This window comes from Hemiscyllium ocellatum, chromosome 2 (genome assembly GCF_020745735.1).
Source record: "Hemiscyllium ocellatum isolate sHemOce1 chromosome 2, sHemOce1.pat.X.cur, whole genome shotgun sequence".
Classification (NCBI taxonomy): Eukaryota; Metazoa; Chordata; class Chondrichthyes; order Orectolobiformes; family Hemiscylliidae; genus Hemiscyllium; species Hemiscyllium ocellatum.
The window spans coordinates 7,745,346-7,861,838 of NC_083402.1; the positions used below are offsets into that span (position 1 = coordinate 7,745,346).

Genomic DNA, 116,493 nt, shown 5'->3' on the forward strand with positions numbered 1-116,493 from the left:
TGGCCTGTGCAGTGAGTGCAATGTTCAGGCACTGATCTGTTTTGGGACTGCCCTCATTACTTGTCTTTGCTCTGGCTGAACAAATTGAACAGGCAGGATGTCTGAGGAATATTGAAGGCCTCAGAATCCTGAGCTCAGTTATGTCAGTGCTGAAGACCTTGAGACGTTTAAATTCAGATCCTTATCTTCATGGCCTCTCCCTCCGTTTCTTTGTCAGTTGCATTTTGGCTTCATAGAGAGAAGTTTTGATACAGGAGCAGGAATGTCTTGCTGTAATTGTACAAGGTCTTGGAGAAACCACACCTGGAGGACTGGGTGAGGTTCTGGTCCCCTTATGGGAGGAAGGATGTTCTGGCATTGGACAGAGTGCAATGAAGGTTTCTCAGACAGACTCCTGGGATTTCAGGGCTGATGTATGAAGAGAGATTGGATCGGTTCGGGTGGTATTCACTGGAGTTTGGAAAAATGAGGGGGATCTCAGGGAAATGTGTGAAATTTCAGTAAAACTCGACGAGGTAAATGTAGGAAAGATGTTTCCAGTGACCGGGGAGACAAAAACCAATGGTCACTGTCAAAGGATATGGGGTAGACCATTCAGGATTGACATGGAGAGTAGTCCCTTTGGAGTTACTGTGATCCTGTGGAGTTCTCTGTCACAGAAAGCAGTTGAGGCCAAAGCAAAGAATGTTTTTAAGAAGGCGTTAGAGTTCTTGAGGATAAAGGGATGAAAGTGTATGGGGGAAAACATTTCCAATTGTGGAGACAATGTGACAAATTTGTTCATAATTTTACAAAATATTTATGAAACTTTTTTTTCTCTTCAGGGTGTTCACAGCAAATCAAGAGAACGACACCTTTGAAAAGGTAAGGTAGTCAGTGACTGACACGAGAGTAGCGGTAGAAATTCTCTGAGTCGAGAGTGTGGTGTTGGAAAAGCACAGCAGGTCAGGCAGCTTCCGAGGAGCAGGAGAATCGATGTTTCGGGCAAAAGCTCTTCATCAGGAAGCTCTCACTTTTGCTCTAGTTCAGGGTTGTATTGAATATCTCCTTTTCAGAGACAGAATGCAGCCTCCTGCTAATGATCTCCGAATGTGTTATTTTCCTGCTTACAAGTTGCTCAAACACTCACTGGGAAAATGAGAGGTAAATGACAGAGAAATAAATTCTGAACAGAATTGGTCAATTTCTGGCTGTTTGTAAGTTTTCAGCTCCAGGTTAATCTGAGAGCTCTATTCTGCAAATCAATCTACAATTCATCCTTGTATAAAACGAAAGTGTTCCCCATTTTTCTCACAGTGGTCACTTTGAGTTGTCATGGCTGTTTCATGGAGGGAAAGATTGGAATGTTATCACTTGCAGTGAGTGCTGAGGATAAAAAGGACCTTTTTTGTGAATCCTACTATTTCTCCCTTGCCCTCCGAGCAGCTGAATTTTCACTGGGTGGGAACGTGGTTTCCTGATCATCCCCCACTTTCCAAGATTTCCATGTTCTGTAGCATCCTCCAAAGTTACAGCAGATGGGAAGCCCTTGCAGGAATTTTCCCCACATCTCCAACACCCTCCCTCCCTGCCTTGTAACCAGTTGCTCAAAGCTGACCCTTGGGTGCTTTGGTACATTCTGGTACCAAGGCAGAACTGTTTCTGGTGGTGAATTCTTCAAGGGTGACATGGGTGAGTTGTGTCTAAATCTGAACATTTTGTTTATTCATTTGCCGGTCGTGAGCATCTCTGATTGGGCCAGCATTGACTACCTGTCCACAGTTGCCCTTGAGAAGGTGGGGGTGAGCTGCCTTCATGAACTGCTCCAGTCGGTGTTCTGGAGGTAAGAGCCACAGAGCCCTTAGGGAGGGATTTCCAGGATTTTGATCCAGCAACAGTTCCCCACCACCTTCTCATGGACAGCTAGGAGCAGCCAGCCCGACCCATGACCTGTGAGGGGATAAGCAAAAAGATAGGATTCTTGTTACTGTGACCTGGGATTATGCCATTAGCTTCCTCTGAATATTAATGTTCCTTGTATGTATTTCAGGAATGATCCAGGGTCATCCAGCATTCCTGAGCCTCATCAGGCCCAGCAGCCGTTGACCTCAGGTACTGGCTGTACTCGAACTGACCAATCACCATCCATTTCAGACACTGTAACATCGAGTGTGTGAAGCATCAACACAGTGGACAGACCTGCAGTGACAGAGTACCACCCTCACTGTACAGCCTGACCACTTTGGACTAACTCTCTTCCCATTCAGTGTGACCCAGTGAGAGCATCACGACTTTTCTTTTGGTTTCCTCACTTTTGGTTTGGAACTGTGATTTTAAAGTTGAGAATTAAAGTTTGAAAAATAGGTTGTTTGACGAAAGATGAGAGAAGAAAAGGGAAGCATTTGCTGTTGGAATATGGTCTGGAAAACTAACGCAGGTTAATTCAAGGTCATTGTCATTATCATCGGTGATAACTCACTCATGAGTGTTATCATCTACTGAGGAAATTTGTGTCCCTTTTCATGGGTTCTGTGGGTCCTTGTGTGAATCCTGGAGCCACATCTTCAACCACATATTTGTTGGGTGTTTCCCAGATGTGGAACAAAGAACAAAGAAAATTACAGCACAGGAACAGGCCCTTCAGCCCTCCAAGCCTGTACTGCTCCAGATCCTTTGTCTAAACCTGTCACCTATTTTCTAAGGATCTGTACCCCTCTGCTCTCGCCCATTCATGTCTCTGTCTGGATACATCTTAAATGTATCGTGCCCACCTCTACCACCTCCACTGGCAACCCGTTCCAGGCACTCACCACCAATCTGCGTAAACAACCTTCCACACATATCTCCCTTAATCTTAGAACATAGAGCATCGAACAGTACAGCACAGAACAGGCCCTGCAGCCCTCAATGTTGTGCTGACCTGTAAAATATTCTAAGCCCATCTGCCTACACTATCACATCATTATCCATGTGCTTATCCAAGGATTGTTTGAATCTCCCTAATGTGGCTGAGTTAACTACATTAGCAGGTCGGGCATTCCACACCCTTATCACTCTGAGTAAAGAACCTGCCTCTAAAATCTGTCTTAAATATATCACCCCTCAATTTGTAGTTATGCCCCCTCGTACAAGCTGATGTCATTATCTGAGGAAAAAGGCGCTCACTTTCTACTCTATCTCATCCTCTGATCATCTTGTATGTCTCTATCAAATCCCCTCTTAGCCTTCTTCTTTCCAATGAGAACAGACTGAAGTCTCTCAGCCTTTCCTCATAAGACCTTCCCTCCAGACCAGGCAACATCCTGGTAAATTTCCTCTGCTTCTTTTCCAATGCTTCCACATCCTTCCTGTAATGGGGCGACCAGAACTGTACACAATATTCCAAGTGCAGCTGCACTAGCATTTTGTATAGTTGCAACATGACATTGCAGCTCCAGAACTCAATCCCTCTACCAATGAAACCTAACACACGGAATGCCTTCTTAACAGCACAATCAATCTGGGTGGCAACTTTCAGGGATCTATGTACATGGACTCCAAGATCCCTCTGCACATCCACACTACCAAGAATCTTTCCATTGACTCAGTACTCTGCCCTCTTGTTATTCTTCCCTATGTGAATCACCTCACATTTTGCTGCATTGAACCCCATTTGTCACCTGTCAGCCCAGTTCTGCAGTTTATCCAAGTCCCCCTGCAACCTGTAGCATTCTTCCACACTGTTCACCACTCCACCAACTTCATCTGTAAACTTACTCACCCATCCACCTATGCCTGCATCCAAGTCATTTATAAAAATGACTTCCAATTAAACCTGTTGGACTATAACCTGGTGTTGTGTGATTTTTAACTTTGTACACCCCAGTCCAACACCGGCATCTCCAAATTATAAAAATGACAAACAGCAGTGGTCCCAAAACAGATCATTGGGGCACACTACGAGTAACTGGACGCCAGGCTAAATATTTTCCATCAACCATCACTCATTGCCTCCTTTCAGAAAGCTAGTTTCTAATTCAAACTGCTAAATCACCCTCAATCCCATGCCTCTGCATTTTCTCCAACAGCCCTTATCAAAGGATTTACTGAAGTCCATGTATACCACGTCAACTGCCCTACCCTCACCTGCATGCTTGGTCACCTTCTCAAAACACTCAATGTGAGACACGACCTGCCCTTGACAAAACTATGTTGACGATCTGAAATCAAATTGTTGCTAGCTAGATGATTATAAATCTTATCTTTTATAATCTTTTCCAAAACCTTTCCTACAACAGAAGTGAGACTCACTGGTCCATAATTACCTGGTCATCCCTCTTGCCCTCCTTGAACAAGGGCACAACATTTGCAATCCTCCAGTCCTCTGGTACTAAACCTGTTGACAATGATGACTTGAATATCAAAGCCAAAGCTTCTGCTATCTCCTCCATAACTTCCCAGAGAATTCCATCCAGCCCAGGGGGACTTGTCTAGAATTGATCTTGTATCTCATTCATCTCCTCTACAATGTTCTCCTTTTCCTGAGTGAAAACCGATGAGAAATGTTCATTTAGCACATCTCTGATCTTCACAGTGTCCACACTCAACTTCCCACTTCTGTCTTTGACTGGTCCTATTCCTACCCTAGTCATCCTTTTATTCCTCACACATCTATAGAAAGATTTAGGGTTTTCCTTTATTCTACCTGCTAAAAACTGCTCATGTCCCCTCTTTGCTCTTCTTAATTCTCTTTGAATCCTTCCTAGCTAATCTCACCATCGCTTCATCTGAACCATCTTGTCTCATCAACATATAAACTTCCTTTTTACACTTAACAAGAGATGCAATTTCCGCAGTAAACCACGGTTCCCTTACCTTACAACTTCCTCCCTGCCTGACAGGGACATACCTATCAAGGACACGCAATATCTGATCCTTAAACCAGTTCCATATTTCCATTGTCCCCATCCCCTGCATTTTGATAACCCATTCTCTGCATCCTAATTCTTGACTAATCGTGTTCTTATTGCCCTTGCCCCTTGACTTGTGGCATGTACCTATCCCTTTCCATCGTTAAACTAAGCATAACTGAATTATGGTCACTCTCTCCAAAGTGCTCACTTACAACTAAATCAAACACCTGGCCTGGTTCATTACCAAGCACCAGATCCAGTGTGGCCTCCCCTCTTGTCGGCCCCTCGACATACTGTGTCAGGAAACCCTGCTGTACACATTGGACAAAAGCTGATCCAACCGAAGTACTAGAGTTATAGCATTTCCAGTCAATGTTGGGGAAATTAAAGTCCCCATAATGATCATCCTGTTCCTTTCACTCCTACTCAGAATCATTTTGCCAATCCTCTCCTCCACCTCCCTGGATCTCTGCAGAGGCCTATAAAAAAAACTCCCAGCAGTGTGACCTCTCCTCTCCTGTTTCTAACCTCAGCCCAAACTACCTCAGGAGTAGTATGGTGTCAAAAGTTCTTTCAGCTACCATTATACTTTCCTTGATGAACAAGGCTACACCTCCCCCTCTTTTACCGCCTTGCCTGTTCTTAATGAATGATCTGAATCCTGAAAACCTGCAATATCCATTCCTCACCCTGGTCTATCCATGTATCCAAAAGGGCCACAACATCGAAATCCCAGGTACTCATCAATGCTGCAAGCTCACCTACTGTATTCCGCATACTCCTGGCATTGAAGTAGACACACTTCAAACCAGCTTGATGTCTGCCAGCACACTCCTGTGACCATGAAATCCTGTCCCTGTCCTCCCTACTCTCATCCTCCTGTCTACTGGAACTACACCTCAGGTTCCCATCCCTCTGTTTAAACCCACCCGATTAGCACCAGCAAATTTTCCACCTGGGATATTAGTACCCCTCTGGTTCAAGTGAAGACCATCCTGTTTGTGCAAGTCGCACCTTCCCCAGAATGAGCCCCAATTGTCCAAGTACCTGAAACCCTCCCTCCTACACCATCTATGTTCAACTGATATCTCTCTGTATTCCTTGCCTCGCTATCATGTGGCACGGGAAACAAACCAGAGATAACAACTCTGTTTGTTCTAGCTCTCAGCTTCCACCCTAGCTCCCTGAAATCCTGCCTTACATCCCTATCTCTCTTTCTACCTATGTTGTCGGTACCTACATGGACCACGACTTGCGGCTGGTCACCCTCTCCCTTCAGGACCCCAAAGATACGATCCAAGACATCATGGACCCTGGCATCTGGGAGGAACACACCAACTGTGAGTCTCATCAATTTCCAACAAAAAAACCTTTCCCCTGTCACTTTGAACTCATGACCCCTCGTAACTGAGACCCCACTCCGGGAAAAAGCTTCTTGCTATCCACCCTGTCTTACCTCTCATGATTTTGTAGACCTCAATCAGGTGCCCCTCAACCTCTGTCTTCCTAATGAAAATAATCCTAATCTGCTCAACCTCTTTTCATAGCCAGCATCCCATTATACCAGACAATATCCTGGTGAACCTCATTTGCACCCTCTCCAAAGCATCCACATCCTTTTGGTTACGTGGTGACCAGATGGGTACATAAGATTTCAAACATGGCGGAACCAAAATCTTATACAACCATAACATGACCTACCAACTCCTGTACTCAATACCCCGCCTGATAAAGGAAACCATGCTGTATACCTTCTCGAGCACTCTATCGAACTGCATTGTAACCTTCAGGGATCAATGGATCTGAACACCCAGATCTCTCTGTGCATTAATTTTCAGCAGGGCTTGTCCATTTACCATAATGTTTGCTCTTGAATTGGATCTTCCAAAATGCATCACCTCACATTTGCGTCGATTAAACTCCACCTGCCATTTCTCTGCTCAACTCTCAAATTTATTTATATTCTGCTGAATTCTCTGACAGTCCCTTTCACTATTTGCTACTCCACCAATCTTAGTGTTATCTGCAATGAATTGCCAGCGGAAGTAGTTGAGCTGGATACATTATCAACATTTAAAAGGCATTTGGGTAAATACGTGTCCAGGAAAGGGTTAGAAGGATATGGGCCAAGTGAGGGGAAATGGGGTGAGTGTGGACAGACATTTTGGTGGGCATGGACCATTTTGGGGCAAAGGTCCTGTCCCCGTGCTTTAGGACTCCATGAATCTATAGCTCTATCTGCAGAAGCGGTCTGTATTGACCAGTGACTCTGGAATTCAAGCAAGACGTACACCAATGTTCCTGTAAGAGAACTCATCATCCAAGGATTTCATGAAGGCCTGACGTTTATCAGTAAAATGGTCATCAAACTGGAAAATCACAATTCTTTTATTTTTCTCATTTATCTTAACTCCGCATGTGTGTGTATGTGCGCACACATATTTGTGACAGATGTCTGATTGGATGTTTATAATCAATGAAGATTGGGCTTAGGTGGTAGATATTAATTAGATTACCTTATAGTTTGGGTATTGGTTTGCTCAGATAACAAATCTACATCCAGAACCTCAACCTGAACTACAAATTGACTCAAAACATGCTATTGCCTTTTAGTTTATCTGTGCTCAGTTTTGTTCTTCAGAATGAATTGTTAATTTTCATTAAAATTGTAGACTTGGTGTCCAAGATGTGTTCTTTGTTATGTCTCAGTCAGAATCATTCAGGAATTTTGAGGATCATTGACTGTTTTCTTTTCATTGTGTTGTGTATCCAGTGATAGTGAGGTGGGTTTGGTTTGGCTTGTTATCCCTGTTTCATAACATTCCAGAAAGGGATCTGATTGGTTTCTTTAGATTATTATCTGAGCAATGAAGATTAAAACTCCTTTCCTCAGTCACTGGCTCTAGATGGATTCTTGAACAATAACCATTTCTGATTTTCTGAATCGTCAGGCCCGTTCCTTGCTGTTTCGAACTGTTTATGGCCGGTCTGTATGGATCAAGGAAAAGAGTCCAGTCACACATCCCAAATGACTCCCATAGCTGGGCTGTTGAGGGGACCCTGAAGATCAGGTTTATGCTCTGGGGAAATGGGGTTCAATCCTCACCATGGCAAGATGTGGAATTTAATTAATAAATCTGGGATTGAAGCCTTGTTCTTCCTGATGGTGGCCATCTGAATTATCATCATTTCTTGCTCAAAAAAAAACCCTGTTTCACTAATGTCCTTCAGGGAAACAAATCCACCATCTTTCCCTCATCTGCCCTCCAGGTGACTTCAGATCCCACTTCAAACTTCAGTGTGACCTTTGAGGACAGATTGAATGCAATGTGTCTGACTCTGTCCTTGTCTCTGAAATGGCCAAGCAAGCCTCTCAGTTCAAGGACAGTTAGGGATGGGGAACAAATACTGGCCTTGCCAGCGAGACCCACATGCCTTGATTGAATTTTAAAAATCTACCTTATCTGTTCTCACTCTCTGCTCAGTCCCTGCACCCTCTAACACCTGGCCCTGCTTCACTTCACTCTCTCTACCCTTATTTCCCTTTGACCCTCCCCTCGTAACCAATATCCCACCTGCTCCAATCTCATCTCTGCAAGTGTAGGAGGTCTGCTTTGTTGACGTTACCTTTGCCAAGTGTGTGCTTATGTGATGCTGCTGTATTGGAGCAGTTGATGAGCAGTTGTTAAATAATATATTATTTTGTTAAGTATTTTATGAAAGGTAAAGTAATGCCAATTCTTTTTCTCATTTGTATTTAAATTGTGGTGTCAGAATAAATTGAGTTTTGTTTAAAGGTGAATAGTTTGACCAATGGAATCACATCTCGAGTGCAATGCCTTGAACTTGCATTTAAACAAGAAAAAAGTTAGGATCAAAGCTATCTCCTTGATATGTTTTGAGGTGGTTTGATCTGGTCCATTACACTACACTTTGGATCTTCATATTTCCTGCAAGTACTGAAATTCTGTCCTGTCCACTTGAGTCCAGGTCATACACACAGCTCAAAAAGAGCCTTGTTTCAGCACACGTCCCTCCAGTCTGAAATACAAACACTCGCCGCAGGGAATCGAAAAATGACAAAGAGCGGTGGATGCTGGAAATCAGAAACAAAAACAGAAATTGCTGGTGAAACCCAGCCCAGCACCTTCTGCAGGTGGGGGACACAGAGTCAGCACATGCTCCAGGATGGTCTAATCTGGTTAGTGAATACTTTGGAACACACACAGTCACACCAACATCTGACATCTTTTCTCTCAGACAAAAAGGAAAGCATTTGCTTCCACAGGGGAAGGACATCGATATTCGTATCCTGGTAAAAGGAGTGACAGCCACATGTCTGTTCGGAGTTTCCTGTTTGTGAATGGTTCCCATTTCATATCCTCCCAACCCCTCAGTCACAGCAGCACTGTACCTGCGAGACCCTGATGGGATGAATAGCCCACTTCAGTTCCTGTGTCGTATGGTCTTCTTCCTGAACAACTCACTCAGCTCCATCACAACTGGCCTTCAAGAGCCACGCTGAGATGAAATAAAATAAAACTCAAAGTATCTGTTGTCGGCTTCACCATATAAAAACCCTCTCATTCACACAAATCACTCATTAAATCTACATCACATCAAGCACTGAAGACTTTATTCAACATTTTGTATATGTCTGTCTGGAGGCACCGGAGAGTTCACACGGGGAGAGACCTTATAAATATTCAGGATGGAGGCAATGCTGTAAACCTCCTGGAGAACTGATGTCCCATTAATGTGTGTTCACTGATGGGGATGATTCAGGAGACCATTCAAGTGTTCTCACTGTGGAACTGGGTTCAGGCGATCATCCCAGCTGACTGTACATCAGTGAGTTCACACTGGGGAGAGGCCGTTCACCCACACAGAGTATGGCAAGGGATACACTCAATCATCCCAGCTGCTGAGACACCAGCACATTCACTACATTAAGAAGCTTTTAAAAGTTCAGACTGTGGGAAAAGCAATAAATGTATTCACCATCGGATGATCCATCACCACGTTCGCACTGGGGAGAGACTGCTCTGGTGGTCTCACTGTGGGACAGGGTTCAGGCAATCATCTCACCTCACTGCACACCAACATGTTCATAATGGGGAGAGACCATTCACTTGCTCAGAGTGTTGGAGTGGATTCACTCACTATTGACGCACCAGTGGGTTCACTCTGATGAAAGACCCACCTCACAGCCACCAAATTAAAAGACATTTTGGACCGGTACATGGTTCGGAGAGGGTGAGAGAGATATGGGTCAAACACAGGAAAATGGGACTGGTTCAGTTGGGGAAAACTTACTGGAATGGACATGTTAGGCTCAAGCTGAAAAATGTGTTGCTGGAAAAGCGCAGCAACACATTATTTAGCTCTGATCTCCAGCATCTGCAGTCCTCACTTTCTCCATGTTAGGCTAAAGGGTCTGTTTCTGTGCTGTATGACTCTGTGACCCTAAGTACCAGTTAATTTTGTCCCAGAACATTGCATTTAATGTTCCTCTTTTCTATAATTACCCTCAGAGTGAAAGGGGTTGATGATGGGGTAAATGCTCCCCTCAGAGTAATTACCCTCACACTGAAGGGAAGGACGTTGGGGTAAATACTCCCCTCACAGTAATCACCACCACACTGCAGGGAAGGATGTTGGAGCAAATGCTCTCCTCCCAGTAATTACTCTCACACCGAAGGGAAGGATGTTGGGGTAAATGCTCCTCTCATAGTAATTACCCTCATACTGAAGGGAAGGATGTTGGGGTAACTGTATTTCTCCTCACACTGAACAGGCTGGAAAGGGAAGGCACAGGAGCAGAAAATGGTAAGTGACGATAATTGTTCTTCAGCATATTTTATATACTATTCCATTTTGTGATGAATCTAAATGTTTAAAAGTAATCCTCCTCAATAACAACAATTCTCCTTCAGTTCAAACAGCAAGACTCTCTGAGTTGCTTATTCAGACGTGAGTGAATCAGTCTTTCATTTCAACACCAGTTCTAATTTCCTCTCCCTTTTTCTCTGACACTCCACCTGCTCCCAGGCTCCAGGATCCCACTCTCCCATGTATTGGATAGAACCAGTTGGGGCTGTGTGATATAGTTCCTTGTTCCTGGCATCTCTAATGCTGTTCAGTCAGATCACTGGGGGTTGATCCCATGACTTCCAAGCCCCACCTCCTCATCCCAGTGCTCTAGCATTGGTCTGCCAACCTGCCCATCTTCATTGGGGTGTTGGTTTTCTGCACCAATCAGAAGGCAAACAGATTCTCCCCTATCCTATTAGATGGTACTTGACCGTCGGTCAACAGTTTGTCTCTCCCAGTATGTTTATCCCGGTCAGGAAGAGAATGAGGGAAAAGAGGATGTGAGGGCATCATGGCAAATTGGCTGGATGGTTAATCCAGAGAACCAGGTAATGTTCTGGGGAACTAGAATTGAATCATTCCACAGGGAATGGTGGAATTTATATACAAAACAATCTGGAATTAAGAGTCTAATAGTGACTACAAACTCATTACCACTTGTCAGGAAATACCCGTCTGGGTCAGTAATGTCCTTATGGACAGTAAATGCCATCCTTACAGGGACCGGCCTCCATGTGATTCCTGATGAGTTCCTGATGAAAGGCTTTTGCCTGCTTTTCAGATGCTGCCTGACCTGCTGTGCTTTTCCAGCACCACTCTCATCTTGACTCTAATCTCCAACATCTGCAGTACCCACTTCTGCCAACATGTAACTCCAGACCCACCGCGGTATGGTTAGGTTTTGGTTGCTCTCTGGGCAACTATGGATGGGCAATAAGTGCTGGCCTGGCCCGTGATACACCCATCCTATCAATTAATAAAATAAATGTACAATTGTTGAGGTAAATGTTCCCCTTTCAGGTAATTCCCCTCAAACTGAAATTATAATTCTGAGCTGCTCTGATTTCTGTTTATTACAGACTTTCAAAACAAATTATTCCAGGTGCTGACCTGGAGAAGGAAGAACAACGATCAGCATTCTGATCAGCACAAGGATCATCTCAGCAGGTCTTGTGAACAGAGGACCATTGAAACTGTTTCAAGTGGTTTCCCCCTCCCCAAAGACCAGAGCTTAGTTTGTGTGTGTGTGTCTGTGTGTGTGTCTGCATGTGGGTTCGTGCGTGTGTCTGTGTGTATGTTGGTGTGTGTGTGTGTGTCTGTGTATGTGTGTGTGTCTGTGTGTGGGGGTATGTGTGCGTGTGTCTGTGGGTGTGTATGTGTGTCTGTGTGTGTGGGTGTGTGTGATTCTGTGTGTGTGTGTGTGTGGGAGTGTGTGTGTGTGGGTGGGTGTGTGTGTCTGTGTGTGTGTATGTATATGTGTGTGTCTGTGTGTGTGTGTGTGTGTGTTTGTGTGTGTGTGTCTATGTGTGTGTGTCTGTGTGTGTTTTCTGACAAAAGGTCCTCTCCTACATGTTGTGTGACTCTATCACCATGCTAAATGCGACAGGTTTTAAACAGATCTAGCAACTCCTGCCTGCACATCCATGAGACACTGTGGGCCATCAGCAGCAGCAACATTGTACTCCAGCACACCTGTAACCTCATAGTCCGGCATCTCCCTCACTCAGCCATTACCATTTAGCCAGGGGATTACTTCAGGTTCACTGGAGAGTATAGGAGGGCATGTCACAAGCAGCAACAGCCACACCTAAAACTGAGGTGTTCGTCTGGAGAAGTGACCATACAGGTGTACTTGTGTACCAAACAGTACAAGCAGCAAGTGGTAGACGGACCTAAGCGATCCCACAACCAATGGGTTTCCATGAAGGGAGCTGACCAGGCTCTTTAAATTATTATCTGAGCGATGGAGATGGAAATCTCCTCAGTCCCTGACCCTGGATGGATTCTTGGACAATAACCATTTCCGATTCCCTGAATCATCTGGCTGAGTAATTGGCTCAGCCCGGTCCTTGCTGCCTCGAGCTGTTCACGGCCAGTCTGTCTGCTGCTTTGGTATGGGTCAAGGAAAACAGTCCAGTTGGGTGTCACACATCTCAAATGACTCCCAGTGGGGAACCTGAGGGTCGGGTTCATGCTCGGGGGAGAGGGGTTCAATTTTCACCATGGCAACTTGTAGAATTTACTTTTAATTATTAAATCTGGAAGCATAAACTCATCTCTGTGATGGTGACCATCTGAATTAACATCGATTGTTGTTTAAAGATAGAACCTGTTTCATTAATGTCCTTCAGGGAAGCAAATCTACCACCTTTACCCTATCGGCACAACAGGTGACTTCAAATCCTCATTTCAAACCTCAGTGTGTCCTTTTTGGAGCGATTGAATGCAATGTGTCTGACTCTGACCTGCTGCCCTCTGAAATGGCCAAGCAAGCCTCTCACTTCAAGGGTGTTCAGGGATGGGCAACAAACGCTGGCCTTGCCTGTGAGACCCACGTGCCTCGCAAGGATATGAAAACTACTGAATCTGTTCTCACCATCTTCTCATTCCCTGCACCCTCTAATATTTGCTCCTGCCTCACCTCAACTCTCTCCTACCTTCCAATATCCTCCCTGCTCCAATCACATTTCTCATGAATGTTTTGGATAGTCTGTGTGGTCCTACCCCGAATGAAACACATGACCAGAAGAAATTGGGGCAGGGGTAAACCATTCAGCCCCTCAAGCCTGCTCCAACATTCAGGAAGATCTTGGCTGATTTGTTTGTGCTTCGTATCCCACATCATGTCGTGTCTGAACTTCGGTGAGGTGGGAGTGGGGAGTATTGCGCCACATTCTGGATTTGGAGATGGAGATTCCACATTCACTGCCTAACCTCGGGAATTTCAGCTTGGTCAAAGCATCAGTTCAGTGGTCCCACAGTGGGAAGGAGTCTGTGCATTGCTCTGACTGAACAAGCCTGACGGTGCTGCCAATTCCACCACAGAGCAAGGCCTGACTGGACCTGAATCCTTCACTCTGATTTCTCTCCACAGATGCTGCCAGAGCTTTTCCAACTATTTGTTTTTGTTTCGGATTTCCAGGGTTTGTAGTTCCTTCAGCTTTTACCCCGGGGATGTTGTTGGTTTACACTTGGGTGAGATACAGCTGACACTCTGCAGGAAATGGTCAGTGTGTCCAGGCACCACCGCCTGACCAACTCTGCCCCCTTCCTCACAGCAGCCAGGCTGGCGAAGTGATTGTGGGGTGGCATTTCTCATGATTGTGCACGGATGAGTAAGAGACAAAAAACCTGAAGAGAACATCTGTCGTTTGAGTAATCCAGAAACCACATCCTGTGGATGCTGGAAATCAAAAAATAAAATCAGACAAAGCTGGAGAAACTCAGCAGCTCTAACAGCATCTGTGGAGAGAGACACGGAGTTAGCTTTGCAGGATTCGACTCAGATGATGAGCCTTGAGAAGGGTATCACTCTCTGGGTGTGTCCCCGTGTCGTTTCACTGTCCCTGCAGCTCCCTGACTGTTATTTGACGGGTTTCTGTGACTGACCCACCTTGTCTCGATCGCAGGTTATTGAAGAAGATGGAGCTCTGGTGAGGTGGGAGTGCAAAGTGATTAAAACTGAGACCTTTGCTGAGTACAGAACATTCAGCATCGGAGAAGGGATAGTAAATGTCCAACAAGAGGTGGAGGTAGGACAATGGGGAGAGACAAGTGGGACAGTGGGTGGAGGAAGGTTCCAGAGGGGTGGGGGTAACTCTGAATTGTTGCAGCTTGTGTTATTGCCTGAAAGGAAGAGAAAAAGTTTCATGTTATCTGTTGAACGAGCCAGAGAATGATGTCGAACCTGGGGCTGTGGACAGCTTTGAGACAGTGTGAACGGATGCTGATGGAGAGAGAGGTCAAGAGTGTGTATACGATGGCACATAGCACTGTGTGGGTCTCAGGGTGTGGTGAGAGCAGCTGCCTGAGGAGTGATGGACATCATGGAGAGAGCTGTGATCCTGGGTGGATTCAAAACACAAAGGATGAAACTCATTCACTATTTGTGTCAACAAATGACTCCATCCCCTCCCACCAATCCCTCTCATCCCTGTAGCCTCGGTGCTAACACATGCTGTCTGACTACCAGCCTTTGGCCTTATCGAGAGTAGTGGGGACAAGGGAGGAGAGCAGAACTGAGCCAGAACCAGATCAGTTATGGTCTTAATGAATTGTGGATAAAACTCGATGGGCCATAGGGCTTGCCCCTGCTGTGAAGTACGATGTACATATCTTCTTGAAATTGAAGCAGATGAGGTTCAAAGTTACTGGCTGTGTGGTTTGGGAATTGGCTTTGGGCCAGGAAGCAGAGCGCTGTGGTCTGTGGTTTTATTTCAGACGGGAGGGAAGTGTGCAGCACTGGTGATATAATTCTCTTCTTGATCTTTGTGAATGATCTGCACTCAGGGATACAGGACAAACTCCAATGTTTGCAGATGAAACAAAATTCAAAAACCCAGTGAAGAGTGAGGAAAGTGCTGACAGGCTCTGGGGCATATAGGCTGGTGAAATGGCCAGCCAAATGAAAGTTAACACTGGGAAGAGTGAAGTGACACATCATGATAGGAAGAACAAAGAGGGGTGCGATAAATGGTGTAAATAACAAACTTAGCATGGCGTTGCAAAAGATGGACAATGATTAAAGCATGCTGGGAAATCAAACCCAGCCTTGACTAAAGTGACTGTGCTAATCCACACGCTGCAGGATCCAGACAGGCTACAGCTGCTCACAGACGGTTTACAAACAAACCTGACAGCTACAGACCCTGCAATACACACCTGAAGCTGGACTTGAATGGGACAATGGAATGTCACCCTCGGGACAATTGGGAGCAGGGAGTAATTCAATCGACATGGAGGTGCCCAGTACCCTTATTTGGAGGAGGCTACTGGCTGAGATATTCCTGATGAAGGGCTTTTGCCCAAATTGTCGATTTTCCTACTCCTCAGATGCTGCCTGACCTGCTGTGCTTTTCCAGCACCACTCTGATCTAAACTCTAGTTTCCAGCATCTGCAGGCCTCACTTTTGCCTCATACAATATGTACACGACCGACTTGTGTAAACAGAAACAAAGGAGGAGCACATTCAGCTCCGAGGTGAATTACTCGATCTGTTACACAGGCTAGGATTGCAAAATTAATCTGAAAAAGACACAAATTCTACAGCCTAGGGTCACATCCTTGTGAATGATAATCACCCACAGGAAAAGGGAAATAGACTAAAAGCGATTAGAGACCATAGAACGACTCCCACTCCCCCGAGATGGTCGTGCACTTTGATCCTTCCTTGGGTTAGTGGGATAGTGCAGAAACCACATTGATGGGTTCACCATCAAAGCAGCCCCAGTCTCAGAGTTACTGATAAAGGACGCTGCCTGGAATTGGACACCTCAACACACAGAGGAGTAACTGAGTTACAACACGCCCTCACAACAGCTCCTGCCTGACTAGTTCCCAACCCTGATTTACCATACGCCCTCGAAGCTGCAGCCACAGACCAGACGATAGCTGCTGTTCCACTGCAAGAGTGACACGGTAGGCAAGGGCCAGGGGCTTATGTCTCCAGGGTCCTACAGCCCGTGGAGCAAGGGCTTTCCATGTGGGAATGGCACCACCACACAGTCTTTTGGGCAGGCCAATACTTTGACTACATTATTGGTTTAAACCCACTGACCATACTGACTGAACATACACCAAACCAGCTCCTGCTGGACAGCCCAATCAAAGATGGCTCAGTGAGACAGATTCGAGCCACACAATGAACTCCACTGCTTCAGAGTCGGGACATCACGGTCAAACGTACCAAGGTGCCTAGCTTCCTAGCTGATGGCCTGAATTATGGAGGAGACCCACATGACTGCCAAATCATAGCCACAAAACACCCCACTGGCACTTTTCTGACCCAAACAGCTGGGAAAACGGTTAGGGATGAGACAAGAGAATAACCAAGCAGACACAGCCATCGGAATTTATGTAGGTGGAGCCTCCACTGGACAGGATGGCATGTGGATCACCGGCTGTGGGATACACATGACCAACACTCAGGGACAGCTATTGTTTCAATTAGCCAACTCAGTGCCCAGGCTGTGGAACTAACAGCTGTGGCTTATGTAGTTAGCCACTCCAACCTGTTCCTCCACCCACAGATATATTTTCCAACAGTATGTGTGTGTGCAACAACCTCACTGAATTCTTACCACTCTGGGAAGCAAAGGTTTAATTTCTCCCAATGGGAAATCACTACCAACAGCCTCCTTTATTACAGTATGGACTGCAGTCTGCCCGTGGAAGGCAATACAGTATAATTAAAGTTAAACACCACCACAAGACATCCCAGAAGGTAACTACAGAGCAGGTGAATTCTCCATAAAATGTTGCTCATGTTGGAAAATTGTGGCAGTTACCTATAGGTGAGCAGGCCAATGCAGTTACTGTAAGTCAGACTAACGTAGAAGACCTTCGACAAGAGCAACATCGTGATGACCCGTTAAAACAGATTGTGGCAGGGATTTATCCAGATGCCTAAGCTATGTGGAAAGATTCCCTGCAAGTACATGATGGGTTAGTCGAAAAGGCAGGAGTATATGTAGTCCTGACTCAGGACAGGAACCACATTATTTACTAATTCCATGATGGCATGGGCACCAGGGAATCGAGGCTGTGACAGAACACTTGAAGAACTGTGTTGGCACACACGTCCAGTGGAAGGGCCCTGGACAAACCTCCAAGTTGACTCTATAGGTGCCCTGCCTCCATGTGAAAACAGATACACCTACATCCATGACATCATCGACACTTTTACAAAACGGATCGATGCATTTCCCATTGGGGCAAACACAGTGAGAACAACAGGCCAGATCCTCACACAACAGGTGTTCACGAGGTGGGGTTTACCCTGCAGTATCGAGTCAGATCAGGGAACCCCATTTCACCAGCCAAGTAATGCAAAATGTGATGACCATGTTTGGTATCAAACAGGAATTCCACATCACTTACCACCCCCAATCCAGTGGGATCACAGGCAGAATGAACCGCAGACTGAATGTGCAACAGAATAACAAAACCTAGGAGACAGTGCTTCCATTTGTCCTCATGGTGAGGAGATACCACCCAACTCAGATACTTAACGGTATCCCCACACCATGGACAGAAGACTCACTCAGAACAGACTCACTCAGACTGTCAGGCAGCAGTTCCTGATGACTCCAAAAGGGGGAGTGACAGTATACCAACAGGGACACCCAGAGCAGGCGAGCTCAGACTCCCAGACGGTAATTCCAGATGTCTCCAATAGGGGGCATGGCAAGGCCCATGTCTGGGAACCCAGAGAATTACAGATTAAACAAAACTAATGCAAACTTCCAGGTGGCAATTCCATCTTTCTCCAATAGGGGGACGGATAGCACACCAACAGGAGAACAGGGAGGATTTGATACAGACACCCCAGAGACAGAGGATTCAGACTCTCTGTTTGGTGTCTCTTTGACAAATGCACTGATTCAATGATCCAAGTGATGAAACAACTCCTGATAGCCACTCAAGGGAAGGTGCAACTGTTTCTGGTGATCAAAACTCTCATGCAGCTCACACCTCTTCCAGCTTTATTCCTCTGCACGCTGAGGAATTTAACCAAGTTATAATTCTTCAATTTTCTGCTCATTGGATAGAATCTCCAAGTCAGATTCTTCATGGTACCCTCACCTTCATCTCTATGACCCACATTTAAACTGGTCTCTGTCAGTCAGGCCAGCTTCACTTTCGTTTATATTTCAATGATTGATCTCTTGCAAGCCCCGACACATTCACTCGTCTTTGAAACATTGGTCTTCATGACCACCTTGTCTCAGATTTTGTTTTTCTCCTAACCACATCATGGTCAGGTCATTTAAACAGTCCTAACCTCTACCGCTAGAAACCAAGGTTGGAGCCTAATAGGCCTCTAACCCCAATCTAACATTCCACCTGGGATTCACATTACCATGTTCTGTTTTTGTTTAAAAAAAAAGTGGAGGAGGGGGAGGTCATCTACATCCTGAGCATATCCATTGTATTGTGTCAAAACAGTTCAGCTATTAAACAAGGATAACAACAGATCTCTCCCCAGGGTAACCACGGACCACAAGCAAGAGCTATTTCATCACATCAAATAATCCAGGATGCACTTATCAATTCATTGCCGCTTTCAGTGGTTGGGATAGTTTGTTTGTTTTTATTTGTAAAATATTTAAGCTCACCTATTAATACAAGCACTTGAGAATTCTTTGTTCAGTTAAGTAGTTTAGACCAGTGTAGACATCCTGTGGTTACCCCCCTGTTGTGCACTCTGTGTGGTAGGGTACTTGAAACTGACCCTTTAAGGCAAGTCCCCAATGACTCTGCTTCCACCATCACAGCTGGCAATGCATTCCATACATTCACAACTCTCTGCATAAAGAACCTGCCTCTGACGTCTCCTTTATACCTTCCTCCTAATATCTTCAAACTATGACCCCTCGTACCAGTCAATCCTGCCCAGGGGAAAATTCTCTGGCTATTGCCTCTATCTATTCCTCTCATTATTCTGTACACCTTGATCAGGTCTCATCTTCTTCCTCCTCTCCAGAGAGAAAAGTCCGAATTTATTCAATCTTTCTTCATAAGGCCAGCTCTCCAGTCCAGGCAGCATCCTGGTAAACCTCCTTTGCACCCTCTCCCAACTCTCTGTATCTTTACTATAGCAGGGCGACCAGAACTGGACACAATATTCCAAGTGAGGTCTATTACATATGGATGGATACTGTTCTGCCTCACTGAGGTAGCATGTTTAAAATCAAGTTGCATTATTCCCTGAGTTGTCACAAAAGTTAGTTTTTATAGAAGTCCATAACATTCTCCTGAGTTTTAGACTAAAGATGACAGAAGGCACAGACTAGGTTTCTGGATTTCACAAGGATTACTATTTATCACACATAAATAGACTCTAATTCCACAGAAAAATGATGGACCATTGAGCTATAACAACATGAGTTAAAACTCTAAGATGCTCATGAACCAAGTCCCCTTAAAAGCAAGCACATATTGTACACACACAGAAACACACACACGCGCGTGCACACACACACACGCGTGTGTGTGCACACACAGACACAGACACACAGACAGAAACTAAAGTGGAAGGAACACACAGAAAACAGTTTCGCCAATCCCTGTTTGCAGGATCCGCTGAGATGATTCTTGTGCTGATCAGAATGCTGCTTCTCCAGATGCTGTCACTGGTTTACTAGAGATACAGTGTGTGGCTTATAAAAGGTCTGACTTACTCATTAAAGGTCAGAACTTACTGCAACTGCTGAAGGAAAAGACAATCAGCTGGTTATCCTCAGATTTAAAGTAGCTTTTCCTGCCGGGAACAGAGCTGATTAGATTAGATTAGATTACTTACAGTGTGGAAACAGGCCCTTCGGCCCAACAAGTCCACACCGACCCGCCGAAGCGCAACCCACCCATTCCCCTACATTTACCCCTTATCTAACACTACGGGCAATTTAGCATGGCCAATTCACCTGACCCCGCACATCTTTTGGACTGTGGGAGGAAACCGGAGTACCCGAAGGAAACCCACGCAGACACGGGGAGAACGTGCAAACTCCACACAGTCTGTCGCCTGAGTCGGGAATTGAACCCGAGTCTCTGGCGCTGTGAGGCAGCAGTGCTAACCACTGTGCCACCGTGCCGCCTACTGTGCCACTGTGCTACAGATGATGAACAGTTCCTCAGAAAGTGGAGGTCGGATGGCTTCTCCCTGTCATGTTCATATCCACAAATTGTTCAATTATCTGGGAACCAATCACATAGTTGTTTCTGGCTGAATCGCCACTTGTCCATGTCTCCAGTTCGTCTGCACCTTCTTCTGCTGCTGTCTGACCCAGCAGCTGTGTAAACAACACTTACAATGAGTGTCAGGTTACTTGCTTTCAAAAGTGTGCAGTATCCCATAAACACTTAAAAATACACTAAGAAAAAAAGGTACAATTTTTTTTTTAAAATTAAAAAACACTTTTGAAGAATAATAATGCCAAGTTTCTGAGCTGGTAAGTTCCATGACATTCCTTGAATTTGATCTGAGAAACAATGCAACCTCAGTTACACAGGTTCAGTTCTTATTCGCTCCTAATGAGTCTTCACCACAGCTGCATAGGTTACATCCGCTAGAAAGAGACAGAAATCAGAGCTGATGATAATTATAAATTCAGTTTAAAAGTAAATACAGGAAAGGGGCATATTTACCCAAATATCAGTCCCATCACTATCAGAGTAGTTACAGGAAAGGGAAATATTTACTCCATCAGTTGTACATTTCCCCCTCATTCTCTTTATGACGTTCACAAATACATTGGGAGAGACAAGCTTTTTGAGAGACAGTCAAGTGTCATCCAATGGGATCGTGGAGAGACTGTTTGCTTTCTGATTGGTGGAGTAAAGGAACATCCTAATGAAGATGAACAGACCGACGGGCCAATGACAACAGCATCCTGGTGAGGGAATGGGGCTTTAAGGTCATGTGATCAAATCTCCATAATAGCGCCACCCAAAGTTGGGGTCTCAAATAACAAGGAAATGGATCACCCAGGCCCAACTAGCACTGTCCCACACATCGGAGAATGGGCTTCAGGGATTGGGATAGGAGAAAGAATTAGGATTAGGATTCGGAAAGGACAAACCTGACTCACTCTCTTCTGAATCAGCAACCCGGAGAGTCTTGCCACCTTGAAATGAAAGAGAATAGTCTGTTAGTGAGGAGGATGTATTTTAAATGTTTAGAAATACCACGATGTGGGAAAAAAAGTATGTAGCTGGTTACCTTTTCTGTTGCTGTCAAACACGATGCTGGCATAGGTACAGGAGTCAGGCTGAGCTGTAATACAAACAGGATTCACTCTGAAACTGCCTTACTGCATTCGCTTTCTGACTCGAGAATCAAAGAATCATACAGAATCATGGATTCACATCACAGCTTTACCATTGGAAAATGTTCAATGAACTGCAGGAGAATCAGACATCAAACCATATTCCGAGTTATTTGGACAGGTGGTGTTCCAACACGCATGTCTTAAGGAGTGACTTAAGAGGGGGAAGGAGAGTTGGAGAGGTTTAGACAGGAATTCTCACAGTCTTGGAGATTGAAAATTAGACCCCAGTGATGTTACTATTCCAGTCCGGTGAAACCACCACCACACATCTCTCTCTAATGAGTGTAGTATAGAATGGTGCTGGAAAAGCACAGCAGGTCAGGCAGCATCCGAGGATCAGGAAAATCGACATTTCAGGCAAAAGCCCTTCATCACTCTAATCTAGACTCTGATCTCCAGAACCTGCAGTCCTCACGTTTGCCCAGCTTTTCCTCTCTAATGAGAGAAAAGCCTGATGCCCTCTGGGACTATGGTGAGTTTACATTTACAGGAAGGGATATGGAGGAGCCAGATTTGGAAATACTGTGAGTTTATGAGGATGACAGACCCAATGCCGTGGAAGAATTTGAACGTGAGAAGGATAATCTTTAATTTTATTTCTTTTTCAATTCATGAGCAGTTCTGGGCACCACACCTTGGGAAGGATATTCTGACCTGAGAAAGAGTGTGGTGCAGAATGATGACATCAGGTCTCACAGAGTTAAATTACAAGGTGTGGGATCACAAATTATGTTTGTATCCTGTTACACTGGAAGGTGTGGGATGATTTGATTGAAGTTCTCAAGAAAAGAAGAGCATAAACGATCTTTCCACTTTCTCCATCTCGGGAAGTCTCAGATGCCTTCCCATGGGTTTCCTGATTCCATGATTCCCAAGGAGAAAGTGAGGACTGCAGATGCTGGAGATCAGAGCTGAAAATGTGTTGCTGGAAAAGCGCAGCAGGTCAGGCAGCATCCAAGGAGCAGGAGAATCAACGTTTCGGGCGTTTCATTCAATCATTTCAGCTCCATGATTCCCAACCCTATCCTAGGGTTTCCAATTTTCCCACAGTCCCATGGGTCAGGTTACAAACCCTGCACCCAGCACTCTGAGCCAATCCCCTCCATTGCAGAGGGAAACACATCCTGCTCCTCCACAATGTACATCCAGTCGGTCCATGATTTTAAAGAATCACGGTTCACAGTGTCTCAGAGATATTGGGGATCACAGTTTACATGAGGGAACTTATTGGGAGTTAAATTCAAAGTGTGCCTCTTGCTAAGGCATACCTTTTATGCTCCCCCTTCCACAACCCACTTACCATCCCCTCACCATGCTAAGATGTGGCACTTTGATGCCTATTGCCAGGTATTTCAAGTGAATAATACTTTCCTGGAGATATTTTTCAAACACCTTGATTAGAGATATTATTACACACCTCTGGATCAAGTGGGACTTCACGGAGACCTCCTGGCTTTGAAGGAGGGACATTACCACTGTACCACAAGACCCCTAATGGTCTTAATCATAGAGTAATAGAGATGTAGAGCACAGTAAAAGGCTCTTTGGCCCATTGAGTCCATGCTGGTCAAAACCAACCATCTACCCTTTCCAATTCTATTATCGAGCAGTTGCCCAATGCCTTATACATCGAAATTGCAAGTGCACACCTAAACAGGTCTTAAACATTATGAGGGTTTCATGTCTGTGTCACCCTTAAAAGCAATGACTTCCAGATTGCCGCCATCCTCTGAGTGAAAAGGTTTCCCTCACATCTCCGATAAACCTCTAACATTCATCAAAGATCCTGAGACATCACCTTCCCAACCCACGACCGCATCCAGCTAAACATTCAGTGGCAGCAGATCAATGGGAACACCACCACCTGCAAATTCCCTCCAAGGCACTCACCATCCTGGCTTGGAAATATATCATCACTCTTTCACTCGTGTTCGGTCACAATCCTGGAATTCACTCCCTAAAGGCATTATGGGTCAACCTCCAGCACGTGGACTGTAACGGTTTAAGAAGGCATCTCATCGCCATCTTCTCAAGAGATCAACAAGGGATGGGCAATGAATGCTGGCCAGCCAGTGACATGCATGTTTCATGATTGAATAAAAACAATCGCCCTGCCCCGTACCTTAAATTAATGCCCCATGGTCACTGATCTCCTCTCAATCTCCTCCTCTCTGGAGAAAACAATCTATCCAAATTCTCTTCAGAATTGAAACTCTCTAGCCCAGGGAACATCCTGGCAAATCTGCTCTTTACCCTCTCCAGATCCCTCCCATAATGTGGATTCCTGAACTTCACATAATTCTCTAGCTGTGACCTAACCAATTTTTCATACAGTTCCAGCATAACCTCACTGCTCTGTATTAAGTCCTATTGCTCATTATGTCTTACTTTGCTTTTTCTGTCCTGCCCAAGTGTATCACCTCACCCTTATCCATGTTGAATACTGTTTGCTACTGATCAGTCTATCTGACCAGCCCGTATAGATCCTCTTGTTGTCTAAGGCTATCCTCCTCAATATTTATTACCCCAACTATTTGTTTATCATCTGGGACCATATTAATCAACCCTTCTTCATTCAAGTCTAAATCATTTATGACAAACCACAAATAGCAAGGGCCCCAACAGTGACCCCTGTGGGATCCTCCAGGACACACACTTCCAGTCACAAAAATGCCCCTCGACCATCACCCTCTGTTTCCTGCCAGTCAGAAAATTATGCATCCAATTTACCCCAAATTACCTTGGATCCCATGAGCTCTCACCTTTGCTATCGTTCTCCCATGTGGAACCTGGTCAAAAGTTTTGCCGAAATCCAAGAAGACACAAGAACATCAGAAATAGGAGCAGGAGAGGGCTATCTGACCCCTTGAGGAGAATGTGAGGACTGCGGATGCTGGAGATTAGAGTCGAAGAGTGTGGAGCTGGAAAAGCACAGCTGGTCAGGCAGCATCTGAGATGCAGGAGAGTCGTCATTTCGAGAAGCCTTCCATTAGGAAGAAAGATCCTTCCTGATGAAGGGCTTATACTCGAAACGTCAATTCTCCTGCACCGCAGATGCTACCTATCTGGCCCCTCGAGCCTGCTCCATCATTCAGTAAGATCTCTTTTAAAATCTATCTCCCTTTGCATTAAAAAGATGCATCAAATTCTACACATCTGCACATGCTGGAGAGTCAGAGTTAAACAGTGTGGCACTGGAAAAGCACAGCAGCTCAGGCAGCAACTGAGGAGCAGGAGGGACAATGTTTTGGACACTAGCCGTTCACCAACCTGATCTGCCACATGTTTTGACACAGAGTTTAGACTGACTAGCCTGACGTTTCCTGGTTTATCCCTTGTTCACTTCTTGAGGTACCACACTGGCTGTCCTCCTGTCCTCCAGCACCTCTCCTGCAGCTGGAGAAGAATGGAAAGTTATTTCCAAAGCCCCTGCTATTTTCTCCCCTGCCTCACTCAACAACCTGAGATACATTTCATCCTGCCCTGGAGATTTATCTACTTTTTGCTGCCCATACCACTCAGCAGTTCCTCTCTCTGTTAATTTCTTTAATCTTATCACAGACTATCTCCCCGATTTCTACACCAAAATCATCCCTCTCACGTCTGAACACCAACATAAAGTTGTCAATTACAGCTTGGGTTCATATATCCTCTGGGTTCAAGTTTCAATTACAACCATGGTCCTTGTTGTCTTTTTACCATGAATATTCCTTTAAATATTTTGGATGCTTCTTTATATTACCTGTCAGTATACTTTCATATTTCCTTTGAGCACTCCGAATCTCCACTTTAATTTCCCACTTGGACATTTTATAATCCTCCAGAAATTGCTACTGTTTTGAATTCTCAGAATCTGCCATAAGCCTCCCTTTTCCCTTCATCCAATGCTGTGTATTCCTCAGTATTCAAGGTTCACTGGATTTGTTGGTCCCACCCTTTAGCCCTGTACCCTCCTTATTTCCTTCTTCAATGCATCCCATTGCATACCTGGTCTGGCCTACATGTGACTCCAGTCCCACAAAAGGACACTGCTGTAAGGTACAGTAATTGTTGAAGAATGGGAGGGGCTGTCAGTGAGCAGATTTATACAGGGCTACAAGGTGCCACATGCTCAAAGAGGAAGCCAATGTCATCAGGAAGTGATGGAAAGCAGCAGCCAGTCTCAAAGATTGCACTGCAGCAAGTCTGCATTTAGAAACATTGTACAGGATGGTTTTCCATTTACTTTGGTAAATGGAGGGTACGGAAACAGATATTTTAATATAAAGACACAGAGATTTGCCTCCTCTGACTCATTGAGGTGAGGAAGCAAATTGTTGGGAGCTTGTACAGAATCCTTGGATTCTGTTTAGTCCTAGGACAGGTCCCAGAGCACTGGAGAAGAGCCACCATTGTTCCTTTGTTTGAGGGCAACAGGGATAATACAGGAACTTACAGGCTGGTGAGCCTTACGTCCGTGGTAGGGAAAATATTGGAGAAGATTCTTAATGATTGGCTTTCCACAATTTGAAAAAATATCTTCTTATTAACACGAGGCAACATGGTTTTGTGCAGGAAGGTCATGTCACAGAAACTTGATTCAGCCTTTTGAGCAAGTTTCATGATTGACAACGACAGGGTGATAGATATTGTCCACAGGGACTTTCGTAAGGCCTTGGACAAAGTTTTTCATGACAGGCTGATACTGAAATTGAAGTCACATGGATCTGCGGAGAGGTGGTAAGATGGATGCAGAATTGGCTTAGTCATAGAAGACAGAGAGTAGTGGTGGAAGAGTGTTTTTCTGACTGGAAATCTGTGACCATTCGTGATCCACAGGAGTCAGTGTTGGGGCCCCTGTTAGTTCACAACATTTATAAATATTTTGGAGAATATTGTAGGTGGGATGATTAGTAAGTTTGCAGATGACACAAAGATTGAAGGAGCTTTGGATAGTGAGGAAGATTGCCAGAGGATACAGCAGGACATATAAAGGCTGTCAACTTGGGCACAGAAATGGCTGCTGTAATTTAATTTTGAGAGACATGTGGTGATGCATAAGGTCTAATGCAAGAGGGAAGTATACAGTAAATGGTACAACCCTTAGAAGCATTGAAGAGATCTAGGGTAGCTTACTCACTCCTGGTTCAGTCCTTCTTTCACTCCTGCTGCAGGCCTTCCCTCACTCCTGGTTCAGTCCTTCCTTCACTCCTGCTGCAGGCCTCCCCTCACTCCTGGTTCAGGCCTTCCTTCACTCCTGGTGTGGCCCTCCCTTAATTCCTGACATCTCACTGCAATTATATCGATCTTTGGTGAGATCCCATCTGGAATGTGGTGAACGGATCGGATTTCCATATCAACAAAAAGATTCCCTTGTTACAGAGTGAGAGTCATACACTGTCGTGAACCAGGGAATACAGTCTCAGAATGAGGGATAGGTGGTTGGAACTGAGATGAGGGGGAATTTATCGTTTTGAAGTAGTTAATCTTGGGAATTCTCTCATCAGAGAGCTGTGGAAGCTTAACCATTGAGTATGTTCATGAATGAGATTGATAGATTTCCCGGCATTAAAAGCATTGAGGGGTAACGGGATGGTGCAGGAAAGTGGTGTTGAACTACAAGCTCAGACATGATCCTCTTAAATGGTGGAGCATCTTGTCCTTAGTGGAGAACATCCTGATACACATTCTCCTGACCCTCCCACTTCCTATGGCTGTGGGAATCCTCCCAAAGACACACTACAGCTTTAAACCTTCCAATGGAATCACCAACATGACCTTTGTTGTCAGACAAATCCAAGTAAAATGTCAAAAACAACACCAGGAACTCTGTATTACATTTCTCAACCTGATCACAGCAGATGACTCAGTAAATCACTTGCTGAGACATACTCTTAAAATTTGGAATGTCCAGAAACTTCTTCCAAATTCTGCAACTGCTTTGGGATGACTTGACATCTTCAGGAACGGATGGCTTCAAGGAACAGGACCAGAGTAAAGCAATGCTGTGTGATAGCTCCATATTATCTATAATCTACCAAACAGCAGCTTTGACCTCTGGTGTCAGGATTAAACACGGCCCAGATAGAAATCTCTCAACCTCAGTCTCATCCATGCCAATAATAAAATGACCACAACAGACCCACATAAGATGCAGTACGCACTGCTAACATCACTGTTGTTTTCACATTCTGCACCCAACTAGCAAGCCACCCTTGATCTCTTCAATGCTGCAAACAAGGGACTTGGTCAATGCTTGAGTGTTGCTAAACCAAAACACAAATCACTGGTCAGTTCAATATTCTACCTCTTGTATATGCTAAGACTCCGGGATACATTTAGCACTCTCAGTAGCTTGGGAGGCACCTCCCTCCAAAGGGTGCCCAGGGCTGACATCACTGGCTCTGCCCATCATTGCCAGTCTCAGTCCAGCCCATAGGTGACCACGAGGGCACTCTGCTTCTCAATGCCCATTGGGGAAGAGATCCAACACTGGGTCAGCTGAGACAGCTCAACCTTCCAGAAACTATGGCAGTGACTGTTTGACAACAAAGCTCTCCACAAGGCAGCAAAAAGTCCTTGCTTTCATCATCAGTCGGTGTAAATGTTGGGAGACTCACAATGCCACTGGGGAGGGAATTCCAGGATTGTGACCCAGTGACAGTGAGCGAACGACAATATATTTCCATGTCGGTACAGAGTGGGTGGCTTGGAAGGGAACTTGGAGCTGGTGGTGATCCCGTGTAACTGCAGTAACAAACAGGAATGCAGTGACTGCATCCTCACGGTCAGGAAACTGAACAGTGTTTGGACACATTCCCTGTTCTTCCAAAGACACAAACTTCAAAAGCTTTTGCCTCTGTATTTTTGAAATCATTTCATTGTTTGTGTGTGTTTGGGACTTCTTCAATTCATTAACCAACTACTGCAGCTTGTGAACATTTGGTCATCTTGCAGGATGTTTTATAATGTTTCAATTCACAATCACCTTGTTAAATACAAATCGTTCTGAGTCTCAGAGGTCATTAAGGGGTGCCACGGTGGCACAGTGGTCAGCACTGCTGCCTCACAGCACCAGGGACTCAGGTTCAATTCCCACCTCGGGCAACTGTCTGTGTGGAGTTTGCACATTCTTCCCATGTCTGTGTGGGTTTCCTCCAGGTGCTCCAATGTCCTCCCACAGTCCAAAGATGTGCAGGGTAGCGAATTGGCCATGCTAACTTGCCCATAGTGTTTGGTGAAGGGGTAAATGTAGGGGAATGGGTCTGGGTGAGTTGCTCTTTGGAGGGTCGGTGTGGACTGGGTGGGCCGAAAGGCCTGTTTCCACACTGTAAGCAATTTAATCTAATTAACTGTTCCAGTCTCTGACAGGTACAGATCAGAGTTAACTCTGTTATGTCACACGTGTCTCTTATGGAATGCCACTCCAGTGTGGCAGCAAAACAGGAAATATTGTCTTCCCGTTGTACTGCATTATACATAACAGGAGGAGACCACTCAGCCCCCTGTGCCTGGGCTGGCCCTTTGAAAAACCTATTGAAATTAGTCACACACCCCGTGTCCTTTCCTGGGTCTGCTGCATTGAGTCAGTCATGTGACCTCTGGTTCTTTCATCACCACCTTTACCTGGATCCATTTACTAACTGACTGTCCTGCCTTTGGAAACAGTTGCTCATGACTTGCTTTCGAAAGACTCTTCTTGAATTGGCACAGCCCAATCAAATCTCCCCTGAATCTTCTCTGTTGTAAAGACAACACCAGTTCCTCCAAAGAACTGAAGTCTCTCTTCTCTGGAACCATTTGATTCATCTGCTTTGTACAAAAACATCTTCCTTAAAGGATAGTGCACAGAATTGGTCATGTGTCTGCAGCTGGGTTCAAACTGATGTTTTGGAAATGTCCATCCTTGCTTTTCTACTCCATGTGGCATTCAATAAAAACAAACATTTCTTTTGCCTATTTTAATCCATTTCATTAAACCTCCAAGCTTCAAAGATTTCTCAATGTGCATTTCTGCTAACTTTCTGTTCCTGTAACCATTGTAAAATTACACCATTTATCACACCTCTCTTTGTTCTTCCTATCATGATGTGTCACTTCAGCCTTCCCAGTGTTAACTTTCATTTGGCTGGCCATTTCACCAGCCTATATGCCCCAGAGCCTGTCAGCACTTTCCTCACTCTTCACTGAGGTTTTGAATTTTGTGACATCTGCAAACATTGGAGTTTGTCCTGTATCCCTGAGTGTAGATCACTCACAAAGATCAAGAAGAGAATTATATCACCAGTGCTGCACACTTCCCTCCCGTCTGAAATAAAACCACAGACCACAGCGCTCTGCTTCCTGGCCCAAAGCCAATTCCCAAACCACACAGCCAGTAACTTTGAACCTCATCTGCTTCAATTTCAAGAAGATATGTACATCGAACTTCACAGCAGGGGCAAGCCCTATGGCCCATTGAGTTTTCTCCACAATTCATTAAGACCATAACTGATCTGGTTCTGGCTCAGTTCCGCTCTCCTACCCTGTTCCCACTACTCTCGATAAGGCCAAAGGCTGGTAGTCAGACAGCATGTGTTAGCACCGAGGCTATAGGGATGAGAGGGATTGGTGGGAGGGAACGGAGTCATTAGTTGACACAAACAGTGAAAGAGTTTCATCCTTTGTGCTTTGAATCCACCCAGGATCACAGCTCTCTCCATGATGTCCATCACTCCTCAGACAGCTGCTCTCACCACATCCTGAGACCCACACTCAGTGCTATGTGCCATCATATGCACATCTTGACCTCTCTCTCTATCCGCACCCCTTCACACTGTCTCAAAGCTGTCCTGAGCCCCAGTTCGACTTAATTCTCCGGCTCATTCACCCGATACCATGTACCCCCACCCCTCTGGAAACTTCCTCCACCCACTGTCCCACTTGTCTCTCCCCATTCTCCTACCTCCACCTCTTGTTGGACATTCACTATCCTTTCTCCGATGCTGAATGTTCTGTACTCAGCAAAGGTCTCAGTTTTAATCACTTTGCACTCCCACCTCACCGAGGTTCAGACACGACATGATGTTGATCTCTTCTTCCATTGCCTTTGCCTCTGTGCCCATTTCTTTGGACAGGAGTCCTCTGTCCATCCCACAGACCCCTTTCACCCACCTCCAACTCTCTTCCTCCACCTGGACCTCTCCCTCTGGCCTTTAAGCCGCACTTGTCCCATTCATTGAGAACTGACACTGGTCTTTGTATTTCTCTGCCCTCCTCCATTCACTCCTCTCTCCCACTGAACTGAAAACTCTCAGGCTGTTCTGTCCACACCAGTCACTCATCCCATCTCAGATCTAGACAAAAGCTCAAAACCACCAAGGTGCAGCCATTTCCCTGTTCTGTTGCTGTCAATCTTGGCACAGAAGCTGGAACTGTCCTGATCTGTAACACAAACAGGAATGATAAGGGGATATTTATTGGTAGGTGTGTTGTTAGGTATCAGCAACAGCTCAGTGGACACCACATACCCCTCGGAGTTAGAAGGCTGTGGGTTCAATTCCCCCTTTCCAGTGGCTACAACGTAAGATCAATGCTGAGACTTCGGAGCAGTTCGAATGGAGCGCTGCAATGTCTAAAGTGTTATCTTGTGGCTGAGATGTTAAAGGTTGCACTGGCCTGCTTTCTCAGGTGGATGTGAACAATTCCACATGCATTATTTCAATGAAGAACAGAGGAGCTCTCTACAGTGTCCTTGTCACTCATCCCTCAACCCAGATCATTGTGTCCTCACCATCACTCATCCCTCAGGCTACATCATGAAAATACACAGGCTAACTGATTGAACACAGTGCTGTTTGTGGGACATTACTCTTCACAAACTGGTTGTTGCATTTCTCATTACAAGAATGAAAATAAATGCATTTATGCCTAACTTTTCATGATCTCAGGGCACTGAATAACCCCTTACAGCAGATGAAGCTCTATTTTTATGTTTGCAGTCAACTAATTTCTTACTGCAAGCTGCCACAAACCACAATGTGATCATGATGTCATCATCTGGTTAAAGCACTGAACAGGAGAGTTGGATTCGCCTGTACTGATCACAGAGTACAGACATTGGGCAGGGCAGACACACGAAACACAGGGAAAAAGTAGAGAAATATGTGAATGGAGAACCACTGCAGAATTCTAACATGTGGTGGGAATCAGGTCACAAAGGTAGGTACAATCTTACACCATGGATTCAGGAAGGTTAATAAAATGCTCTCCTTGAATAAAAGAGGAATTGGATATAAATGTAAACATGTTATTTTAGATATACAAGGCAGTTCTGAGATCACATCTCAAATGCTGTACACAATGAAGGATATTGGTGCTGGCTCAAAGGAGGTTTCTGAGATTGAGAAGGAGGTTGTCTCATGAGGAGAGGGAGGACAGGCTGGGTTTGTTTCCCCTGAAGTTTAGAATAATGAGGGGCTGTGAGAATGTAAACTTCAGAACTTTGGTAATGATTCAGAGCTTAAATGAATCAATAATGACTTTTTTCTGAAATGCAGTGGTACTAGGGACAAGTAGAAACTGTAATCAAGGAATTAAAAGCAAATGTTAATTAGCCATCCCTGAGAAGAAGGAGTCAATGCAACATCAAGGATCTGTTCTGGGTAGACAGGAAAGAGTTAACACTGAATGTAACAAGGAATAAGGGAGCTACTCCTGATAAGAAGGCAAGCTACAGACTAAATGACTCAAGAAGAGTAATCAATGTTGTGGTTGAACGGATTGAAATGATCATCAATAATCTCACACCGGAGATTTTGCCTGTCCATCAAGAGCAGCTAACATTACCTTGGTCATTTTAATTTCTCTGTCCTCCTCCATTCACCCCTATGTCCCCCAAACTGACTGGTCTCAGGCTGTTGTGTCCACAACAGTCACAAGTTCATCTGATCCAGGCTCTCCCCACCACCCCCACACCCTCCAAGCTCATATTCCCACAATCCAGACTTTCCCACTTCCACCTTCTTCCCAAAATCTATAGTTGGACTGCCCGGGCAGACCCAGGGTTCCTGCTTCTTCCTGCCTGAGGGAACTCCTCTCTTTTTCCCTTGACTGAATTTTTCCTCACCTTGTCCAGCCCTTCCCAACTACATCTGTGATTCTTTTGCCACTTTATATCAGTGTCAGAATTACTGGTTAGTGAGCTTCAGCCAACTCCTCTTCAATGGTGTAGCCATCGGTACCCATATGGGCCCCAGTTATGCCTCTCTCATTGCGGGGAAAGTAGAACATTCCTCATTCTAGGCCTCCTCAGGTCACTCATACAATTCTTTCTCCTGTATGTCGATGACATCATCAGTGCTGCTTCCCTCTCTCATCCAGAATTGGAATATTTTATCAATTATGGGTAGCACGGTGGCACAGTGGTTAGCACTGCTGTCTCACAGCGCCAGAGACCCGGGTTCAATTCCCGACTCAGGCGACTAAATGTGTGGAGTTTGCACATTCTCTCTGTGTCTGCGTGAGTTTCCTCCGGGTGCTCCGGTTTCCTCCCGCAGTCCAAAGATGAATTTAGTCAGGTGAATTGGCCAAGCTAAATTGCCTGTAGTGTTAGGTAAAGGGGTAAATGTAGGGGAATGGGTGGGTTGCACTTCGACGGGTCAGTGTGGACTTGTTGGGCGAAGGGCCTGTTTCCTCACTGTAAGTAATTAATCAAATCTAATCTATTTCACTTCCGATATCCACCCAGCTCTTACCGTCACCTGATCTCGGACTCCTGCCTTCCTTTCCTTGACATCTCTGTTTCTATTTCTGGGGATAGGCTGGCCACCAATATTCACGATAATCTTGGATTCCCACAGTTACCTTGACTCCCCATCCTCACACCCTGCTTCCTGTAAAGACTCTGTTCCATTCTCCCAGTTTCTCCAAGCCCACCGCATCTGTCTGATGGTGTCACATTCTGCACAGGGGATCTCCGAAATGTCAAGCTTTATCCTCAACCAAGGATTCTCCATCACCACGGTTGACAAGGCCCTCAGCCGTGTCCAACCCATCTCCTGCAATTCTGCCCTCATCAATTCCCTTCCCTTGCCTTGCCATCATCTATCATCCCACCCACATCCACATCCAGAGGATCATTAACCACCATTTCCACAGCACTCCAGCTGTGCTCAGTGCAAGGTGGAAGAACAGCATCTCATTCTCCACATGGGCACCCTGCAGCTTCCTGGCCTCAGTATTGAGTTCTAAATACTTTTACAGCCAGAACACACCATTCCATGTGCTTTATCCATCCTTACACCTCAGGCCCTGTCATGACATGAGTTGTTTTAAGCACAGCCAAACCATTTTCACTAACTTATTGTCCCCACTAACAGCTTTTCATTCTCCCTGGCATCCTTTTGATGATCTGACTTCCATTCACTCTCTCTGGGCTCCATCTCCCCCTGTCTGCTCACTCCTTTTCCCCTCCTCCACCATCTGTCTTTACCATAGATACCACTTTTCCCCAGCTACAGACAGTTCTGAAGAAGGATCACTGGATTTGAAATTTTAACTCTGGTTTCTCTCCACAGATGCTGCCAGACCTGCTGAGTTTCTCCAGCAATTTCTCTTGATTTATATTGGAAGGTTTCCTGAACAAGAGGAGGAGGCTATTCAGCCCATTGTATCTATGATGATTGATAAAGAGCTCTCTAGAACATCCCACTGCCCAGCTCCTGGTCCATAGCCCTGGAGACTCATGTTCTTCAAATCCTTATCCAAGTGAGTTTGAAATGTCGGAGTCAAAAAGGGTGGTGCTGGAAAAGCACAGCTGGTCAGGCAGCATCCGAGGAGCAGAAGACTCATTGCTGATGAAGAGTTTATACATGAAACATCGACTCTCCTGCCTCTCGGATGCTGCCGAACTAGCTGTGCTTTTCCAGCACCACACATTTTGACTCTGAGTTCCAGCATCTGCAGTCTACATTTTCTCCTGGGTTTTAGATGTGTTGATGGTTCCTGTCTCTCTAAACATAGACTACAGAATATGGAACAGGACAGTGCAGGAACATGGCCTTTGGTCCTCCATGTCAGTACAAACCATGATGCCATTCTAAACTAATCTCATTTCCCAGCACATGGTCCATCCCTCTCTATTCCTGTTGTGCATGGGCCTGTCTAAATGGCTCTTAAATGTTGCTAACATATCTGCTTCCATCACCTCCCCTGGAAGCCTTTTCCAGACACCTACCATTCTCTTTGTTAAAAGCTGTCCTCACAAATCACCCTCAAATTTTTCCTCATTCACCTTAAATTTATGCCGCTTGTATATGACATCTCCACTCTTTGAAAAAAAAACTGACTATCCGCCCTATCCCTGCCTCTCATAAATTTATGTATTTCTGTCAGGTCTCCCCTCACCCTCCAATACTCTCACAAAAATAAATCCAGGTTTGACCAAGTTCTCCTGATAGTTAACGCACACCAAATCAGGGAACATCCTGCTCAATCTCTGCTGCACCTTTGTTTTGTGCACAAGTGTCCCTAAGTCCCTTCATGTTGTAGCTTTCTTCCATTTCTTTTCTCCAGACCTGCTGAGTTTGTCTGTTTGTTTCTCAATCATGACTCCTACATACATGTCCAAACCTTGATAGAACCTGAACACTGAGGGAACTAGTTCTGAGTGGCACTCGGAACAGCATCGCAGTCACAAAACTACCCACTCACAATAACTCAATGTCTCCTGCTTTGGATCAATCTCACCACTTTCCCCTGGACCCCATGAACCTTTGATTCTGTGACCAGTCTTCCTTGTGGAACTTCATCAAACACCTTGCTAACATCCGCATTGATGGTCAATATCCAACACCCAATCAACCATCCTTCAATACTCCTTAAAAATTCAATCACGTTTATCAGACCTGACCGCCCTTCAACAATCATCTTCTGAGGGAGTGGTACTGGGTCAGACTGGCATCATGAAGACCTCATCAGGGGAGAATTCAAGGTTAGTTAAAACTGAACTGGGAGTTCTCATTTGGGATGATTCTCTGACGGTGGCCAGGCACGAATTCTATGAGTTGACCAGTTTCCCACTGCAGCTTCAAACATCAACACAGCAACTCCTCCTCAGGAGACCAGACCCACAGTGAAATCAGCTCTTAAAGATATGGGGGAGTGGGAGTGATCTCAAACAATATATTTTCTCAATATAGAAACAAACGTTGACTCACGGTCTTCTGACAGACTGTTTGTGAATCTCTTGCCACCTTTAACAAAGACAAAATGTTCTCTTTGTTTGATTATAGAATCTGAATATCAATTAGACAATTGCTCAAAACCTTTAAGGTGCAGCCATTTACCTGTTCTGTTGCTGTCAATCTCGGCATAGAGGATGGAACTGTCCTGATCTGTAACACAAACAGGAATGATAAAGGGCCATGCATCGACAGGCTTGTCCTTAAATGTCAGCAATGGGTCAGTGGAAACCATATCATTCTCTGAGTTAGAGATGTGATTGGAGCGGGTGAAATATTGGACTTGCAGCATGGGTTGGTACCTGGGACTTTGATGTTGTGGCCATTTTGGAGATATAGGTAGTGTAGGGACAGGGATGGTTGTTGCAGTTCCAGGATTTAGATGCTTCAGTAAGAACAGGGAAGATGGTAAGGTCGGTGGAGGGTTTGTGTGGTGGCATTGTTAGTCAAGGACAATATTATGATTGCTGAAAGGACATTTGAGGACTGTCTACTGAGGTAGTATGGGCTGAGATAAGAAACAGGAAAGATGATGTCACCCTGTCGGGAGTTTTCTATAGGCCTCCAAATAGTTCAGAGATGTAGAGGAAAGGATAATAAAGATGATTCAGGACAGGAGCAAGAGTGAAACAGTAGTTGTTATGGGGGTCTTTAACTTTCCAAATATTGACTATTTGGAAATAGTATATGGAATACTATAGTTCATCTACTTTAGATGGGTCAGTTGTTGTCCAATGTGTACAGGAGGATTTCCTGACACAGTACACAGACAGGCCAACAAGGGACGAGGCCACGTCAGATTTGGTACTGGGTAATGAACCTGGCCAGGTGTTCAATTTGGAGGTAGGTGAGCACTTTTGTAATAGTGACCACAAACTGGTTCAGTTTATTTTAGCAATGGAAAGGGATGGATATATATTGCAGGACAAGAGTTATGAGCTGGAGGAAAGGCAACTACGATGTGATTAGGCAAGATTTAGGATGCATGGATTGGGCAAGGAAACTGGAGGGAATGGGCACAATTGAAATGTGCAGCTTAGACAAGAAACAGTTACTGTGGGTCTTTGATCCATATGTACCTGTCAGGCTGGGAGGAAGTTGCTGAGCGCGGGAGCCGTGGTTTACTCAGAAAGTTGAATCTCTTGTCAAGAGGAAGAAGAAGGCTTATGTTAGGATGAGATGTGAAGGCTCAGTTAGGGTGCTTGAGAGTGACAAGTTAGCCAGGAAAGACCTAAAGAGAGAGCTAAGAAAAGCCAGGAGGGGACATAAGACATCATTGTCAGATAGGATCAAGGAAAACCCTCAGGCTTTCCATAGGGATATCAGGAATAAAAGAATGACAAGAGTAAGACTAGAGCCAATCAAGGATAGTAGTGGGAAGTTGTACACCAAGTCAGAGGAGATAGGGGAAGCGGTAAATGAATATTCTTTCTCAGTATTCACACAAGATAAAGATAACGTTGTCGAGGAAAATACTGAGATACAAGCTACTAGACGAGATGGAATTGATGGTCACAAGGAGGAGGTGTTAGCAATTTGGGAAAGTGTGAAAATAGATAAGTCGGACGGGATTTCCCATGGGTTCTCTGAAAAGCCAGGGGGGAGATTGTTGAGCCTTTCACTTTGATCTTTATGTTGTCATTGTCGACAGGAATGGTGTCAGAAGATGGAGGAGGGAAAATGTTGTTCCTTTGTTCAAGAAGGGGAGTAGAGAACAACCCTGGTACTTATTGACCAGTGAGTAACGAGGGTAATGTGTTGGAAAAGATTATAAGAGATAAGATTTATAATCATCTGGAAAGGAATATGTTGATTAGGGATAGTCAACATGGTTTTGTGAAGGGTAGGTCATGCCTCACAAACCTCATTGAGATCTTTGAGAAGGTGAACAAACAGGTGGATTGGGGGGAAAGCTGTTGATTTGGTGTATATGGATTTCAATAAGGCATTTGATAAGGTTGCCCATGGTAGGCTATTGCACAAAATAGCTGAAAATGTGTTGCTGGTTAAAGCGCAGCAGGTCAGGCAGCATCCAAGGAACAGGAAATTCGACGTTTCGGGCCAGAGCCCTTCATCAGGACCCGAAACGTTGAATTTCCTGTTCCTTGGATGCTGCCTGACCTGCTGCGCTTTAACCAGCAACACATTTTCAGCTCTGATCTCCAGCATCTGCAGACCTCACTTTTTACTGCACAAAATATGAAGGAATGGGATTGAGGGTGATTTAGTTGTTTGGATCAGAAATTGGCTATCTGAAAGGAGACAGAGAGTGCTAGTTGCTGGGAGATGTTTATTCGGGAGTTCAATTACTAGTGGTGTACACAAGGATCTGTTTTGGGTCATGTTTGTGGATGACCCGGGTGAGGGCTTTGATGGATGGGTTAGTAAATTTGCAGATGACACTCAGGTTGGTGGAGTTGTGGATCATGTTGAAGGATGTTGTAGGTTAAAGAGAGACATAGATAAGCTGCAGAGCTGGGCTGAGAGGTGGCAAATGGAGTTTAATGTGGATAAGTGTGAGGCAATTCACTTTGAAAGGAGTAACAGGAATACAGAGTTCTGGGATAATAGTAAGATTTTTGGTGGTGTAGATGAGCAGAGAGTTCTTGGTGTCCATGCACATAGATCTCTGAAAGTTGCTACCTGGATTGATAGAATTGCTAAAAAGGCATATGATGTGTTAGCTTGTATTAGTGAAGGGATTGAGTTTTGGAACCATGAGGTCATGCTGCAGCTGTACAAAACTCTGGTGTGGCTGCACTTGGAGTATTGAATGCAGATCTGGTCACCGTACTACAGGAAGGATGTGGAAGCTTTGGAAAGGGTGCAGAGGAGATTTACGAGGATGTTGCCTGGTATGGAGGGAAGGTCTTACAAGGAAAGGCTGAGGGACTTGAGGCTGTTTCCATCAGAGAGAAGAAGGCTGAGAGCTGACTGATTTGAAACATAAAATAATCAGAGGGTTAGATCGGGTGGACAGTGAGAGCCTTTTTCCTCAGATGGTGATTGCTAGCACGAAGGGGCATAGCTTTAAATTGAGGGGGGATCAATATCGGACAGATGTCAGAGGTAGCTTATTTACTTAGAGAGTAGTATAAGTGTGGAACACACTGCCTGCAACAGCAGTAGACTCACCAACTTGAAGGGCATTTAATGGTCATTGGATAAACATGTGGATGAAAATGTAATAGTGTTTGATGGGCTTCAGATTGGTTTCACAAGTCGACACAACATCGAGGGCCAAAGGGCCTATGCTGCACTGTAATGTCTATGTTCAATGTTGGACGCTGGTGGAGAGTTGAGGTGAGGCAGGGGGGGAGCATTAGAGGATGCAGGGATTGAGAAGAGAGTGAGAACAGATTCAGTAGTTTTCATCTCCGTGCAAGGCACGTGGGTCTCACAGGCAAGGCCAGCGTTTGTTGCCCATCCCTGAACACCCTTGAAGTGAGAGGCTTGCTTGGCCATTTCAGAGGGCAGCAGGTCAGAGTCAGACACATTGTATTCAATCGCTCCTAAAAAGACACACTGAGGTTTGAAATGGGGATCTGAAGTCACCTGTCGGGCAGATTGGGTAAAGATGCTTCCCTGAAGGAGACTGGTGAACCAGAACTTTTTTAAGACAACAACTAATGTTAATTCAGATGGCCACCATCACAGAGTTGAGTTTATGCTTCCAGATTTAATAATTAAATGTAAATTCTGCAAGTTGCCATGGTGAAAATTGAACCCCTCTCCCCAGAGCATGAACCTGATCCTCAGGTTCCCCAGCAGCCCAGCTACTGGGAGTCATTTGAGATGTGTGACTCACATCTTGACTGTTTTCCTTGACCCATCCCGAAGCAGCAGACAGACTGGCCGTGAACAGCTCGAGACAGCAAGGACCGGGCCGAGCCAGTTACTCAGCCAGATGATTCAGGGAATCGGAAATGGTTATTGTCCAAGAATCCATCCAGGGTCAGGGACTGAGGAGAATATTTCCATCTCCATTGCCCGGACAATAATCCAGAGTCTGGTCAGATCCCTTAATGGAAACCCATAGCTTTTCACTCATTTACATTGAATGGTCTGAAAGTTAAAAGGTTCATCTATCAAAGACGTCAATCTGTGCAATAAGTGTGAAGGGTTAAGGTTGGGGGTAGGGATAGTTTTCAACAGATGCAGAGTCAATGGGCCGAAGGGCTTTATTCTGTGCTGGAGAACTGTTTAACTCAATGTAACGGTCTGCCCCTGAATATCTCTCCAGGATTCACACTCTCTCTGTTAGAGTCTCTGAAATGGACAATGATCAGTCAGTTAGAGTACAGACAGTACCTGGAACAGTGAGCTGCTGGGCCTGATCAGTCCCGGGAATGCTGGATGAACCTGGATCATTCCTGAAAAATACACAAGGAACATGAATATTCCAAGGAATCTAAATGCATTCTGCCAGGTCACAGAAAGGAACATTCTGACTGGACATCAATCTCTTGCTTTGGTTACACAGAGAACAGATTCCAAAGAGTGATCAACACCGTTAATGGAATGAACTTTGATAGAAATCACAGATACTCAGATGTGGACACAATCAGAAAAGCCACCATTGAATAAGTTGTCATGAGAAACAGTTTTGCCTTGGCATCAGAATATGGCTGGCACCCAGGGAACCCAAGGTGTAGTCAGCAGCTGTAACACAGGGAGGGCTGTGCAGACACTGTCAGGAATCACAGTGACAGATCATTCCAGGCAGCTCTGGGTCAGCTTGGAGCAACTAGTCACAGGGCAGGGAGGGAGGGTGTTGGAGATGAGGGGAAAGTGCTTGCAGGGGCTTCCCATCTGCTGTAACTTTGGAGTATATTACAGGGCATGGAAATCTTGGAAAGTGGAGGGTGATACGGAAATCACATTCCCATCCAATGGAAATTCAGCTGCTTGGAGAGCAAGGGAGAAAATAGTAGGATTCACAAAAACATTCTTTTTAACCTCAGCACTCACTGTAAGTGATAACAGTTTAATCTTTCCCTCCATAAAACATTCGTTACAATTCAAAGTATCCCCTGTGATAAAAATGAGCAACATTTCAGTTTTGCATGAGGATAAATTGCAGGTTAATTTGGGGACGGTGAATCGGGAGCTAGAGATTTACAAACAGCTGGAAATTGACAAATCCTGCTCAGAAATCATTAACCTGTCATTTACCTCAGTCTATTGATTACTTTCCAACTCTGAGTGTTCGAGCAGCTTCTTAAAAGGACAACCCACATTAGCAGCTCATCAGCAGGGACCTGCATTCTGTCTGTGAGCAAGAGATATTCAGGATTCTGGGTAATCCAAGATGGAGACGGGAAACATTTCTGGCTGTAAGAGCTGCTCCTTTTTTGAGGTATTTTAGGTGCCGGAGGTGATTTCCTCAAATTCCAGGAGCAGCAATTACTGTTTTATCTGCTGTTGCATTGTTTTGGGACGTTGGGAAAAAAAAGTCAAAACAACATCAGTTTTAAAAGGGAGAAGAACAGACAAAGGAAGCACCTGGTGAGGACAGTGCAGGAGAGAGAGAGAGAGAGAGAGAGAACCTGCACAGTTACTGCCTTTGCTGTTTTTGAATTCATGTTTCGCTGGACATTGGAGTGCATTTGGGAAAATTAACAAACAGTGAATTTCACAACTAATCTTGGAGGAACCAGTTTGGGCGAAGTTCACAGCACAGAATCAGATAAGTTAATTGTTGTTTTATATCTGTCCAAGAGAAAGGCTGTATTAGTGAGTACAGTGGGTTCTTTCTTGATTTTATGTTTTTGGAGATAAGTCTCTTGATTAAACTTAAAATATAAGCCATAGCTATTAATTTAACCTGGGGCAGTGTTTTGTAGAGAAATAAGAAAGTGTTATTTTCTGGGTCTGTAGATTGTGAAGGAGCAAAAATGGCCTTTGCAGTGATATGTACTTCTTGTCAGATGTGGGAGTTTAAAGAGAGTTTTAGGGTTACTGCGGATTATATCTGCCATAAATGCTGTTGGATGCGAATCTTATCAAATCGAGTGGATCAGTTGGAGAGACAGATAGTGTTGCTGTTGCAAATTCCTCATCGCTTCTATGTGATGGATGGCAGTTATCGGAAAGGGGGAAAGTCTCAGATACAGTCACATAGATGAGTTAACTCCAGGAAGGGTAAGAAAGGTAGGCACTTAGGGCAGGAGTCTTTTGTGGATATACCTATTTCGAACAGGTATGCTGTTTTGGAAAATGTAGGGGTGTGATGGATTCTCAGGGGAACGTAGCACGAACAGCCAGGTTTCTGGTATTGAGACTGGCTCTAATGCAACAGGGGGTAAGTTGGCTTCGAAGAAAACAATTGTGTTTGGGGATTCTGTAGTCCGAGGTACAGAAAGACGTTTCTGTGGCCAGCAGAGAAAGAGCAGAATGGTGTGTTGTTTCCCTGGTGCCAGGATCAAGGATGTCTCCGAGAGGATGCAGAATGTTCTCACAGGGGAGAGGGGCCAGCAAGAGGTCATTGTCCACATTGGAACCAACGATATAGGAAGGGAAAGGGTTGAGATTCTGAAGGGAGATTACAGAGAGTTAGGCAGAAATTTAAAAAGGAGGTCCTCAAGGGTAGTAACATCTGGATTACTCCCAGTGCTATGAGCTAGAGAGGGCAGGAATAGTAGGAAAGAGCAGATGAATGCATGGCTGAGGAGCTGGTGTATGGGAGAAGGATTCACATTTTTGGATCATTGGAATCTCTTTTGGGGTAGAAGTGACCTGTACAAGATGGATGGAGTGCACCTAAAGTGGAAGGGGACTAATATACTGGCAGGGAAATTTGCTAGAACTGCTTGGAAGGATTTAAACTAGTAAGGTTTGGGGGAGGGTGGGGGTGGGGTGGAACCCAGGGAGATAGTGAGGAAAGAGATCAATCTGAGACTGGTACAGTTGAGAACAGAAGTGAGTCAAACAATCAGGGCAGGAAGGGACAAGGTAGGACTAATAAATTAAACTGCATTTATTTCATTGCAAGTGGCCTAACAGGGAAGGCAAATGAACTCAGAACATGGGACTCGGATATCATAGCAATTACAGAAACATGGCTCAGGGATGGACAGGACTGGCAGCTGAATGTTCCAGGATACAAATGCTACAGGAAGGATAGAAAGGGAGGCAAGAGAGGAGGGCGAAGTGGCATTTTTGATAAGGGATAGCATTACAGCTGTGCTGAGAGAGGATATTCCCGGAAATACATCCAGGAAAGTTATTTGGGTGGAACTGAGAAATAAGAAAGGGATGTTCACCTTATTGGGATTGTATTATAGACCCGCACCCCCCACCCCCCCCAATACTCAGAGGGAAATTGAGAAACAAACTTGTAAGGAGATCTCAGCTATCTGTAAGAATAATAAGGTAGTTATTGTAGGGGATTTTAACTTTTCAAACATCGACTGGGACTGCCATAATGTTAAAGGTTTAGATGGAGATGAATTTCTTAAGTGTGAACAAGATAATTTTCTGATTCAGTATGTGGATGTACCTGGTAGACAAGGTGCAAAACTTGACCTACTCTTGGGAAATAAGGCAGGGCAGGTGACTGAGGTGTCAGTGGCAGAGCACTTTGGGGCCAGCGACCATAATTCTATTCATTTTAATACAGTGATGGAAAAGGATAGACCAGATCTAAAAGTTGAAGTTCTAAATTGGAGAAAGGCCAATTTTGACGGTATTAGGCAAGAACATTCAAAAGCTAATTGGAGGTAGATGTTCACAGATAAAGGGAGGGCTGGAAAATGGGAAACCTTCAGAAATGAGCTAACAAGAATCCAGGGAAAGTATATTCCTGTCAGGGTGAAAGGGAAGGCTGGTAGGTATAGAGAATGCTGGATGACTCAAGAAATTGAGGGTTTGGTTATGAAAAAGAAGGAAGCATATATCAGGTATAGACAGGATAGATCAAGTGAATCCTGAGAAGAGTATAAAGGAAGTAGGAGTATACTTAAGAGGGAAATCAGGAGGGCAAAAAGGGGACATGCGATAGCTTTGGCAAATAGAATTAAGGAGAATCCAAAGGGCTTTTACAAATATATTAAGGACCAAAGTTTAACTCGGGAGAGAATTGGGCCCCTCAAAGATCAGCAAGGTGGCCTTTGTGTGGAGCCACAGAAAATGGGGGAGATACTAAATGAATATTTTGCATCAATATTTACTGTGGAAAAGGATATGGAAGATATAGACTGTAGGGAAATAAATGGTGACATCTTGCAAAATGTCGAGATTACAGAGGAGGAAGTGCTGGATGTCTTGAAACGATAATCCCCAGGAGCTGATCAGGTGCACCCGAGAACTCGGTGGGAAGCTAGAGAAGTGATTGTTGGGCTTCTTGCTGAGATGTTTGTATCATCGATAGTCACAGGTGAGGGGCCAGAAGACTGCAGATTGTCAAATGTGGTGCCATGTTTAAGAAAGGCAGTAAGGACAAGCCAGGAAACGATAGACCAGTGAGCTTGACCTCAGTGGTGGGCAAGTTGTTGGAGGGAACCCTGAGGGATAGGATTTACATGTATTTGGAAAGGCAAGGACTGATTAGGGATAGTCGACATGGTTTTATGCGTGGGAAATCATGTCTCACAAACTTGACTGAGTTTTTGAAGAAGTAACAAAGAAGATTGATGAGAGCAGAGCAGTAGATGTGATCTATATGGACTTCAGTAAGGCGTTCGACAAGGTTCTCCATGGGAGACTGATTAGCAAGGTTAGATCTCATGGAATACAGGGAGAACTAGCCATTTGGATACAAAACTGGCTCAAAGGTAGAAGACAGAGGGTGCTGGAAGAGGGTTGTTTTTCAGACTGGAGGCCTGTGACCAGTGGAGTGCCACAGGGATTGGTGCTGGGCGCTGTAGTTTTTGTCATTTACATAAATGATTTGGATGCAAGCATAAGAGGTACAATTAGTAAGTTTGCAGATGACATCAAAATTAGAGGTGGAATAGACAGTGAAGAAGGTTACCTCAGATTACAACAGGATCTTGACCAGATGGGCCAATGGGCTGAGAAGTGGCAGATGGTACTTAATTCAGATAAATGCAAGGTGCTGTATTTTGGGAAAGCAAATCTTAGCAGGACCTTTACACTTAACGGTAAGGTCCTTGAGAGTGTTGCTGAACAAAAGAACTTGGAGTGCAGGTTCATAGCTCCTTGAAAGTGGAGTCTCAGGCAGATAGGATAGTGAAGATGGCATTTGGTAAGCTTTCATTTATTGGTCAGAGTATTGAGTACAGGAGTTGGGAGGCCATGTTGCAGCTGTACAGGACATTGGTTAGGCCACTGTTGGAATATTGTGTGCAATTCTGGTCTCCTTCCTATTGGAAAGATGTTGTGAAACTTGAAAGTGTTCAGAAAAGATTTAAAAAGATGTTGCCAAGGTTGGAGGATTGAGCTATAGGGAGACTTTGAACAGGCTGGGGCTGTTTTCCCTGGAGCGTCGGTGGCTGTGAGGTGACCTTATAGAGGTTTACAAAATTATGAGGGGCATGGATAGGATAAATAGACAAAGTCTTTTCCCTGGGGTTGGGGAGTCCAGAACTAGAGGACATAGGTTTAGGGTGAGAGGGAAAAGGTATAGAAGAGACAATGTTTTCACACAGAGGGTGGTACATGTATGGAATGAGCTGCCAGAGGATGTGGTGGAAGCTGGTACAATTACAACATTTAAGAGGCATTTATCAAGACAAAAGATGGAAAATTATAGGCCAATCAGCTTCACCTCGGTTGTTGGTAAAATTCTAGAATCCATCATTAAGGATGAGGTTTCTAAATTCTTGGAAGAGCAGAGTCTGATTAGAACAAGTCAACATGGTTTTAGTAAGGAGAGGTCATGCCTGACAAACCTGTTGGAATTTTTTGAAGAGGTAACAAGTAGGCTAGACCAAGGAAACCCAGTGGATGTGGTCTATCTAGACTTTCAAAAGGCCTTTGATAAGGTGCCACACGGGAGGCTGCTGAGCAAGGTGAGGGCCCATGGTGTTCGAGGTGAGCTGCTGGGATGGATTGAGGATTGGCTATCTAACAGAAGGCAGAGAGTTGGGATAAAAGGTTCTTTTTCAGAATGGCAGCCGGTGACGAGCGGTGTCCCGCAGGGTTCAGTGTTGGGGCCACAGCTATTTGGATTATATATTAATGATCTGGATGAGGGGACTGGGGGCATTCTAGCGAAGTTTGCTGATGAGACGAAGTTAGGTGGACAGGCAGGTAGTACTGAGGAAGTGGGGAGGCTACAGAAGGATCTAGACAGGTTGGGAGCGTGGTCCAGGAAATGGCTGATGGAATTTAACGTGAGCAAGTGCAGGGTCTTGCACTTTGGCAAAAAGAATAAAAGCATAGACTACTTTCTAAATGGTGAGAAAATTAGTAAAGCCAAAGTACAAAGGGATCTGGGAGTGCTAGTCGAGGATTCTCTAAAGGTAAACATGCAGGTTGAGTCTGAGATTAAGAAAGCGAATGCAATGTTGTCTCTTATTTCAAGAGGGTTGGAATATAAAAGCAGAGATGTGCTACTGAGACTTTATAAAGCTCTGGTTAGGCCCCATTTGGAGTACTGTGTCCAGTTTTGGTCCCCACACCTCAGGAAGGAGATACTGGCACTGGAACGTGTCCAGCGGAGATTCACACGGATGATCCCTGGAATGGCAGGTCTAACATATGAGGAACGGCTGAGGATCCTGGGATTGTATTCGTTGGAGTTTAGAAGATTGAGGGGAGACTTAATAGAGACGTACAAGATAATACATGGCTTGGAAAGGGTGGACGCTAGGAAATTGTTTCCGTTAGGCGAGGAGACTAGGACCCATGGACACAGCCTTAGAATTAGAGGGGGTCAATTCAGAACAGAAATGCGGAGACATTTCTTCAGCCAGAGAGTGGTGGGCCTGTGGAATTCATTGCCACAGAGTGCAGTGGAGGCCGGGACGCTAAATGTCTTCAAGGCCGAGATTGATAGATTCTTGTTGTCTCGAGGAATTAAGGGCTACGGGGAGAACGCTGGTAAGTGGAGTTGAAATGTCCATCAGCCATGATTGAATGGCGGAGTGGACTCGATGGGCCGAATGGCCTTACTTCCACTCCTATGTCTTATGGTCTTATGGTCTTATGATCTTATGGATGGGTATATGAATAGGAAGGGTTTGGAGGAATATGGGCCGGGTGCTGGCAGGTGGGGCTAGATTGGGTTGGGACATCTGGTCGGCATGGACGGGTTGGACCGAAGGGTCTGTTTCCATGCTGTACATCTCTATGACTCTATGACCCAGAGCATTTCTACAACCACGTTTATATCAGTCACTGATGACCTTACCTTTTCAAAGCTGCGGTCAGATCCATTTGTTGTGAACCCCCTAAAGAGATAAAAATGATTCGTAAATATTTTGTTAAATTATGAACAAATTTGCCACATTGTCTCCACAGTTGGATGAGTCCCAAGCAAAACTATCCCTGACCAATAATATATACATTTTGCACGGTTAGATACAGTGATCTCTTGAATCTCATCTGATTGCTAAAGCTTTACTCAGGAGTGTCCTCCTTAGCCCAGTCCAATATCAATAATGGACCAACAACAAAAACAGAAGTTGCTGGAAAAGCTCAGCAGGTCTGGCAGCATCTCTGAAGAGAAATCAGAGTTAATGTTTCAGGTCTGCTGACCCTTCCCCAGAACTGACGGTAGCTCAGAAAATATTGGCTTAAATGCAGGAGATAGGATGAGGGGAGGTGGTAAGATGTAAATGATAGTTGACCAAGTCAGATTAGAGTGTTTTACAATAATCAGTGGGAACAAGGGATCAGATGCAGGAAGATGTGTTCAGTCAAAGAGCAGAAACAAGAGACAAAGGTATTAATATTGTTATGATCCCAGTTGATGTTATTACTGGACAAGTCAGGTCCCAGACTGAAACAGGTTTGCTCGAGCATATTTTGAGTTGTTTTTGTTTTTGATGAAATGGTCTCTCTCTGAAAGATAAGAGCACGATGCTGCAGAGTTTGCTGTCATACTATAGCAGAAGCTCATTCCCAAAAGGAATGAAGATAAAACATGTGTCTACTGAAGACATAAGTTCAAAAAAGTTTAAACATAGATTCAAACTTTATCACATTAATGCCAAAATACTTCTTTATAAATCAAAAATAATAAAAGCTCTGTGTCAACCCTAGCACTCATCCCCAGTACAGTACTCAAAAATACATCTTGTTTTATACCCAGAAAGACGACTTGGGCAAGACTAACCCCAGGGTCCCTGTTTCTAACACACTGGGAGATTTAATTTTGATCATAAGCGGTCAATGAGCTAAAGATCACTCATAAATTATGTGAAGGGAATGGTGAAGAGATACATTTACAGATATCTCACGAGGAGTAATAGTTAACTGTAAAAAAATTAATGACAGTGTCAAACTGAAAGAAAACACAAATATTTACACAAAATAAAGGAACAGGTAAGAAGATTGGACAGGATATAAAAATCATCAAAGGCAACAAAATTCATAAGGAGGGAAAACTTACTGTACAGAGAAAGTTAGGCAGTAATAGTCCTAATAGTCCTAGAGAAGTAGAGGATAATATTGCGAGGATGATTCAGGAAAAGAGTGAAGGTAGCAGGGTGGTTGTTATGGGGGACTTTAACTTCCCAGATATTGACTGGGAGAGCTATAGCTCGAGTTCATTAGATGGGTCGGTGTTTGTCCAATGTGTGCAGGAGGGTTTCCTGACACAATATGTCGACAGGCCAACAAGAGGGGAGGCTATATTGGATTTGGTTCTAGGTAATGAACCAGGCCAGGTGTTAGACTTGGAGGTAGGTGAGCACTTCGGGGACAGTGACCACAACTCGGTGACTTTTACTTTAGTGATGGAGAGGGATAATCGTGTGCCGCAGGGCAAGAGCTATAGCTGGGGGCAGGGAAATTATGATGCAGTGAGGCATGACTTAGGATGTGTGGATTGGAAAAACAGGCTTCAAGGGAAGAACACTAATGAGATGTGGGGAGTGTTCAAGGAGCAGCTACTGCGTGTCCTCGATAGGTATGTACCAGTCAGGCATGGTGTAAAGGGCCTTGTGAGGCAGCCGTGGTTTAGTAAGGAATTGGAGTCCCTTGTGAAAGGGAAGAAGGCGGCATATGTAAAGATGAGGCGTGAAGGTTCAGTAGGGGCGATTGAGTGTTATAAGGTAGCCAGGAAGGAGCTAAAGAGGGAGCTAAGAGAAGCGAGAAGGGGACATGAAAAGTCTTTAGCTGGTAGGATTAGGGAAAACCCAAAGGCTTTCTATAGATATGTCAAGAATAAAAGGATGACTAGGGTAGGTATCGGTCCAGTCAAGGATAGTAGTGGGAAGTTGTGTGTGGAGGCGGAGGAGATTGGAGAGACATTAAATCAGTACTTTTCCTCAGTATTCACTCAGGAACAGGACACTGTTGCTGATGTGAATATGGAATCACAAATAATTAGAATGGATGCCCTGGAAATATGCAGGGAAGAGGTTTTGGGAATATTGGAAAGGATGAATATAGATAAGTCTCCTGGGCCTGATGGCATTTACCCCAGGATCCTATGGGAAGCTAGGGAGGAGATAGCAGAGCCATTGGCCTGGATTTTTATGTCGTCGTTGTCAACAGGAATAGTACCAGAGGACTGGAGGATAGCGAATGTGGTCCCATTGTTCAAGAAAGGGAGTAGGGATAGCCCTAGCAACTATAGGCCAGTGAGTCTGACTTCAGTGGTGGGCAAAGTCTTAGAGAGAATGGTAAGGGATAAGATTTATGAACATCTGGGTAGGAATAACGTGATCAGGGATAGCCAGCATGGTTTTGTGAAGGGCAGGTCGTGCCTCACAAACCTTATTGAGTTCTTTGAGAAGGTGACCAAGGAAGTGGATGAGGGTAAAGCAGTAGATGTTGTGTATATGGATTTTAGTAAGGCGTTCGATAAGGTTCCCCATGGTAGGCTAATGCTAAAACTTCGGAGGTATGGCATTGAGGATACATTAGAGGTTTGGATTAGGAATTGGCTGGCTGGAAGGAGACAGAGGGTAGTAGTTGATGGATTATGTTCATCTTGGAGCGCAGTTACTAGCGGTGTACCACAAGGATCTGTTTTGGGACCATTGCTTTTTGTTATCTTTATAAATGATCTAGAGGAAGGACTTGAAAGCTGGGTAAGCAAGTTTGCGGATGACACAAAAGTCGGTGGAGTTGTGGATAGTGAGGAAGGAAGTGGTAGGTTACAGCGGGATATAGATAAGTTGCAGAGCTGGGCGGAAATGTGGCAAATGGAATTCAATGTAGCTAAGTGCGAAGTCGTTCACTTTGGTAGGAATAACAAGATGATGGATTACTGGGCTAATGGTAGGCTACTTGGTAGTGTGGATGAGCAGAGGGATCTTGGTGTCCATGTACACAGATCTCTGAAAGTTGCCACCCAGGTAAATAGTGCTGTGAGGAAGGCATATGGTGTACTGGGCTTTATTGGCAGAGGAATTGAGTTCCGGAGTCCTGAGGTCATGTTGCAGTTGTATAAGACTCTGGTGCGGCCTCATCTGGAGTATTGTGTGCAGTTTTGGTCGCCATACTATAGGAAGGATGTGGAAGCTTTAGAACGAGTGCAGAGGAGGTTTACCAGGATGTTGCCTGGAATGGTAGGAAAATCTTATGAGGAAAGGCTGAGGCACTTGGGGCTGTTCTCATTGGAGAAGAGAAGGTTTAGGGGAGATCTGATAGAAGTGTATAAGATGATTAGGGGTTTAGATAGGGTAGATACTAAGAACCTTTTACCGCTAATGGAGTCAGGTGTTACTAGGGGACACAGCTTTAAATTAAGGGGTGGTAGGTATAGGACAGAGGTTAGGGGTAGATTCTTCACACAGCGGGTTGTGAGTTCATGGAATGCCCTGCCCGTATCAGTGGTGAACTCTCCTTCTTTATGGTCATTTAAGCGGGCATTGGATAGGCATTTGGAAGTTATTGGGCTAGTATAGGTTAGGTAGGATTCGGTCGGCGCAACATCGAGGGCCGAAGGGCCTGTACTGCGCTGTATCCTTCTATGTTCTCTATGTTCTATGTAATATAAGAGTGGATAGTTAGAGTTTCTCGAGACATTTTGCAGGTATGTTGGTGAGACAGCTGCATTGTGATGTACAGCATGGATTCAATTACCACATTAGCTGATCTTACCACAAAGGTCCCAATTTTTCAAACTTCACCTCTTACTTGAGGTAAGATGATTATCAGGTTAAACACACCACCAGTCATCTGTTTCTCTCTCTCTCTCTCTCTCTCTGATCAGAGAACACCACTGTGGTCCTCTGGGAATATGGCAACGTTACATTTAGATGGTTTAAAAACAACAGGAGTTTGTAGAATTAGTCATGGAAATGGCAATTGCATTAACTGGGTATTTTGCATTAGTCTTCAGGATAAGGGATACAAATAACATTCCAGATCATTATAAATCCAGAAAATTCCAAACACCAGAGAAGTGGTCCTGAGTAAATCATTGATGCTGTGGACTGACCGTTCCCTGAGTCCCTGTTGGACTTCATCCCAGGGTCTTTAAAGAGGAGCTGCTGGGAAAATTGAACAATTGCTTTACATTTCCCACAATCCCCAAGGTTCTGGGCTGGTCCCACTGCCTTCAACAATAGCGAATGTAACTCCTGTATTCAAAAAGAGACGATGTTTTTAATTTGACCAACCAGAGCAAAGGTAGGTCACGAGGTCAGCCCCAAACCAGACCAGTGCCTGAGCACTGCCCCCACTGCACAGGCCCGAACAGGAGCCCATGTGACCATTCCAACCCGAGATGTCTGTTACTCAGACTATCTGAGGCACCAGGTTGTCTTTTTGCAGCAAATCAATTTGAACAATAAAAACACAAAAAGGAATTGTTTCAAATTGCAGCTTCCTTTATGTTCTATCGAGATTCTGTACTGAGTGGGAATGAATGGAAAAGATTTGGTCTGTTGGGATTCTGTCAAGTGGAAGTGAATGAGAAGACATTTTGGTGCATTGAGAGTTGGCAGTAATGGGGAGAAGAATGGGGATTAATCCATCAGAGTTTAATAGAATGGATTGGAATGGCCTTGCTTGTGAAACAGCCTCAATCTTCAATCACCCATGAGTCAGACATCAGACAGTGGGTGATGCTATTGAACAGGCCATCTTCACCCACCCTCCACCACCCACCAAAGACAAAGCCAGCGTTTTCAGAGAATGTACTGAAGAGGAGAGAGTCAGTGAGGGAAAATTAATCCAGGGCCATTGTTTATTGCTGTTTCAAAAACAGAACCATATTGTTTTATTAACCTCATTCTCTACAGAACCCACCTCCTTTCTTCCTGAAGGTGATGAAGATGATGACAATGATGATGAGGAGGAGCAGGAGGATGAGCAGTGGAATGACCAGCGAATATACTGAGACATACTGAGCAGGCTGAGTCTTCACTGTAAAACAGCAAGAACAACATTGGTTAGTAATATCTCAATGTTGCTGCAGTGAATCCTGTAGCAGGGTGATAGAGTGTGAGATTAAATGTACACATTGGGCATTCTTTGACAGAACAAAGCAGTTCATCCCCCTCCCTCTGTCCGTCCCTATAACCTTGTAACTTGCTCCTTTCCGAATACTGATCCCTTGTTTCTGAAAGATGCCCCTGTTGAATCTGTTTCCATCACCCTGTCAGGCAGTGCTTTCCAGATCAGGACAATTCTTGAAGGAGGCAGCTGCTTAATTCTGTGACACAGAACAGAAGGTGAGATGGATATTTTACATCATTCCACAGGGCAGTTGTTGGATCCGGTGCTGACTTGCCCGGTCTCAGCTGGATAATGGGAAGGACAGATTTAGCTCCAGCTCCCCCCGGACTGAGGGAGAGAAGAATTGGTAATAGTGACTGTCCTCGGGATTCCGGCACACCAGATGTTGTCATGAAGGAATCAATAACAAATATTGCTGGAGAAACTCTGCAGGTCTGGCAGCTATCTGTGGACAGAACTCAGAATGAAAGCTTTGAGTCCAGTGATCCTTCATCAGAACTGACAGCTGCTAAGGAAACTGTTGACAGGGGATTATGGGACTGGGGTGGGAGTGGGGAAAATGAGTGAGAGGCTGGGTGGTGACTGAGCCCAGAAGGTGAGAAAGACAGTCACATAGACAAAGGGACACTGAATGGCCCTCCAGGGAGAAAGACAATGTGATAATGGGGACCAGGAAGTAGGTGAAAGCAGCTCATGTCATTACCAGGCCTGAGATGTGCTGTGGTGGGATTTGAACCTATGATCTGATGTCTGGATTGGTCACCCAGTTACAGTAGCAGAAAAGCGCCACCTTTCTTTATAACCCATGTGTGAATGCAGGACGAGGATTGGTTCCACATTGTTGTGCTTCCTCACACAGTCAGATGGACACTGGGGGAACATACTAGCATTGATGGAAGTATTCCTGATGAAGATGTGAACACTTTCATTGTAACCAAGAGGGACACATTAAGCTGTTGCACCTTCCTGCTCGAGGAGATGATCTCAGTGTCAGTATAACTTTGGTGCATTTGGAGATTGTACTGAATGTTCTGAGTGTGTCAATGTCTTTCAATACTGACATCAGAATGAACCTAAAAGAATCAGCTCATGAAATTACACTAAACATTTCAAAAATCAAATTTCAAACACAAAAGCAAAATATTGCAGATGCTGAGAATTTGAAATAAAAATCAAATAGTCTGCAGGCCAGCTAATACCTGTGGAGAGAAACAGGTTCACATTTTAGTTCAATGACCTTTCACTAGAAAATCAAATTGTAAAATGTTCACACAATCTGTTCCACCCACGCTATCGACCCTTCACAGACTAAAGCCTTTATCATGGTTATTAAGTTGTGAGGGTGTGACTGGCTCAGTCAGCCTTTCTTACTGTGGGTATGGAGTCACATGTAGGCCAGGCCAGGTTAGAATGGCAGTTTCCTTCTCTAAAGGACATCAATGACCCAGATGGGGATTTACAACAATCAACAGTGGTCACACAGCCATCGCTAGATTCTTACTTTGACAATTTATTTGATTTCACATTGTACCATCTGCCAAGGTGGGATTTGAACCCTGGTCCCCAGAACATTACCTGGGTCTCTGGATTAATAGTCCAGCAATAATACCATCAGTTGTTGCCTTTTTTGCAGAATAATTTCTGACATGTACCAGTAGCCGGGTTTCCTTCGGGATCAGATACTGAGAATCAGGTTCTAACCTGTATTCCACCAGACACAGGAAAGTGTGATTGTCCCTCACTCTCAGCTGGTTTATCCTGGTCGAGGCGTTTCCCTCCTCTGGGTTCCCGATGAGCTCGTACCGATTTCCACCGTGTCCAGTTGTCCGAGTTCCCTGTGATTGGGCTGTAAATGTAACGATGTGTTGGTAGGGCTCCTTCCTCATCCAGGTAACAGTGGTCAGGGTGTGGGAGTCCCAGCTCCTGAAGATACAGGGTAAAGTAACTAAATCTCCCTCTGTCCCAGTCACCACTGAGACATTTCCCTGAGCAGCTGAGGAAGGACAAACATCAGAATGGATGAGGTCAGTGTCCAGAAGTTCCAGATTCAATTTTTTACATTTCTTTCAACTTCACAATGAACTGAGCAATTAAATACCCCACACATATTTCTCATGGGTCTGGACCAGGCAATTATAGTTTCCTGAAGGACGCACCGTGTTGAAAATCACTTACGCTCCATCCCCTCATTTTGAGTTTCTCATTCATGGGATAGTTACAAATTAGTAAATGGATTGAACCCAATGACTTCATTCATTCTGGGCCCAGCATCCCTCCCACCTTCACTCAAACCTTTTGTTTTTCACTCCACAGCCTTATTCTCCAGTCTGTGCTCCTTCATTCTGTGAAGGGGGTGGTGCTGTGGTTAGGAATTAGACCCACCCTGTACCACCTTTATACATTAATAATCCTATGAAAAAGGTAATCTCCCCCCATCTTCATCCTAATTTGAAATGAGTTTCAGATTCACCCACATCCTCTCAGCATCTACTCCCTCAGGACCCCTCAGGATGTTGCAAGTTTCAATAAAGTCACTTCTCAATCTTCAGCAAGGAGCAGCCCCCATCTGAGTCTGAACCAATCAGAATGGGCAGATAACAACACTCTGACATTCTCAGCCAATGGGAGGTAGGGAGGTGGCTCTTCACATATTCTCGGCCAATGAGACCTGAAGTTCACAATGTGCTCACTCAGTGAGGGATTGGAAGGTACTTGCCCTGTCTTGTCCTCAGTCAATGCCAATCATTGAATTGACAACAAGAAGGAGGTCATTTTTTTCCATTGGGTCCTGGTTAGCTCCACATGGAACAATCCAGGTGAGACCCACCCATCTGCTCGATTCCCCCAAGTTTTGCCAGTTCACTTCCTTCAAGGACCTATCAGGTTTAATTCTGAGACCAATGACTGTTCCACATGCCCCTTCATTGATGTTGGTGACTGTCAGTCATCAGTACTCACTGTGTAAACATTTCTCTCTTACATTCTCTCTGGACCTCTGCCCCAAAATCTGAGGCCTGCATCCTTGTCCCAACAGCTAATGGGTAGACCTTTTACTTGTTTACTTACTCTTCGCCTGTCACTGTCTCAATCAAATCTCCCCTCAATCTCCTCAGCTCCAAGGAGAATGCCCCTTGCTTCTCAAAACGTATAAAGAAAACCAGTCTCCGATCCCCTCCCTGAAACATCCCAACCCCATCCCTGGAATAATTCAGGTCACTCTGCACCCTCTCAAGGACTTTCACATTCCTCTTAATGGGTGGTGACAGATATGGACACAATACCCTCATTGGGGCATAGTTGGAGAGTTAACAATGTCCACAGTTGTTCAGTCCCTGAACTGCAAAGTCAGGAATGATGGGGCATTATTGTCATGTGATAGCAATTGTGAGGAGAGGGGCTTCGCGGAAACAGTGATGGGAGTTTGGAATGCACTCCCTTGGGAGGGTAATAGAGGCGGAAAACCTGTCAACATTTAAAAAGTATCTGGATGAGCAGTTGAACCATCATAATATTCCTAGGAGGGAAAGCCATAGTGGCCAGGTCTCTGGCACTGAGCCTGGATCTGTGGCTCAGAAGGGAAGGGGGAGAATAGAAAAGCGCTAGTGGTAGGAGACTCAATCATTGGAGGAACAAATTTAGATTTGAATACAGGAGCTATGTTTAGTAAGTTTGCAGATGACAGCAAAATCGATGATGTCGTGAACAGCGAAGAAGGTTATCTCAGAGTACAACAGGACTTTGATCAGATGAGATGATGGGCTGAGGAATGGCAGATGGAGTTTAATTCAGATATTTGTGAGATGTTACATTTTAGTAGGACAAATCAGTGCAGGGCTTATACACTGAATGGTGGGGTCCTGGGGAGTGTTGCTGAACAAAGAGGTCTTGGAGTGAAGATTCATTGTTCTTTGAAAGTAGAGTCACAGGTAGACAGGATACTGAAGGGGGTGTTTGGTACACTTGCCTTTCTTGGTCAGTGCATTGAGTATAAGAGTTGGGGGGTCATGTTGTTACTCAACAGATCACTGGTAAGGCCACTTTTGGAATATTGCATTCACCTCTGGTTTCCCTGCTATCGGAAAGGTTTTGTGAAATTAGAAATGGTTCAGGAAATATATGGGAGGATGTTGCCAGGGTTGGAGTATTTTAATATAAGGAGAAGCTGAATAGGTTTGGGCTATTTTCTCTGGTGCATCAGAGGCTGAGGGCTGAGCTTTTAGAAGGGGCATGGAGAGGGTGATTCGTCAAGATCTTTTCCCCAGGGTATTGGAGTCCAAAACTAGAAGGCATAGATTTAATGGGAGAGGGGAAAGATTTGAAAAGGGACCTTTTACATGAAGAGGGTGATGCCTGTATGAATAGGAGGGTTTAGAAGGAAATGGACCAAATGTTGTCAAATGAGCCTGGATTAATTAGAATATCTGGTTGCCGGGGACGGGTTGGGCTGGAGGGTCTGTTTCCATGCTGTACATATCTATACAGCTAATCACTATCACGAGAGAAAATCCGCGAAGGAAACTGATGGAGTTAAAGACCAATTAGTCCCCTGGAGTAAAAAATGAGGTCTGCAGATGCTGGAGATCACAGCTGAAAATGTGTTGCTGGTTAAAGCACAGCAGGTCAGGCAGCATCCAAGGAACAGGAAACTCGACGTTTCGGGCATAAGTCCTTCATCAGGAATGAGGAGAGTGTGCCAGGCAGGCTAAGATAAAAGGTAGGGAGGAGGGACTTGGGGGAGGGGCGATGGAGATGTGATAGGTGGAAGGAGGTCAAGGTGAGGGTGATAGGCCGGAGTGGGGTGGGGGCGGAGAGAAGTTATTAAAGGAAGTTATTGAAGAGACAATAAAAGCACATGTGTTCACCTTCCAAGAATCTTTGGAAAGTTCCCAGAGAATTGGAAATCTCCCAAAGTAACACTCTTGTTTTCAAAGGAAAGGAAACAGAAAACAAAGTTACCCAATGTGTCCATCACTTGGAGTTCTGAAGCAATGTGTTCTCACTGGGGATAGCGGATGTTTCCTTTCAAGGTGGCAGGAAAAAAGAAGGGACTGCATCAGGCAGCAGGCTGGATATAGTTTACTGACACATTGCTACAAGGTTTCCATCAACTACAGTAACAAGCATCTGGTTAGATTTCTGAAGGTCACTGTGTGGATAGCTGAGTACAATACATGATGGAATGCCCTGCAAATTGGCAGGAGAGTGAGAATTGGGGGCGGAATTTGAGATAAAAACATCAGCAAAAATGAAAGTGAAAAAATGGGGATGCAGAAAATTGGAAATAAAAGGAAGGTGCTGGAGAAACTCAGCAGGTCCGGCATCCTGTGTGGTGACAGAAACAGAGTTAACATTTCAGGCCAATAACTTTCCATCAGTGAGGAAAGCACAGATATGTTGCTCCAAGTGTTGTGTTTGAAGCAAATTAAGTATTTCCATGGCATAGTCCTGGCAATCTCATCGGGGAAATAGGCAAGGCCTTTTTCCTGGTGTGGGAAAGTGTAGAACTAGAGGGCATAAGTTTAGGGTGAGAGGGGAAACATTTAAAAGGGACCTAAGGGGCAACTTTTTCATGCTGAAGGTGGTGCATGTATGGAATGTGATGCTAGAGAAAGTGGTGGAGTCAGCTACAATTACAAAATTTAAAAGGCATCTGGATAGGTATATGAATAGGAAGGGTTTAGAGAGACATGGCCCAAACACTGGCAAAAGGGACGAGATTAATTTAGGAAATCTGGTCAGCATGGATGAGTTGGACCGAAGGGTCTGTTTTCGTGCTGTACATCTCTATGATTCTGTAGACCAATTCATCAATGTCTGTTATTGGGAAAATGTGAGATCAAAATTAAGATGTCTTGGCAGAACGTTTAGAAATGTATAATATGATCAGGCTTATGCCCGAAACGTCGAATTTCCTGTTCCTTGGATGCTGCCTAACCTGCTGTGCTTTAACCAGCAACACATTTTCAGCTGTGATCTCCAGCATCTGCAGACCTCATTTTTTACCCTATGATCAAGCAGAGTCAACATGACTTTATAAAGAGGAAATTATCTTGAATTCTTTGAGGTGGTTACAAGTTGGATAGATAAAGGGGAATTGGTGGATGTTTCATATGTTTTTGGAAGCTCTTTCAGAAGGTGCAACTTTAATGCGATTAGATTCTATGGTGCTGGTGGTAGTGTACAATCATGGATAGAGAATTGACCAACTGATAGAAAACAGAGAGTTGGGATAAGGCGGGAGTGATATCCAGCCAGCAAACTGTAATTAGTGGTGTATCACAGGATCTGAGCTGGGGCCCATTTATTATAATAAACATTAATGATTTGGATGAGGTCAGTGAATGTACTGTAGCCAAGTTTTTTTAGATTAGACTTACAGTGTGGAAACAGGCCCTTCGGCCCAACAAGTCCACACCGACCCGCCGAAGCGCAACCCACCCATACCCCTACATTTACCCCTTACCTAACACTATGGGCAATTTAGCTTGGCCAATTCACCTGACCCGCACATCTTTGTGACTGTGGGAGGAAACCGGAGCACCCGGAGGAAACCCACGCAGACACGGGGAGAACGTGCAAACTCCACACAGTCAGTCGCCTGAGGCGGGAATTGAACCCGGGTCCACAGGCGCTGTGAGGCAGCAGTGCTAACCACTGTGCCACCGTGCCGCCCATAAATGCATTACGTTGTTTGCTGATGACAACAACGTAAATGAGAAGGCAAGTGATGAGGATGAAATACAGAAGCTGCAGAGATGTCGAAAGGTTAAATAAGTGGGAAAAACTTGGCCGTTGGAATATGATATGGAAAATGTAAGGTTATACATTTGGCAGAAAGAATAGAGAGGCTGAATATTAGTGAAACAGAGAAAGCCTGCAGAAAGTTCCAGAACAGAAGAATATGGAAGTTTCACAAAAACATTCAGCAGAGAGTATGGAATGTCAATGGAATGCTGACCTTTATTTCAAATGGAATAGAATTTTAAAGTGGGGAGGTTTTACCAGACACTAGTTAGTTCACAGCTGGAATATTGTGGATAGGTTTGGTCCCTTATCAAAGGAAAGTGAAACTGGCATTGGGGGCAGTCCAGAGAAGATTCAATTAATTGATGCCAGTTCGAGAGGGGCTGTCTTATGGGCAGCATTTGACAAGATTGAGCCTGTGCTTGATGGATTACAGAAGAATGACAAGTGACCAAATTGAGACATTATAGATGCTTCGGGTGCTTGATAAGGTGGATGCAGTGTGGTTGTCCCCCTTGTCAGGAACAGAGGGCATCAGCTCAGAATGAGGGGTTACACATTTCAGATGAGAGGGATTTCTTCTCTAAGAGGATCGTGAATCTCTGGATTCCTTTACCACAGACAGCAGTAAATGCTGGGTCATTAAGTATAGCCAAGGCTGAGATAGACAAATTTTTAATCATTCACGGAATCAGGGATTGTGAAGATAAAGCAAGAATGGGGAATTGACGTTTAACATCTCAGTCATGATCTCATTGATTGTGGCACAGACTCAATGGGCTGAATGGCCTTCCTCTGTTCCTATATCTTATGGGCTACCTGCCTCAGTTCTCAACACCTCCATTTCTGAAACCTGTAAATCCCATTTGCTTTTCCATCCACATTCTCAACATGTCCTGACATCTTCAAAAACCGATGCACTCTGACCCCCGACTTCCTGTATCCAGATCCATCCTTGAGATCCCTGTCATTGACTCCATATTGCCCATAGGGAACATGGAACCAGGTGGATCTTGGAGCTTGCATCCTTGGTGATGTTTTCTCCGGTCCCTACCTCAGAACACTGAAGCCAGTTTGAACACACCAAATTAGGGAGTTGATGGGAGACTGTGGGAAGTTTCAGACACAGTGATGGTCCATAAATCCCAGCCTTATCTCTCCCTCTCTCCTTCTCACTGTCTCCGGCCTGAGACCAACTGAAAGAGCCCAAGAGCAGGAGCCAACCCGAGAGCTCCCATTGAGCTATCGGGGCAGTGACACCACCCAAACATTGTTCCTTACCTTCAACTTCCACCTTTTTTGGAGATGGTGTTTGAAAACTATCAATATTGAGCTCCACATGACACCAATAGGGACTAGCATCCTCCTGGCTCAGTCCCTCCATCATTACTGAGACATCTTTGTTGGTGAGTCTCCCCATGAATTTGAATCAATTCCCATCGTCCCGCTGTATGGCATTCTCACACAGCTCACCCTGGGAATGGTCTGGACCAGGATATGTACAGTTAAAGATAAAAGCCCGTGTTTCCTCCTTGTACCATAAGATGGAGCCGGTGAGTGTGAGGTGAGTGTCAGGGTGGGTGAAGCTGCAGGGTAAGACAGCGGAGCCTCCTTCCTCAGTCCTCACTCCATCCACGATTGTCATTGACCAATCAAGGGCCAACCAAGGATAGTAGTGGGAAGTTGTGTGTGGGGTCAGAGGAGACAGGGGAAGCACTAAATGAATATTTTTCAACAGTATTCACTCTAGAAAACGACAATGTTGTCAAGGAGAATATTGAGATACAGGCTACTAGACTAGGTGGATTGAGGTTCCCAAGGAAGAGGGATTAGAAACCCTGCAAAGTATGAAAACAGATAAGTCCCCTGGGCTGGATGGGATTTATCCTAAAATCCTCTGGGAAGCCAGGGAGGAGATTGCCGAGCCTTTGACATTGATCTTTAAATCGTCATTGTCTACAGGAACAGTGCCAGAAGACTGGAGGATAGCAAATATGGTTCCCCTGTTCAAGAAGGGGAATAGAGACAACCCTGGTAATTATAGACCAGTGAGCCTGACTTCAGTTGTTGGTAAAGTGTTGGAAAAGGTTATAAGAGATAGGATTTATATCATCTAGAAAAGAATAATTTGATTAGGGATAGTCAGCATGGTTTTGTGAAGGGTAGGTCGTGCCTCACAAACCTTATTGAGTTCTTTGAGAAGGTGACCAAACAGGTAGATGAGAGGAAACCGGTTGATGTGGTGTATATGGATTTCAGCAAAGCATTCGATAAAGTTCACCACAGTAGCCTTGTACAAAATGTGGAGGAATGGGATTGTGGGAGATAAAGCTGTTTGGATCCGTAATGGGCTTGCTGAAAGAAGACAGAAGGTAGTGGTTGATGGGAAATGTTCATCCTGGAGTCCAGTTACTAGTGGTGTACCGCAAGGGTCAGTGTTGGGTCCACTCCTGTTTGTCATTTTTACAAATGACCTGGATGAGTGCATAGAAGGGTGAGTTAGTAAATTCACAAATGACACTAAGGTCGGTGGAGTTGTGGGTAGTGACGAAGGATGTTGTAGATTACAGAGAGACAAAAATAAGCTGCAGAGCTGGGCTGAGAGGTGGCAAATGGAGTTTAATGCGGACAAGTGTGAGGTGATTCACTTTGGTCGGAGTAACCGGAAGGCAAAGTACTGGGCTAATGGTAAGATTCTTGATAGTGTAGATGAGCAGAGAGATCTCAGTGTCCATGTACACAGATTCTTGAAAGTTGCCACCCTGCGTTGACAGGTTATTCAGAAGGCATGCAATGTTTTTGCTTTTATTAATAGAGCTATCAATTTCCGGAACTATGAGGTTATGCTACAGCTGTACAAAATTCTGGTGTGGCCGCACTTGGAGTATTGTGTACAATTTTGGTCACCACATTATAAGAAGGATGTGGAAGGTTTGGAAAGGGTGCAGAGGAGATTTACATGGATGTTGCCTGGTATGGAGGGAAGGTCTTACGAGGAAAGGCTGAGGGACTTGAGGCTGTTTTTGTTGGAGAGAAGAAGGTTGAGAGGTGACTTAATAGAGACATATAAGATCAACAGAGGGTTAGATAGGGTGGACAGGGAGAGCCTTTTTCCAAGTATGGGGACGGCGAGCACGAGGGGGCATAGCTTTAAATTGAGGGGTGATAGATATAGGACAGATTTCAGAGGTAGTTTCTTTACTCAGAGAGTAGTAAGGGTATGAAATACTTTGCTTGCAACAGTCGTAGATTCACCAACTTTAAGTGCATTTAAGTCGTCATTGGACAAGCATATGGACGTACATGGAATAGTGTAGGTTAGATGGGCTTCAGATTGGCATGACTGGTCGGTGCAATATCGAGGGCTGAAGGACCTGTACTGTGCTGTAATGTTCTATGTTCTATGTTCTAACCCTTAGCAGAAACTGCTGTGAGGGGAAAGACTGGGAGAGAGAGGATATGAACACAGCACTGGGACAGATATCAGTGTGTGGGACTGAAACTTGGAGACTCTATTCTGAGTGTGTTATTTAGTGAGAACAGGTTTCGCAGCTATAATGAGAGGGAGTGAACAATTAGTAATGTAAATTCATGAGCAATCCAATACACTGGGGACAGAGTTTCAGTTCCCACCATGGCAGCTGCTGGAAATTCAATTCAGTGATTACATCAGGAATTAAACACCAAGCCAATGGGAATCATGAAACCATGATCAATTGTTGGAAAAAATCCATCTGGTTCACTGATGTTCTTTAGAGAAGGGAAATACCGTCCTTACACAGTCTGACCTGCATGTGACTCCAGTCCCACAGCAACAGATTCAACTCTGAAACTCCCACATCAATGGCAAAGGGAGACTCTGAGCTGGACAAAACCAGCACAAAATGTGAAAGGAAAGTAATAGGTATGTGCAGCATAGAATCAGACCCTTCAGTCCAACTTGTCCATGCCCAACAGATATCCTGAATATCTTTTCTGAACCCTTTTGAGTTTCACAGCATCTTTCCTACAGCAGGGAGGCCAGAAATGAATGCAGTATTCCAAAAGTGGTCCAACCAGCATCCTGTACAGGCATGACAAGACCTCCTCATTCCTATACTCAGTGCCTTCAACAATAAAGGTGAGTTTACCAAGTGCTTCCTTCATTAACCAGGCTACCCTTTGACTCTACTTTCAAAGAACAATGAACCTGCACTCCAAGGTCTCTTTGTTTGGTAACACTCCCCAGTACCTTACCAGGAAGTGTATAAGTCCTGCCCTGATTTGCCTTACCAAAATGCAACACCTCAAATTTATCTAAGTTAAACTCCATCTACCACTCCTCAGCCCATTGGCCCATCTGATCAAAGTCCCGTTGTCCTCTGTGATAATCTTCTTTGCTGTCAACGACACCTCCAATTTTGGTGTCATCTGGAAACTTACTGACCATTTCTCTGATATTCACATCCGAGCCATTTATATAAATGACAAGAAGCAGTGGATCCAGCACCGATCCTTGCAGCACACCGCTGGGTACAGGCCTCCAGTCTAAAAAGCAATCCTGCGCCACCACACTCTGTGTCCTATCTTCAAGCCAGCTATGTATCTAAATGGCTAGTTCCCCCTGTATTCCATGTGATCTAACCTTGTTAACCAGTCTATCATGCAGAACCCTGTCAAATATCTTGCTGAAGTCCATTTAGGCCATGTCCACCACTCTCCATTCATCAATCATCTTCATCACTCCTTCTCTCTGTAGGCTCTAGATTATTTACACTTTCAGACACTCCAGGAATGTATATCTTTATAACAGCACAGTTCAACCAATCAGACAGCAATTGCTGAGCAGAATTTTCTTAACTCGAAACATTATCATGAAGTCCGATGGCATCAGGTCAAACATGAGCAAGGGAATCTCCGGATGACTACCCACTGCCACAATCCCCCCACTCCCAGGCTTCTGATCATGTTTATCAACACTTGGAGGAAGCACTGAGGTCAACACTGGCACAGAATGTACTCTGGGTGGGAGACGTCACTGTCCAACACCAAGACAGACTCAGCAGCTTTACTACTGCCTGAGCTGGTAGAATCTGAAATGATATAGCCCTTGGACTGGGTCTGTGGCGGCTAGTGAGGGAACCAACAAGAGAGAAAAGCTTGACCTTATCCTCAGTCGTCTATCTGCCTATTATATGATTGGGAGGAGTAACTATCACACAGTCCTGTGGAGACAAAGTCCCATCTTCACATTGAGGTACATCCCCATCATGCATGGCACTAGCCCTTTGTTAAATGGGACAGACTTTGAACAGATCAATCAAGTCAAGACTGGGATCCCTGAGACAATGTGGGCCATCAGTACAGCAGAGTGAGCTGTAACACAATCTGTAAGCTCATGGCATGTAATTCTCCCCCACTCAGCCATTAACATCAAGTCAGAACATCAATTCTGATTCAATGAACAATGCAGGAGGTGATGCCAGGAACATCACCAGCAAACCTGAAAATGAGATATCAGCTATAAAACTACTTCTGTGTCAAACAGCATAAACCACAATTGATGCTCTGGGAGAAGTGATTCCACTGTCAGTGCATCAGATATAAGCTCAGCAGACCTGTCACATGCAGTTATGAATGGGTGAGGACAATTAAGCAACTAACAGGAATATGAGTCTCCACAAATATCCCCATCCTCAATGAGGGGGGCCCTGCTCATCAGTGCAAATGATAGGGCTGAAGTATTCCCAACTAACTTGACCCAGAAGATGCCCCCAGCATCATAGATGATTCCTTACCCAGCCAGCAAATATAATTCAGTGGGTCAGCATTCACGTGTAGATAGGGCTAGGGACAGAAATCATGGGACCTAGTGCTGTTCCTCACACAGCCCCTGACCCAACCTCCAGGACCTACACTCGCTTCCACTGACCTGACACAGTGAACACCCTTCTTCAATCCTGATGTACTGTCCACCCCTGTCCTGGAGACCTGACCAAGTAAGGATGGCAGAGACAAAAACAGAAATTGTGGGAAAAACTCAGCAGGTATGGTGACATCTGTGGAGAGAAAGTAGAGTTAATGTTTTGGGTCCAGTGTCACTTCTTCAGAAATAAAATGATCAAAAACCGTGGACTGAGAGGAGTGTGGGTCTTGCAGCTGCTCCTGAGATTCAGAATTATTTCCAAATTTACTTTCAGATTCCTTACATTTATTAAATTTCAGTAAGAAAAGCTTTTTATTTGGTTCATTTTTAGCTCTTTTATCATCAAAAATGCAAAAGAAGCAAAAAAAACTGACACAATTTTTTATGAAATGGAGTTTTATCAATGGAAGTTTTGGACAGGCCCACATGTGGACTGTTCAGTCTTTTTCCACTATGAAATTATGAGAGGGATGTTTTTAAACTCACTGAAGCATTTTTTTTTAATTGTTGAGGAATGTTTTGTTTCAAGTCAAGTTGTGTTCACACACCTCTTGGACAGACTGACACGTGGGATTTTATTTTTAATCAGAACATTGATAGCTGTTCTAAATATAATACCTAAAATTGCAACATTTAAGAGGCATTTGGATGGGTATATGAATAGGAAGGGTTTGGAGGGATATGGGCCAGGTGCTGGCAGGTTGAACGAGATTGGGTTGGGATATCTGGTCGGCATGGACAGGTTGGACCGAAGGGTCTGTTTCCATGCTGTACATCTCTATGACTCCATGCCTCTAAGGGGCAGTTTTTATTTTACACAAAGAGTGGTTCATGTGGAATGAACTTCCAGAGGAAATGGTGGATGTGGGGATAGTTGCAACATTTAAAAGGCATTTCGATAATTTCATGAAAAAGAAATGTTTTGAGGGATATGGGCCAAGCGCAGGCAAGTGGGATTGTGTTCAGTGTGGACTAGTTGAACTGAAGGGTCTGCTCCTGTGCTGTATGACTCTATAACTGATTATAGCTGGGGAAAGGTTGGTATAGATGCTAAGATGGGGAGGTGGGTGAGGGGGCAGGAGTAAACACTCAGAGGAAACAGACCCCAGCCAGAGAGAAAAGCAATTGGACAGACAAACGAAAGGGGAAAGGTCAGCTTGGGAGAATGAACAGCTGCTGATGGGGACCATTTGTCACTGACAATGGATTGTTTTGGTAGTAGCCCATGTGATGACAAGGCCTGGTGTGTGGGGGTTGGGGGAAGGAGATAGGAGAAGGCGCTGAGGCCCTCAAATTATTCACCTCAATATTGAGTCCAGAAAGTCACTGGGTCCCCAAAAAGTGGTGTGTGGAAATGGCAGGCAACTGGATGCTGAGGATCATTTTTGTGGGCAGAACATTTCTGTTCTGCAAAATATTCACCCAGTCTGTGTTTTGTTTTCCCAATACAGAGTTAGAAGTGGACTGTGCAGAGTTGGTGGATAATGAACAGCCCTGAGCCTGCGTGAGGTGGTGCTGATGGAGAGAGAGGGCTCAATATTGTGCATATGGCAACACATGACACTGAGTGTGAATGGCAGATTTCATTCTCTAAATCAAGTCGCCATATTATTACCAGACCATGGGCGGCTTTCTCTTGAGAGAGAGAGAGAGAGAAAGAGAGAGAGAGAGACACACACACACACACAAAACTGGTGGTGGTTTAACCTGAGGGTCACCACACCTCAGTGAGGAGAGAGTTGAGAAGGAGGGTGCTTCATGGTCACCTGAGCCAATGTGGGTATTGAACCCACACTATTGGCATCACACTGCTTTGCAGACCGACCATCCAGCTAACTTAACCTAAAGTGTATGATTGAATCAGATCGGCTTTTCCAAATCTCAACAATGGGCACATGTAACTATTAGGTTAGCTTTTTTTTTAAAAATAAAATTCACCTTCTGCTGTGGTGGGATTTGAACCCATGACCCCAAGATTGGGTGTCTGGATTAGTCACCCAGTGATAGTAACAGTAACAGTACACCACCAGCTCCTGTTATAATCCATGAGTGAATGCAGGGCTAGGATAGGTCCCACGTGGCTGTGATGCCTCACACAGTCAGATGGACACTGGGGGAATGTACTTGCACTGATAGAACTATTCCCAATGAAGGTTGGAACCAAGAGGGACACATTAATCTGTAGCACCTTCCTGTTCAAGGAGATGATCTTAATGTCAGTATAACTTTGGGTCATTTGGAGATTGAACTAAATATTCTGAATGTGTCAATGTCTTTCAATACTGACATCAGAGTGCACCTAAAAATATCAGCACAGCATAGTACATTAAATATTGAAAAAAATTAAGTTTGAAACCAAAAGCTAAAATACTACAGATGCTGGACATTTTAAATGAACATCAAAATGCTGCAAACACTCAGCAGGGCAGACAATACCGATGGAGAGAAACAGGGTTAATGTTTTAGTTCCATGTCCTTTCACCAGAAAATCAAATCACAAAACATTCACAGAATCTGTTCCACTCTCACTGTGCACCTTCTACAGGCTGAAGAATGTGTGAACGGTTTCTTACCATGTACCTGCAGCCGAGTCTCTTTCTGGATCAGATACAAAAGATTGACTCTTGATCTGTATTCCACCAGACACAGGTAAGTGTGATTGTCCCTCACACTCAGCTGGTGTATCCTGGTCGAGGCGTTTCCCTCCTCTGGGTTCCCGATGAGCTCGTACCGATTTCCACCGTGTCCAGTTGTCCAAGTTCCCTGTGATTGGGCAGTAAATGTAACGATGTGTTGGTAGGGCTCCTTCCTCATCCAGGTAACAGTGGTCAGGGGAGGGTAGGATCTGGTCTTGAAGATACAGGGTAAAGTAACTGAATCTCCCTCTGTCCCACTCACCACTGGGACATTTCTCTGAGCAGCTGAGGAAAGGACAAACATCAGAATGGATGAGGTCAGTGTGCAGAAGTTCTTATTTCAATATGTTACATTCCTTTCAACTTCACAATAAAATGAACAATTAAAGACTCCACTTATATCTCCAAGAAGAGTCACCCTGATCAAAATGTCTCCTCGTCACTCAATTTGAAAACCTTGATTACAAGATTAAAAATCAGACATCACCAGGTTATAGTCCAACAGGTTTAATTTGAAGCACTAGCTTCCGGAGCGCTGCTCCTTCATCAGGTGATAGTGGAGTATAAGATTGTAAGTCACAGAATTTATAGCAAATGTTTATAGTGTGATGTCACTGAAATTATATGTTGAAAAAGACCAGGATAGTTTGTTAAGTCTCTCGTCCGTTGGAATGACCATGTTGGTTTCAGTTCTTTTATACGTAAATCATAATTTTCTTTTAAAAGTTACATCCTCAAGTGAACTTGAACAATTGGTGTCTGTCAGCCCAGATAATGTATTGAAGGTGTGAGCTCCCCTGGGTGATACTGTCTGTGCCACAATGTTTAGACTGATTCTCATCTAAAAAATGAATTTGTACAAACTTACATGGATTCATGCAGTTTTTTGAGCAAAGTATGACGAAACTCTGAAAGTACAAATTCACCCCACAAACTTATATGTGTATGTGTATGTGTTTATTGGGAGGTGGCTGTGAGTATCTGTGAAAGAGTGTGCACATGTGTGTGAGTGTGAGTATAAAGGGGTATAAGTCTGTAAAGAGGGTGCATGTGGGAGCGTCGGAGTGTATTTGTGAGAGTATGAGAGAGCATCTGCGCCTGTGTGTGTGTGTGTGTGTGTGTGTGTGTGTGTGTGTGTGTGTGTGTGTGTGTGTGTGTGTGTGTGCAGGACTGCTGAAGTGTTCTCTGACTTGGGGGGAGCACTCCTGACTGTTGATTGTTGTACGATGCCCATCCATCCATTGCCGTAGCCCCTGCTTGGTCTCACCAATGCAGCATGCCTCAGGGCATCCTTGCCTGCAGCGAATGGGATAGACAAAGTTGGCTGAGTTGCATGAGTACCTGCCACATACAGCAGTCTGGGACATTCAACCTTGGACTTTCAGGTGACCATCCTCCAAGGTGACCTTCGGGACAGGCAGCAACAAAGAGTGGTCAAGCAGAGGCTCTTGGCCAAGTTCGGTACCCATGGGGATGGCCTCAACCGGGATCTTGGGTTCATGTCACACTACAGGTGACTCCATCATGCTGTACACACACACACACACACACACACACACACACACACACACACACACACACACACACACACACACACATACACACACACACACTCTGATGCAGACCCTCTCTCATACGCTCACACATACACTGCCACACTCACATATGCACCTTCTCACAGACTTTATACTTACACTCACACACAGGCACACACTCCGCACAGACACTCACAACCACCCCCTCCCCCCTTCCCCAACCCCGCCCAACACACACACACACGCACATGCACACATGCACATATAAGTTTGTGGGGGTGAATTTGTACTTGCAGAGTTACATTTTACTTTGCTCAAAAATCCATGTAAGATTCTACAAATTCTTTTTTTTTGATTAGGATCAGTCTAAACATTGTGGCACAGACAGTATCACCCAGGGGAGCTCACACCTTCAATACATTATCTGGGCTGACAGACACCAATTGTTAAAGTTCACTTGAGAATGGAGCTTTGAAAAAAAAGTTTTTTTTTAAGCCTGTTGGACTATAACCTGGTATAGTGTGATTTTTAACTTTGTACGTCCCAGTCCAACACCAGCATCTCCAAACCTTGATTACAAGATACTTCCATGATGTGGGGGTGCCAGTGTTGCACTGAGGTGGACAAAGTCAGAAGTCACACTGCACCAGGACTTCACCTGATTCAGGAGCAGTGCTCTGAACCTTGTTATTTCAAATAAACCTGTTGGACTATAACCTGGTGCCGTGTGACCGCTGAAGGTACTTACAGATCGGATCCATTGAACCCTCCTGAATTCATTCATGCAGAACTCTCTACCTATTGTTCAAAGTTAATTTTCTTTAAACGAGGTCAAGGATTGTACAGCCTTCCCCCTCACTCTGTCCAGCAAACACATTCAAAGTATTGACCACACTCTGTGTGAAGGAGAGCCCCCTGGTGTCATTCCTAATGTAACCATTCCCCAGCTCCAACCTGTGACTTTTGAAATGAGCACAGGTTAATTTAAACTCAGAGTCCAGATTATACTTTTCTACATTAAGTAAGATATTTGGGTGCAGGAGGAGGGGGATAACCAGCCATGTGGCTCTTTGCTGCATGAACTTAAAAGAGGAGCTACGAGAGTAAATGTTTCCTCATCTCAATTTACATAGAAAATCCGTTATTTTGCAATTGTTCCCCTGTTTGACTTCTGTTCACAAGAACAAATATCCTCTCAGAATCTGTCTTGTCAAACTCCTCAGCATCTTGAGGAGGGGTCACTCTGCCTGAAATGTTAACTCTGGTTTCTCTCCACAAGTGCTGCCAGATATGCTGAGCTTTTCCAACAGTTTCCATTTTTGTTTCTGATTTGCAGCATCTGCAGCTTTGTTTTTGGTTTTTCCTCAGGATGTTCTTTGTTTCATTTATTCCTACTTTTGTTTTATTCCATCATGGGTGTCGCTGGCCCAGATTATGGGCATGTATTGTCCATCCTGCTTGCCCAGGTGAAGCTGCTGTTACGAGACGGCGGTGAAGCCTTCTGCTAATTAAACCAAACACCCAGAAAAGCTCACCTCGCATCGCCATCTGTTAAAGTATGAGGAACAGAGAACTCCCAAAATTCACTTTTATATAAAAAAATGTATTCTTTAACTCTCAAAGTGAACATTAAACAACAACTATTTCCAACTCTTAGCCTCCTTTCCCTAAACTGCTTGCTATCTATCTCCAACTCTATAACAATCTACTGTTCCAATAACCACCCGTATTAAAATTACATCAGCTTCATTACAAAACCACACAGTGGCTGTTATTATTGGTGTGTTTCTTCTTTCAGCTCAAGATCTCCCTGAGTTGTCTTCTGTCTTTCACTGCAAAGATGTTTCATATGAGAAAGGTCCCCTTGATAGAGAATGTTTTGAATGGCAATTTCTTTCTGTCTAACTTTCAAAATGTCTGCTTTTTTTATAGTCCAAACATCAGGTGATTTCATTTGAAAAGTAACCAACTGTCTATTCAATTCCATCATCATCTTCCTGTAGCAGTACAGCCTCAAGTCCAATGTCATGAGCAACGATTGCAACTTTGAGTGCAACATTTGGTGCAGCTAAAACTGGTGCCACGGTTAATACAACTCTTACATTGTCAAGTGCCTCCTGGCATCGTTCCATCCACCGAAATGTTGTGTTCTTCTTCAGGAAATCCGTGAGGGATGTCACTACCCTGCTGACATTTAGAACAAACTTCCAATAGAATCCACTTAGTCCCCAAAATCAAAGCACTTTGAGGTTGTTTGTGGAAATTCCTCGATGGTCTTTGTCTTTGCATTCCTGAGGGTCAACCTTTCATGACCAATGTTATCTCCCAATAATGTCTCCTCTGCCTTCGCAAATTGTGTTTTCTTTAATTTTATTCACAGTTTTGCTTCTCTTAATCGTTCAAAGAGCTGTACAACTGTACCATGTGATCTTTCCATGACTCACTAAAGATCACTGCATCATCCAGATATACTGCACAGTTTGTTAACACAGCCACACCTCTGTTCACGAGCTTTTTAAATGTGGCTGCGTGTGTTCTTCATTCAAAAGGGCAGCACTTTGAATTGACATAACCCATTTGGGGTGACAAACACAGAAATTTATTTCACTTTCTCTGATAAAGGGATGACAATGCCCAAACAGTAAGTCCAACTTTGTGATGTAAGGGGCTTGTTAAACATTCTCTATACAGTCCTCCAATTTTAGTATTGATCTGAGTCTGATTTTGTAATGGCCTTAACCTTCCAATGGTCCACGCAAAATTGTTGAATCCCATCAGATTTGGCAACTAATACAATCATTGAACTCCACTTGCTTTGACTCAGTTCGATGATAGCTTCATTGAGCATTGCATCCACTTCTTCTGGATCTGTGTGGCTTTGAAAGGATTAAGTCTATAGGTGTGTTGTTTTATTGGAACAGCATTCCCTATTTCTACCTCATGCACAATAGGATTAGACCTCTCCATCTTTTTCCTGCATATGTCCTTATACTGCTGCAACAATCCTTTCAACTGGTTCTTTGTTCCTGGGACAAATTGTTCACCAACCTATCCCACTCCTCAAGGACTTCTTCATTGTTTAATGTATTTTGAGGCAATCAAACTGCACAACATGAGATTTGATTCCTCACTCTGTGGGGCAGTAACTAACACCTGTTCCTCCAGTTCCCCCTCTCTATTATAATAATGTTTCAACATATTCACATGACATTCCCAATACAGTGTTTTTCCTGTCCAGCATCTTTACCAGATAGTTTACCTGACTCAACTTTTTTCTCAATTCGTCAGGGACCACTAAACCTGACTTTGAAAGGATATCCTGTCATTGGTAACAATACTAATACGTCATCCCCACGGGAAAATGTCTGAATTCCGGAGTTTTTATCTGCCACCTGCTTCAATCTACACTGCACCCTCTTTCAGTGCTGTTTAGCTAACTCACCTGCCTGATTTAATCTCTCTCTCTCACGTCTGATACATAATCCAACTGTGTGACCTCCAACTTCAGTCCTGTCAATTTCTCTTGAATTAATTTCAAAGTACCTCTCACTTCATGTCCGAATATTAACTCAAAGAGAGTGAACTGAGTAGCTTCATTTGAGCCATCTCTAATGGCAAACAATATGAATGGGATACCTTCATCCCAATCAATCAGGTAATCCTGACAGCACACTCTTAACATGGGCTTCAGGGTCTGATGCCACCTTTCCAAAGCTCCCTGAGTTTCAGGATGAGATGCACTTGGTTTAATGTGCTGTATGCCTAATCTATCCATGACTTCTTTAAACAGCTGAGCAATAAAATTAGACAATGGTCTGACTGAATCTCTCTGGGTAGTTCATACCAAGTGAAGAAAGCTACTAACTCCTCTACCACCCATTTTGTCTTAATGCTCTGTAATGGAATTGCATCCGGAAATCTGGGAGACACACCCATTATGGTTAGCAAGTACTGGTTCCCACTTATAGTTATAGGGAGGGAACCTACACAATCATCATAACCCACATGAAAGGTTCTTCAAATGTGGGAACTGGCAACAAAGGTGTTGGGTTTACTGCTTTGGCTCACCGACCACTTGGCCTGTATGACACATACGGCAAAAGTTAACAACATCTTTGTGTATCCCAGGCCAATATAACGGCTTTTGTACCTGAGTCTGAGTCTTCCTTACACTGAGGTGACCTCCTACTGGTCGTTCATGTGCTCCATGGAACATCTCCTGTCTGTGTGCTACCAGCAACACAATCTGGTGCAAGTTGAGTGATGTGAGTTTTTAAACTCGTCAGCAGAATAACCTCTCCTAGAGCCTCAAAGGTCTTATCTATCTTTAAAGCACGTACCCATCTGTCAAAGTGACTGATTAATTCTTTTAAACTCAATGTAAGTCTGACTTGGTTCCTTCTTTATATTTCTGAACCACTGTCTATACATTTCTGATACCAATTCATAAGCACTCAAAATAGCCTGTTTGACATCTTCATAATCTCTTGACCCCTCATCTGACAGCACTGCAAATACCTCACTAGCTCTGCCTACCAGCTTATTCTGAACTAGCATTACCCAGAGGGTCCCTGACCACTCCATATGCTGAGCCAAATTGTCAAATGAAATAAAAAAGGCTTCAACATCTTTCTCATCAAAATGTAGCAGAGCTTTGACATATTTGTATATATCACATCCTTCACTCTTCATCTCCATCCTGTTAACTTGGCTTTCCTGACTCATTCACAACTTCTGAAGTTCAAATTCTCTCTCCCTTTCTCTTTCTCTTTCTTCGCTCTCTCTTTGCTCTGCTAACAACATTCTCTCTCTTTCTTTTTCGCTCTCTCTCTTTCTTTTTCCTTTCTCTTTCATCTCTTTCTCTGTCCCTTTCTTCTCTTTTTCTCTCTCTGTCTCTTTCCTTCCATTTATTCTATCTCTCTTTGTCTCTCTCTCTCTCTCTCTCTCTCTTCTTTTCTTCTTTCATGGCTCTTCTTTCCTTTTCTTTACCTTGTAACTCCATTTTCCTCAATTGTAAACTAAATGTTTCTAACTCTCCTGCACTTCTCTGTTTCTCTGACAGACCAAAGTGCTTGACTAACTCCCTTACAATTTCAGCTTCCCCATGTCCCTGGTTAGATCCAATTCTAAAGGAGATTTAAACAATCCTTTGATAAGCACATGGACGATGATGGGATAGTGTAGGGGGATGAACTGAGAATAGTTCACAGTTCGGCACAATATCAAGGGCCGAAGGGCCTGTTCTGTGTTGTATTGTTCTATGTTTTATGTTCTAACCTCAATGCTAATTCTAAACGTATGGTCTTCTGCTGTCTTTCTAATCTTTCTTGGAAAATTTGGAATCATTTTCAAACCGCAGAATGTCTTCAGCAATTTTAAGAGCCATTTCTCTCACTTTTAATTTAACCAACCACAAATAACTGAAATTAAACCAATTCTCTCACCTACATTTTCTTTAAAGATCTCGGACACTAATCGGCAAGTGTTTAAATCTGCTGGGATTTTTTGTACCCAAATCTTTCCAAATCTCAGACTGGATCTGTCTAAACCCATCCAAATCACAGATGAGCCCCCAAACTGTAACGACATGGTGGTGAACCCCTCTGCTAATTAAACCAAACACACAGAAAAGCTCACCTCACATCGTAATCTGTTAAAGTCTAAGTGATAGAGAACTCCCAAATTCCACTACTTAAACAAAAAAAATCAATTTATTCTTTAACTCTCAAAGTGAACATTAAACAACTATTGCAAATGTGTTGCTGGTCAAAGCACAGCAGGCCAGGCAGCATCTCAGGAATAGAGAATGCTGTGCTTTGACCAGCAACACATTTGCAGCTGTGATCTCCAGCATCTGCAGACCTCATTTTTTACATTAAACAACTATTCCCAACTCTAAGCCTCCTTTCCCTTAACTGCTTGCTATCTGCCTCCAACTCTATAACAATGTACTGTTCCAATAACCACCTGTATTAAAATTACATCAGCTTCATTACAAAACCACACAATAGCTGTCATTGTCAGTGTGTTTCTTCTTTTGGCTAAAGATCTCCTTGGGTCGACTTCTGTCTTTCACTGCAAAGATGTTTCATATGAAGAAGGTCCCTTTGATTGAGAGTGTTTTGTACAGCAGTCTCTCAATGGCAGTTACTCTCTGTCTAACTTGCAAAATATCTGATTTTTATTTTATACCCCAAACATCAGATTGTCTCATTTGTTTGAGGTTGGCAAAAACAATAAATTCAAACTCGATTGGGTTTTAGTATTCTGGGGGATAATTTAATCTGATTGTTTAGATTCAAATCATGCTCAAAACCACTGAGGTATCTCATTTGCAGTGAAATGTTACATATTTTCAATTTGGCCAATTAAACTGCTGGAAGCTGTCAGTGACTGAATTGAATTGAATTTATTGTCACATGTACCGAGGCACGGCGAAAAGCTTTGTCTTGTGAGCAGTACAGGCAGATCACAGAGTTAAGTTGCAGAGATAGTAAATAATAGATAAACAACAGAAAAAACAAAAAGACAGGTGCAGGCGAATGTGCCTGTTGTTAACATCAAGGCTGTCTTTGAGCGAGTGTAGCATCAAGGAACCTGAGCAAAACTGAATCCAGTGGGAGGCCGAGGGGGGAAACCTCCATGGGTTTAAGTGAGACCTGGCACAGAGGAAGCTGGTTGTTGTTCTTAGAGATCAGTCATCTCAGCTCCAGAACATCTCTGCAGGAGTTCCTCAGGTTAGTGTGTCCTTGGTCTAACCATCTTTAGCTGCATCATCAATGCCCCTCCCTCCACCATAAGGTCAGCAGTGGGGATGGTTGTTCACTGATGAACATGGGATACAGGAGAACATCTCCACCTATAAGCTTCCCTCCAAGACACTCACCATCCTGATTTGGGAATATTTCATCATTCCTTCAGTGTCACTGGGACAAAGCCTTGGAAATCCTTTACCAACCGTATCGTGAATGTCTCTGCAGCTGAGGGAATACAGCAGTTCAAGAAGGCAGCTCATCATTCCCTTCTCCAGGGCTGGCCAATAAAGGCTGACTGTGCATGGAACACCCACATCCTCTTGGACAATGAAAAGATAGTTCCAAGTCAGGATGGCCTGTATCTGATGTCATTTTTCACTGAGGTCTTTAAGGTCCTACTTTGGAAGGTGCTGGTGGAGGAAATGTTGCTGTCTTGCTGCAGTGCATTTTATAGTTATTTTTATTCCCACAATGATGTTAGGGTGGGATTTTCAGGAATTTGACCCAGTAATAATGACAAAGCAGTGATATATTTTCCTGCACTGTTCCAGGCAAGTGGGAAGTATTTCACCACAGTCCCGACTGGCCAATAGGCTTTGGAGTCAGGAGGTGTGTTAATTCATAGGATTGTTAGCCTGTGACCTGCTCTTGCAGCCACAGTTTCATTTGCACTCCTGGGTTCACTCCTTATCCACAACCGAGGGGCAGTTAAGAGTCAAATACATAACTGTGGGTATGGAGTCACATGTAGGTCAGATCGGGTAAGGATAGCAGATTTCCCTCCCAAAAGGACACGATTAACCCAGATTCTTTTTTAATGGTGATGGTTACACAGACATTATTAGACTAGTTTTCAGCTCTAGATATTTTCAAATTCAAATTTCACAATCTGCCACAATTCCCAGGACATTAGCCTCTGGCGTGGACAGCTCCCCCCATTTTCTCCTCAGCCAATAGAGGTGGAGGATAGCAACAGTGAGGTTCTTGGCCAATGTGAGCTGAGGGTTCCTTCACCCTGAGATGAGCTCATCCAATGAGGGTTCAGGAGATGCAAGGTCTCTCTTGTTTTCACCCAATGCTGATAAAGCTGGACCCTCATTGATGGGGATCTTGGAGCTTGGATTGTCGGTGATGTTTCTCTGTTCCCCATCCCAGAGCAATGAAGCCAGTTTGAACGTGATAATGAATGAGTGTGACTGTGGGAGGTTTCAAAGATAGTGGTGGAATAGTCTCTAAATCCCAGTCATGTCTCTCTCTCTCTCTGTCTCTCTGTCTCTCTCTCTCTCACTCTCTTTCTCTCCCTCTACCTCTTTCTCCCTCTCTCTCTCTCTCTCTTTTTGTGCCTCTCTGTCTTCTCACTGCCTCCTGCCTGAGACCAACTGGAAGCGCCCAGGAGAAGGAGCCAACCTGAGAGCTCCCGGACCTGGTGGAGCCTGTCCCCAATGAGCTGTCAGGGCAGTGACACATCAAAACATTGTTCTTCACCTTTCACTTTCAGGCGTGTTCCTTTTCCAGATCCAAAATTGTTAATATTGAGTTCCACACGACACCAATAGGAACCAGCATCCTCCTGGCTCAGTCCCTCCATCATTATTGAGGCATCTTTGTTGCTGAGGTTCCCCACGAATCTGAATCGATTCCCACCGTCCCGCTGTATCACATTCTCACACAGCTCACCCTGGGAATGGTCTGGACCAGGATATGTACACTTAAAGATTAAAGCCCATGATTCCTCCTTGTACCATAAGATGGAGCCGGTGAGTGTGAGGTGAGTGTCAGGGTGGGTGAAGCTGCAGGGTAAGACAGCGGAGCCTCCTTCCTCAGCCCTCACTCCATCCGCGATTGTCATTGACCAAGCATTAACAGAATCCGCTGTGAGGGGAGAGAGAGAGAGAGAGAGGATTTGAACACAGCACAGACACTAAACAGTGAGGTAAAACACTGAATCTGTTATTTAGTGAGAAAAGATATAATATGATACAATTGTGATTTCTGAACAGACCAGTGACAGTGTGGAATGAGCTCCGGGCTGGATACAACACAGGCCTTCAGGTGGTTTGTAAACATCCTGAGGTGAGACTGTGGGTGTTTGTTGCTGTTGGTTGATGAGAGTTTTTGGTGCCTGAGAGTTTCCAGGAGACCCAGAGTGATCTGAAGAGCAGGACTCAGGGCCCTCCCTGCAGAACCTTTTCTATTTCCCATCACCTTCTACTCTATTACCGAGCCAGCCTTCAGCAACCTGGCTCATTCATCAGGCGTAGCAGAGGGATGGGGGATGCAGTGGAAGCATTGTGTGGGGGGCAGGGGTGGATACAGAGAGACATGAAGATGGAAAAAAGTAAACTGAAGTCAGAAAGTAAACTCATCATTGTGCGAGAGAACTCCCATCTCATTAAAGGAAGTTATGACTGGTAATGATTTAACCTGAGGGTCACTCTGCCTCAGACAAGGGGCAAGGTTGAGAAGATTGGAACTTCATGGTCACCTCAGACAATATGGGAATTAAACATCCCTTGTTGGCATCACTCCACATCACAGACCAACTGTCCAGCCAACTGAACTAACTGACGGTGAGAAGGCAATCCAAGTCAATCCAGAAGGCAGTGTGAATATCTTCGAGTAAAAAATGAGGTCTGCAGATGCTGGAGATCACAGCTGCAAATGTGTTGCTGGTCAAAGCACAGCAGGTTAGGCAGCATCTCAGGAATAGAGAATTCGACGTTTCGAGCATAAGCCCTTCATCAGGAATAAGAGAGAGAGAGCCAAGCCGGCTGAGATAAAAGGTAGGGAGGAGGGACTAGGGGGAGGGGCGATGGAGGTGGGATAGGTGGAAGGAGGTCAAGGTGAGGGTGATAGGCCGGAGTGGGGTGGGGGCGGAGAGGTCAGGAAGAGGATTGCAGGTTAGGAGGGCGGTGCTGAGTTGAGGGAACCGACTGAGACAAGGTGGGGGGAGGGGAAATGAGGAAGCTGGAGAAATCTGAATTCATACCTTGTGGTTGGAGGGTTCCCAGGCGGAAGATGAGGCGCTCCTCCTCCAGCCGTCGTGTAGTTGTGTTCTGCCGGTGGAGGAGTCCAAGGACCTGCATGTCCTCGGTGGAGTGGGAGGGGGAGTTAAAGTGTTGAGCCACGGGGTGATTGGGTTGGTTGGTTCGGGCGGCCCAGAGGTGTTCTCTGAAGCGTTCCGCAAGTAAGCGGCCTGTCTCACCAATATAGAGGAGGCCACATCGGGTGCAGCGGATGCAATAGATGATGTGTGTGGAGGTACAGGTGAACTTGTGGCGGATATGGAAGGATCCCTTGGGGCCTTGGAGGGAAGTGAGTGTGGAGGTGTGGGCGCAAGTTTTACATTTCCTGCGGTTGCAGGGGAAGGTGCCGGGGGTGGAGGTTGGGTTGGTGGGGGGTGTGGATCTGACAAGGGAGTCACGAAGGGAGTGGTCCTTGCGGAACGCTGATAGGGGAGGGGAGGGAAATATATCCTTGGTGGTGGGGTCCGTTTGGAGGTGGCGGAAATGGCGGCGGATAATACGTTGTATGCGCAGGTTGGTGGGGTGGTAGGTGAGAACCAGTGGGGTTCTGTCTTGGTGGCGGTTGGAGGAGCGGGGCTCAAGGGCGGAGGAGCGGGAAGTGGAGGAGATGCGGTGGAGGGCATCGTCGATCACGTCTGGGGGGAATCTGCGGTCCTTGAAGAAGGAGGCCATCTGGGTTGTGCGGTGTTGGAATTGGTCCTCCTGGGAGCAGATGCGGCGGAGACGAAGGAATTGGGAATATGGGATGGCGTTTTTACAGGGGGCAGGGTGGGAGGAGGTGTAGTCCAGGTAGCTGTGGGAGTCAGTCGGTTTATAATAGATGTCTGTGTTGAGTCGGTCGCCCGAGATAGAAATGGAAAGGTCTAGGAAGGGGAGGGAGGAGTCTGAGACAGTCCAGGTGAATTTCAGGTCGGGATGGAAGGTGTTAGTAAAGTTGATGAACTGTTCAACCTCCTCGTGGGAGCACGAGGCAGCGCCGATACAGTCATCGATGTAGCGGAGGAAAAGGTGGGGGGTGGTGCCAGTGTAGTTGCGGAAGATGGACTGTTCCACATATCCTACGAAGAGGCAGGCATAGCTGGGGCCCATGCGGGTGCCCATGGCAACTCCTTTAGTTTGGAGGAAGTGGGAGGATTGAAAAGAGAAGTTATTCAGGGTGAGGACCAGTTCAGTCAGTCGAAGGAGGGTGTCAGTGGAAGGGTACTGGTTAGTGCGGCGGGAAAGGAAGAAGCGGAGGGCTTTGAGTCCTTCGTGATGGGGGATGGAGGTGTACAGGGACTGGATGTCCATAGTGAAAATAAGGCGTTGGGGACCGGGGAAGCGAAAATCCTGGAGGAGGTGGAGGGCGTGGGTGGTGTCCCGAACGTAGGTGGGGAGTTCTTGGACTAAAGGGGACAGGACCGTGTCGAGGTATTGGGAGATGAGTTCGGTGGGGCAGGAGCAGGCTGAGACAATGGGTCGGCCGGGGCAGGCAGGTTTGTGGATTTTGGGCAGGAGGTAGAAACGGGCGGTGCGGGGTTGTGGGACTATGAGGTTGGAGGCGGTGGATGGGAGATCCCCTGAGGTGATGAGGTCCTGGATGGTCTGGGAGATGATGGTTTGGTGGTGGGAGGTGGGGTCGTGGTCAAGGGGGCGATAAGAGGAGGCGTCCGCGAGCAGTGTGAATATCGTCAAGTGAGGGCATAAGGGAGTGAGGCATGGCTGGGTGGCATTTACTTGTGAGTAAGGCAGATGAGCTGAGGGTGTAGATTAATGAGTGGGGATGAGATATTGTTGTTATCACAGAGACATGGTTGAGGGTGTGACAGGATTGACAGCACAATGTTCTGGGCTATCGAACTGTGAGATGAGGCATGTAGGGGTAGGGAGAATGTCAAAGAGGAGGGGGTGTTGCAACATTGATGAAGGAGTTAATCACTGACATAAGATGGATGATATCTTAGAATGTTCCTCAAATGAGGTCACATGGTCCAATGTAAAAACAAACCCCCATCACAACACTCTGTCTCTTACCATCAAGCAAACTTTGTATCCAACTGGTATTCTCTCCCTGAATCCCATGCCACCTAACTTCACTAATTAGTCCACCATGTGGAACTTTGACAACAGCTTTACACAAGTTCATGTAAACAATATCTCCCCCTCTGCCCTCACTGGTTTTTTGGTTACATTTTCAAAAATCTCAGTCAAGTTTGCGACACATGATTTCCCCTGCACAAAGCCACTTTCATGTTTTTCAAGACCTCCAACACTTCCTCTTCAGTAAAGTGAATTGCTTTCAAGACATCAATATTTATTTGCCCGAGTTAAGACCATAAGACCATAAGACATAGGAGTGGAAGTAAGGCCATTCGGCCCATCGAGTCCACTCCGCCATTCAATCATGGCTGAAGGGCATTTCAACTCCACTTACCAGCGTTCTCCCCGTAGCCCTTAATCTCCCCTTGCATCAATTTCTTTCTCCACAGTCAAAACTGATGCAAAATATTTGTTTAGGATATCTCCCCCCTCTCCTCTGGTTCTACATATAGATGACCTCATTGATCTTGAAGAGGCCCTATCCCCTCCCTGGATGCTCTCTGGCTTCTAATGACTTTGTAGAATATCTTTGGCTTATCCTCAGCCTTATCTGCTGAGGTTATCTGATGTCCACTTTTTGCCCTCCTGATATCCCTCATAAGAATGGCCCTACAGCCCTTATACTCTTCAAGAGATTCACTTGATCCCAGTTGTCTACACCTAATACATGACTCTTTCATATTCTTAACCAGAGCTTCAATATATTTATTCATCCATTGTTCCCTCATCTTACTGGCCTTACCCTTCACTCTAACAGGAGCACAGTGTCTCTGAACCCTTGTTATTTCACTTGCCAATCATCCCTTTACCTGTTACCCTATTGTTCAAGGGTGGTAGTGATAAACCAGGAGAGTACAAGCCAGTGAGGCCAACGTCAATGGTGGGGAAAATATTGGAAACAATCCTGAGGGACAGAATAAATCATTACTTGGAGAGACAAAGGTTAATCCAGGATATTTAGCATGAATTTGTAAAGGAATTTGATTGAATTGGATTTGATGGAATTTTAGAGGAGCTGACGAGGTATGAAGATGAGAATAATACAGTTGATGTCGTCTCCATTGACTTCAGTAAGCTTCACTTAAGGATGTCTCACTCAACTGAATCTCAGCATTTTCACCAGATAGGATTCTCTCTGTCTCTCTATGAAATGCATGAACATAAAGTAACTCATTGACTCTTTCTCTCCCTCCTCCCTTGAGAACTGAAACAGCTTCAGACTTATTTTCAACGCTGATGATCTGGAGATTTGATTACAACTCTCAACGTGGAGACTTTCTGAATTTTTTTAAAACAACTATTCTTCCGACTTCTGTTCTTCTGAACTCAGCTGACTGGTGGTACTCAAAAATCTGTTTGTATCGACTGTAAACCTCACCTTGGTAAATATTCAGCAATGAACTCTCCAGGTCACTTATCTCCAGGACACTTTCTCAGTGTCTTTACTTCACTGTTCCAGATCACATTCTGACCCTTTGTTTCAAATGAACAAGTCACTTTCACAGAACTGAAACCTAAAATCTCTTTTCACTCCACTTTTCAATCCACATTCTGAATGAACAATAATATTTTATAAACTGCCATCCCACTGTGCCCTCTAGTTCTTGATCCCTTCTTGAATGGGTACGGTCTCTCTCTATCTACACTATCCTGAGTTTTCATGAGTGGGTACAGTCTCTCTCTATCTACACTATCCTGAGCCTTCATGAGTGGGTACAGTCTTTCTCTATCTACATTATCCTGAGCCTTCATGAGTGGGTACGGCCTCTCTCTATCTACACTATCCTGAGCCTTCATGCGTGGGTACAGTCTCTCTCTATCTGCACTATCCTGAGCCTTCATGCGTGGGTACGGTACCTCTCTATCTACACTATCCTGAACCTTCATGAGTGGGTACGGTACCTCTCTATCTACACTATCCTGAGCCTTCATGAGTGGGTACGGTATCTCTCTATTGACACTATCCTGTCCCTTCATGATTTGGAACATCTCAATCAAACCTTCCCTCAGCCTTCCCTTTGGCCCAAATCCATTCTGACCTCAGTTATCCTGATGTCTCCAATTGTGAAATTCAAGGGGAAACATTCTATCCACTCTATCTAACGATTGCATGATTTGAAATATCTCTTTTCAATTATCCCTTTGTTATGTTCTTCTCTTCGATGCAAAAATAACAGGCACACACAGGATCAGTGTGTATGTGACACAATAATGTGTGTTTGTATATGAAGGGAATATTGACATTGACTGGGATGTGATCTTTATTGTCAATCGGACTTTGATTTTGCTGCTTCAGACTGTCTAACAAGTCATGGGGCTGACCCATCATATGCTGATGAAGGATGTAATGATTGGCAGCAGTTTAAGGTGTAGGTTGTCACAACATCTCCTATGTAATAAAGTGTTAGAATTGAATCCCAACCTTCTCTTAAAGGGCCATCCAGTGAATTAGGATCCATTAATGATGACAATCTCTGGTAGAGTCCTGTGTAGGCTGAAGGCGAAACCTAATGTGATTTGAACCCAGAGCTTCTTGAAGCAGGGACATTCCCCACTGCACCACAACAATGTCCTACATATTGAACAGGACATAAGCTCAATGTCAAGATCACTTAGCTCACCAAGACCATAATACTGACTCCCCGTGACAACCCAGCAATCCTCCCTCCCTTACGGCCTGATAGGTAACAGTGCTGAAGCCAGAGGCAGCTAAACCCAACGACGTTGGAAAAGCTTCAAAAAAAGATTGACATGAATTGTACGAGATTGGAATGGTTTACTAGGAGATTCCATGAGGGAAGATTATTGCTACAAAACCACATATTGAAGCAGTGAAGAAAGCCAGGAACAAGGTCATTGGTTAGTATTGTTCTGAAAAGTGAAGATTCTGTGTGATTCACTCAAAACAAGTGACTGCCAATACTGGGGGTGCAATGGCAGAGTTGTCTTGTCAGGGGGCTATAAATCTAGAGATCCAGGTCATTTTCTGGGGGAATGGAGTTCAAAGCCCTCCATAGTAGAGTTTCATTTTTATTTTAAATCTGGAATTAAGAATCTCATGATGACCATAAACTCTTGGGAAGGAAATTTGTTCTTCTTATCTGGTTGGTTCACATTGCTTAACGATGGAAAAGGAAACATTGCTCTCAGCTTTTCAACACTTTGAAATTTATGTCTGATATGGAATTAATGAGACAATAGTTTTTGCTAATTATAATCCGCTTATCTTTGTAGAAAAGCTTAAAGGTAAGACTTCAGGTTATACAGGTGGAGCTTAGATCTGCAGATGGAGAGGTGCCAGAAGACAGGAGGAAAGCCAATGTGGTACCATGATTCAAGAAGTGAGCAAGGGATTAACCAGGTATCTACAGGCCAGTCAGTCTAACCTCGGTGGTTGGGAAACTATGGAAGCAATTCTGAGGGGCAGAATTCATCTACGCTTAAGAGGTGGAGATGGATCAAAAACAGACAGAATGGTTTTGTTAAGGAGAGCGAGGCAGAAGATGGGATACGACAGGCTGTTTAGTCTGAACTCGGTTATTTGAAAGATTTTACAGTCCATCATTAAGAATGAGATTGTGGAGAAGAATAAGTTCTTGAGGAGATGACAAGACAGGTCAACGAAGGTCAAGCAGTTGATATGGTGTATATGGACTTCAGCAAGGCATTTGATAAGGTTCCACATAGTAGGCTCATTCAAAATGTCAGGAAGTATGGGATACAGGGAGATTTGGCTATCTGGATTCAGAATTGGTTGGCTAACAGAAGGCATAGAGTGGTTGTAGATGGAAAGTATTCTGCCTGGAAGACAATGATGAGTGGGGTCCCACTGGGCTCTGCTCTTTGTAGTTTTTATAAATGACTTGGGTGGGGAGGTTGAGGGGTGGGTTAGAAAATTTGCAGTTGACATAAAGTGCCGTTGATAGTATTGAGGGTTATTGCAGGCTGCAGCACAACATAGACAGAATGCAGATCTGGGCTGAGAATTAGCAGATGGAGTTCAACCTGGATAAATGTGAAGTGATGCATTTTGGAAGGTCAAAATCGAATGCTGAATATAGGATTAAAGACAGGATTCTTGGCAGTGTAGAGGAACAGAGGGATCTGGGTGTGCAAGTACATAGATCCTCAAAGTTGCCACCCAAGTGGATAGTGTTGTTAAGAACGCATATTGTACAAAGTTTGTGCGAAGATTTGTAGCTCGGGTGCTTGTTGTAGTGGTTCTGTTCGCCGAGCTGGAAGTTTTTGTTGCAAACGTTTCGTCCCCTGGCTAGGAGACATCATCAGTGCTGTGGAGCCTCCTGCGAAGCGCTTCTTTGATAGCACTATAAATACCGGAAGAAACATCAAAGAAGCGCTTCGCAGGAGGCTCCAGAGCACTGATGATGTCTCCTAGCCAGGGGACGAAACGTTTGCAACAAAAACTTCCAGCTCGGCGAACAGAACCACTACAACGCATATTGTGTTTCGGCTTTCATTAACAGGGGGATTGAGTTTAAGAGCTGTAAGGGTTTGCTACAGCTCTACAAGTCCCTGGTGAGACCATACTTGGAATGGTGTGTCCAGTTCTGGTCGCCTGACTATAGGAAAGATACAGAGGCTTTGGAAAGGGTGCAAAGAATTGACAATAGACAATAGGTGCAGGAGTAGGCCATTCTGCCCTTCGAGCCTGCACCACCATTCATTATGATCATGGCTGATCATCCTCAATCAGTATCCATAACCCTTGATTCCACTATCCTTGAGAGCTCTATCCAACTCTTTCTTAAACAAATCCAGAGACTGGGCCTCCACTGCCTTCTGGGGCAGAGGATTCCACACACCCACCACTCACTGGGTGAAGAAGTTTCTCCTCATCTCTGTCCTAAATGGCCTACTCCTTATTTTTAAGCTGTGTCCTCTGGTTCGGGACTCACCCATCAGCGGAAACATGTTTCCTGCCTCCAGAGTGTCCAATCCTTTAATAATCTTACATGTCTCAATCAGATCCCCTCTCAGTCTTCTAAACTCAAGGGTATACAAGCCCAGTTGCTCCAGCCTATCAGTGTAAGGTAGTCCTGCCATTCCAGAAATTGGCCTCGTGAACCTACGCTGCAATCCCTCAATAGCCAGAAAGTCTTTCCTCAAATGTGGAGACCAGAATGGCACACAATATTCTGGGTGCGGTCTCACCAGGGCCCTGTACAGCTGCAGAACAACCTCTTTGCTTCTACACTCAATCCCTCTTGTTATGAAGGCCAGCATGCTATTAGCCTTCTTCACTACCTGCTGTACCTGCATGCTTGCCTTCATTGACTGGTGTACAAGAACACCCAGATCTCTTTGTACTGCCCCTTTACCTAACTTGACTCCGTTTAGGTAGTAATCTGCCTTCCTGTTCTTGCCACCAAAGTGGATAACCATACATTTATCCACATTAAACTACATCTGCCATGCATCTGTCCACTCACCTAACCCTGTAATCTCCTAACATCCTCCTCACATTTCACCCAGCCAGCCAGCTTAGTATCATCAGCAAATTTGCTAATTTTACTATTAACACCATCTTCTCTATCATTAATATATATTGTAAAAAGCTGCGGTCCCAGCACTGATCCCTGCGGTACCCCACTGGTCACTGTCTGCCATTCCAAAAGGGAGCCGTTTATCACTACACTTTGTTTCCTGTCAGCCAATCAATTTTCAATCCAAGCCAGTACTTTGCCCCCAATACCACGCGCCCTAATTTTTGCTCACTAACCTCCTATGTGGGACTTTATCAAAGGCTTTCTGAAAATCCAGGTACACTACATCCACTGGATCTCCCTTGTCCATCTTCAGAGTTACATCCTCAAAAATTTCAGAAGATTAGTCAAGCATGATTTCCCCTTCATAAATCCATGCTGACTCTGACCTATTCTGTTTCTGCTATCCAGATGTGTCATCATTTCATCCTTTATAATAGACTTCAGCATATTTCCAACTACTGAGGTCTGACTAACAGGTCTATAATGTCCCGCTTTCTCTATCGCTTCCTTCTGAAAAAGAGGTACAACATTAACGACCCTCCAATCCGCAGGAACTGATCCTGAATCTATCGAACATACCCCAGTGATCCAAGAATTTAAATACTTGCTTCCTGCACCAGTTCCTCAGGCACATGTTCAAGTCCATTATTTCCCTGTTCCTGGCCTCTCCAGCCTGAGGAACTGGAAGCAAACCGAAATAACCACCCTGGACGTCCTGCTTTTCAGCCTTCTTTCTAGTTCTCCGAAGTCCCGCTGTGGTATGTTCCTCCTCTTCTTCCCTACATCACTTGTGATGACATGTTCCACCACCTCTGGCTCTTCACCTTCGCCCTTGAGGATTTCCTGCACTCTGTCTGCGATGTCCTTAATCTTGGCACCAAGAAGGCAACACACCATCCTTAAATCCCGCCTGTTTCCACAGAAACCCCATTCAGTCCCTCTCACTATGGAGTCCCGTATTACCACGGCTCTGTGCGATGTCTGACTCCTCGGCTCTGCCTCCATGCCAGCTTTTGATTGACAGACCTGATCGCCTCGTGGATTGGCAATGTCATCTGTCTCTACTGTTTCCAAAAGATTCAACTTGTTCCTGACAGTTACTTCCCCCGTGGTCTCTTGCGCCTGTCTCCTCTCTGCCTTCCTCATCGTCTTCTCGCTTCTGATCTCTTCTGGTATGGTTGGTGTACATAGATCCCTCAAAGTTGCCACCCAAGTGGATAGGGTTGTTAAGAAAACATATGGTGTTTCGGCTTCATTAACAGGAGGATTGAGTTTAAGAGCTGTAAGGTTTTGCTACAACTCTACAAGTCCCTGGTGAGACCACACTTGGAATATTGTGTCCAGTTCTGGTCGCCCTACTATAGGAAAGATACAGAGGCTTTGGAGACGGCGTAAAGAAGGTTTACCAGGATGCTGCCTGGACTGGAGAGCTTGCCTTATGAAGAAAGGTTGAATAAGCTCGAACATTTCTCTCTGGAGAGAAGGAGGACGAAAGGAGACCTGATCGAGGTGTACAAGATAATGAGAGGAATAGATAGAGTCAATAACCTGAGACTTTTCCCCAGGGCAGGATTGACTGGTACGAGGGGTCATAGTTATAAGGTATTAGGAGAAAGGTATTGAGGAGATGTCAGAGGTAGGCTCTTTACACAGAGAGTTGTGAATGTATGGAATGCATTGCCAGCGGTGGTGGTGGTGGAAGCAGAGTCATTAGGGACATTTACGCGACTGCTGGATATGAACATGCATAGCCGTGAGTTGAGGGGTGTGTAGGTGAAATTATTATAATTTACATTAGGATTAAACCTTGGCACGACATCGTGGGCCGAAGGGCCTGTTCTGTGCTGTACTTTGTTATGTTCTATGTTCTAAGTTCTAAGTACAGTTGGCAGTTCAGAAAACAAATGCAATGTTAGCATTACATTCGAGAGGGTGTAAATACAAGGCTAGGGGTGTATTGCCTGTGCTGTATAAGGCTATATCTGGCCAAACTACATTTGGGATATTGACAGCAGTTTTGGGCCCCATATCTGAGGATGGAGCTGTTGACATTGGAAGAGATCAAGGAAGTTACAAGAATGATCCAGGGGATGAAGACTTGTTATGATGAGTACAGATTCTGGGTCTGTACTCAAGGGAGTTTAGGAGGATGAGGGGGATCTGATTGAAACTTACAGAATACTGATAGGCCTGGACATCATGAACGTGAAGATGTTTCTACTCGGGGGAAAGATGAGGACCCAGGGGCACAGCCACAGAGTGCAGGGTTAGATTTGAGATGAGGAAGAATTTCTTCAGCCTGTGGTGAGAATTCTGTTGAACTCATTGCTGCAGAGGGCTGTGGAGGCCAAGTCATTGAGTGTATTTCTGACAGGGTTCTTGATTAGTCAGGGGTTCAAGGGTGTTATGGGGAGAAGGCAGAGAATGTGTTTGAGGAACATATCAGCCATGATCACAAACAGAGCAGACTTGATTGGTCAAATGGCTTAGCTCTACTCCAATATCCTACGGTCTTATATCTGACCAACAGAATTGAATTTGTTTGAAGCCAAGACCAGGTGTGCAGATGAGGCAATGATTTTGATGTTGTCTACTCAGACTTCAGCAAGGCTTTTAGCAATCTCCACATGGGAGACTGATAGCAAAGGTCAGAGCCCATCGGATCCAAGGACATTTGGGAAATTGGATCCACAATTTGCTGACTGGCAGGAAGTAGAAGGATGAGGGACCTTTTTCCGACTGGATGTTTGTGTTCACTGGAGGCCCACCGGGGTAGGTGTTGGAACCCTTGCTGTCTGTGGTTTATATCAATGATATAAACTTATATGTAGGCAGATTGATCAACAAGTTCACAGAGGATAAACAACTTGGTGGGGTGATAAATAATGAGGAGGATAGCCTTAGGCAGAAAGAAAATATGGACAGGCTGGTCATGAGGTATATGAGGGCAAGTGGTGGATAATCGGATTAGAATAGATAGGTGACCAGCACAGACCCAATGGGCGGAATGGCCTTCTGTGCTGTTAACTTCTTTGAGCTGATCACCATGTAAATCTAAATTATCCGCCACCATTTCCCTGTTCCTAGTTTAAATTCCCAACTTTCTCCCTCACGCAGTTCCACAATTATTTTCTTTCTCTGTATATGCCCAGAGCAACGATTGCTGTTAGTTTTTCTATTGCTTGTCCAGTTCCTGTCATCCCAATTGTCTCCACCTTCACAATCTTTATTGGCATCTGCAGTTGGTTTAGAATCACAGAATCAGACGGTGCAGAAGTGGCCCTTCATCCCATTAAGACTGGACCACCAAAATATACACTATCAACACAAGTCCCACTTTCCTGCACTCAGCCAATAGCCTTGAATGTTATGACACCACAAGTTTTCATCCAAATAATTTTTGCAAGTTGTGGTTTTCCTTTTCTTCAAACCTCTGTGATTGGCTTCACTGAAGTTGAGGACACGATTCTTCGACCCGAGTTGCTCTCCCTCAAGCTGATGATCAATGTTGTGATCGCTATGCCTGAGAGGATCCTCAATTATAGAAATGCTTCATAATCTTCCCTTATTACACATTAATTGATCTGAAGTAACCTATTACCAGGCAGATTCTGCAACGGGCTTCTCTAAAAAACCATCCTTTCTGCATTTTACATATTCATTCTCCTTGTTATCCTCGCTGATCTGATTTGTCGAGTCAATATTCAGATGAAAATCATCCGTGACCATTGTCGTACCTTTGTTGCACCCCTCTACTATTTCCAGGTTTATAATTTATCCTGCAGTGAGCCAACCTTTCCGCAGCCTATAAACAACTCTTACCAGTGATTCCTTTCCCCTGATATTCCGAATTTCCACCTAAACCGATTCCACATCATGAACTCTTGTACTTGTATCACTCCTCATCACCACACTGATACCCTCCTTTATTAACAATGTGGCCCCAACTCCTTTCATTTTTTGAATGTTTTTCCAGACAGAGATAAAGAGCCCAAAGTTGAAATTTTTTAACTTTATTTGTTAAGCTGCTGTTAGTTTCTACTACATCTTTAAAACGTAGAACACAGAACAATACAGTGCAGTACTAGCCCTTCGGTCCTCAATGTTGTGCCAACCTGAAGCCCATCTAACCTACACTATTCCATTATCATCCATATATTTACCAATAACCATTTAATACCCTTTAAAGTTGGTTACTCTATTACTGTTGCAGGCAGGGCATTCCATGCCCTTCCTACTCTCTGAGTAAAGAACCTACCTCTGACATCTGTCCTCTATCGATCAACCCTCAGTTTAAAGCTATGTCCCCACGTGCTAGCCATCACCATCCGAGGAAAAGGACTCTCTCTGTCCACCTTATCCAATCCTTTGATCATCTTGTATTCTCTCTTAGTCACCTCTTAACCATCTTCTCACTAACGAAAACAGCCTCAAGTCCCTCAGCCTTTCCTCATAAGATCTTCCCTCCATACCTGGCAATATCTTAGTAAATCTCCTCTGAACCCTTTCCAAAGCTTCCACATCCTTCCTATAATGTACTGACAAAACCTGTATGCAATACTCCAAGTGTGGCCGCACCAGAGTTTTGTCCAGATGCAACATGACCTCTTGTTCTGAAACACGATCCCTCTCCCAATTAAAGCTAACACAGTGTAAGCCTTCTTAAAATCTATCAACCTGGGTGGCAACTTTCAGCGATCAATGCACATGGACATCGAGATCTCTCTGCTCATCCACATTACCAAGAATCTTACCATTAGCCCAGTACTCTGTATTCCTATTACTCCTTCCAAAGTGAATCACCTCACACTTTTCCCTCATCAAACTCCATTTGCCACATTTCAGCCCACCTCTGCAGCTTATCTATGTCCCTCTGTACCTACAACATCCTTCAGCACTGTACACAACTCCTCTGACTTTAGTGCCAGCTGTAAATATACTTACCCATCCTTCTACACCCTCATCCAAGTCATTTATGAAAATGACAAACAGTAGTGGCCCCAAAAACAGATCCTAAAAGTAGACCACTAATAACTGAACACCAGGATGAACATTTCCCATCAACCACCTCCCTCTCTCTTCTTTCAGCTCGCTAATTTCTGATCCAAACTGCTAAATCACCCTCAGTCCCATGCCTCCCTGTATTTTGCAATAGCCAACCATAGGGAACTTTATCAAACGTTTACTGAAATCCATATATACCACATCAACCACTTTATCCTCATCCACCTGTTTGGTCACCATCTCAAAGAACTCAATAAGGTTTGTGAGGCATGACCATGTCCTCCCTGCCTGACAGGGACATACTTATCAAGGACACGCAGGAGCTGTTCCTTGAACAGGTTCTGCATTTCAGTTGTGACCATCCCCTGTAGTTTCTTTCCCCATCTTATGCTTCGTAAATCTTGCCTCATTGCCTTTCCCCCAGCTATAACTCTTGCCCGGCAGTATATACCTGCACTTTTCCATCACTGAAATAAACTTAACTGAATTGTGGTCACTATCACCAAATCTAACAGCTGGCCCAGTTTATTGCCCAGTACCAAATCCAATGTGGCCTCACCTCTTGTATCTTTCTCTGTACATCTCCTACTCTTTCCCATCACACTTTGATTATCATTCACCTCTTCACTACCCTGCATTATCTGCTCTCATTTTTTTTGATTGGTTGACAGGAAAACTAATAAAATATGGATAATTATGAGTGCTCAGATAGGATAGGCAAGAAGGTCCTTTCTTCATTCATACTGGGGTCAATAAATAAAAAATATAGATTTAAGGTCGGAGATAGAGGGTGAGAGGAGACTTAACAGATTCTTCCTCATGTAGGGGTTAATAAGAGTCTGGAACTCACTGCCTGAAAGGGCGGTTGAGTTATAAACACTGGTAACATTTGTACTTCAATGTTCATTTGCATTTCTATTTGCCTCTTCTGTAGCCTGCACCTCTGTTCTCCTGATAAGCTGTTAGAATGTCAGGAGTGGGATTTGAACCCACACCCCTAGAAAGGGACCAGAATTCACAAGCCCAGATGCAGAGCAAGTATTAACACTCCTTTCCAGCATCTGCAGTCATTGATTTTACCTTGCACCTCTGCTCTGTCATTTCTATTTTTCCGAATCCCTGCAGTATGAAAACAGGAGATTTGACCCAACAAATCCACATTGACCCTCTGAACAGCATCCCTTTTTGATTTTCAAAATTCCCTCCAACTGAATCCCACCTCCCACCGCGATCTCCACCCCACTAATTACATTAAAGCCCTCAATAAGTTGGTTAAGAAGGCTTTTAGATGGAGAGCTGCAAAATGGGAGAAGTAGAGTGAGATCATTGTTGACTGATACAGACATGATCACCCAAAATGGCCTCCTTCTACACTGTAAATGTCTAAGGTTGATGAATCTACAAGGAAAACATGAAGGAATAAATCATCACGCTCGGAATAGTCAATTGTCACTACTTTCATTTAGATAAAACAAATGATTTCTCCCTGATGAAGAAACCGCAGTGAAGGAAAAGGCACATCGTGCTGAGCAGTAACAGTTTGGGAACTAAATACCAGACAGCAAACAGACCATCAAGGAGGAGGCAATTCCATGATGAACAAAGTGGATTTGAAAGGTCAGTATTAGAAAGTACTTACTGTGACCCCGTACTGAAACTGCCAGCAGGACTGCAGAAAGACAAACATAGAGAGACCTCATCGTTAATACTTCACCATTTCATCCTTCTCACTCACTTACTCTTGTCCTTTTACAGAAGTTACTTGACTTCCTGCCAAATAAATGTGAGGCAATCATACACGATACGAACAACAAACGGGGAAGTCTGTGTACGGTCAGTAGGAGCTGACAGAATGACAAAACTATTCTAAAACAGAGGCACCAACCACAGCAACCGTTGAGAAAAAGAGATGTTACATCAGTTTCCAACACAATTCTCAAAATCATCAGCTTCAGCATCAAACACTCTGTGAGCTGGGGCAGGACAGTGTTAGAGACAGAGTAAAGCTCTTTCAGCACTGTCTCCATCAAACACTCCCAGGACAGCCACAGCTCAGGGTTGGATCCAGAGTAACACTCCTTCTACTTTTTAAAATTGAAATTAACCAGAAGGAAAGCACCTTTCCATTGTCCCCCCGAATGGGTACAAAGACTCAGGAGGGAGACAGGATCCAGGCACGTGGCCAACGTTTATTCAAGTAAAAACCAGTTAGTGCAGGGAGACGACCAAAGGGCCCTTTCTCATACACCTGCTCTCTCTCAGACACACATACACTCCCCACACTCACACCCAAGCACAAATCCTCTCACAGGCTTATACACCGTCACACTCACACAGACTACCAAGTACGCACACACGCAAACACACACTCTCAAGCACTCACATTCACATCCACACATACACACTCAAGTGCAAACACTCACACTCTCTCGCTCTCTCACTCACATACATACACACACTCTCTCTCTCTCTGTCCCTCACATGCTCACACACATTTATATTGGGTGAATGTGAATTTGCAAAAGTGCAGGGACATTCCATTTTGTCAAAAAGTCCACAACCTGCAGGCAGTCAATGCCGGCAGCTAATCCATGTAACATTTTATAAATTCCTACTTTGGAAATAGAACCAGTCTGACTCAAAATTGGAATACAGACAGACTCTAACCTCACACCTTTAATGCATTAACTGAACTAAGATGTCACCTTTTACTCTAAAACTGTAAGTTATCTCAAGAATGTGATTTTTTTTTAACATAGAGCACAGAACAGGCTCTTCAGCCCACGATGTTGTGCCAACCGTTGATCCTCACGTAAGGTAAACCTAATGTACGAACTCTCAAATGTCTGTGACCATATGCATGTCCAGCAGCTCTCTTAAATGTCCCCAATGACCTTGCTTCCACAACAGCTGCTGGCAACACATTCCATGCTCTCACAACTCTCTGCATTAAGAACCCACCTCTGACATCCCCTCTATACTTTCCGCCAAACAGCTTAAAACTATGACCCCTCATGTTAATGATTTCTGCTCTGGGAAAAAGTCTCTGGCTATCAACTCTATCTATGCCTCTCATTATCTTGTACACCTCAATTAGGTCCCCTCTCTTCCTTCTTTTTTCCAATGAAAAAAGTCCGAGCTCAGTCAACCTCTCCTCATATGAAAAGCCCTCCAGTCCAGCAGCACCCTGGTAAACCTCCTCTGAACCCTCTCCAAAGCATCCACATCTTTCCTATAATAGGGCGACCAGAACTGGACACAGTATTCCAAGTGCAGGTCTAACAAAAGTTTTATAGAGCTGCAACAAGATCTCACGGCTCTTAAACTCAATATTCCTGTTAATGAAAGCCAAAACACCATATGCTTTCTTAACAACCCTGTCCACTTGGGTGGCAATTTTAAGGGATCTATGTACCTACACACCAAGATCCCGCTGTTCCTCCACACTGACAAGAATCCTGTCTTGAATCCTGTACTCAGCTTTCAAGTACGACCTTCCAAAATGCATCACTTCACATTTATCCAGGTTGAACTCCATCTGCCACCTCTCAGCCCATCTGTGCATCCTGTCAATGTCCCGCTGCGCCTACAGCAGTCCTCTATACTGTCAATGACATCTCCAACCTTTGTGTCATCTGCAAACTTGCTAACCCATCCTTCAATCTCCTCATCCAAGTCATTGTTAAAAATTACAAAGAGTAGAGGCCCAAGAACAGAGCCCTGTGGAACACTGCTCACCTCCAGGCAGAATACTTTCCTTCCACTACCACTCACTGTCTTCTGTTGGCCAGCCAATTCTGTATCCAGACAGCTAAGTTTCCCTGTATCCCATTCCTCCTGACCTTCTGAACGAGCCTACCATGGGGAACCTTCCTGAAGTCCACATACCACATCCACCGCTCAGACCTCATCAACTTGTCTAGTAACATCCTCAAAGAACTCAATAAGATTAGTGAGGCATGACCTTCCCCTCACAAAGCTGTGCTGACTGCATTTAATCAAGCCATGCTCTTCCAGATGGTCATAAATCCTATCCCTCAGAATCCTTTCTAACACCTTGCAGACAACAGACGTGAGACTGACTGGTCTGTAATTGCCGGAGATTTCTCTATTTCCTTTCTTGAAGAGAGGAATTACATTTGCCTCTCTCCAGTCCTCAGGTATGACTCTGGTGGAGAGCGAGAATGCAAAGATCTTCGCAAGTGGTGAAGCAATCACATTTCTCGCTTCCCAAAGCAGCCAAGGACAAATCTGGTCTGGCCCTGGCGACTTGTCAATCTTAATGTTTGACAAAATTTTCAGCACATCAGCTTCCTCAATCTCTATCCATTCCAGCATGCGTACCTGCTCCTCAATGGTTTCATTCACTACAAGGTCCTTTTTGTTAGTAAAGACAGAAGCATAAAACTCATTTAGGGCCTCCCCTACCTCCTCAGACTCTATACACAAGTTCCCTATGCTATCCCTGATCGGCCCTACTCTTTCCTTGATCATTCTCTTATTCCTCACATACGTGTAAAATGCCTTCGGATTCATCCTAATCCTTTCTGCCAAGCCTTTCTCGTGCCCCCTCCTGGCTCTCCTCAGACTATTTTTGAGCTCCTTCCTCGCCTGCCTGTAATCCCCTAGAGCTGAACAAGACCCTAGCTTCTTCCACCTTACGTAAGCTGCCTTCTTTCTTTTGATGAGGATATCCTCCGCTCTCGTCATCCAAGGTTCCTTTATCTTACCCCTTCTTGCCTGTCTCAGAGGAACACATTTGTGCATCACTCGCAACAACTCTTCCTTAAACATTCTCACATGTCTATAGTGCCCTTTCCATGGAACAATTGCTCCCAGTTCATGCTTCCCAACTCACATTTGATAGCATCATAGTTTCCTTTTCCTCAGTTAAATATCCTCCCATTGTGCACGCTTCTCTCCTTCTCCATAGCTATGTAGAATGTGAGGCAGTTGTAGTCACTATCACCAAAATGCTCTCCCACCACAAGATCTGACACCTGCCCTGAATCATTGTCGCGCACCAAATCCAAAATGGCCTCTCCCCACGTCGGCCTGTCAACGTACTGAGTTAGGAAACCCTCCTGAACACACCTTACAAAAACAGCTCCTTCCAAAACATCTGCTCGAAGGAGGTTCCAATCAATATTGGGAAAGTTAAAGTCACCCATTACAACAACCCTACTACATTCACACGTTTCCAAAATCTGCCGACCGATGCTTTCTTCAATCTCCCTGCTGCTATTGGGGGGCCTGTAGTAAACCCCTAATGAGATGACTGCTCCCTTACTGTTCCTAATTTCCACCAATACTGACTCAGTAGGCAGACCCTCCTCGACAATGGTAACTTCTGTAGCTGTGATACCCTCTCTGATTAGCAGTGCTACACCCCCTCCTCTTTTTCCCCCCTCCCTATTCTTTTTAAATGCTCTAAACCCAGGAACGTCCAGCAACCATTCCTGCCCCTGAGAAACCCACATCTCTGTAATGGCCACAACATCATAGCACCAGGTACTGATCCATGCTCTAAGCTCATCACTTTTATTCCTGATAATCCTTGCATTAAAGCAAACATACTTTGAACCAATCCTTTGGTTCTTTCCCAGGAAATTCCTTCCCACTGACTGCGCTACCTCTTGCTATTGCCTCATCTGCATCAATTCTCACCTCCGGTATACAGCTCAGGTTCCCACCCCCCTGCCATACTAGTTTAAACCCTCCTGAAGCACTCGAGCAAACCTTCCACCCAGGACATTGGTCCCCTTCCAGTTCAGATGCAACCCGTCCTTCATGTAGAGGTCCCACCTTCCCCAGAAGACATCCCAATTATCTACATATCTGAAGCCCTCCCTCCTACACCAGCTGCACAGCCACGTGTTAAGCTGCGCCCGCTCCCTGTTCCTCGCCTCACTATCTCGTGGCACCAGTAGTAAACCTGAGAACTCGACTCTGTTCGTCCTGCTCTGCAGTTTCCACCCTAACTCCCTGAAATCACTTTTTATATCCTCAATCCTTTTCCTGGCTATATCATTGGTGCCAATATGCAACACGATTTCTGGCTGTTCGCCCTCCCCTTTCAGAATCGCGTACACCCAATCGGAGACATCCTGGACCCTGGCACCAGGAGGCGACATACCTTCCGGGAATCCCGATCCTCACCACACAATCTCCTGTCAATTCCCCTAACATTCGAGTCCCCTACCACGAGTGCTTTTCTATTCTGCCCCCTTCCCTTCTGGGCCACAGTGTCAGGCTCAGTGCCAGAGAACTGACCACTATGGCTTTCCTCTGGTCGGTCATCCCCCCCCCTAGCAGTATCCGAAACGATATACTTATTGCTGAGGGGAATGTCCCCAGGGGATCTCTGCACTGTCTGTCTGTCCCCTTTCCTCCCCCTGACTGTAACCCATCTATCCTTATCCTGAGCCTCAGGAGTGACCAACTGCCGGTAACTCCTCTCAATTACCCCCTCAGCCTCCCGAATGATCCGCAGTTCATCCAGCTCCAGCTCCAATTCCCGAACACAATTTTAAAGGAGCTGGAGTTGGGTGCACTTCCCGCAGATGGAGCCAGCGGAGACGTGTGTCATGTCTCTCACCTGCCACATTCTGCAGGAGGAGCAAGCCGCCTTGCTAATATATATGGTCACTTACTTTCCTTCCCAGCAGCCCCTCTGGTCCGTGTCACTTCGCCCACTGCTCCCACTCCTACTGTGGAGGAAAAACACCGCTGGTGACTACCGGTAAGTAATGTTAAACATCTCCTTTACCTTAGCTGTAGCCTTCCTGGTTCACCTTACCTCCGCTGCTGCTCCCACTCTAAAAGGTCACTGGCGTCGAAGGGTAAGTACTTATAGTCACTCCTTTCCTTTGAGAGGAGTTCTGGGATTTACATAATAATGAACCTAAAACTGTAACACCAATCTAGGTTTGATCAATCTATCGTTTCAATTGCATGATCTTTTGCTATAAATTCTGTGCCTGATGATCCTGCTCCACAGCGACCTGATGAAGGAGCAGCGCTCCGGAAGCTCCTACTTCCAAATAAACCTGTTGGACTCGAACCTGGTGTTGTGTGATTTTTAACTTTGTCCCATGTAAGACACTTCCAGTTTGCCGAGCTGTGCTTTCTTTGGTTTTATTTTTAATCCAGAAGCTACAATGGTTTTTAACGTTTTCAGTCCTGTCTTGTAGTGTTTTCCCTCAGTAGTAGAAGCAATCAGCATATCGTCAACCTATTGTCATCTTACACACTCTGTTTTGGGAACTTTTGCTATTACATCTGCCATTGCCTGGTGAAATATAGCAGAGCTAATGAGGAGACCTTGTGGAACTCTTGTCCAGGTGTACTGTCAGTCACCTGTGGTAAAGACAAATGTATATTGGTGTTTGGGGTCTATAGGCAGAGTCCAGAACCCATTTGCTATGTCTAGGATGATAAAGGTCTTGGTTTCTGACCCGATATTGTTTATTATAGTGTTGGGATCTGCATCACCAGGCCCCAGTGTATCTACATATTTCTTTAGACTGCTATAGTCAGTCGTTATTCTGTATGATCCTTCGGGTTTCTTCACTGGCCACTTTTGGGAGTTTGAGGTGGAACAAGTTTCTTTTATTATTCCCTGTTTCTCCAAACCATTCTCATTCTCTTTAATTGCCTCAACAGCTTCAGGTCTGATGGGGTACTGTCTTTCAGGTGGGTGTACATTCCCAGGAATTTCAGTCGGTGTTCTGTCCAATCTCCTTCACTGGGTTTTGGGGGTTGCTCATAATTTGGGACACATCATCGCCAATTTGTGGTCGGGGTTCTCGGAATCCCATTCCCACTCTATTGTGACAGCACGGATACTCTTAAGGAGGCAGCCAATCCTTGTCTTTCCACATTTAAACTGGTGAGCCCATTTTGGCCTCTCGCACATCAATTATGGCTCCAACTTATTCCAATAAATCCATCCCCAGGACACCACCTTCAGTATTTTTACGCACATAAATATGAGAATTAATTACACAATCAGCTATTTTTATTTCAAGCAGTTGGCTGAGAGTGGCTGGTTGAATCCCACTACTCCCTCCCTGTACTTTTAAATTTTTATTTGATAATGGTAAATCCAAATCTGTAATACAGATAGAGGCTCCAGTGCCTATGAACATACTGCACGGCCGGCCCCCTAACAGCGTGCTTATATACACCTGGTTATCCCCTTCTATTTGTCCGAGCACCACCAGCCATCACCTGTTCACGATTAGTTTCTGCAGCTCACTTGCTGTAAATTGTATGACAGTCCTCTCACTGCTGTTGCCATTGGCAACCGGCTGGGTGTTTCCCTGATTCTGCCTTGGTTCCTGTCCGTGCCTGCCTCCCCTGGGGAACCAGCAGTTCTCTCCGTTGTGTCCTCATTCTCCACTATTCTCACATTTCTTATTGTGGCAGTTCTTGGTGAAGTTATTGCACACAAATCACTCTCTTTCCTTCAGGCAGGCTCCCTGTCTGTGTGTATTCCCTGTCACAACTTCTCGTTTTTATTCATGCGGGGAATGAGAGCATCACTGACAGGGCCAGCATTGATTGCCCATCCCTAATTGCCCAGAGGGCAGTTAAGATTCTGGATTAATGGTGCTGGAAGAGCACAGCAGTTCAGGCAGCATCCGAGGAGAGGTAAAATCAACATTTCGGGCAAAATACTGCCGTAGTATTCCTGATGAAGGGCTTTTGCCCGAAACATCGATTTTATTGCTCCTTGGATGCTGCCTGAACTGCTGTGCTCTTCCAGCACCACTCATCCAGAATCTGGTTTCCAGCATCTGCAGACATTGTTTTTACTGAGGGCAGTTAAGAGTCAACCGCATTGGGTCTGGAGTCATATGTAGGCCAGACCAGGTGAGGATGGCTGTTCCCTTCCCTCAAGGACATTATGACCCAAATGGGTTTATTGGTTTCATGGTCATCATTAGAATCTTGATTCCAGATATTTATTGAATTCAAACCCCACTGTCTGCCATGGTGGGATTCAAACCCGAGCACCCAGAACCTTACCTGGGTCTTTGGATGAACAGCCCAGCGATCATACCACTCAGCCATTGTGTGTGAGCTCCTTGATGATTTTCTGCCTTCCTAGCCCAATTGAGTGCTCTCTTAACTTGTGTTAATTCCTGAATATTTTCATCCTCCAGTCTCTATTTACAGGTCCCTTCACCCAGTAGCGATAAAATAACATCATCCATGGATTCAAAATTCCGAAAGGAAGTATCCATCCATTCCATGAGAAGCAGAATGGGTTCATTAGTTTTCAACAATGGAAAAAGGGGAGGGGGCACACGGTCTTGTAGGTAATTCAATCATCCGTCGTTCCTCCTCCTACAAAATAAATGTTACACTTTAGGAAACAACCCACCTCCTTTGTTAAATTTGCCTTTCCTAATTATTTTATCAGCTTTATCAGATTTTAGAACAGACCATCAGAATTTTGACCAAAGGGAATTGTATTTCCAAGATTCCACATTTCATAGTTTGTTTGGATTGTCTCACACCAAAGTACCTTTACAATGAGCAAATTTTATCATCTGGAATTAAAGATTCACTCATGCGTTAGAACAGTGTTTGCAAGTTCATTCTAGCAAGAAACTGCAATCCCAAACATGATAATTTCTGGAATGAAAATTTTACCCAAGTCCAAACACAGCACGGAGTCAATTCCAAAAACTTTTACCAAGCTTGACGAACCAACTTCTTAAATCAACATTTTGTCGCAGACTTCTGCCATGCACAACCACTGATAGTTTCTTAAACGGACACTATATTAACCAGACTTGCTCACACATGGCACATATCACGTTTCCAAATCACCAAACATTTCCAAAATGCAAACTAACTTCAACATATCCTCAGATCTAAAGTTCCAAGAAACAAAAACACATAAATTGCACAAGACAACATTTTGCTAACAACACTCCTGCATTCAAACCAAACCACAAAGAGTTAATCCTTCGACAAGATTCAATAAACCAGCCCTGTGCAGAAATTCAGTCTTCCCATCTCACTTTTTCACGTATGAACACTGCTTTTTCACGTATTTCAGCTTAATTCTGTTCCTTTTTTGTATTCTGCTTAAACAGCCACAAAGCTGATTAACCCATTGTACCCTTTCTCTTTCTTTGACCCAGCCACCAAGCTTCCTGTTCTGATTCAGTTCCCTCCCTATTCCATCAGCCCTCTGTCATATCTTTAATTCAGGTTTTATTTTTCTTAAACACAGACTGATCTGGAACCCACTGGGTTTTTCTTTTCAGTTCTATCCTGCCATTATCTCTCCTGGCTGTGTCTGATTCCATTTAGAGTCAGAGTCATACAGATGTACAGCATGGAAACAGACCCTTCAGTCCAATCCGTCCATGCCGAACAGATATCCCAACCCAAACTATTCCCACCTGCCAGCACCTGGCCCATTTCCCTCCAAACCCTTCCTATTCATATACCCATCCAAATGCCTCTTAAATGTTGCAATTGTACCAGCTTCCACCACTTACTCTGGCAGCTCATTCCATACACGTACCACCCTCTGTGTGAAAAAGTTGTCCCTTAGGTCTCTTTTATATCTTTCCCCTCTCACCCTAAACATGTGATCTCTAGTTCTTGTCTCCCCAACCCCAGGGAAAAGACTTTGTCTGTTTATCCTATCCATGTCCCTCATAATTTTGTAAACCACTATAAGGTCACCCTCAACCTCTGATTCTCCAGGGAAAACAGCCCCAGCCTGTTCAGCCTCTCCCACTAGCTCAAATCCTTCAATCCTGGCAACATCCTTGTAAATCTTTTCTGAATCCTTTCAAGTTTCACAGCAGCCTTTCAATAGGAAGGAGACCAGAATTGCATGCAATATTCCAACAGTGGCCAAACCAATGTCCTGTACAGCAGCAATATGTCCTCCCAACTCCTGTACTCAATACTCTGACCAATAAATGAAAGCATACTAAACGCTCCTTCACTATCTTATCTACCTGCAACTCCACTTTCAAGGAGCTATGAACCTGCACTCCAAGGTCCCTTTGTTCAGCAACACTCCCTAGGACCTTACCATTAAGTGTATAAGTCCTGCTAAGATCTTCTTTTGTAAAATGCAGCACCTCGCAGTTATCTGAATTAAACTCCATTTGCCACTTCTCAGCCCATTGGCCATCTGGTCAAGATTCTGTTGTAATCTGAGGTAACCTTCTTCACTGTCCACTGCACCTCCAGTTTTGGTGTCATCTACACACTTACTAACTGTACCTCTTATGTTCGCATCCAAATCATTTATGTAAATGACAAAACGTAGTGGACCCAGCACCGATCCCCGTAGCACTCCACTGGTCACAGGCCTCCAGTCTGAAAAACAACCCCCCACCACCACCCTCTGTCTTCAACCATTGAGTCAGTTCTGCATCCAAATGGCTAGTTCTCCCTGTATTCCATGAGATCTCACCTTGCTAACCAGTCTCCCATGGGTAACCCTGTCGAATGCCTTACTGAAGTCCATATAGATCACATCTACAGCTCTGCCCTCATCTAACCTCTTTGTTCCTTCTTCATGCCTTAGGGTCTCCCTTGCTCTCTTTGTTTTCACACTGTCCCTTGCTCAAGACTCTTGGTCTCTCTTTATTTTGCATTCTCTCACTCGAGTCTCTTGGTGTCTCTTTGTCTCACACTGTGACGTGCCGGGCACCCCCTGTCCACCCCGATCTGTAATTCTGTCTCCTCCTGCTCACTCCAATTAAACATTTTTTTTGCCCTGCCCCTAATGGTATTAATCATAGAGTCATAGAGATCTAGAGCACAGTAAAAGGCCCTTTGGCCCATTGAGTCCATGCTGGTCAAAACCAACCATCACCTATTCCAGTTTGATTATCCAGCACTTGCCCCATTGCCTAATACATCAACATCACAAGTGCACATCTAAACACTTCTTAAACAGAGAGTTTCTATCTGTGTCACCCTTACAAGCAATGACTTACAGATTCCCACCATCGTCCGGGTGAAAAGGTTTCCTTCGCATCCCTGATAAACTTCTAACATTCACCAAAAAATCTTCAGGCAGTACCTTCCCAACCCACTACCTCCTCCAGCTAAACGTTCAGTGACAGTTGACAAATGGGAACACCACCACCTGCAAATTCCCCTCCAAGGCACTCACCATCATGGCTTGGAAATATAGCATCACTCCTTTACTCTTGTTAGGTCAAATTTCTGGAATTCACTCCCCAAAGGCATTGTGGGTCTGCCAGCAGCATGTGGACTGCAGTGGTTCACGAAGTAAAAATCACACAACACCAGGTTAGGGTCCAGCAGGTTTATTAGGAAGCACTAGCTTTCCTTCGTCAGGTGGTTGTGGAGTATCAGATCGTAAGATACTGAATTTCTAGCAAATGTTTACATTGTGATGCAACTGAAATTATGTTGAGAAAGACCTGAATTGTTTGTTTCATCTCTGATTTTTTTAGAATGATCATGTTGGTTTCAGTTCTTTCGTATGTGAAGCTCAGAACAATTGTTTACAATTTACATTCTCAAGTGAACTTTAACAACAGATGCCATTTCAGATGCCAGCTCAGATAATGCGTTGAAGGTTTGAGATTCCCTGTGTGAGGCTGCCTGTGACCATGGTTCACACGGAGTCTATTTTTTAAAAAAGGATTTACAGAATCATACATGGATTTATCTAGTTTTTTGAGCAAAATAAAATGTAATTTTGCAAGTACAAATACAAGGCACAGACGTGTGTGCGTGTGTGTGTGTGTGTGCATGCACATGCATGTGGGTGTTTATTAGTCAAAGGGAAGTGTGATAAATGGTGTAATTTTACAATGTTTACAGGCACAGAAAGATTGTCATTGGAAACAGTTTCTCATGACTTGCTTTCGAAAGACTCTTTTTGAATTGGCACAGCCCAATCAAATCTCTCCTGAATCTTCTCTGCTGTAAAAATAACACCAGTTCCTCCAGAGAACTGAAGTCTCTCTTCTATGGAACCATTCGATACTTCTGCTTTGTACAAAAACATCTTCCTTAAAGGTTAGTGCAAGCTTCAAAGACTTCTCAATGTGCATTTCTGCTAACTTTCTGTTCCTGTAACCATTGTAAAATTACACCATTTATCACACCTCTCTTTGTTCTTCCTATCATGATGTGTCACTTCACCCTTCCCAGTGTTAACTTTCATTTGGCCGGCCATTTCACCAGCCTATATGCCCCAGAGCCTGTCAGCACTTTCCTCACTCTTCACTGGGTTTTTGAATTTTGTGTCATCTGCAAACATTGGAGTTTGTCCTGTATCCCTGAGTGTAGATCATTCACAAAGATCAAGAAGAGAATTATATCACCAGTGCTGCACACTTCCCTCCCGTCTGAAATAAAACCACAGACCACAGCGCTCTGCTTCCTGGCCCAAAGCCAATTTCCAAACCACACAGCCAGTAACTTTGAACCTCATCTGCTTCAATTTAAAGAAGATATGTACATCGAACTTCACAGCAGGGGCAAGCCCTATGGCCCATTGAGTTTTCTCCACAATTCATTAAGACCATAACTATTCTGGTTCTGGCTCAGTTCCGCTCTCCTACCTTGTCCCCACTACTCTCGATAAGACCAAAGGCTGGTAGTCAGACAGCATGTGTTAGCACCGAGGCTATAGGGATGAGAGGGATTGGTGGGAAGGGACGGAGTCATTAGTTGACACAAACAGTGAAAGAGTTTCATCTTTTGTGTTTTGAATCCACCCAGGGTCACAGCTCTCTCCATGATGTCCATCACTCCTCAGACAGCTATTCTCAATACATCCTGAGACCCACACTCAGTGCTATGTGCCATCATATACACACTCTTGACCTCTCTCTCCATCAGCACCCCTTCACACTGTCTCAAAGCTGTCCTGAGCCTCACTTTGACATAATTCTCTGGCTTGTTCAACAGATAACATGAAACTTTTTCTCTTCCTTTCAGGCATGAACACAAGCTGCAACAATTCAGAGTTACCCCCATCCCTCTGGAACCTTCCTCCACCCATTGTCCCACTTGTCTCTCCCCATTCTCCTACCTCCACCTCTTGTTGGACATTCACTATCCCTTCTCCGATGCTGAATGTTCTGTACTCAGCAAAGGTCTCAGTTTTAATCACTTTGCACTCCCACCTCACCGAGGTTCAGGCACGACATGATGTTGATCTCTTCTTCCATTGCCTTTGCCTCTGTGCCCATTTCTTTGGACAGGAGTCCTCTGTCCTCAGCCTGAGCTACAAATCTTCCAAACTCGCTCACCCCTTACAGCAATGAAGCTTTCTATTTTTATATTGGTAGTCAACTAATTCATTACTGCAAGATGTCACAGACAATGTGATAATGTTGCCATAATCTGGTCAAAGGACTGAACAGGAGAGTTGGATTCGCCTGTATTGATCACAGGGTACAGACATTGGGCAGGGCAGAAACACTAAACACAGGGAAAAAATAGAGAATTATTTAAATGAGTAGGACTGCAGAATTCTGAGGTGTGGTGGGAGGTAGGTCCAAAAAGGTTAGTCTACAGATGCACTATTGTAATCAGAGTCAAGAGTGTGGTGCTGGAAAAGCACAGCAGGTCAGGCAGCATCCGAGGAGCAGGAGAATCAGGTCCTGCAGTCCTTACTTGCACCATGTCATCAGGGAGGTTAACAGCATTCTATCCTAGAATAAAGGAGGAATTAGATATAAGTGTATAAATGTTTTGTTTCAGTTATACAGAGTATTTCAGAGATCACATCTCAAATGTCGCACATAATGAAGGATGTTGGTGCTGGCTCAAAGGAGGTTTCTGAGATTGAGAAGCAGGTTGTCTCATGAAGAGAGGTAGGATAGGCTGGGTTTGTTTCCCCTGGAATTTAGAATAATGAGGGACTGTGAGACTGTAAACTTCAAATTTTAATAACTGTTCAGGGGATGAAAGAATAAACAATGACTCTCTCTGGAATAAACTGGTCCTGAGATGAAAGAGACAAGGAGCAACTGTTATCAAGGAGTTAAAAGCAACATGATAATTATCCATCCCCAGGAAGGAAGAGTCAACGCATCATCACATTGTCGTTCCTGGAGACAGGAGATAGTTAACATGAAATGTATCAAGGAACAAGGAAGCTACTCCTGATAAGAAGGCAAGTTACAGACTTGATCACTCATGGATTTTGTGGGTGAAAGAATCTAAAGAATACTCAATAATGTCACATCAGAAACTCCACATGAAGTAAAATCCTGTAAGAATTTCATCTTCAGAACTTTTCAGTAGCAGAACTCCATAGAACAATTCACCAAAAGGATTGGACCTTGGATATCCTGAGACAGACGCTATTGGCTAGAATCATAGACTAACTTCCACCAAACATCAGGGACTAGCTAAGTTGAATCGTGAGGCTTAACTTGTTTTTTTAAGGAGTCTTATTTTACTGCTATATGCAATAAACTTTGAGAAGGTGGTTCAATATTTCATTGTCTCGAAGATTTCTTAATATGTATCCAAATTAAACGAAGCTTGTGTTAATTTATACACAACAGGGATCACTTGATTGAAATGTATAATATCGTAAATGTTTTTGAACTCATAGAGATGTACAACATGGCCATAGACCCTTCAGTCCAACACTTCCATACCAGCCAGATATCCGAAATTAATCTGGTCCCATCTGCCAGCATTTCATCCATATCTTGCCAAACCCTTCCTGTTCGTACACCCATCTAGATGCCTTTTAAATGTTGCAATTGTACCAGCCTCCATCACTTCCTCTGGCAGCTCATCACATACAGACAATCCCCTTTGCGGGAAAAGCTGACACCTTTTAAATCTTTCCCCTCTCACTTTAAAATTATGCCGTCTAGTTTTGAACTCCACTATGCTGGAGCTCTATCCATGCCCTTCATGATTTTAACTTCTCTCAGGTCACCCCTCAGCTTTGAACAGTCCAGGGAAAACAGCCCCGGCCTCCTCAGTCTCTTCCGAAACCTCAAACCCTCCAACCCTGACAACAACTTTGTAAATCTTTTCTGACCCCTTTCAAGTTTCCCTACCTCCTTCCTATAGCAGAGAGACCAGAACTGAATGCAGCATGATAAAATTGGCCAAATCAGTGCACTATATAGCCACAGTATGAAATCCCAACTCCTATACTTAATGCACTGCCCAATAATGGCAAGCATACCAAATACCTTCATCACTAACCAGCTCTACTTGCAACTCCATCATTCGGGAACTGTGAGTCTGTACTCTACAGTCTCTTTGCTTGGCAACACTCCCCAGAACCTAACCATTAAGTGTGCATGTCCTACTCTGATTTGCCTTTCCAAAATGTAACACCTCACATTTGTCTCGATTAACTCCATCTGCCATTCCTCGGCCCATCATTCCACTGATCAAGTTCCCATTTTACTCTGAGATAACCTTCTTCACTGTCCACTCCACCACCAATGTTGGTGTCCTGTTTTCCCGGACAGTTGTGTGATGTTGGAATTCTTTGCCTCAGGAAGCCGTGGAGGTAGGGTCATGGAATATTTTTAAAGGTAGTGATGGACAGATTCTTGTGAATCCAGGGAATCGAAGTGAAAATGTGGGATACGAAGCACAAACAAATCAGCCAAGATCTTCCTGAATGTTGGAGCAGGCTTGAGGGGCTGAATGGTTTACCTCTGCCCCAATTTCTTCTGGTCATGTGTTACATTCTGGTTAGGACCACATAGACTGTCCAAAACATTCATGAGAGATGTGATTGGAACAGGGAGGATATTGTATGATAGGAGAGAGTTGAGGTAAGGCAGGAACAAATATTAGAGGGTGCAGGGAGTGAGAAGATGATGAGAACAGATTCAGTAGTTTTCATATCCTTGCAAGGCACGTGGGTCTCACAGGCAAGGCCAGCGTTTGTTGCCCATCCCTGAACACCCTTGAAGTGAGAGGCTTGCTTGGCCATTTCAGAGGGCAGCAGGTCAGAGTCAGACACATTGCATTCAATCGCTCCAAAAAGGACACACAGAGGCTTGAAATGGGAATCTGAAGTCACCTGTCGGGCAGCTTGCGTCAAGACGGTAGATTTGCTTCCCTGCAGGACATTAGTGAAACAGTTTCTATCTTTAAACAACAATTGATGTTAATTCAGATGGTCACCATCACAGAGTTGAGTTTACAATTCCAGATTTGATAATTAAATGTAAATTTTACATGTTGCCATGGTGAAAATTGAACCCCTCTCACCAGAGCATGAACCTGACCCTCAGGTTCCCCACAGCAGCCCAGCTACTGGGAGTCATTTGGAGATGTGTGACACCCAAGTGGACTCTTCCTTGACCCATCCCGAAGCAGCAGACAGACTGGCCGTGAACAGCTCGAAGCAGCAAGGACCGGGCTGAGCCAGTTACTCAGCCAGATGATTCAGGGAATCGGAAATGGTTATTGTCCAAGAATCCATCCAGGGTCAGTGACTGAGGAGAAGATTTCCATCTCCATCGCTCAGATAATAATTTAAAGGTGGATTTCCATCTCCATCGCTCAGATAATAATTTAAAGAGCCTGGTCAGCTCCCTTCATGGAAACCCATTGGTTGTGGAATCACTTAGCTCCGCCTACCATTTGCTGCTTGTGCTGTTTGGTACACAAGTACACCTGTATGGTCACTTCTCCAGACAAACACCTCAGTTTTAGGTGTGGCTGTTGCTGCTTGTGACATACCCTCCTACACTCTCCAGTGAACCTGGAGTAATCCCCTGGCTTAATGGTAATGGCTGAGTGAGGGAGATGCCGGACTATGAGGTGACAGATGTGCTGGAGTACAATGTTGCTGCTGCTGATGGCCCACAGTGTCTCATGGATGTGCAGTCAGGAGTTGCTAGATCTGTTTAAAACCTGTCGCATTTAGCATGGTGATAGAGTCACACAACATGCAGGAGGGACCTTTTGTCAGAAAACACACTCAAACACATGGACAGATCCACACACGCACACAGACACACACACACCACACAGAAGCATACACACACCACACACGCAGACACAGACACACACACACAGAAACACACACACCCACACACATAGACACACAGACACACCCACACACACACAGACACACATACACACCCACAGACACACGCACACACACCCCCCACAGAGACACACACACATACACACATACACGAACACATAGACACACACACACATGCACACACACCGACATACACACAGACACACACATACACACAGACCCACGCACAAACCCACATGCAGACACACACGACACACACACACACACAAACTAAGATCTGGTCTTTGGAGAGGGGGAAACCACATAAAACAGTTTCAATGGTCCTCTGTTCACAAGACCTGCTGAGATGATCCTTGTGCTGATCAGAATGCTGATCCTTGCTCTTCCTTCTCCAGGTCGGTGATACCTGGAATAATTTGTTTTGAACGTCTGTAATAAACAGAAACCAGAGCAGCTCAGAACATTACCTGGTTCTCTGGATTAACCATCCAGCCAATTTACCATGATGTCCTCACATCCTCTTTTCCCTCATTCTCTTCCTGACCGGGATAAACACACTGGGAGAGACAAACTGTTGACCGACGGTCAAGTGCCATCTAATAGGATAGGGGAGAATCTGTTTGCCATTTGATTGGTGCAGAAAACCAACACCCCAATGAAGATGGGCAGGTTGGCAGACCAATGCTAGAGCACTGGGATGAGGAGTTGGGGCTTGGAAGTCATGGGATCAAACCCCAATGATCTGACTGCACAGCATTAGAGATACCAGGAACAAGGAACTATATCACACAGCCCCACTGGTTCTATCCAGTACATGGAGAGTGGGATTCTGGAGCCTGGGAGCAGATAGAGTGTCAGGGAGAAAGGGAGAGGAAATTAGAACTGGTGTTGAAAAGAAAGACTGATTCACTCACGTCTGAATAAGTAACTCAGAGAGTCTTGCTGCTTGAACTGAAGGAGAATTGTCTGTTATTGAGGAGGATTACTTTTAAACATTCAGATTCATCACAAAATGGAATAGTATATAAAATATGCTGAAGAACAATTATCATCACTTACCGTTTTCTGCTCCTGCGCCTTCCCTTTCCAGCCTGTTCAGTGTGAGGGTAATTACTGTGAGGGAAACATTCACCCCAACATCCTTCCCTTCAGTGTGAGGGTAATTACTGGGAGGAGAGTATTTACCCCAACATCCTTCCCTTCAGTGTGAGGGCAATTACTGTGAGGAGAAAGTGAGGTCTGCAGATGCTGGAGATCAGAGCTGAAAATGTGTTGCTGGAAAAGCGCAGCAGGTCAGGCAGCATCCAAGGAACAGGAAATTCGACGTTTCGGGCATAAACCCTTCATCAGGAATCAGTGAGGGAAACATTTACCCCAACATCCTTCCCTTCAGTGTGAGGGTAATTACTCTGAGGGGAGCATTTACCCCAACATCAACCCCTTTCACATGACGGTAATTATAGAAAAGAGGAACATTAAATGCAATGATCTGGGACAAAATTAACTGGTACTTAGTGTCACAGAGTCATACAGCACAGAAACAGGCCCTTTAGCCTAACATGGAGAAATGAGGACTGCAGATGCTAGAGATCAGAGCTAAAAAATGTGTTGCTGCGCTTTTCCAGCAACACATTTTTCAGCTTGAGCCTAACATGTCCATTCCAGCAAGTTTTCCTAAACTGAACCAGTCCCATTTTCCTGTGTTTGATCCATATCTCTCTCACCCTCTCCGAACCATGTACCGGTCCAAAATGTCTTTTAATTTGGTGGCTGTGAGGTGGGTCTTTCATCAGAGTGAACCCACTGGTGCGTCAATAGTGAGGGAATCCACTCCAACACTCCAAGCAAGTGAATGGTCTCTCCCCATTATGAACATGTTGGTGTGCAGTGAGGTGAGATGATTGCCTGAACTCAGTCCCACAGTGAGACCACCAGAGCAGTCTCTCCCCAGTGTGAACGTGGTGATGGATCATCCGATGGTGAATACATTTATTGCTTTTCCCACAGTCTGAACTTTTAAAAGCATCTTAATGTAGTGAATGTGCTGGTGTCTCAGCAGCTGGGATGATTGAGTGTATCCCTTGCCACACTCTGTGTGGGTGAACGGCCGCTCCCCAGTGTGAACTCACTGATGTACAGTCAGCTGGGATGATCGCCTGAACCCAGTTCCACAGTGAGAACACTTGAATGGTCTCCTGAATCATCCCCATCAGTGAACACACATTAATGGGACATCAGTTCTCCAGGAGGTTTACAGCATTGCCTACATCCTGAATATTTATAAGGTCTCTTCCCGTGTGAACTCTCCGGTGTCTCCAGACAGACATATACAAAATGTTTATTTAATAAAGTCGTAAGTGTTTGATGTGATGTAGATTTAATGAGTGATTTGTGTGAATGAGAGGGTTTTTATATGGTGAAGCCGACAACAGATACTTTGAGTTTTATTTTATTTCATCTTAGCGTGGCTCTTGAAGGCCAGTTGTGATGGAGCTGACTGAGTTGTTCAGGAAGAAGACCATATGACACAGGAACTGAAGTGGGCTATTCATCCCGTCAGGGTCTCGCAAGTACAGTGCTGCTGTGACTGAGGGGTTGGGAGGATATGAAATGGGAACCATTCGCAAACAGGAAACTCCGAACAGACATGTGACTGTCACTCCTTTTACCAGGATACGAATATCGATGTCCTTTCCCTGTGGAATCAAATGCTTTCCTTTCTGTCTGAGAGAAAAGATGTCAGATGTTCGTGTGACTGTGTGTGTTCCAAAGTATTCACTAACCAGATTAGACCATCCTGGAGCATGTGCTCACTCTGTGTCCCCCACCTGCAGAAGGTGCTGGGCTGGGTTTCACCAGCAATTTCTGTTTTTGTTTCTGATTTCCAGCATCCACCGCTCTTTGTCATTTTTCGATTCCCTGCGGCGAGTGTTTGTATTTCAGACTGGAGGGACGTGTGCTGAAACAAGGCTCTTTTTGAGCTGTGTGTATGACCTGGACTCAAGTGGACAGGACAGAATTTCAGTACTTGCAGGGAATATGAAGATCCAAAGTGTAGTGTAATGGACCAGATCAAACCACCTCAAACATATCAAGGAGATAGCTTCGATCCTAACTTCTTTCTTGTTTAAATGCAAGTTCAAGGCATTGCACTCGAGATGTGATTCCATTGGTCAAACTATTCACCTTTCAGCAAAACTCAATTTATTCTGACATCACAATTTAAATACAAATGAAAAAAAGAATTGGCATTACTTTACCTTTAATAAAATACTTAACAAAATAATATATTATTTAACAACTGCTCATCAACTGCTCCAATACAGCAGCATCGCATAAGCACACACTTGGCAAAGGTAACGTCAACAAAGCAGACCTCCTACACTTGCAGAGATGAGATTGGAGCAGGTGGGATATTGGTTGCTAGGGAAGGGTCAAAGGGAAATAAGGGTAGAGAGAGTGAAGTGAGGCAGGGCCAGGTGTTAGAGGGTGCAGGGACTGAGCAGAGAGTGAGAACAGATTAGGTAGATTTTTAAAATTCGTTCAAGGCATGTGGGTCTCGCTGGCAAGGCCAGTATTTGTTCCCCATCCCTAACTGTCCTTGAACTGAGAGGCTTGCTTGGCCATTTCAGAGACAAGGACAGAGTCAGACACATTGCATTCAATCTGTCCTAAAAGGTCACACTGAAGTTTGAAGTGGGATCTGAAGTCACCTGGAGGGCAGATGAGGGAAAGATGGTGGATTTGCTTCCATGAAGGACATTAGTGAAACAGGGTTTTTTTTGAGCAACAAATGATGATAATTCAAATGGTCACCATCAGGAAGAACAAGGCTTCAAATCCAGATTTATTAATTAAATTCCACAAGTTGCCGTGGTGAGAATTGAACCCCATTTCCCCAGAGCATAAACCTGATCTTCAGGGCCCCCTCAACAGCCCAGCTATGGGAGTCATTTGGGAAGTGTGACTGGACTCTTTTCCTTGATCCATACAGACCGGCCATAAACAGTTCGAAACAGCAAGGAACGGGCCTGACGATTCAGAAAATCAGAAATGGTTATTGTTCAAGAATCCATCTAGAGCCAGTGACCGAGGAAAGGGGTTTTAATCTTCATTGCTCAGATAATAATCTAAAGAAACCAATCAGATCCCTTTCTGGAATGTTATGAAACAGGGATAGAAGCCAAACCAAACCCACCTCACTATCACTGGATATTCGGCACAATGAAAAGAAAACATTCAATGATTCTCAAAATTCCTGAATGATTCTGACTGAGACATGACAAAGAACACATCTTGGACACCAAGTCTACAATTTTAACGAAAATTAACAATTCATTCTGAAGAACAAAACTGAGCACAGATAAACTATAAGGCAATAGCATGTTTTGAGTCAATTTGTAGTTCAGGTTGAGGTTCTGGATGTAGATTTGTTATCTGAGCAAACCAATATCCAAAACTATAAGGCAATCTAATTAATATCTACCACCTAAGCCCAATCTTCATTGATTATAAAAATCCAATCAGACATCTCTCACAAATATGTGCGCGGACATACACACACATACGGAGTTAAGATAAATGAGAAAAATAAAAGAATTGTGATTTTCCAGTTTGATGACCATTTTACTGATAAACGTCAGGCCTTCATGAAATCCTTGGATGATGAGTTATCTGACAGGTACATTGGATGTACGTCTTGCTTGAATTGCAAAGTCACTGGTCAATACAGACCGCTTCTGCAGATAGAGCTATAGAGTCATGGAGTCCTACAGCACAGAGACAGGCCCTTTGCCCCAAAATGGTCCATGCCCACCAAAATGTCTGTCCACACTAACCCCATTTCCCTGCTCTTGGCCCATATCCTTCTAATCCTTTCCTGGACATGTATTTACCCAAACGCCTTTTAAAAGTTGATAATGTATCCACCTCAACTATTTCCGCTGGCAGCTCATTCCAAGTTTGCAGATGACACTAAGATTGGTGGAGTAGCAGATAGTGAAGGGGACAGTCAGAGAATTCAGCAGAATGTAGATAAATTGGAGAGTTGAGCAGAGAAATGGCAGGTGGAGTTTAATCCGGGTAAATGCAAGGTGATGCATTTTAGAAGATCCCATTCAAAAGCAAACATTATGGTAAATGGACAAGCCCTGCTGAAAATTAATGCACAGAGAGATCTGGGTGTTCAGATCCATTGTCCCCTGAAGGTTACAATGCAGTTCGATAGAGTGCTCGAGAAGGTATACAGCATGGTTTCCTTTATCAGGCGGGGTATTGAGTACAGGAGTTGGTAGGTCATGTTACGGTTGTATAAGATTTTGGTTCGGCCATGTTTGGAATCTTATGTACCCATCTGGTCACCACGTAACCAAAAGGATGTGGATGCTTTGGAGAGGAAGCAAACGAGGTTCACCAGGATATTGTCTGGTATAATGGGTTGCTAGCTATGAAAAGAGGTTGAGCAGATTAGGATTATTTTCATTAGGAAGACAGAGGTTGAGGGGCACCTGATTGAGTCTACAAAATCATGATTGGTATAGACAGGATGGATAGCAAGAAGCTTTTTCCCGGAGTGGGGTCTCAGTTATGAGGGGTCATGAGTTCAAAGTGACAGGGGAAAAGTTTTTTTGTTGGGAATTGATGAGACTCACGGTTGGTGTGTTCCTCCCAGGTGCCAGGGTCCATGATGTCTCGGGTTGTATCTTTGGGGTCCTGAAGGGAAAGAGTGACCAGCCGCAAGTCGTGGTCTATGTAGGTACCAATAACATAGGTAGAAAGAGGGATAGGGATGTAAGGCAGGATTTCAGGGAGCTAGGGTGGAAGCTGAGAGCTAGAACAAACAGAATTGTTATCTCTGGTTTGTTACCTGTGCCACATGATAGCGAGGCAAGGAATACGGAGAGATATCAGGGGAACAGAGATGGTGTAGGAGGGAGGGTTTCAGGTACTTGGATAATTGGGGCTCATTCTGGGGAAGGTGCGACTTGCACAAACAGGACGGTCTTCACTTGAACCAGAGGGGTACTAATATCCTGGGTGGAAAATTTGCTGGTGCTAATCGGGTGGGTTTAAAGGGAGGGATGGGAACCTTAAGTATAGTTCCAGTAGACAGGAGGATGAGAGTGGGGAGGACACGGGCAGGATTTCACGGTCACAGGAGTGTGCTGGCAGACAGCAAGCTGGTTTGAAGTGTGTCTACGTCAATGCCAGGAGTATCCGGAATACGGTAGGTGAGCTTGCAGCACGGATGGGTACCTCGGATTTCGGTGTTGTGGCCATTTTGGATAGATGGATAGACCAGGATGAGGAATGGATGTTGCAGGTTTTCAGAATTCAGATCATTCATTAAGAACAGGCAAGGCAGTAAAAGAGGGGGAGGTGTAACCTTGTTCATCAAGGAAAGTATAATGGTGGCTGAAAGAACTTTTCACACCATACTACTCCTGAGGTAGTATTGGCTAAGGTTAGAAGCAGGAGAGGAGAGGTCACACTGCTGGGAGTTTTTTTTATAGGCCTCTGCAGAGTTACAGGGAGGTGGAGGAGAGGATCGGCAAAACAATTCTGGGTAGGAGTGAAAGGAAGAGGGTGATCATTAAGGGGGACTTTAATTTCCCCAACATTGACTGGAAATGCTATAACTCTAGTACTTCGGTTGGATCAGTTTTTGTCCAATGTGTACAGAAGGGTTTCTTGACACGGTATGTCGAGGGGCTGACAAGAGGGGAGGCCACACTGGA

At 44.5% G+C, this 116,493-nt stretch overlaps 2 protein-coding genes across 5 annotated transcripts in view; one reads left to right on the top strand and one right to left on the bottom strand.

The window, feature by feature from the left end:
• LOC132821685 (uncharacterized) overlaps positions 1-2,260 on the top strand; it is a 58,451-nt gene extending 56,191 nt beyond the window's left edge. Inside the window, exons 7-8 of the mRNA XM_060834395.1 lie at positions 825-864; positions 2,030-2,260. Coding sequence (XP_060690378.1) covers positions 825-864; positions 2,030-2,156 — 167 coding nt within the window. The 3' untranslated portion in view covers positions 2,157-2,260. The remainder of the gene's footprint in view (positions 1-824; positions 865-2,029) is intronic.
• An 18,145-nt stretch (positions 2,261-20,405) lies between these two features.
• On the bottom strand, positions 20,406-93,468 carry LOC132826527 (sialic acid-binding Ig-like lectin 15). 4 transcript variants are annotated; one of them, XM_060842505.1, is made up of 10 exons: positions 93,374-93,468; positions 67,766-68,113; positions 52,334-52,450; positions 47,316-47,355; positions 40,310-40,371; positions 36,104-36,151; positions 35,975-36,010; positions 21,689-21,742; positions 21,558-21,593; positions 20,406-21,035 (listed from the first exon to the last, which is right to left on the bottom strand). In XM_060842505.1, exons 1-10 carry the CDS (start codon positions 93,432-93,434, stop codon positions 20,998-21,000), a joined length of 840 nt encoding a protein of 279 aa, XP_060698488.1. In that variant the 5' UTR covers positions 93,435-93,468; the 3' UTR covers positions 20,406-20,997. The 4 variants fall into 4 exon arrangements, with proteins under 4 accessions (XP_060698488.1, XP_060698480.1, XP_060698504.1 ...); XM_060842497.1 differs by having other exon boundaries at positions 21,549-21,593; XM_060842521.1 differs by lacking the exon at positions 52,334-52,450 and having other exon boundaries at positions 21,549-21,593.
• Between the last annotated feature and the right edge of the window lie 23,025 nt (positions 93,469-116,493).

What these genes read in the sequence shown, in the direction of transcription:
- LOC132826527 (XM_060842497.1), bottom strand. Translation starts at nt 93,434, where the DNA reads ATGAGGTCTCTCTATGTTTGTCTTTCTGCAGTCCTGCTGGCAGTTTCA. An exon ending in AAACAGTCTGTCAGAAGACC is followed by an intron (nt 21,743 to 35,974) that starts GTGAGTCAACGT and finishes TTTGTATTACAG; the next exon opens with CTCAGCCTGACTCCTGTACC. An exon ending in GTTTGACAGCAACAGAAAAG is followed by an intron (nt 21,594 to 21,688) that starts GTAACCAGCTAC and finishes TTTCATTTCAAG; the next exon opens with GTGGCAAGACTCTCCGGGTT.